This window comes from Chanos chanos, chromosome 1 (genome assembly GCF_902362185.1).
Source record: "Chanos chanos chromosome 1, fChaCha1.1, whole genome shotgun sequence".
Lineage (NCBI taxonomy): Eukaryota > Metazoa > Chordata > Actinopteri > Gonorynchiformes > Chanidae > Chanos > Chanos chanos.
This window is the reverse complement of record NC_044495.1, coordinates 40080903-40209710: the sequence shown is the minus strand read 5'-3', so window position 1 is coordinate 40209710 and position 128808 is coordinate 40080903. Positions and strand designations below refer to the sequence as shown.

General features: G+C 42.5%; 6 protein-coding genes and 7 non-coding genes across 16 annotated transcripts; 6 read left to right on the top strand and 7 right to left on the bottom strand.

Annotated features, from left to right (window-relative positions):
- Nucleotides 1-9391: 9391 nt before the first annotated feature.
- tes (testis derived transcript (3 LIM domains)) lies at nucleotides 9392-17705 on the bottom strand. Of its 2 annotated transcripts, XM_030786393.1 has the most exons (8): nucleotides 17679-17705; nucleotides 15849-15934; nucleotides 13625-13877; nucleotides 12872-13151; nucleotides 12288-12433; nucleotides 10810-11025; nucleotides 10435-10593; nucleotides 9392-9583 (listed from the first exon to the last, which is right to left on the bottom strand). In XM_030786393.1, exons 1-8 carry the CDS (start codon nucleotides 17703-17705, stop codon nucleotides 9392-9394), a joined length of 1359 nt encoding a protein of 452 aa, XP_030642253.1. The 2 variants fall into 2 exon arrangements, with proteins under 2 accessions (XP_030642253.1, XP_030642261.1); XM_030786401.1 differs by lacking the exon at nucleotides 12288-12433 and having other exon boundaries at nucleotides 12792-13151.
- A 1665-nt stretch (nucleotides 17706-19370) lies between these two features.
- trnar-ucu (transfer RNA arginine (anticodon UCU)) lies at nucleotides 19371-19459 on the bottom strand. The gene is given in 2 exon segments: nucleotides 19371-19406; nucleotides 19423-19459. It is a non-coding gene; the product is annotated as a tRNA-Arg (tRNA).
- Nucleotides 19460-20887: 1428 nt separating this feature from the next.
- On the bottom strand, nucleotides 20888-20961 carry trnat-agu (transfer RNA threonine (anticodon AGU)). The gene has a single exon. It is a non-coding gene; the product is annotated as a tRNA-Thr (tRNA).
- Nucleotides 20962-25439: 4478 nt separating this feature from the next.
- On the top strand, nucleotides 25440-25510 carry trnag-ccc (transfer RNA glycine (anticodon CCC)). The gene has a single exon. It is a non-coding gene; the product is annotated as a tRNA-Gly (tRNA).
- Nucleotides 25511-27675: 2165 nt separating this feature from the next.
- trnag-gcc (transfer RNA glycine (anticodon GCC)) lies at nucleotides 27676-27746 on the bottom strand. Its single transcript has one exon. It is a non-coding gene; the product is annotated as a tRNA-Gly (tRNA).
- An 802-nt stretch (nucleotides 27747-28548) lies between these two features.
- Nucleotides 28549-28619, bottom strand: trnag-gcc (transfer RNA glycine (anticodon GCC)). The gene has a single exon. It is a non-coding gene; the product is annotated as a tRNA-Gly (tRNA).
- Nucleotides 28620-31884: 3265 nt separating this feature from the next.
- Nucleotides 31885-31958, top strand: trnat-agu (transfer RNA threonine (anticodon AGU)). The gene has a single exon. It is a non-coding gene; the product is annotated as a tRNA-Thr (tRNA).
- Nucleotides 31959-44637: 12679 nt separating this feature from the next.
- trnat-agu (transfer RNA threonine (anticodon AGU)) lies at nucleotides 44638-44711 on the bottom strand. The gene has a single exon. It is a non-coding gene; the product is annotated as a tRNA-Thr (tRNA).
- Nucleotides 44712-49777: 5066 nt separating this feature from the next.
- LOC115810027 (carboxypeptidase A1-like) lies at nucleotides 49778-53862 on the top strand. Its single transcript, XM_030771932.1, has 11 exons — nucleotides 49778-49849; nucleotides 50251-50332; nucleotides 50477-50611; nucleotides 50926-51024; nucleotides 51320-51421; nucleotides 51589-51687; nucleotides 51891-52001; nucleotides 52594-52684; nucleotides 52983-53182; nucleotides 53342-53426; nucleotides 53675-53862. The coding sequence occupies exons 1-11, from the start codon at nucleotides 49785-49787 to the stop codon at nucleotides 53860-53862; spliced, it is 1257 nt and encodes a 418-aa protein (XP_030627792.1). The 5' UTR covers nucleotides 49778-49784.
- Nucleotides 53863-56462: 2600 nt separating this feature from the next.
- Nucleotides 56463-60420, top strand: LOC115810062 (carboxypeptidase A1-like). The gene is made up of 11 exons (XM_030771974.1): nucleotides 56463-56527; nucleotides 57021-57102; nucleotides 57316-57450; nucleotides 57968-58066; nucleotides 58259-58360; nucleotides 58579-58677; nucleotides 58859-58969; nucleotides 59411-59501; nucleotides 59628-59827; nucleotides 59925-60009; nucleotides 60198-60420. The coding sequence occupies exons 1-11, from the start codon at nucleotides 56463-56465 to the stop codon at nucleotides 60383-60385; spliced, it is 1257 nt and encodes a 418-aa protein (XP_030627834.1). The 3' UTR covers nucleotides 60386-60420.
- Nucleotides 60421-61887: 1467 nt separating this feature from the next.
- On the bottom strand, nucleotides 61888-66980 carry cep41 (centrosomal protein 41). The gene is made up of 11 exons (XM_030788407.1): nucleotides 66948-66980; nucleotides 66220-66283; nucleotides 65986-66033; nucleotides 64586-64647; nucleotides 64348-64414; nucleotides 64036-64186; nucleotides 63479-63648; nucleotides 63151-63218; nucleotides 62893-63007; nucleotides 62364-62579; nucleotides 61888-62015 (listed from the first exon to the last, which is right to left on the bottom strand). Exons 1-11 carry the CDS (start codon nucleotides 66978-66980, stop codon nucleotides 61888-61890), a joined length of 1122 nt encoding a protein of 373 aa, XP_030644267.1.
- A 971-nt stretch (nucleotides 66981-67951) lies between these two features.
- poc1b (POC1 centriolar protein B) lies at nucleotides 67952-76265 on the top strand. The gene is made up of 12 exons (XM_030789902.1): nucleotides 67952-67966; nucleotides 68335-68419; nucleotides 68502-68673; nucleotides 68773-68952; nucleotides 69198-69305; nucleotides 69619-69734; nucleotides 71637-71770; nucleotides 71985-72053; nucleotides 72158-72310; nucleotides 72409-72459; nucleotides 75612-75769; nucleotides 76088-76265. The coding sequence occupies exons 1-12, from the start codon at nucleotides 67952-67954 to the stop codon at nucleotides 76263-76265; spliced, it is 1419 nt and encodes a 472-aa protein (XP_030645762.1).
- A 31042-nt stretch (nucleotides 76266-107307) lies between these two features.
- Nucleotides 107308-112524, top strand: dusp6 (dual specificity phosphatase 6). 3 transcript variants are annotated; one of them, XM_030774321.1, is made up of 4 exons: nucleotides 107308-107327; nucleotides 109671-110020; nucleotides 110156-110590; nucleotides 111551-112524. In XM_030774321.1, exons 1-4 carry the CDS (start codon nucleotides 107308-107310, stop codon nucleotides 111862-111864), a joined length of 1119 nt encoding a protein of 372 aa, XP_030630181.1. In that variant the 3' UTR covers nucleotides 111865-112524. The 3 variants fall into 3 exon arrangements, with proteins under 3 accessions (XP_030630181.1, XP_030630173.1, XP_030630190.1); XM_030774313.1 differs by lacking the exon at nucleotides 107308-107327 and having other exon boundaries at nucleotides 109063-110020; XM_030774330.1 differs by lacking the exons at nucleotides 107308-107327; nucleotides 110156-110590 and having other exon boundaries at nucleotides 109063-110020.
- Nucleotides 112525-128808: the final 16284 nt, after the last annotated feature.

Below are 128808 nucleotides of genomic sequence, written 5' to 3'. Positions count from 1 at the left end.
AACTCAGAAAGAAATTACAAGTTTAAAACAGAAAAGCTTAACTCCATCTGTCAGCTCAAGCTGTGCTCACTTTTGCACTAATATTTGTACAGATATGATAAATTATTGGTCTAAGCCTAAGAAAGAGCTTACTCCTCATGTCAGGAACAGTGAACTTCCATCCTGACGTTAAGATAAAAAAAAAAAACAAATAAAAAAAAACTATGTGAAAACCTACCCTGATCCAAGATAAATGGTCATCGTTATTAATGTGGTTAATTCTTTTGATTTGTGTAAACACAAGAAACACAGTGGAAGTGGTATGTTACAATGTCAGTAAAACAGAAGTGTAATGGAGAGGTTTTCGTGATATGATAACCCTTTGACAGATGACGCTAAACAGGTTTTCCCAGCCTCACACACATTCATTTGCCTGGCACTCCCATGGAATTCTGTTTCTCTGGAGATGCTTGGAGGCGGAATACATTTAATACTAGACCCATAATAAAGCAGTAAGACCCACAGCTCTCTGTCTGCCACTGAGCTTTTAACAGGCCTTGTATCGGGATAAGAGAGTGAATGCAAATACATGGGACATATGTATGGGACATAAAACATATTTGGAGAGAGAAATCTACAACGTTGCCACATTACGTCTTATTTGTTATTAATGGAATAATGCTATGTCGTCGGTGACATGTGAAAAAACAATTTACGCTGAGTTGAGGCATCTGGGTCAAAACACAATCGAACTGTACAAAAGAGGAGATGCCTGGAGGGGTGAGAGGATGGATGGAGGAGGAGGGGAGGAGGGCAGTTTCATGCCATACATTTCTCTATATTCCACAGCATTACCTCAGCCCCTAAGAATCTGAAAGCAGTCGTCTTACCGACATGACTAGCTCTGCGAAAACATGCAGAACGCAGACAGAAATTCTCCCATGAGTTCTTGACAGAATTCTGTGTTCAGACAAGACCCTGTGTTGTTGGAGAAGAAGAGAAAGAGCTACATTCTAGAATGTGTAGGCCTTAACTGATTGGACATGCCCACGCGACATGCTTGAGTGAACCTGAACCAATGGGCATACATTTGAGCTGTGATTGACAGTGAAGGGTAGGAGGGAGAGAAAGGGGGGAGGTCACAGGATCTCTGGAGCCACTACATTTTAAATGAGTGTCTCTTATGCAAGAATGGAGACCTGATATCATCTAGACAGGGGTTCACAACCAGACTTTTACACAGTGATGCTAATAATTGCACAGGTCAGTGATCAACGGATATTTCCTCTTTTTAGGCATTGCCCCCTCCCCCCCCCCCCCGTAAATGTTTTGATCCATTCAACATGTATCAAGCTTTATTGCTAATGAGTCTACCAGGGGGATCCCATATTGTCCTTGGCTTAGAGATTGTGAAGCTGGTGCAAACACAACATTCCATGATCTGTTTTCACTTACCAAACATGGACCAGAGCTCAACATAAACACTGTGACTCAGAGAAGGAAGAAGATTGAGGACGTAAGAACGGTGCTGAGCTCTGTTGGAACAGGCTGACTATTATTTCAAGATACGGGCAAAAGATTATGGTCTGAGTGATTTTGCAAGCAATCAAACACTGCAATTACCAGGCCAATGTTATTTTGTCAACATTTTACATGGGGGTGACAGAGGCCTCAGCAATAATCAGGGATAGATGAATGTGTGTGCCTCTCTCTGAGAACTCACTAGGTGAAATCTAAAGACTTTCCATGACTCCAAAAGAGCACTCCTCACTGAGTCCTCCCTGTACCATTTAACGAAACACTCCTCTTTGTGAGAATATGGAAAATCCTCAGGATTTTCTCAAATGCCGTTTGCACGTAGGCTCTGTGAGTAGCAGTTTTGTAATCAGACTGGGGTGGGAATTTTGAGGTCAAAGTTCAAGAGGTTAACACATGGTCAGTTATGAAATTCACTCCATCACCTTGTGATGGAATTTGTTACAGGCAAGGAGGGGAAAGGAAGGAGACCTTTTTTTTTCTTCTCCCTCTTTCACGCTCTCTTTGTTTCCAAGTAATGTAAACTCCTAAATGTATAGTTTTACTCTTAGAGAGTGGCAGAGAGATTGATGGACGGAAAAAGAGGAGGGAGAGATATGGAAGGACACGGCACATAACAGTCTGGTTTTGAAGCCAGAGAGCTGGGAATTCTGCAGGCCTCTGTTTCAAGCTCCTGTCCTCCCTCCTTTGCAGGCAAGTGATACTTTAGGAGCAGACGTCAGCACGGAGTACCAGTCGGGAAGGGGGCTGTCCCGGACGGAATCCCCAGCGGCTGCATTCCAGTGGATCCCACTCCGTGTACACTACTCACCTCTGAGTGAGGAGAACCATCCTCCCCCTACATCGGGGGGAGACGCCCTTCCATCGAGGAGAGGTGTGAAAGTTAGAACAGCAGAAAAATGCCAGAATACTACAACACGCTCTGAAACCCTTCAAATTTCAGCCATGCATTTTCCATACATAGTCTATATATCACCTTCCTTATATATCTGCGTGGCACAAACACACACACACGCTCACACATATACACATGTGGATACACACACACACACACACACACACATGCTCACACATACACAGATACACACATATGGACACACACACACGTGCTCACACATACACAGATACACACATATGGACACACACACACGTGCTCACACATACACAGATACACACATATGGACACACACACACACACACACACACATGCACAGCAGTTCAAAGGCTTGGCATTTGAGCAGACCTCTTACACGGCTATGTGCAATGAGAGATGAGGTATGAGAGTGTGTGTGTACACTCAAAACACACCATCTGGCACAGCTGACTGAGATCTTCCGTTTGTCTCCACAGAGACAGAAAGAAAGACTCCGTGTTTCAGTTAAAAAATTGTAAAAAAAAGAAAATGAAAAAAAGAAAGGAAAGAAAGAAAAAAAGAGAGACCTTTAGATGTTTATGACCATACAAGGCGGTCTGAGAACACTGCCAGAGACATTTATTAGGCTAGCTTCTTTTTTTTCCCCCACCCATTTGCAAACTCTGACGCAGGACTTGAAGAACTCTTATCTTGCTACAGGAGAGGTGTATTAAGGATAAAACCCAACAATTAGTGCAATCAAGAGAAATAGTGTGTAATTTAAGGGAGTCGTGATATGAAGTCACAGGATATCACTGATACCATTATTTTTCTTTACAGCACTGAAAGAGGTATAGCCAACAATCTGTCAACGCGCCCTCCAAATCAAACTAAAGGCTAATGATTCTAAACTGCATAGGTGGTTAGTTTGAAGCTAGGCTAATGTTAGCGAGCTAAGCACAGCTTTTGTAACCTAGATCTGCCTATGATTATGTCCACCCGATTACCAAGCAAAGGAAAGCACAGAAATGTCAAATGAATGCAGGTCCTTGCTGTTTTGTAATATCTTGTGAAATTATACCACACTCAGATTTAAGAGAGAGAGAGAGAGAACAAAAGCCTACCTTTTTTTTTTACACACTTTTTTTCTCTTTCACCAGCTTTCTTTTGTAAGCTCTGTGTTCTCAGAGAGGGACATTTCTGCATCATGTATGCTCTTGACTATAACTGTACTGATATTATACCCCTCGTCACAATGAAAAGTGGTTCCACACAGTCCCCAACATTGTGGCAAGTGCTTGAAAAAGGTGTCGCGACAACAACAACACCATCGTGCTTATCACTCAATGTCTAAGCTAGTGCATTACTCAGTAGAAACTCTTCTATTATCTAATTAACTCTAGGAATTTTGATTGTGCTGTTTTAATGAAAAAGAACTAACTGCCAAAGAGACCTTAAGCTAGAATACTGGCTTATAAATGTAGATATGGTAAAGGTTTGATTTTAGGCTGCCCAAAGCTTGAAGCCTGTGACATGTCCTATGCATCATTTTTGCTCCATTCTGTTAAATTGTAATGAATATGGATATGTGTTTTTCAGACTATGTCAGTAGGATTACAGCTGTGAATGTGAGGGCTTTTTTCCAGCGTAGGATTAAGGAAATACAGCAGTGCACAATGACAGGAACTGGGAGACTTGAAAACAAACTGCTAATGACCTACATGGTCAGTTACTCAGCCATCAAAACTTATAACGGCTCGTACAACAAGGACTCACATTCCTTTTAAGCCAGGATACTACACATGTTCCCAATAATGTTGCCACCTTTTTTATTCAGACAAATCACAAAGGAATGAATTCATCAAAAAAAAAAAAAAAAAAAAGGCATTAGATTATTACGCTGTAAAACTACTCCATGCCTCATTACACAGTTTTATCCTACTATTTGGTTTCAGGTTTCATCACAGTGAAAGTAAATGGCTTGGTACACTTGCTATGTCTTTTTTTTTTTTTTTACAAGTCTGCCAGCCTAATTCATCTCAAGAACTTACGTACAAAACTCCATTGTGACAGGGCCCATTCCTAAGGGAAGATTTGAGCTAAATTATTCAATAATTAATACAAACGGCAGTGATCGTGAGCATGAGGCCCCCTTCATGGGTGGTGTTCTGTACCTTAGTCTGATTCATCTAACCAGATTACATAATGTCATGGTTCATTTATGTATTGGGAATCAGAACCAACCTCTGCAGGGAAAAAGAAATCTGTTGAACAGAGCTAAAGTATTCTGTTAAGACCGCTTTAGCATCAGTCATTCAGCTGACCCCGCTCATTAGTGCTTTACGATTCCATTTGTTTCTTTGCTTAGAGAAACACATCTCTTTTCCCCCTGTTGTTGCACTGACAGGAACTGAGAAGCCCTGCCGTACCCTGAGGCTTCCAGGACGACCTAGATTGTTGAGAGAGCTGCTCTAAGACAAACTCTTGACCCTATTAATGAATTAATGTTTTGTTTTTCCAACCTTTTAGTGAACTGCCCTTTGACTCTAAAAGAGGGCTAACCTCTTCCCCTAGCCCTGTAACAGGTTGAGATGATAGAAATGAAAAGGGAGAAAGATGCCAGTGAGGAAATGATTGATCTGTCTTCACCAAGTAAGATGCCTTACACAGTCTCATTTAATTCTCAATCTTAGAAGTACATGAGAGAAAATTAAGAGAGAGCATAACAAATAATACTTATGGAGAAATAGTCCAGATGTGGAAATCAAAGAGAAATTAGAGTCCACACAATTTTGATTTCTTTAGAGTCAAGTGCAAATATTTTTCCTCTCGCCCACCTGTAGCTGAGGGCGGTCAGAGTGTTCCAGGTTTCCTCTCTTTCTCATGTTCAATCATTTGTGGAATCTGCTCACCATATGAGTCAAAGACCACATACTGAGACAAGTATCTCTGCTTCTGGGCGCAGATGCACTCTCACAGCTGCTCTGGCTCTTCCACAGATACAGATACAGAAACACAGAGAGAGAGAGAGAGAGAGAGAGAGAGAGAGACAGAAAGAGCATATTTTTGTTTGCTGGAGGAAGTGTAATATATATGAAATTGACAGTGAGTAGCAGATTAGAACAAATTACAGATTTAAAAAACATTTTGAGGAATGTCAAAGATTTTGTGTATGCATCGGTTCTGGGCAGGCCTAGACGAGGATGAAGAAGGTGTGAGAGATATAAAAGCCTCAGGCCAACACCATCCTGCAGCTGAGAGTCAAACAAACCTGCTCTGAGAACACAGCCTTCAGACACCAGTAAAATGTACTGCAATATATGCAAAACGCCTTGCTGACTGAGTTGGTAAGAGATACTGGATAAACGAGAATGGTGTAAGGGAAACGTTGCCAAATCCATAATTACACAGATAAAAAAATAGTTTTGATGTGCCGGTTACTAAAAAGAGACCTCCTCACAGAGTTCAGAGAAGTACATTCAAAGGTGAAAGAGTAACAGCCACTAAAACACCTGCACCAACAGTAGCCAGACACAGATCAGCTACATAATGATGGTAGATAGAGCACTCACTCAAGGTCACTGTAACTGCAGTAGCAAGCTAGTAATTAAATAAATACATCGACAAATAAATGAAAGAAAATTTTAAGTTAATCAGGTAGTTGAGGAATGAAGAGGGAGGTCATGCAGCTGCATATGATAGATAACACTCAGAAATGAACTCTCTCTCTATCTCTCCCCCTCTCTCTCTCTCTGTCTCGTATAGATCTGTGTGTTGTGTTCTTCGCCAAAAGGAATGTGGGTGGTAAGTCTTATCGGGACCTGAGAAAACCGGCATGAATTTCCCCTGCTGTCAGTACACCGCCCTCTTCGTTTGCACTCCCTGTTAATCAGCCACTGCTAGAGGACCTCGGCATTCCTCCCCGATTGACCAGGAACATCTGGGCTGATCTCACGCATGGATCTCACTGCCAAAACTAGCCCCTCTTTCTTTTCTCTCTCTTTGACTTCAGGTAATTGTTTGTTTGGTCATGCCGTTATGGCCATTTAAGGAAAGAATATTGATCTCACTGAAAAAAAGAGAAAAACTGGAATCCTAAACAATGACTGTTTTGTATTAAAACAGAGCTAATTAAAAAAAGGGGGGGAGGGGGGACGTATGGAAATACATCGCCAGGTATTTACATGAGTAGGGGGATAGAGCGCCCTCTGCAGGATCTTGGGGTATTGACTGGTGTCCTGAACGGAGGGAACCCGCAAAGTGCGTCTCCTTTCTCTCTCTCTCTCTCTCTCTCTCTCTCTCTCTCTCTCTCTCTCTCTCTCTCTCTCTCTATTGCTCTTGTTTTTTAAACTGTGGAGTACACATTGGTGTTGTTTCAGAAAATTAAACCAGTGCCAAAACACAATCTACCGTGAAGTTTTATTAAAATCTTCCATTCAGCCCTCTGCAGTGAAGTGATACCACCACAGGTCTATTCTGCAATTAGCAGTAACGATTTCGTGCTGAAATGGTTGACGCTTGGCTCGTTGTCTTCCCCACTGCGAATGGAGAGATTACAGCTGGTACAACTTGAGAAGAGCTTTTATATGCTTATAAACAGCCTTTGAGAGCTGAAGCTGTTTGAAGTTGCAAATCGTCGTTGCTTTTTAATGCGTTGAAAAGAATCTTGCACGTCTTATGACTGATTTCAATTTCAGTCTCCTTCACGGCCATTGGGACTGACCGTCATTACTTACACAAAGCCATATTTAACACAATGCTTGTCGCGCGCGCACGCACGCACGCACGCACACACACTCTCTCTCTCTTACTTCAGGGAGATGATTTAAGGGCTTTATGAAACAACTGAAAAAAACAAAAAAGGTTTTGGCCCGAGGTGTAAGCACCACTTAAAGATGTTTATGTGAGGTTAAAACAGTCGAGGAGGGCCAGATCCTAAAACACAAACACATAGGTAGGGGGAAATGAACTTCCAAGATTGGACAGCACAGACCAACCAGTACACGTGTGAGACTCATTCACCGTCTTGAAAGAGGGCACAGGTTTTTCTATTACTTTCACATCTTTGAATGCACATTACATCTGTAGCAGTCTGTCACCATTCAATGACAGCAGGTTATATCTGGCACTGGCTCTGAGTCCCAAAGCATCAAACAGGGAGTGAAAAGTGCCAGAATGCCAGAGGCAAGGTGGAGGTTTTTAGCTGTCACAACTGCATGGATACCCAAAGGGTTCCCTCCCCTCCAATCAGGGAGCTTCCAGCAAGTCAGAGCGTTGTGATGATTTGGTGGGAGTGGGAGGGGTGTTGTTGGCTGGCAGAGTTTTCTGCAGTGCGATCATTTAAGTTAACATCTGGCACTCATTGCTGAGGGAAACCACAAACAAATCAACAGATTTATCCCCCACCCCATCCCCGCTCCCGTCTCCGCCCCGGTTCCAGGGTAGGGTGGAGACGTGTGGAACTGTGCGCTGGGAACGAAGAACACCATGCAAATTCCACAGCGAGGATGACATGAGGAGGAATGACACCCCACCCCCTGCGGAAAAACTCTCGGCCTGACACAGGGGTGATACAAGGGGACAGAGGGACAGGGTCTTGGACGAGCCCCTTCAGCTGGTATGTGGAGGTGAAGTGGAGGAGAGGGGGGGATATGGCGTCACAAGCTTGGGCCTGCTGCCTTTAAAGACAATGGCAGAGCAGAGAGCCGGGCTTCCTTCAATTGTACCTTGTTTCCACTGCTGAGTGAAACACAACACGCTAGGCACTTCATTTTTCCAGGGGAGCTAGCAAAGCCACATACCTTTTCAAAAGTGTGAAATACTTCAGATAGTAACTTTGCTGCAAGATCACCTCCCTAAAAACTCCAGGACTATGTCAAACAACTGTATTAACACTGAAATGGCAAATCGTACACACAGAATGACAGATTCCATTAGATATTAAATAACAGCAATCATTTTATTTATTACAGTGAGTGGTGAAACCAATGACAGTAAAGTGCAAATGAATTAACACAGTAAAGGAACGTTAATGAGAGCTGGAGAGAGAAACAGATCATTTGTGGAGGAGAAAACACACACTGAACAAATGGAATGTTTGTTTTTCTGGAGACAAATATTCCAGGCATGGGTCCAAAAAACACTGAGATTCAGTGTTTTGTAATACTGCATGTAAAATTAGGACCAATACTCAAAAATACTTCAAAAATTCACCATGTATTAATATCTATCACTTTTAAATGTAAATTTGACAGAAGACTCTGGTGCCAAGCTTTCCCAATAAAGGAGTACATACGCACCCCCTGTGTTGAGCGTAAAAAAACATGAACTTCTTTGCAGTATTAACAGCACTGAATATGGCACCTAGGAGGCCAAAGTGGACTGTGGAGGTTGGAAAAGCAGTAGCACATACCACGGAAAGACCTGTGGTCCTGACCTTATGTGTGGGGTGACACCATAGGGGGCCTAGGTTAAAGTAATACAACAGTGTCAAGGCATATCTCATTATCAGATGATGGATAATGAGATGTTTAGATGAAGTACGATAATGAAAACTGCTTCCAGCCTGGGGGAACGTCCAGAACAGTTTCAGCAGGACTGCAAATTTAAAACATTCAAAACACGCAGCACAGTAAAAAAAAACAAAAAAAACAAAAAAAAAAGAAAGAAAGTAAAGTAAAAAAAAAAAAAAAGAACAAACAAAAGCAGACTTGTTGAAGTGCATTCTGAGTGAAGGAGAGCAGAAGGCTTAAAATGCTATGTTTCCAGGACATCGAGTAAAGCTAAGTCAGGCATGAATTTCTTTTTCGTGGATATCGATCACTTATTCCGAGGTTTAGACCGATATAACCATTGATTTTTGACCACCTGTACGGTAAGCCTGCGGCCTTTATACTTTTTTGCGATGGCTCTTCGCCAAAAGCTTCGTTTGCCCATTGGAAGTCTCTTCCTTTCACTGGTTGAGAAGAAGCGTGGTTCTGGATCATGGTTTTTTTTTTTTATCCTGTGGGAGCTGTCCGCCAACTAAGCCACGGTTTTCTTCTTGCACTCCACAGAGCAGAAGAGCATGCCCTGCACTGCCATGAAACGCTGACCAATCAGGCACTTGGAGCAGCAGGAGCACTGGAAGCACTGTGGCTCTGCATGCCAGTGGTGCTCTCCAAACGACACGCGCTGGGCCTCTGGCTCGATGGGATTCTGGCAGGACCTGCAGTGCTACAAAGACAGACGACACACGTAACATTACCACTGCATGCACAGGGCCACAGGGCTGTCACACCTGTAACTATGTGATGGAGGTAAGCATAAAAGAATAGGCCACCGTAAATGGGAAATGATATACGTAACATTACTACTGCAGGCACAGAACCACAGGGCTGTTACTCCTGTGACTCTACGATGGATGTCAGCATGAAAGAATAAGCTGGCGTACCACTAGAAGGCGACACAGTTTATAAGTGATCTAATGTTTCTCTCCCTGGGCTTTTTGTATGAGTCACACTGGCACTGCATCACTGACTTTACAAAAGGGCTACTGGTGTCCAGTTTCAGACAAAGCTATTAAGACTGTGATAGCTCCTATCCATATTGTGTCCTTGGCACGTCCTCAGTCTCGTTCACCTGCTCTAGAGCCAAAATGGTCACCTAACGCTCTAATCTGTGCCCTGCAAGAGCTGCCTGGTGCATATATCAAGCATCTCTGAGTTTTGACTTGGCTAGAAAAGAAACGTTCAAAAGCGAAGCCATGCCAAAGATTAACCTCATCTCACCTTCTGTACTGCAATATCATTTTTTTCCCCTACCTACAGAACGTATCACAGGAACAGATTTGTAAAGCGGAGGGTACCTGCACAGCAGCCTGTTCTTTCGGGTCAAGCTCGGTAAATTTTGTTTGGATCTCAGTATGTCAGGAGAATATTTGCATATGAAACTAATGACATGAAAACGAGATCGTTATTCAAATAGCAATCTGCAGGCAGACTACACAAACAGATGAGACAAGGGAAACTGTCTTTGTGTGTTGGGTTGGGTAGAGTTTTGGGTTTTTTTTGTTTTTTGTTTTTTACCACAGCATGATTCTTCATGTAGCAGGGTTTGCAGATGGGTTTGTCGTTCTCCATAACATATGTCTCTCCTGCCAGCACGCAATCACAATCAAAACAGCAGAAATGTTTCAGATGCCAGTTCTGCTCCTCAGCCTGTGTGTACTCATTACTGAAGATCAGCTGAAACACACACAAACACACACAGACGCGCGCGTGTGCGTGCAGACACACACACATACAAAACATGCAGGTGAACAAGAAGAACAATGTTTCGCCATCCAAAGCAAAACATTTCATCAATATTCTTGTCAACCCCAAATCTTCTGTCGTTACTTTTTTTGTGTGGCTGCTTTCGTGTTGCTAGAATCTTCTTTTCCCCATCTTCATCCTTCTTACCTCATCACAACCGGCGCATCGCGGCTTCTCGCTGTCGCCGTAGTGACGGCCACAGTACATCTTTCCCTTCTTCCAGAAGTAGATCATGTCCACCAGCAGCTCGTTGCAGGTGCAGCAGACGAAACAGGGCGGGTGCCACATCTTATCGTAGCCTGCCCGCTCGGCAAACACGGCCGGCTCACCCGTCTTCATGGGCTGCTGGCACTGGTGGCACGACTGCAGACAGCACACACATATTAGGCACATACAGCGTTAGGTTTGACAAAACACTTCATGGGAGTCAAAGAGCACTGCATGTGAAGGCCAACAGTTCAGTGACAAGAGATTCAGGTACTCTCTATGGAGGTGTCAGGCCACATCTGGATGAACGATCATTTGACATTATGCTAAAAATGTGGTCATTTAAAAAAAGGATCCAGGTCATATTATGAAAGCAGGCTACATATTTGATCCATTTTGGAATACATTAAACTACTCAGAAGAAGTCTGGAACAACGCTGAATCTTGTCTCAAAGTTCAGGCACGAAGTGTTTATGATAAATTTAGATTCACGTCAAACCTTTGTCACTACCGTTAAAATTCAGTTGCATCATGATAAAGTCTTAGGTGGAAAAATGTTTCCACAAGAACCCTCCCGACAGTCACTGATGCCTGAGCAAAAAAAAAGTGATACCATGCTTCCCCCATGTGGTGAGAATTAGGTACTGACATTTCCAAAAGACCAAAATTCTTTTAAGCCAATGATGAACACCAGAATAACACACCCCTAAAGTAGCACTGGTTATCCAGATACAAATATATCATACACTCTGTATCTCCTGAAAAAATGACTGTCAGCTAAAATTATGAGTGACAGGGAACTGAAATGTCTCTGATACAAACTATGTAAACTGACAAAAACTGATATGTTTTCTGTTCTCCTTTTTTCAGATACCACAAGGGATAAACGTTACTACTTTATGAAAAATTTAGCTGTTCTTTACTCTTTATCTGATACAAACCCGTTAGACTCTATCTGAAAGAACAAGGACTTGTGGTAGTTGACTTTAGGACAGCCATAACTGTCACAATAACTGGTATGTTCAAAACTTTTTAATCTAATTATAGCTTCACAGTAGAAAATTATATTTGCACTCTTATCGTCAGTAGTGTTGAGGGAGACTGTATGTGCAGTCTTATTGTCAGTAGCGTTGAGGGGGACTATATGTTCAGTCTTACTGTCAGTAGTGTTGAGTGGGACTGTATGTGCACTCTTACTGTCAGTAGTGTTGAGGGGGACTGTATGTGCACTCTTACTGTCAGTAGTGTTGAGGGGGACTGTATGTGCACTCTTACTGTCAGTAGTGTTGAGGGGGACTGTATGTGCAGTCTTATTGTCAGTTGTGTTGATGGAGACTATAAGTGCACTCTTACTGTCAGTAGTGTTGAGGGGGACTGTATGTGCACTCTTATTGTCAGTAGCGTTGATGGAGACTTACATAGCTTTGGCCTGCAGCGCTGCTGGTCAGGGCCCCTGGTGCACTCGGAGCACCAATCTTTCCCACAGACGCGACCGCAGAGCCTTGAGCCGCAGGGCCTGCTCCCACACCAACCCCTGCTCCTGGTCCCACTCCTACACCAACCCCTGCTCCTGGTCCCACTCCTACACCAACCCCTGCTCCTGGTCCCACTCCTGCTCCAACCCCTGCTCCTGGTCCCACTCCTGCTCTTGCTCCTGGGCCTACTCCTGCTCCTGATCCCACTCCTACTCCTGCTCCTGGTCCCACTCCTACTCCTGCTCCTGGTCCCAGTCCTGATCCCACTCCTACTCCTGCTCCTGCTCCTGGTCCCACTCCTACTCCTGCTCCTGGTCCCACTCCTGATCCCACTCCTGCTCCTGCCCCTGGTCCCACTCCTACTCCTCCCCCTGCTCCTGGTCCCACTCCTACTCCTGCCCCTGCTCCTGGTCCCACTCCTACTCCTGCCCCTGCTCCTGGTCCCACTCCTACTCCTCTTCCTAAGCCTGCTCCTGATCCTACTCCTACACCTACCCCTGCTCCGGTACCAGCCTTCAGGCCCTGACCGCCTGGTCCACCCAGCCCAGCTGCACCTCTGGCCTGGCCAACCTGGAGACCCATCTCCTCTGGTAGCATGAGGTCTCCAATGCCCAGGGCCTCATCTTTGCACTTGCGTACATACTGCTGCATGACTTTGACCTCGTTGGGTGAAAGCTCATGGCAGAGTGCTGGGTCCTGGTCGTGCTCGGGGAGCTGCTTGGCCATCTGCCGTTTGCGATACTCTGCACCCTCCGTGCCAATGGCTGGCCTCTTCTCAACAGGCAGCAGTTCCATGTAGCGTGCAGCCTAAGACAGAGAGCAAAACAGGCCTTAACAGCGAGAAAGGACAGAGGTGACAGAGGCCTAGGCATCTCACATCTCAGGTTCGGTGACAACTAAGACGGAAACAGGCTTAGATAGAATATTGTACACATACTCACACACGCACACAGAAACATGCAAAAAAAACCTTAATACCATTAAGATATGGGCTCATTACAGAAAGCACTTGTTTTGAAAACATCAAGTAGTGGAAAGTAAAAGGCAGTGAATTCAAATGGCTAACCCACTAACCAGTCTGTTGGTGAATCACGTCAGCATACCTTACTGCTTACACATCTCAGAACAGAGGAAATCCATTTGTAAACACAGCTCTAACTAAAAAGGATTTGCTTTGGGAATGGGTCATGCTTCGCTGCCAAAATGACACTGAGCTACATCCGTTTAGAGAGATGAAATGAACTTAAACCCATCTGAGGTGAGAATGTGACCACTCTTACCAGATTCTGGTTCTCCACGGGTGGCGCCCACTCGTAGGTGACAGCTTTGGCTGCGTCCTTCTTTGCTGGCACAGCCACGCTGGTGATTGTGACCATGTTGGTCTGGTAGCTGGGCAGACCATCCTTCTTCAGCTTGGCAATGAGGCCTGTGTATTTGGTGTCCTCAAACAGCTTTCCCACCTTCTTGTTCTCCTCTGAGGTCATCTGTACATCGTGGTCCTCTATGCCGCATTTGCAGTTTCGACAGATCTTTCTGTTTTAACGTCAAGCAGCAGAATGCAGAAGTGAGCAAAAAGACCCTCGTTTAAGCTTTGCAACGAAAGAAAAAAAAGGTCCGTTTTTCAGTGGTCTCCTGAATAAAGTGCAATTCATTTTCATTGTAACTGAGTAATTCCTTGCTCGCAAGCATTTCTGACACAACCATTTTAATATTTCATTTCACTCCTGAATTATGATGCAAAAGAAAATTGTCTCAAATCTGCAGACTGCTGGACCAAGTCTAGCTACGGCCTGACTGATTACTGCCTCATCAGAGAGGGAAAGGGTCATTTTTCAGACCACATATTGTCTTCCACTTTACCCTTAACAAAGAGCCTGCAAAGTAAACAGTGAGCTAAATGTATAATGCAGTAACTATTGTGAGATAGTCAGCTACCAAGATAGTGTTCCAGGGTAAACAATCATGATTTATGTAGTTTTTAAAGCTTGTCTTTGAGCCACTTCACTTCTAATGTCTCACAAACACTACCTCATTAGTTTGGATTGTTGGACAAGCTAAAGCATGAACAGACTGCCAACAGCAGACAGACGCTTCAGAGCAGAGTGAGTAGATTACCTAATGTACACTCAGAATTCCCATTGTTATATATTGTACTAGTGTCATTTCCATTGTGCTACTTTTTTCAGTGTTGTTCTTACACATGGATTAGACAAATAGGTTAATACTACAGATGGGTCATAGTTTAACAGATTTTTTAATCTTTCAGAAAGAAATCCTTCATACAGGAGGTCAGGACAGCATTTTCTTCATATCTATGAATATTTGATGGTCTGCATCTCTAGCTGTCTTTGTTTTTGTCCTGAAATTGTTTGTGAAACACTTTGTATGGCATGACCCCTTCTAAAAAATTGCAAAAGAACAAATGCAGCAACCATGAACTTATTGTAATCCACAATTCATATTTTGCCAGGAAACATGTTGGTGGTTTTGCTAAACTGCAAATGTACCCTATCACAGCTGATGCTTTTTTTCAAACCATTGTACTCTGCTTTGTCTGTAATGTTGTTGTTTTTTTGGACATAGTATCCCCTTGGACATGAACTGTTTCTCTGCTGTACTCCACTGGGTGGTTTTGCCTGAGGTGCCACTACTTTTTCTAGGGCCTTTCTGATAGGAAGTGAAGACAGCTTCAAGCTGCTGATACTGGCTTGCGGGATTTTACAATATAGTTAGTGTACACAGCAAAAAACCTTAGCAAAAACAAACTATTTACATGAGATGCTTTTAGTGGTAATATCAGTGTTTATTGTGTGTGACAGTCCAATCCATGTATAGGGGAATTAACTACTTTAAAACTACTTTAGAAACTTAACTGGAGAGCCTGCTGTTTTAAAGCGGTTTCATGATTACAGATAATCATTCTCTCCAACAGATAATGATATTTTTGTCCCTAAAGCAAATGCCTGTTCTCCAGAGAAGGTTTCACTACTCCAAAACTCACAGCCAGATCAACAATGAAATCTTGCAATGGAATGGCCTCAGATCATTTAGTTAATTTCTGTGGTCAAACTGGGGAGAACAGGCTTTGCATTGCAACTGCCCCCAAAAATGCACTGGCTTTTTTCCCCTTTCTTTCTTTTTTTTTTTTTAAAATTGGGCTCTTCTATAGAAGATCTGCTTTCAAAACAAAATAATGCAATGTAGCTTTGCAAAACCCATTGCAGAACACAACAAAGTTTTATATTTGAGAAAAAAGGCACAATATCTGCATGACAGATAAATGTTTTACTCACACCTAAACATGGGAAAAGACTGTAATTCAGGGAGAGGAGAACTTGAACGTGGAAAAAAGACCAAACACTGAGCACCACACATATCATTGATGTTCCTACCTGACCAAGATTAATTTGGCCTAAAGTCTTTGACTGGACAAGAGGTGAAAAATGAAACATACATAGCAACAGCAACACACATATGTTAATGTGAAATGGCGGGAGTACAAACCTCCAAAAGTGCAGCTCGAAGCCCTCACACTTGTCTTTGCACTTCAGGCAAGCTGCTCCTGCTCCTAACTCATGGCCGAGGGTGATCTGTGCACAGATTAATACCACGGAAACGTCAAACCAGCAGAACTCTCATTACAGCAGTATGAGGTACTGATTCATCTTCAAAGAAATTTTTGCCTAAATCCTTTGGGAAAAAAAAAAAGCTTTGGAAAAGCTCTCAGCTCTTGATCACATCCTCACACAAGGGAGAAATCTTATTTGGACTGGTTATATTTGTTTTAATGGGCCTCACACTCACACACCTGTAGAGTTACAGACATATGTTGAGATAGAACCTTTAGGTTATGCTCAAGATTTATTTTTTGTGATTCTTACTCATATGATATTCTTCCAATATTTGTGTGCCCCCTCCCTCCTCCTCCATCAGTTTCTGTCTTCACTGCGCAGCCAAAACTATTGGATGACCTTATATGGGCAAGTGCAATGTCAAAAAATGCTGCCAGATCGGCATGCACACTAAGTTTTGAATGTACCTGACCCAGAGACAGAAGGAGTTTAAAGAAAAAAAAGGGAGAGCGCAATAGTGCCTCTGGGGAATAAGAAGACCCTGGAATGCAAGACCCTGTTTGGGCTTTTAAAACCATAACCCCATAACTAATATTTACAGTATCGGTAACAATTCCTGTGCTTAACCAATCTTCCTCACAGCACGTGTGATTACGTTTATATTTATATATATGTTTCTACATTCTCCAGTGGAACATTTGTCAAACCACTAGACATCACTAAACCCACTGTTTAGAAAACAGAGATTTGTTGACTCCTTTTCCATAAACAAGTTCCATAAAGAATGTGAATTACGAGTCTTCGTGAACTGTTAAACTTTTATTTTGATAGGTAACTTGTCTGTCAGCCCCGTACTCTTAACCGAAGCATTTCACTGGTGTGAACTTAGCGTTCATTCTGAGAATAACAGATGTAAGGAATGTAATGAAACCATCGTTAGTTTAACAAATGATATAAAGCCTTTTAAAGGAATTTGACCTTATATTGAAGGTCTGAAAGCAAAATGCGGTAAAATAAAACAAAAACATTGTCTTACATCAAACCTTTCTATCCCACCGAGTATGGAATATGGGAGAGCGACCGAATTTGAGGGTGGAATTACCCCCACTGGGCGTCTGAAACTGTGCCAAAAAGGCAGGTGACGGACCTCAAAAGAATACAACTTTTCTTGTTTATATTTTCTCTAGGACTTAGTGAGGGCGACCATTTTTCAGTCTTCAAATTTCGTACTACTAAATGCAAGAGTAGCCTAATTTTTCAACAGCTAAGTTAACTGAGTAATTTTGAAAGAGGCACCATGCACCTCGTCGCCGGGATGGCACACTAAAATAGTGAAAATATGACAGAAAAGTGAAAGGTCTGAAAGTATTACATAGATACAGATACCTTGTAACAGATCATATAAATGTCTATGAGTTTACTGGGGGTCTCTCTGGCCAAAGAAAAGACCGACTGGACACACTAGGTCATGAACTTACATGTTCCTAGCACTGTCCGGATATGAATGTGCTCATACAAACTGCTAATGGGAAGATGTGATAAGCACATGCACATCGCATGTTTATAAACGACTCGCGAACGAAATCATATTAAATTGTTAACGCAAAATGTAAAGCCTACGATATGCTCTACAATTCTACTTAATGTTTTTCTAAACATTTACAAAGTTAGCTAACCCTTCAAATGATACCGAAAACACCTTTTTGGGCGTCGCCATTCACTAAAAAAGTCTGTTATCGAAGAAGCTCATGGGGAAACTTACATTTTTTATTTCCTTCTCTATCTCCATGTTGAGTGCCCTGGTGATTTCGCTTTAGGAAACTATCCGAAGTCGACAATTCGCTCAAGCAACTGTACTCGTTCCGTTCGAGAGTGCCTCGAACCGGACCACAGGTGATAATTTACCGGACTCTCTTTTGACTTCACCGGGACAAGGTTGCACATTGTTCCCGAAAAGGACTTCCGTTATCTGCCAGGCTCCCACTCTGAACCAATAGTAACGCGGTAAAGCAATAAATGGCCGTGGAGCCGCCAATCATATCTAAGCAGAGGAGGATACTATCCAAACGAGATGAGAATTAGGAGGTCATGTTTTAAGGTGGAGTAAAATCATAAAACATATTAGTGATATACAATGTGTATGTTGAATAATTATGAGAATAAACATATCTAGTAATGATCGATTTAATTAAATATGCTGTTTGGTTTGTTTTGTTCTTTTTAATCGGTGATATGGCGAACTCTGATGTAATTTAGAAGTTGTTCACCTTTATTAAAACAGGGCTGACACAATTACTGTGAGCCCATTCACTATATGCAGGCATTACTGCATTTTGAGGAGGTTTCAGACGACTAGGTCAAAGGAAGGAAATGCTGGTGGCTTAGTCACTGAAATGGGTGTGGATGTGTTAAACCCACACTGCGTGACTCTCAGCATGTACTCTCATGGGGATAAAAAAAATGTAATTCTCAGTTTATGATTCCAATGGCAATGCAGGAAGTGACATGAGGGATTATTTTAAAAAGCTGTTGGTAGGTAATAGAGCATTGTCTGCTGTTACTGGAGAACAAATAATTGGTTACACATATATATTAGTACACTTTTATTTTCTTTTTTAGGAGTTTATATATTTGTTGATGGCCCCTCTGAAGGGGGTGGGTTTACTTTTATCACCTCCTTAAGCAGGAGCTAATGATGCTAATGGCAGTGGCAGATTGGTAGTGTGAAGTATATCCTTAGAAGACGCTGCAGCTTTGTACGTTAGAAATGAAAAATGGATAGTGTTACTGCCCTCCAGGATGGAGGATGAATGAAGAGTGTTGTTGTTAACAAGGACAAAGTGGCAATGCATTGAACTCTGGTATATTAAACGACTCATCCCAAAGCACCACTCCAGGAAGATCCCACACCACTGCACCCCATTCACGCTCAAGACTTGCCATGGGAAGGCACATATTTGCACATATTTGAGACTTTTTTAAAAAAACAACAACACCCCCCCCTAAAAAAACCCAACCTGAGACTGAACTTAATCCATGAAATATGTGCTGGCGCTGACAAGAGTCTAAGCATTGGGGAAAAGTCAGTAGCTCTGGCCAGGAAGTAAGGCCCTAAATCAGGTGTCAACTACATTTTGGTTATTTGCACTTGTTGTTTCCTCCACACAACACAGTGGATTATGGCCCTATTTCTGGTTAATATTTAGTTTTCTGAATGTAGCGAGCTGGGGAGAGTAGGATACACATAACACTGTCCATGCAGAGAAATGAGATGCTACACATAAAGCAGGGGGCCAGTGTAAATGCCTTGCACATTGTGTACTCCCTCCCTGTTGTATGCTGACGCTGGTCATGCTTTTCTCACCTTAGAGCCTGACAGCTGTGCTCTGGACCTCTCAGTGGACTGCAGAACTCAGTTGCCCATCTTCAGCCAGGCTAACTGCTAAAGGTTATGCGACTCTGGTGGGACTCGAACCCACAACCTTTGAATGGCTTCACCAATCAACTAGAAGTCCAACGCGCTATCCATTGCGCCACAGAGCCTCCTGCCTTGTTTGGTCTACAGGGAGTTCAGAGTGATAGGACCACTATTAGGCTTTGACTTGAATGCAACAGTCGCACGGTGAGTAAAGGGTCCAACAGACACAAAAGAGGTTGGAACATGACAGGCCTTTTTGGTCTTTGTGGAACAGGAAATAATAATCCTGAAAATAAAAATAAAGTATACAGGTGTGATGCAACAGAGGACTTTGGGCTCATTACTGAAAAGTGATCGCTATATTCTGTAGTCGCCCTTACCGAGTCAGGTGCGGGAGCTAGCAAGACAAAAGCCTAGCGTGGCGGCTGGATTACCCCTGCAACCTATACATCAAAATGAAGCTCAGAACCTATACTTTTTTTTAGCTGTATTATGTGTTAACTTACTGCACATAACTCGTTTACTACACATTACTGAAAAGTGATCGCTATAGTGATTATGCAGTCGCCCCCACCGAGTTGGCGCAAATTACTGTTGTAAAAGAGTAATTCGTGTTTCCCAGTAACGTTAACACATCAAGAATCGCGAACGCAGCATCATTGGAATTTAAGATTATTAACTGCAACTGGAGCATATTGTTCTGTCTCTAATATAAATAGTTTCTGTTTCCGATGCAAAGCAGAATCGCTCGATTTACGAAACATTTTTTTTTTCAGTTTCTGACTGTTCAATTTCCCCCAGTTAAAAGAAGGGGGGGGGGGGGGGGGGGGGGTTCAGACAGCTCATAAAACTTAGATTAGATTAAAAAAAAAAAGAGAGAGAGAGAGACCGATGAGATGTACATTATGGGGATGTGGAAAAACATTTCAGAATTAATTATATGCCAATATTGAATCAATTTGATGCTTTGAAGGCACAAAAATTGCACTGCCAATGTATATTAGCTTAGAAAATACAAGGTTTGCCTGATTTAACATGACTTCCAGGATAAACCACACCCACTTTGGGTCTACTATCAGAATACAGATACAGAGACAGATAATTTTGTGGGTTGAACAAATACAGATACCGATGCAGATACAGATACAGATACTGATGTCTCTGTACACCTGTAGTAGGTAGTACACATAGGACACTTGTTGGCTTTGCCACAGGTTTTTGTCTTTACCGGCTGAAGAGAAGGTGCCATTTGTTTTTCTAAGGACACTTAACACTCCTGTTGTACAGTGAGGTTTTATGGTGAGTGGAGAGAAAACGCCCTGTCCTCTTTACTTTTCCAAATAATTTTATCGGCATATAAGAGTGATTTAAGGAGTCTATAAGAGGTGACAGTACACTTTGTAAATGCAATGTAAGTGTGATTGCACACACATCAAGAACAATGAATTTGCCCAGAGTATTGAACCCATCCAACACCCAAGATGTGAACACACACCAGGCACAATTCCTTGCACCCAGAGGCATTGGGGTTAAGTGAACGTGTTTCTCATGAAAGGCACCACTGGGATTTGAACCCAGGATCTCCTGTTTACTAGACAGGCGCTTTAACCAACTAAGCCACGGCGCCATAGGTGTAGGGCTTCGAAGTGCTTGTACGGATCAGTCAGTGGTCAGTTTTCGAATTGTTAATTTTCGGTTTATATTGTGTCAGGATAAGAAGTCAAACTATTGAGTAAAGATGTTTTCAGTGTCCACTCAGAATAAAGGAAGAGTATTACTTTGGAATTCAACATTTGAAATCTGATCAGTCGAAGATGTTACTGATGCGGAAAACCTCCATGTGCACGAAGTGTCTGTTATGGAATTATAGATTTATTCTGTCACTAAGGCACACACTTGCTTTCACTAAACAAAGAACAAGGACATAAAGTGATGAAAAAAAGATTGTGGACTGATCTTTAATTAGAATGTTTTCAGACTGTGCACAGATCATTCAGCCTTCAGTGAACTGAACTTGACTGTCCGTTGTACTTGTCCTGCATTCTTTCTGGACATTTTCTTTCTCTCCTGTCTCTTTCTGCTGCTGTGAAAACACTTGCTGATGTTCTCACTAAGCCGCCGGACCAGAGTTCTTCCTTATCATCAGAGCAACCTGCTGTTCCCATTTTCTCTCTGTCTACATTCCAATTGTCCCTCTTTGCCAAATTTTGACCACCCTTTCTTTCTGCTGGTAGGTCTTTTGCTCCCTCTGCATGCTTTTCTCTCACCCTTGTCTCTCTTCTAACTGTCTCCAGATTATAATCTGCTGTTTGAGCGATCCGGGACAGATTCAGTCAACTGAATATTGATATGTTTTATGAAAATCCTCTGTGGGTGTTACTTTCAGAAAATCTCTTTTTTTCAACCCTCTCTTCAGTTCAGTCCATTTTCTCACTCTTCCTCCAGGTCTGACTTTTCTTTTTTACAGTCCTCCTCTTTTCATTGCAGTGGGCGCTGATTGTCTCTGCAGGGCTGTGCCCTTAAGATCTGTCCGAAAATCTTGAGCTGTTCTTTCTGCCTTTCTCCCCATCTTTCTCTTCATCCCTCTTTTTCTTGGATCTTGTCTTCTGCTGTTTTTGACTCAGAGCTCTCGCTCTTTGCAACAGCTCAAGCCTCTTCACGCTGTCAATTTTTTTCACCACCACAACTTCCACTTTGTTCTTTCTTTCTTTTTCAATATTCTCTCTCTCCCTCAGCAGCAGTCTCAGCTCTTCTCTTTCCTTCTGCCAAGCGGCACTGATCGTCCTGTATTTCTCATTCATTTCACTCCAGGCTTTTGCCAGATCTTCATTTCTGGACCTCAGGTTGTTGTTTTCTTTCTGGAGCACTTCAATGCTCTGCACTCTTTCATTCAACTCCATGATCAACACTTTAGCTGTTCTTTTTGCCCTTTTCTCCATCTCTTCCTTTTCTTTCGTCAAAGTCTCTTTCATCTTTTGCCGTTCACTCATCATTGCGCTCGCTCTGTCCAGCAACTCGAGCCTTTTCTTTCTGACCATGGTCTTCGTCGCCATCTCTTCCTTCTCTTTCATCCTCTCATATTCAATAAACTCTCTCTCCTTTTGCAGGCCTCTCAGCTGTTCTTTGTCTTTTCTCCACGCAGCCTCCACCCACTCGTATTGCTGCTTGAGTTGGGTCCAGGCATCGGCCAGTGTTTCGTCTCTGTATCTCAGGTAGTCATTCTCCCTCAGGAGGCCTGCGATGTGCCAGTCCCGTCCCTTTATCTCCGTCATCAGCCCTTCAGCTGCTCTCTGTCCCTCTCTTGCCATTTCCTCTTTTTCCTTCATCCATTTCTCCTTTGCTTTCTGCTGCTCCATACTCAAAGCCCTCGCTCTTTCCAGGAGCTGTCGCTTTTTCGTTCTGCTCATTTTCTTTGCAGACGTCTCTTTCTTTCTCTCCTCTTCACTTTTCACTGTCCTGTTTAGCAGCCCCTTCACCTTCTCTAGAAGCTGTTTCCATGTGGCCCCCATCTCTTGGCACCGTTCATGTCCCTGAGTCAAGTCGTTTTCCGGTAAATCCTCACAAGTCTTGAGGTGTTTCTCGCCTACCCGCAGAGCCTCTTTCATTTCGCCACCTCTAAGAAAGCCATCCCGATTTTCTAGGAAAGATAGAGTTTGCATCTGAGCATTCTCTAACTCTTTCCATTCTCTCTCCAGATCCCTCTTTTCCTTTTCCAACTTCTCTCCTTCCTGTCTCCATGCTTCCTCTATGACCTGTCTGATTAGACCTGACAGTGTTTCTCTGTTTGCTGTCCGTGCAGCCTCACACAGTCTGTCCAGGTCCCTCTCGGACACCTGATGATGCTGTCTAATAATATTCAGATTCTCATCCTCAACCTCCTCAATATCAATGACCACATAGTCTTTCATCATGTCAGGATAAAAAACTGGGGAAAAAAAGCCAAAACAGTTTCAGAAACAAGCTGTGTTCTCCATTTATTATGTTCGGTAGCCTAAGTTGTAATGGACAAACATTTAAAAACGTGAACTGCTAGACTGAGCCGTGTCCATTAACTTTTCTTATCTAAGGCCAATAGGCAGACATCAAACTTACAGACTTCCAAAAGCCCTCACGTTCAATCCTTTTTTACACTCACCCATATACAGGTCCTACTTCAAAGTTATTTAACAGCTAATTTCTCTCACAACTTGCAGCTTTTTTCCTACACGTCTCGCACTGAAATGAGTTTGGCTTCGCTCAAGAGATTCTAACCTAACCACGCTTTGCGTCACAATTGTAATATAGAAGGTAGTTCTTTTAACGTCAAAAGAGCATCTGTTGAATATACTGTTTATAATCTTTTTGTTCATGCAATAAAAAACTGACAAGTTGTGCACATATATTCTGAAGTTCACACAAGCCATTTCGGCTCATTCAAATCACCGTGACATAAACGGTATCAGTCTAATTAGGGATCGGCTCGTAGGTCCAACCTATTACGACTATAAGGAAAACACAGTAATAATAATGATAATAATAATAATAATAATACAAGTTGATTTAGAGCCCAATATCACTATTTAGTCTCAAAGGGCTTTACATGTCCATAACAAAGTCAAATCAAAATGATATTATCCATAAGTTCGAGAAAACGGATAAGTATTTAGTGTGGTTTTAAAAATATGAAGTTTGCCTCGAGGCAGTTTCCGTAGGTAATTCACAAGAGTGTAACGGAGAGAACAGATCATTAAGTTGTGGGTATCCTTCTCCACTTATGGAGGCTTTATATTTTCGCTAAAAAAAACAAACAAACAAAAAAAACCCTCCGCTTCGTACGCGGAACATTGAAGAACATCGACCCCCACTCCAAATTTGTGTACCATTCATTATATTCTGTCGATTTTTGGTTCACTTTTCGCTCACTTTGAGTATTATTTACATTTTCAACTGCTGCGTCCATTCAGTTTTTGTTTGGTTGGTTGGTTTCCTTGAAATTAACGCATGTTTCAGTGTATCTACAGCCACTTTCAATTAGCAGATGGGAGACCCAATAAAACAATTTTAAAAAATGTAATTGGTATCTCAGTCGTTTCATTTACTGCACATTACTGAAAAGTGATCGCTATAGCGATTATGAAGTCGCCTCCACCGAGTCGGCGAAAATTACTGTTGTAAAATAGTCATTCATGTTTCCCGAGCAAGCTGCAGCAACAACACATCAAGAATCGAGAACGCAGCATCACTGGAAGTTAAGATTATTAACTGCAACTGGAGCATATTTTTCTATCTCTACTGTAAATAGTCTCCGATGCAAAACAGAATCTTTCGATTTATAAAACATTTTTTTCAGTTTCTGACTGTTCAACGTCCCCCAGTTAAAGGGTGGTGGTGGTGGGGTTCAGACAGCTCATAAAACTTAGATTAGTTAAAAGGAAAAGAAAAAGTGAGAGAGAGCGATGAAAAGTGCAGTATGGGGATGTGGAAATACATTTCATAATTAGTTATATGTCAATTTTGAATCAATTTGATGCTTTGAAGGCACAAAAATTGCTGGTTCCACGTATGATAAGTGGGAAACCCTACAGGTATCTCCACAGCACACCACGTACCATAACACCATCCATATAGCATGCCTCATTGCTTGGATTGGGACCTTGTCCTTGTGGCAGATGCAAATTATGTGGCAGATAAATATTTTACCCTTGAAAAATATGGTGGATTTCTAGAAGGCTGTCGGCTGAAAATCAGACAAAATGTGGCAACAAACAGGTTTGCAAAAGTGAACACAAAGGAAGATGAAGTGTTTTTAACAGAAGGTAACCTTGTTCAGTCCTACATAGACACCAGGTGACACCAGTTCTTTTAATGTCCAGGAAGGCATTAAAGGGGCTCCAGAAATTGGGAAAATAATGTGTCGTAATGTTCAAATGAATTTCCTTAAGCAGAGGTCAGACTGATTCTGAGAACAACCTGGGAATACTTCCTCTGTTTCATTTAAAGATATTACTGAGTGGAATTGAACGTGAGGCTTTTCCAAAGAACCCAGCAAGTCTTTTTTTCCTGAAAACACAGGGCTTGCATTGGTGCTTCGCTCAATTTTTGAGGCTCCAGAAGACTTTCTGAAGTGCATTGGTGGTTCAGTGGTAGAATACCCGCCTCCCATGCGGGTGACCCGGGTCCGATTCCCGGCCAATGCAGGGTTAAGTTTTGATCCAACCGGCAAATGCCATTCCCACATTTCACAGCAGACACCACAGCATGAGCTCATCTGACAAGCCTGCACACTCTTCACACAGGACAGCATTGACAGACAGGCTGATGATAAGTTATGCACACAAACCCTCATGATAAGTTGTGCACAGGGTGGCTGGTGGGTGTCTGCAGGTTCCAGACCTGCAGTCTGTGCTGAAGTAGGGAAAGGTTTCAGATGACGTTGTGGTTGTGGTACTACCACACTATCCATTGCTTCCTTTATAGCTGCCAGGATAGAAGCATCAAACGACTCTCGTTGTTCTGCTAATGCTATCTGGAAAGCCTTCAATATGACACAATCAAGATCCTCTGTAGAAACACTCATAGTATCTTTTGATTTTTTCTTTGCTGGTGAGTTTTCCTACTCTCTTTTCCACATAACTTCATTGGATGACATTCAGTAAATACAGAATAACAGATTCTGTGGTGAAAAAGTCAGTACCTCTGGCCAGGAGGTAAGTCCATAAATCAGGTGTCGACTACATTTTGGTTATTCATGCTTGTTGCTTTCTCTACACAAACACATTCAGTTACGGCCTTATCTATGGTTAATATTTAGTTGTTTTTTTAATCTAGCAAGCTGGGGAGAGTAGGATGCACAGAACACCATGGAGAGAAACAAGATGCAACACACAAAGCAGGGCCCGGTGTAAATGCCTTGCACATTCATATAGTTCCTGTCTGGTAATGCTGACCTCTAACCCTAAAACTTGACAGCTGTGGTCGAAGAACTCTGCCTCCGGTCTTCAGTCAAGCTAAATGTTTCCTGTGATTCTGGTGGGATGTTATCCCACAATCTTTGAATGGCTTCACCAATCAGCTAGAAGTCCAATGCACTACAGAGCATCTTTTTTGCTCTTGCCTGATACGACCACCATGAGTCATTGACCTGAATGCAACAGTCGCACAGTGAGTAAATGGTCCAACAGAGAGTCCAACCTGAAGTCTGGCATATCTGCTGCTGAGCTTGCATGTACGCATTGTGGCATTGACAGGATGACATATACACCACAACACTACAACACAACTTTTTTTAAAACTGAAAACCAATTTAAAAACATATTGTAGAAGAGAACAGATTTTCCTCCACAATTTGTGTAGAAAAAAAGCATAGGAGCATGGGTTAGAGTTAGGTTTATGGTTAGGGTTGGGGTTGGGATTAGGCCTAAGGCAGAGGTTTAGGTTATGGCTGGGGTTAGGGTCTCGGCAACCAGGGCATGTAGAGCCTAAGAGTAGGGGTAGGGCTAGAGTTAAGGGTAGGGTTACCCAAGGCCTTAGGCTGGCCTAAGGCCATAATTTCAATTTGCAAAATCTAGATTTTTTCTTATCATTTTGGATTCTCTTAACATTTTTCGCAAATTTGTCAAGTGCATGACACTGCGGACCCTCTGCAGCCAAAAGGCTTTCCGTACCACCCCACTGAATTTGAATGGGGATTTTCTCAAAATCCAGATTTTCAAGGAAGTGAAAAGCTGGCCAAGGTTAGGGGCTGGGGACTTGAGCGATTTTCTGGTGTAGGGATTTTTTTCAGACACCAGACACCACCATGTTCTATTTGGGAGCGACGTTCAAAAGCCGTTCTGAGCTCTGCACGAATGGAAATAGCCTCTGCACAACTTCAGTGTCGAGGTAGGTGGTATAGTAATGCCATTACCATATCGTAACAGTATATTTTACCTGGTGCTATCCGTGATCAGTGTTTAATACATTGTGCTTTATTTAAGTTTAGCTTTGCCTAAGCCTCATGTATGTCACTCGCTGATGGCTCTCTGCACCCCACCCCCTCCCAGAACAATCGCAGTACAGGATCTTGCCATGATGCTAAACAAGTGGAGGCTGTGGAGCATGCACCTGTATGGGTAGACATGAGCGCCGCATGAAATCATACATACACATGTATGATATGATATGGACCAAACATACACATGCATACAAACCCCACAAACATACAAATCCACGCCAACCCCTCCACATGCAGGATTATTTTTTGCCTTTTTTAATTTTTTATTAAGTGCTATTCTGATTAGCACTTATAGCGTTCAGCTGCCTCCATTTTTAACTTGCTTGGAACAGCGTCAGACAGCAAGCAAAGTAAACAAACATGAGATCTTGCATTGGCCGGGAATCGGACCCAGGTCTCCCGCGTGGCAGGCGAGAATTCTACCACTGAACCACCAATGCACGGGCAACGCTGTGGTGGTACCTCCAAAATCAGACTCCTTTAGCCGGTTGACCAGAGACGCCTTTCTGTGCTCCAATAAAAGCAGAATTCTCAACTGCCAGGCTGGAGATGCGGGTCCGATTCCTGACCGACACAAGATCGCGTGTTCACTTGTTGAAAGCTTCCCTTTATTGCTTAACAGCATCCCCGTGTTCAACATCATGAGGCTTAGTTTCAGCTTGCAAGTCGTCTATGTTTTGACACCTGGGTAATGCTGACGTGAATTTGCTTTAGCCGAAGTCAGGCTAACGCTGAATGAGCACTGCTTACCTGGTGCTGCATATGTGCTGGATGACCGCATCTGATTAATGCTCAGTGAGGCGCACTGCTTTGTAAGTGGCCCAGAGTTCATGAGAACAAGCCGGGAATCATTAAAAGAACAATTCCTGTGGTGAAGTACAGGACGCCACTGATTGGAATTAAATATGATACCTCTCCACGGCCTACAAATCTTTTTCTTAAAACCCAGAAGGGCTTGCGGTGGTCTCTTAGCTTGAACGTGGAGGCTCCAAAATACCTGCCCCAGCTCACTGGTGGTTGTGGGCGTTGGTAAAGTACCTGCCTCCCAGTGACCCTAGTCTGATTGTGGGCCAGTGGAAGGCACCCTTCAAATGCTTCCATAGAACATGAAGGCACCTGGCAGCAAACGCCAGTGTGTGGGTGAGCGTGATTACCTTCTGTTAATGAGGCTTCAGCTGCCTCCATTTTTAACTTGCTCGGAACGGCGTCAGACAGTAAGCAAAGTAAACAAACGTGAGCTCTTGCATTGGCCGGGAATCGGACCCGGGTCTCCCGCGTGGCAGGCGAGAATTCTACCACTGAACCACCAATGCACGACCGACACTGTGGTGGTACCTCCAAAATCAGACTCCTTTAGCCGGTTGACCAGCGATGCCTTTCTGTGCTCCAATAAATGCAGAATTCTCACCTGCCAGGCTGGAGATTGGCCAGGAATCAGACCCAGGTCAGCCCCATGGGAAGTGGCGATTCTACCATTGAACCACTAATGCACTTCAAGAGGAGTTTTGGAGACTCAAAAATTGAGCTAAAGCATCAATGCAAGTCCTGTGTTTTCAGAAAAAAAAAATTGTTGCGTTGTTTGGAAAGTTATCATATTCATTTTTGGACTTCTAGCAAAAGAGCAGTCTTTCAAAGGTTGTTGTGTGATTATAGACCAGCCAAAGACAGGTGTTCGAGTTCTTTGAGTTGTCCAGATGCTGCCGTGTAACTGGGTTTTACCAAGCTGGCACTCTAGTAGCTCTTTTCCACTAGGATGGTGCTAGTGCTGGTGCCGGTGCCGGTGCCGGTGCTGGTGCGGAGCCAGTGCTACCTTGGTGCCTTTTGAGAACTAGCTCGCATTTCCACAGGTTTGGGAACTGAATGCTACGTAGCGAAAGTTTGGGTAATTTTCGTGGGGAAAAAATACTGCTGGATAGAACGCATCTGCTTGCTTTTTATAAATTTACTTTTATGCTAAGCTTCCACACAGCGAAACACCTCACAAATTTTGCCCTAAAACTTTTCGCTCTGAGGGCAAAATTCATGAAAATAGTAACTCTGTCACCTAGCTTAAAAGTTTAAACAAGTGTTTAAATGAAGGTCTGCAGTGGTCTATTTGCACTAGCCAGATCAGAGAGAGAGTTTTTCCTACCAGCACCAGCACCACATCAGATACCCCTTTTCCACTGACGCGGTGCTGGTGCCGGTGCCGGTGCCCAGTCGAGCACCGGGGCCGCGCTTTTCCACTGAAAAAATACGGGTCCTACGAATTGCCACATAATACCACACTATACCACACTGTACCACACTACACCACACGATGCCACGCTCTACCACACAACACCACATAAATGCCTACCACACTACACCACACTGTACTACACTACACCACACTTGTCTCTTTTCCACTACGACGGTGCTGGTGCCCGTGCCCGTGCCGGTGCGGAGCCAGTGCTGCCTTGGTGCCTTTTGAGAACCGGCCCGCATTTCCACTGGTTTGGGAACCGAACGCTACATAGCGAAAGTTTGGGTAATTTCCGTGGGGAAAAAATAATGTCGGACAGAACGCATTGCTTGCTCTTTATAAATTTACTTTTACGCTAGGCTTCCACACAGCGAAACACCTCACGAATTTTGTCCCAGAACTTTTCGCTCTGGGGGCAAAATTCATGAAAATAGTAAGTCTGTCACTTAGCTCAAAAGTTAAAACGAGTGTTTAAATGAAGGTCTGCATGAAGTGGTTTAATTGCACCAGCCAGAGCCGTGAGAGAGAGTGTCTTTTTCTACCACTCTGGGTCCGACTACATTCATGTAACATGTAAACAACAGCCCGTATTGATGTAGACACAAATTGTTACTCATGCATCTTTTAATCATATACATATTTTCATGCTACAAATATCCTTTAGCCTACCGCTACTTGGTCAGACGTTTTTTGTTACTCCCGCCTCTCTAAAGAACGTCACGTATCAAACGCTGAACTGATTGGTTCTCGCGTGGTTTTTATTTGCATAGCCTCTGACGTCAGCGGTTCCAACTTTTGGGACCAGCATTTCTGTGGTGCCGTGCCGGTGCCAGCTTTTCGGCTCCGGCACCAGTATTTTGTCAGTGGAAAAGCGCGGGTGCCAGTGCTCGATCGGGCACCGGCACCGGCACCGCGGCAGTGGAAAAGGGGTAACTGTATCACTACACCACACGGTACCACACTACACCACACTGTACCACACCGTACCGCACTACACCACACTGCACCACACTACACTTGACTACACCACACTATACCACATTGAACCACACTGTACCACATTGAACCAGCACTGGCTCCGCATCGGCACCAGCACGGGCACCGGCACTGTCCTATAGCTCTTTTCCACTACGACGGTGCTGGTGCCCGTGCCGGTGCTGGTGCGGAGCCAGTGCTGCCTTGGTGCCTTTTGAGAACCGGCCCGCATTTCCACAGGTTTGGGAACCGAACGCTACATAGCAAAAGTTTGGGTAATTTTCGTGGGGAAAGAATAATGTCGGACAGAACGCATCTGCTTGCTTTTTATAAATTTACTTTTACGCTAGGCTTCCACACAGCGAAACACCTCATGAATTTTGCCCTATAACTTTTCGCTCTGGGGGCAAAATTCATGAAAATAGTAACTCTGTCATCTAGCTCAAAAATTAAAATGAGTGTTTAAATGAAGGTCTGCAGTGGTTTATTTGCACCAGCCAGAGCAGAGAGAGAGAGAGTGTCTTTTTCTACCACTCTGGGTCCGACTACGTTCATGTAACATGTAAACAACAGCCCGTGTTGATGTAGACACAAATTGTTGCTCATACATCTTTTAATCATATACATATTTTCATGCTACAAATATCCTTTAGCCTACCGCTACTTGGCCAGACGTTTTTTGTTACTCCCGCCTCTCTAGAGAACGTCACGTACCAAACACATCAAACGCTGCACTGATTGGATCTCTCGTGGTTTTTATTTGCATAGTCTCTGACGTCAGCGGTTCCAACTTTTGGGACCAGCAATTCTGTGGTGCCGTGCCAGTGCCAGCTTTTCAGCTCCGGCACCAGTATTTTGTCAGTGGAAAAGCGCGGCCCCGGTGCTTGATTAGGCACCGGCACCGGCACCGGCACCGCGGCAGTGGAAAAGGGGCTAGTGGAAAAGAGCTAAGAGGAAAAGGGGTATTGAAGGCACTCACATTGGCCCTTGCTTTGTGTATAGCATCTCATGCCATTTCTCCGTGTGCAGTTTGAGCATTCCATTTGGGATCTGCTTCATGATAAGTACCAAAAGCCAATCAAAAGTTGTGGGTTTGAGTCCCTCTAGAGCAGGGGTGGGCAAATCCAGTCCTGGAGGGCCGGTGTCCTGCCGGTTTTTGTTTTCACCTCTTAGCTACCTGTTGATTTTCACTTTGAAAACAGGTGTGCATGCTCTTCAGCCAATCAGAGACTGTATTTAGTTGGTTGACAAGAAAAACAGCAGGACCATGGCCCTCCAGGACCGGATTTGCCCACCCCTGCTCTAGAGTGACGTGAGTTTAGCGTTCAGCCGAGCCAAAGTGGAGCCGCCAGGTGTGGTGCCATTCGAGGCATGCATGTGGCGCCGTGGCTTAGTTGGTTAAAGCGCCTGTCTAGTAAACAGGAGATCCTGGGTTCGAATCCCAGCGGTGCCTTTTGTTGCTATAAGAAACAGATTTGTTGAGCTGATCCTTTGTCTTGATTTTGTGGAGCAATAGAGAGCGTGCTGTGGCATTCAAAGGTTGCATGCCCAGCCAAAGACAAGTGTTAGAGTGCTTTGAGTTGTCCAGATGCTGTTGTATAACTGGCTCTTATAACATTGCTGAAAATTAAAAACACACAAGTTTCATTTTTATTTTTATTCATGACAGTGGGTCTCTGATGCAGGAAGCTTTTCATTTCTTTAATACTTTGCCTCTAATATGGGTAGGGACTACTGTTTGATATACATTGTGAAAGGTATTGCTGCAATGATGTCATAATGTTAAAACGAGCCTTAAAAAACTCTCATCTACTTCTGTTATGTTCCTATAAACATTAATATATGCAACACATTACTCCAACCCCTCTCCTGCCCGGTTAAAAACAGAGGCAGCAAAAGTGTCATTAACAGGAGGTAACCCTAGTCACCTATTTATAGGCATTTGACACCAGTTGCTTTAATGTTCCAGAAAAAACATTCAAAGGGGACCCTCCAGTGGCCCGCAATCGGATGTGGGTCACACCCCTGGGAGGTGGAATTTTTACCACTGAACCACCGATGTGTTGTGGTAGGTGTTTTGGAGCCTCAAAATTCAAGCAAAGAGATCAACACAAGCCCTTCTGGGTTTTAAGAAAATATTCATAGGATGTGGGAAAATATCATATTTAATTCCAGTCAGTTATATCCTGTACTTCAAAAAAAGCCACATGCCACATTGAGCACTGGGCAGTAACAAGTGTCCAACACATATGCAGCACCAAGTAAGCAGTGCTCATTCAGTGTCATTCTGGCCTCTGTTGAAACATCCATGTCAAAGGTCAGTTTTCAGTAAAAGGATTTTTGTCTTGCATTGGCCGGGAGTCAGACCCAGGTCATCCACATGGCAGGCAAAAATTCTACCACTGAACCACCACGCGTTCAGCTGAGAAATTCACATGGCCTAACAAGATTTCTGCGCTTGACAGTGTACGTCTTAACTTGGACGTCTTCAGATCTAAGCAATGTTGACATGAATTTGCTTTCCAGAGACCAGAGTGATACTGAGCAAGCACTGATAACTTGATGCTGTATATATGACAGACACTCGCATCTGATTGTTGGTCAGTGCAGTCCACTGCTTTGTAAGTGACCCAGAGCTCAAAAGAACAATTCGGGAATTAAAAGAACACTTCCCGTGTTAAAGAGCAAGAAGTTTCTTATTGGAATTGAGCAAGATACCTCTCCATACCTAACTAATCTTTTTTTCTGGAATTCACAGAATGACTTGCATTGATAAGATCAACTTGATTTTAGGTTCAGATACCCCTGTACACTGTGCTCCATACACGAACACCAAAGCACATTGGTGGTTCAGTGGTAGAGTACCTGGCAGTGTGTGGTGCTTCATGTCATCTGCCTATGCATGGGTTTTGAGTTCACCACAAAATGAAAAAATGTTTCATGGGTAGAATTTGTACCTGCCACACAAAGACCCATATGATATCATTACTGAACAGTTTGTATATAAATTATGTATCATTGTCACTATCCGTGGTGATATTGGGTGGGTGGGTGGGCTAACAAGTGGATTATACCCATCAGTAGTTTACACTGCAGCAACAGCAGCATTACGTCCGAGATACCAAGTTACAGCAAGGCCAATATATACCATGTTATAGCAAGTGCTCTACAACAACACCATAGAGAGGTACCCACAAGAATGGCCTGATGCAAACAAACTCTGTATCTGGGAGTACGGTTGCAAAGCTGAAACTTACAGGAATTCATGGTCCAAGCAGTGTCTCCTCAAAAAAGCAAGCATGGGAAACAGAAAAGCGAATTCTTAGCTACACTTATCGCTAGCCAGTCCTTTCGTTAAAACCAAGTTACAAAACTTATGATTTTGTCGTTTGTCTTTTTGTGTTATTTGAACGTCGTTTAGACGATGTGTCCCCAGTCTCTTCACTTCCAATTTTTCCACCAACGACATCGAAGAAAATGGATGTGAAAGTAAATAATCCACCTTGTTCATGCTAACGCCCACCATTGCCACAGTCGCTCACTTCTTTCTCCCCACTCTCATACATACAGGTGCTACATTAGCACCTCACTGTATGTACCATCTGTACATTCGCTGTCATTGTTCAAAAGTAAATGGGCTGAGGGCTGAATTAATTTAGCCCAAATGATCAGCAAATGAAGGGGGCGTGGCATGACACCTGTCACTCACTTTACTCTACGAAGATGAATGGTAGCTGATGCTACTGTGTTTGGGCTGTAAAAAATAAGCCCATTTGGATATATCCTGTGTTTTTCTTGTGACTGTTTGGTGCTGTTGCTGCTCTAGGTTCCACCAAAATGTAAAACAATCTTTTATAAGGTTTTTTAACAATAATTTTCTCATCTTTATTGTAAAAGATAGGGAGGGCTTAGCCCTGCTACCCCATTTATACCAGCCGTCCCTGGTCACTATAAATAACATTGAGCTAATTTGGTTCTGAACATGGGCATTATACTGAATGAGCTCAGTTTACTTGGTGGAAGAATTCCCACCCACTTGCTCCAGATGCCTATTATTCACCATGATTGCTGCATATTGCTTTGTGTGATGGGGAGAGATATTTGATTATGTAATCTAATTTTCAATTGTGTCGTAATTTGCTTTTTGGGAACCAGTTATTGAACTCTTTCAGTTTGTAAGGACATCACAGATGTGTGTTCTAGATAAATGAAAGGGCATCAGAAGCGCATGGGGGAATGAAACCGGCCGGCTTTTGTTGGAGAGTGCGAGGAGTTGGGAGAGCACACAGTTTATATAGTATACTGTCACACCTGAAGTAAACTAGACAAATTTTTCGATAGAATTTGATGTCCATCTTTGTTTTTGTGGGCAGGTATTTACGGCCTATGAAAATTGGCCGCATTTCACGGCGTGAACAGCACAGCACCTCCAGACCCGTGCACTCTTTGCCCAGGGAAAGTGTATGTTGGAATTTTATAGGGACAGGAAGTTGAGGATGATTGATTAAATGGGAATGACTACAGTACACTGATTTTGTAGACTGATTGTGATTTTCTTCTTTATCTCAGTGCCTTACCCTGGTGCCAAGTGCAAGACCCAAACACAGAAAGCAAGGCAAAAGTAATGCAGTTAAAGTGATTCTTTTAATGGGTGAACCAGGGCAGAGGTATCCAAGGGAGTCCGGCAAAAATCAGGCAGAGGCAGAGGTCAAAACCCGAAAGCAGAGATATCCAGTATCAAATCCAGAGAAAACAGCAGGCAGAATCTTAGTCCAAAAACAGAGGTTCAGCAACAGGGAACAATCCAAGAAAACATACAGAGCTTACTACAAGGCTTGATCAGGAATTGTATGACAGGTAACAACTCAAGACTGAGCAAAGAACTGAAGAAAACAAGAGGCTTAAATAGACAGACAGAACAAGACACAGGTGAAAACAATACATCAATAATGAACTAAACAGGCACAAAACAAAGACTGAAGACACCACGGGGGTATTTCAGAAAGCAGGTTTGGTGAAAACTCAGAGTTAGTTAACTTAGAGAAAGTAGTAAACCTCCTAATAGAAGAGCCCTATGGCTTTGTTTTGCTAGGAGAATGAAGCCACAGGACTCTTCTATTAGGAGGTTTACTACTTACTCTAAGTCAACTAACCCTGAGTTTTCACTAAACCTGCTTTCTGAAATACCCCCCACATGTCCAAAAAAAAAAAGAATGACACTTTCCAAATACATGACATTCACTCTATTTCACTTGCATGAGTATGTGGAGGTATGGAGCACCAGCCAACACAACAAAACACACACCAAAAAACCTGTATGAATGGCTGGCACAAGGCAAGTTAAAATGGCACAGCTAAATCAGTACACCTCTTAGAACTAACCTGAGCATCTACAATGGAAAAACAGCACACGGTAAACATGATGAGAGCACCAAAACAACAACTTGGTTTTTATCATCGAGTTGTGCGCAAGGTGAACACACAATCCAATCAAACCATAGAACAGAATCAGGTTTACTGGTTAAGTATGTTAAAACACACAAGGAATTTGGTTCCGGCTGTTGGTGTCTGTCTAGCAATACAGACAATATGCAGACAATGTACATATTATTTACAGACAATACACAATGTACAAGCAATAAACAGATTATATACAAGACAAACGATATACATACAGTGTGTGTGGTAGTGCATACAACAGTAATGTGCATCACGTATGGGAATGAAATTATGATGTATGAGTATTTGTACAATATGGTATTTGTAGGTGTGAAGCAGGGTGTAATAACTGTCTGAAAAAACATGGGTAGCTATAGCATAGCAGATGATACTGGTCAGCTATTTATGAGGGTGATGGCATAAGGAAAGAAACTGTCTGCTCCTGTGTCTGGTAGTTTTAGTATACAGGGTTCTGTAGCTCCTGCCGGAGGGGAGTATCAGTGCTGACTGTCTGTACACCAGGGGTGACTTCCCCCAGCCTCACATGCTGTTTCCTGCCTTTCAGGAAGCTGGTGATCCATTGACAGATGGCAGGGGATACAGTGAGTTGTGAGAGTTTGGAGGAGAGGAATGATGGTGTTGAACGCCGGGCTGAAGTCCACAAATAGGATCCCTGTGTAGGGGTTGCCAGGCCCGTAGACCATACTACCCATAGTTCCCTGCTTGACCTCATGGGTAATCTGAACCCATCTTCTCAGCTTTCACTATAACGGTATTGGATACAGCAATGAAACCAGATGCCAGATACAGTGATGACACAATTTCACCTTGATTCCCTCTCTGGAAGGGACCCTCCCCAGCCTAAAGAGACACCGTTTCTCTGCAGAAGAAAAGAACAAAAAAACAATGAAGCAGGATATTTGTACCGAACTTCCGGGCAAGGTTTTAATGTACTTTCTCTCGTGCAGTTGCGACTTTAACTTCACTGGTTAAATATACTGTAAACCACGCAGTATTCGACGGAAGAAAAGGCAACCGGATCCCTTTTAATTTCTTAAAACACCGACAAACTAAATCAAGAACCCTTGAAGATCATCTGACAAGCGATGGAGCCCCGAAGATCTTAAAGTGTCAAGGAAAAGAACTTCTCCCTAGACCTGCGCATCTTACTGCTCATCAGGCCACCAAAGACGCATCTTCGGTTGCTGCGCAAGAGTGATTCAGAGAAAGGCTGGCATCTGGGCACACTTTAGTCTTAATGTTGTATATAGTTCACGTGAAGAAAGTGTCGTTAATTTAATTCTTTTGTGATTTAAATGTACACACTGTATTTCATGCACAATTCGATTTTTGGCCGCTTGTTATTATCTTTTGTTTGCGACTTCTGAAGTATAGATCTGGCATGCTTTCTTTCTCTCTCTCTAACTCCCTTTGTCTGCTCACACACTTCAACTTTCACTCTTCTGTGCGCCTGCGTAGTGCCTCTCTCCCTCGCCCCTCCTTCTCTTTTCAGTGTGCAGCTGGGCATATGCCCACATACATGCACATTCTCCCACACACACACGCACGCATCTCCACTCTTACACTCATTCGGTCGTACACTGAATACTTCTGTAGTTTGTGATGTCTTGCAGGCCTCTCAACACTGATGCAGGGTCGCTGGCTGAAAACCTGTTTTTCAGCTTTTCAGTGTAGCTTTTTTTCACCACTGATTTCCTTTATCAGTGAGTTTCTGGCCTGCTTGTACAGGGCTCTATCCCCACTTCTGTAGGCATTCTCTTTGGCCTGAAAAAGTTGTCTTAAGGCTGATTTATACTTCTGCGTGGCGCTATGCGGAGCCTATGCTGTAGCCTACACAAGTGGCCTATGTCGTTGTGAGCATTTATACTTGTGTGTTGGTGTGTCTGCGTCGCTCTGTAATTACATTGCCAAAACGCTAGTCTGCAGTGGGGTTTCTATGCCACTGTGTTGATTTTCTTTGTGAATTACAAACAATGGCAAGACTTGTGCGTTGCTGTGTCTGCGTTGCTCTGTAAATACATTGCCAAAACGCAAGTTTGCAGTGGGGTTTCTATGCCACTGTGTTTGTGCATTACAAACAATGGCGAGAACAATGTTAAATAAAAAGTCGTAATTCAGTCTTTGCATAGCAATATCTGTAAAACAACTTTTGCGTTCAAAAGAAGGACTACTTTCTAAATTTTAAGTAGTTGTTTTGGAGACAAACAAACGGAGCTCCCAAAATAACGAGCGCTCAGTTCGCCATTTTGCTGAAAATTTTCAAACGCAACTGAAACAAAGTGGATCATATTGGAGTTGGAACTAAAAAATGTTGAACAGCGGTTACCTTTACTGGAATTACTGCAACACAGAAAAGAGAGAAGACATCGGAGGAGATGGTGTGAACCAGTGAACCGATTGAGGCAGGAGGAGGGTGATGCTACCAAGCAGAGCAGTCACAGTTGTTGCGGTCTGATTCGACACGCGTCGCCGCGATGCATAGTTACATTTCTGGGGAGGTGCACGTCAGGCTACGGCGTACGCTACGCATAGATTTGACACAGAAGTATAAATTGGCCTTTAGTCTGGCTGTGAACCATCACTTCTTATTGTTGTACGTGCAGAAGGTCTTGGTTGGCAAACGCATGTTTTCACAAAAGCTGATGTAAGTCAGTTCGTCCAGGTTGCCAGTTGCTGCTTAAAAAACACTCCAATCGGTGCAGTCAAAACAGTGTTGCAGTTTCTTCTTTGTCTCACTTTTTACTTTCTTCACTGTTTTAACAACAGGTTTTGCAAATTTTAGTTTCTGCCTGTAGGTTGGAATGAGATGAACCAAGCAGTGATCAGAGTGCCCCACAGCTGCCTGGGGAACAGAGCAATATGCACCTTTAAGAATTGCGTAGCAGTGGACCAGTGTGTTATTATCCCTGATGGGACAATTGATATGCTATCTATATTTTGGTAGTTCGTGGTTTAATTTTGCTCTGTTAAAGTCCCAAAGGATTATGAAAAGTGAGTGCATATATTTTTGTTCCAAACCACATGCTCGGTGTAGTCCAAGAGGAGCAGAGGGAGAATAAGACCAATCTTCTGCGCCTAAACAGCAACGACACTTTAAAAAAAAAAGAAAATGCAGGAATATTACAAACTATACCATAAACACACACACAAAGCCATATGAAAAAATACTATAGTGTACTATAGTACGTACTACAGTAAACTGCAGTTTACTATAGAATACTGTAGTATACTGTGGGATTTGTGGTAAGTTACTATATGCTGTGGTATACTACAGTATACTGTAGTAGGTACTATAGTAAGTTACTATACATTGTGGTATACTACAGTAGATACCACAGTAATTTCCTATACATTGTGGTATTCTGTACTAGAGTCTAGTAAGTTACTGTACATTGTGGTATACTTTAGTAGAGACTGCATTATGTTACTATACATTGTGATATACTGTAGTAGATATAATAATAAGTTAATATGCATCGTGGTATACTGTAGTATATTGCATTCTAGAAAATGGCAGTGTAAGTTACTATGTATACATTAATAAATATAATGAAAATACTACAAAATGCACTACACAATTACAGCAAACATGTCACTTTTAATGTAGTATACTATAGTACAATATCTATAGTATACTTTAGTATAATAATTACAGTATACTATAGTATACTAGAGTAAAACAGCTGTAGTATGATTAAAAAACAACAGTATTTACTATAGTAAAATGGAGGGTATACCACAGTGTATTTACTATAGTACACTATAGTATTTTTTCATATGGGAAGAATTGCAGAGTACAGTATTGCAATCCTATAATCAATGGACAACTCCACCGCAGTTCACCATGCCCGGTGCCCAGAACAGTAGTTTCGGGGGAAAAAAAAAAAAAAATTAAGAAATACGAGACGGATACACAAGAAAACATAAGAAAGGGGAAAAACAATGGGAGAGAAAACACAAGCAAGGCTGGATAACAGAAAGGGATGAGAGGAAAAACAGTGGAAAGGAAAAACAGTGTAGTCCAATATACTGCACAGGCCTTGACCCACTGAACCATGCATCTGGCCATACATCACTCATCCCAACAGGCTGAACAGCTGTCAGTGGAGCTCAGCCAACCAGTTCAAATTCTTCACACCATGCAAATCAGCTTTTCCTGGCATCAAGTTTATGGCATCTCCTGGCCCATGTACTCTTCGCCCATGGAATGTGTATATTTTATGAGGGTATAACTTTGTAGAGCTTGGACGATTGATAATGGGAATCACTACAGTACACTGATGTTTTTATATACTGATTATGTTTTTCTTGTTGATCTCTTTTAGTGCTCTCATTGCTGCTGTTGCTTTAGCTTTGGACACCCCTGTACAATGTGCCTTTCCCTCATCTAAGATCTTTGCTGTGAAATGCTCAATCGAGACAGTGTTGTGTCTTTGAATTTCAAAAACTGACTGCGCATGTGTTGAACTGTGGTGCTGATATTTGAATTTTTCTCTGAAACTGAGATATCATAATTTATGAATTCTGAAGATTTAAAACTGTTCCTGTGCTTGACAGCATGCGTCTCAGCTTGACCTGGCCAAATGTCTTTGAGATTCTGCTTTGAAATCTGGGTAAATTTGACATGAATTTGCTTCAGCAAAGGCCAGAATGATATTGAACGAGCGCCTCTTATTTGGTGCTGCTATTTCTGCCTCCTGTGCTCGACACTCATATCTGACTGATGCTCAGTGTGATGCGTTGCTTTGTACATGGCTCGGAGTTCACGAAAATAACCTGTAAATTAATGGAATACCTCCTCTGTTCAACCACAGGATGCTACCGGTTGGAACTGAATATGATATCCTTCCACACCTGACAAATCTCTTTCTTAAAAACACAGAGGGGCATGCGTTAATGAGCTTAGCTTGATTTTTATGCATTTGGAGGTTACTTGGAACCTTAAAAATGGGACTCGGCTAAACAATTGACCTAACCGACATCTGTGCTGCAGGGGAAACAATTGAAGGGTGTGGAATATTGTAATTTTCCCATTCCAGTCAATAATATCTTGTCTTAAAGAAAACAAGCAAATTTTCCATTCCTTGACACTTTTGACCGAGAACAGAGATGCCTAACAAAACCAAGTTAAGACATGTGCTATGGAGCATTTACAAGCAGGACAAATTCTTCACGGGATCCAAATGCCTTTATGCCTTGCCAGTCTGCATTGGTCAGGAATCCAGATTGTTGATGTTATGGGGCTGTGCATCCACTGCGATTGGGTTTTCTTCTATACATATTTGGAATGGAGGGTAGGCAACATAACTTCACAATTATTGCATTAGAAAGCAGAAACATACTTGTCAGTCCGATTTCTAAAGCCCAAAGACGCATTCATGGTCGAGAGGTAGAGGTTTGAGAGGTTTGAATAATACCGCGGCACTATGCTGCTGCAGTTACGTGGTGCTAAGCGAATTCAAAACAACTGAATTTAATTATGCGTGAACTCTTCTATGCAGACTAACTATTATAGCATTGACATGTGTATTTTGTCAACTGGCCAAAAGTAGTAAAAATTTTTAAGGTACTACTGCACCTTGATTTGTGGATTGGTGGTTCAGTAGCAGAATTCTCACCTGCCACTCGGGAGTTCCGGGTCTGATTTGCGTCCAGCGCAACAGCGTAGTCTTTTTCCCTTTTTACTGAAAAATGCCTCTTACTGTTTAAAAGCATTCCAGCATTCGACAGCACGTCTTCTCCTCGAAATCTTGGTAATACTGACATGAAACTGTTAACCAAATGTCTTCTCCTTTACATCTGGGTAATACTGACATGAAACTGTTAACCAAATGTCTTCTCCTTTACATCTGGGTAATACTGACATGAAACTGTTAACCAAACGTCTTCTCCTTTACATCTGGGTAATACTGACATGAAATTGCGGACAGACTGAAGGAGCTCTCTTGGCCCGCTGCCACATGTGTTGAACACTTGAAATTATATGCATTTAAATACTGTTGTCAGCGTAACTCATAGCATCGATTCCACTGTCTTTAACTTTTTCCACACTTCAAAAGCACTTTTATTTGAGCGTGGACACGTACATCCCACTGACTGGTCTTGCCCTTGACTGGATCTCAATCAGTCACTCACTCTTTTCCAAAACCGCTTATCCTCTCTTCAGCGCTTGATTGGTGCAAGGGTGATTCTTCAGCTATGGTACATTTTGTGTACCTGGAAAAATTAAGAAAAACAAACAAACCAAAAACATTTCTACATTTTAATTTTTGTCACACATACTTCCACCAAGAGGAAAAAGTAAATAATAGCTGAGTCATTAATTCTACTATATAATAAGAGGCCTGTTATGTATGGTTTATGGTTTTGTTTTACAGAGACGTCATTATCTGTATCTATTCAGCCAACAAAATGATCTGTCTCTGTATCTGTACTATAGTATGCCGGACAGTATGCCGGAAGTGGGCGTGGTTTATACCGGAAGTCACATACAACAGGCAAATGTAGTTGTTTTTTGTAACCTAATATTCATTGGCAATGCAAGTTTTGTGCCTAAAAAGCATCAAGTTGATTTAATATTGGCAAATAATTAATCAGGAAATATCTTGCCACACCCTCATACTGTACTTTTCATCTCTCTTGCTCTCTCTTTTTTGTATTTTTATTTTTTACTATCTAACTAAGTTTTTAACTAACCAAGTTCGCTGGGGAAATGTAAATTACTATTTTACAACAGTAATTTGCACTGACTCAGTGGGGGCGACCACAGTATATAGCGATCGCTTTTCAATGTGTAATAAATGAAATGACTTTCGACTGGGTTTTTTTAATGCAGGAAATTAACACATACAGCTAAAATCTACAGTTAAGCTTCATTTTCATGTATAGTATAATGTCTAATACAAATTAGACAGTAACGCCTATTGTAATGAAATATATTATGTATTGTAATATTCATTCACATTTTCTTGTATTTTTGATAAAATGAATCCTTTTCCCTTGGATTCACTGTCATTTCCACCCCACTGTAAAAGATAGAACCCTGGGATCATGTTTTAAGGTTTGTATAGTCGGTAACCATAGCAACAGCCACTCAACAAGGGAACACATGGCTGGACAAAAGAGTAACCTCCATAGGGGGTAATAAAAAGAGAAAAAATCTAGGTAAATATGAGTTAAATTGAAAGTATGTTTGTTGGGTCTCAATTCCAAACACCTCATACTTCATATTAATGTTAAAAAACAACTGGACCAGTTTCATTTATATTGTATATTTTGTGTATATGCTAACTCTAAAACTGACATTAACAGGGTAACATATGGGATTTTAAAAGAAATATGACAAAATGTCATTTCCACAACAGGAAATGATGATTTCCTCTTAATGTTAGAATGAAATATATATTATTTAACAAAATCATCACAGCCACTATCAGGATGTGTTTCTACACAAAATAAAGAAATAAACCATAGCAATGTATTTTTAGACCAAAAAATTAGTTAGATTCTTGTTTCTTCCAGGGACACAAAATGTACCATAGTTGAATAATCACTTGCAAATTTCATCATGCAGCAGATTTCAGTAAAATATTTTCCCCATATCTCATACAAGATGGGTCTCAAAGTTCTCTTGTTTTTCTTGTGAAATCCTCCACCAGCCCAGGAACCACATGTAGTTTGAATTTTCAGACACTGTAGGGCAGCAGAGCAATGAGAACAGTACAAAAATATAGAGCCACAGTCTAGAGTCTCAAACGTTTCATTGTTTACAACAAAACGTATAACTGAATCGGATTTAAACATAGATGTATTATGTCTTAACATCTCATACATGCTGGCTCTCAATTTTCTTTTTTAGTTCCTTGAAATCCTCCAACTGCCCTTGAGCTACATGTAGTTCTGATTTGAGAGCAGCACAACAGTGAGAACAATAGCAAAAAATAGAGCCTCAAACATTTCATTGTTTTCAACAGTGTGCATGACAATACAACAGTTGAATGAATTTACATTTTACCATTACAGTTTACGTTAAATGCAGATTCCTAATTTCCCTCAGGATCAGTAAAGTATCTAAACAAATTTACAAATGCTTGCTCAAAATGTGATCGCTCTAAAATTTCTCGTGCATTATAATTATGTCCATATAAACATTTTGCATTTTCTAATGCATTCAGTCTAGGGCAGGACCAGTTCGCCAAACATGCATCTGCACGCTGTAATAAAAATACTTATGAAGTGTGGAACAAGTAAAAGGCAGTGCAGTCAGCACTAAAGGTTATGCTGACAAGAAAATTTAAATGCATATAATTTTAATGAAGACTTGTGTTTTATACTGACATTAATATGTCTGTAATATTACACTGGGAAAACTAAACTTGTTTCATGTGTACTGAGAACAAGAGATAGATCTGTGAGCAACGGATCCAACAGAAAGTTTACTGCAGCATCGACAACACTTACTTTATCAGTTATGCAGCTATAAACTGGAAGGACATGACCTTCCGATAGGATAGAGGACATGTGTTAACGTGGCAAGTTGGAGAGTTGCGAGCCACAGCAGCAGATCAAGACAACAGCTTTCTCATCGCAACCTCAGCCAAGTCAGCCTGAGTCAGCCATTCCTCAGTGGCACGAAGGCCGTGAGAGTGGGGACATGTGATTCTCCACAGACAGAGCAAAACTGGGATTTGAACCCAGGATCTCCTGTTTACTAGACAGGCGCCTTTACCAACTAAGCCACAGCGCCATGTGGGTGAACAGGGCCACACTGCCCTGGTGGACTTCTGATAGCTGTGAACTCTAATGGGTATCTCGATATAAACTTTTTGCATTTACCAATGCGTCCAGTAGATGACAAAAGTAAATCATGTCTTATAATGTTGTATATCATAACAAGTATTTACTAGATCCATATAGTACGCCTCATTGGTTGGGATTGGGACCTTGCCCTTTGTTAGGAAGGTAGAAATTCCACCCTTGAAAGATATGTTCACTTTCTAACGGGCAGATTAAATGTGGCAACAAGTAGGTTAGCAAAATTAAAAACAAAGGCAACCACTTTAACCACGTCTTTAACAGAAGATAACTTTGGCAGCTCATACATATACAGTTTACACTAGTTCTGTTAATGCTCGAGGAGAGCATTTTAAGGGGGCAGAAGGCAGAAATATGCAGCACTAAGTAAGCAGCACATGTTCAGTATCTCAATAAGTGTCAGTATTGTGAAGGACTTGCATGTATGCATTGTGGGGTTGACAGAAATGCACCACAAGACTACAGCACAACTGGTTTTAAAATTGAAAAATTATGCTTTTCAATAAAAATGAAATTATGGTAGAAGGAAACCAGTTTTCCACTAAAATATGCAGAGAAAAAAAATCAATCGCAGGAGATGCACGGCCCCATAATATCAACTGTTTGAATTCCTGGATTGTAAAGGACAGGGGCTCCTTTAAGTGAGTTTTCATTCCCTGTCCATGTGAAAGCTATGCAGATGATCAGCCAATCAGAGAGCAGTGGACCACAGTAAGACGCAACGGGAAGAAAACAAGTTAGAGATGGCTGCAGATGGTGATAGAGAGGAACTATCGCAAACACCCGCAAATTGGTCAAGTCTAACCTCAAATGCACAGTACAGCTGTGCATTTGATGTACCCTGTCTCCCTGTGTTCTGACGGACACTCCATGGCGACAGCCAATCGCCACCCTTGAACCAGCACACACCTTCACCCACATGGCCAGCAGACTGGCAGGGCATAAAGGCATTTTAATCACATGGAGAACTGGTTTTGTTTGTAAATGTTTGATAGCACATGGCCCAACTTAGTTTATTGAATTGAAAGAAATGCTTGCTTTCTTTAAGACAAGATATCCCACTGTTGAGTGGCTGGAGATGCTATAGACTTCTCACCGCGAAATGCAGCTGATTTTCATAGACTTGAAATAGCTGCCCAGAAAAACAATGATGGAGATCAAATTATATTGAAAAAAGCATCTGGTCAAAGTTCTGTCTTTAACAGAACATAACCTTATTTACCCATGCATTGACGCCAGTTGTTTCAATGACCGCACTTTGAGAAATGGCACAACTTGCAACACACAAAGCAAGAGCCAGTGGGAATGTTTTGTAGACCCCTAACTCTAGGTCTCTCTAACTCCTTTCTTCACCTGGGCGAAATGCTAAACAGTTGCGATGCTGGTGGGACTTGAACCCACAACCTTTGAATGGCTTCACCAATTAGCTAGAAGTGCAATGCGCTATCCATTGCGCCACAGAGCCCCATGCATGCCTGCGGACTACAGGGGGTTTTATTCTGATACAGCTACCAAAAGGCATTGACCTGAATGTAAAGGCTCCATCAGTGCCAAACTGACACAAAAGGAGTTAAACACAAAGGCAGGAGCACTGGAGCACGGTAGGCCTTTCTGCTTCTCTGTGTGGAATAGGAGTGCACATAACCCTGGACTGACCTTGTTGTCAAGCTTTAATAATACACGGGGAAACTAAACTAAACTTCTGCTAAGGATCGAAGACGTGCTGAAGTATGAATGTGCCAAACTCAAGAGACGCTATCTGCTGTCGAGCATGTGAATCACTGTTTATGAGTGGGTCCAAGTCTTCACCAGGCACATATACAATGATGCATTGGTTGGGATTTATGACCCTACCCTTTGTGTGGTACATACAAATTCTTGAAACATATGTTGGCTTTCTAGCAGGCTGTTGGTTGACAATTAGACTAAACATGGCAAAAAGCAGGTTTGCGACATTAAAAATAAAGGCAACTACAGTGGCTTTAACAGAGGGTAACCTTGGTCACTAATGTTCAGACAGTTGACACCATTTGTTTTAATGCTTCAGGAGATCTTCTAATGGGCACAAACTGCACTGACCTGGGAACCAGACCAGAGCGAAAAGTTGAGTAAGAGTGCTAGTTCTCTGTTTTATAACTGTGCTCATGGCCACTGAAAAACAGGGTATGCCCAGTCAAGGGGGTGTAACGTCCCAGTTTCGAGAGCCTTGTAGCTATCCAGTCAAAGTCCATCATATTGGTCAGAGTTAGTAACGGCCCTTTGGTTTCTCAATTGATGTTGAGCATTAAGCAGTTGCATTAGAATATTCTGGAAATTGTTTAACTGTCAGACAGAACTCTCACTTCAGGCACTTCCCAAAACTGTTTAAATGTAAAGTGTGAGCATGGCCGCCCAATGACAAAAGTGTTTAATTTTTGGAGCAGGGTGGGGGCTATGGGGGAGGAATATAACCATACTACTGGAGAATTCCATGCTGTTATTACACTTTATTTTTACATTTTATTCCTTTTGTTTGGAAAAAGCCAGCATTTACTTGTCCAAATTAGCTCCGCCGGATCTATACACTTGCACAGTCCTCTGCTGCTTATTTGCCTTGCTCGGTAAAGTTATGAATAAGTGAAGGTCATATTACATGGCTCATGTCTTATTTTTCTTTTTGTGCAAGTGTTAGAGATGCAGTGACTTTAACTGCAATTTCAATTTATTTGTATAGAATCTAAGAATAAATTCAGTATATATATACCTTTTAGTTGTGTAGCTTGGCATATTAATGTTCTTAACACATAAAAGCTGAAATGGCAGCCCAGTTGTACTAACAGATATACTTGTGATAGGGTATGTGGTGTGTTCTGTTGCCTATGTGTTGTGCAAAAATGCAAATGCATTTCCACTTAAAGCATCCAGCGGAAGAAGCAGAACTGCCTGTTGCTTATTGCAGTAAGACTTTGAGTAGCACTGCTGTAGAGCTGTGCAGAGATAGAGGACTTAGCTTCACTGCTTTCAACACGATTGTTCAACTTACTGGATTCTAGGTGAGTTCAATTCAGACAACAGGATCACTCACTCTCATCAGTGACAGAGACAAAAAAACAGGAGAATATTACATGCCCAGATTCACATACATTCTCCAAGTTATAATATTGGTTAAATTGAGAAGTCTTATTTAATTCATTAATTATTTATGCCATGTACAGTTGAAATGAAGTGTTTGCATTGTGGCATGCCCTGTGGCTTTGGAGGAGCACCTCAATTACGAGAAAAAGAACAACTATCCATGCTAAATTCTGATTAGAGTTATTCTATTGCTGATAGACTGCACATATACAAACAGGAGAGTTGCCTTATAAATGAAGCTTGGGTAGCTGTGTAATGTACAAGTCTGTATGTAGTTCTTGCTTTACCAGCTACAATAAAATAATAAGACTGCAGAACTCATTATCTCTAGTGTCTTTATAGGACAGTGTTAATTGTTGTGGTCTGGTCAATAGAACAGTAGCCGTCATTATGACTAAACCAAGCTGAGAACTAATTACAGCCCTGACTGCACATCATCATAATCATCATCATCATCATCATCATCATCATCATTATCATCATCATCATCATCATCATCATCATCATCACTGTACACAGCTATGATTCATAATCAATTGTTTCTCAGGGCCAGATGAAACTTTTAACTACCGATCAAACTCTGTAATTAGTATTCCCTGGAATTAGGTTACCATGCATGACTGGTCTTAAAGATTTTCTCCTCTGATATCTCCTCCAGCTTTAAAGCAAATACTCCTTAGACAATAAATTTCAATGAACCTAAGTAGTGCCAAAAAGTAATAACATCAATCCAGAATCACTGAACACCTATAACGCATGTGTCAAAATCCGGTCCTGGAGGGCCAGGGTCAGAGATTATATTTAGTTGCTCAACACGAAAGGACCATGGCCCTCCAGGACTGGATTTTGACACCCTTGACCTATAATGTTCTCTCAGTGTAATAGTTACTCAATCTCAATGGGCAACAGCGCAGCGGAAATACGTAAATTACTTATTCATTCATTTTACACCTGCGTTATTACTGCTCTTGTGCTGTGGCTTTCAAAACAGATGCAAAATGACATGGATTATGAATGCATTATGCAAAATATGCATAAATTAATGAGAAATTCATTATACTTAACTAAAGAATGGTTTTAAGGAAATAAACAATTGCAATTTTTTTATGTCCATAGTGACGGACACACACAAACACGCACATCGCTCTTGACTTGTTAATATGAAGTCTTTGAGAATCTTTGACTGGTCATTTCTAATGCTGAAATCCCAATACTGAGTAAGCAGTTAGCTATGGATTGATCATGTAATCCTTACGGGAGATTTATCATATCCAGAGTGGTTTCATACCCCTTCTTTTGCACAGCTCGTCTGTGTGAATGGCATTTGGTACAGAAGAAATGTTTTTTAGAATCACATTTGTAATAGCTTTTGTTCCTAGCAAATGTGTGTTTGCAATCCAAACCATTAACCAATTCATTTTCATAATCTTTCTAGCAACTAAGCAGATGGTTTTGAAATATGTTGCAGCGGTGCTTAACCAGACAGAAGTTTTGTGTGTGTGTGTGTGTGTGTGTGTGTGTGTGTGTGTGTGTGTGTGTGTGTGTGTTGTCGAGGAGGTGGGTGAGTGGCAGGGCTGCGTGTGTCAGGGGTAATTATGACACTGTATTAACAGCATAAGGATGATCATATCACTCAGTGTACAATAGCAGCATAAATGTGTAAGTATTTTAAACCTGTTGTATTAGCAGGATGAATGGAAAATATAAGAATGCACCTGTTTGATTCTCACTCTCTCATGCCTATTCAAATAACCGTACACCCACTTTGTTTCAGGGAAGGTGTGGGAAAAACAGCAGCCGGACTTATCTAGCCTTACCAGCAAGGTCGTGGTCAACGTGGTGCAGTATAAAAGGTTGCCTTCGGTGTGGGGGGACTACCTCAAGGAGAAAAATGAAGGGGCTGCTGGTTCTGACGGCGTTGTTTGTGGCGGTTTTTGGCCGGGAGAATTTTGTTGGGTAAATTGCCTAATCGTTTACCTCTGATATATGGTGTAGCCCATGCTATTCATCGTAATTCTTTGCTAAACTAAATGTCTTGTTTGTCTGTAAAAAAAAGAAAAACAAAAACAAAACCCCAAAAAAACAACAACAGCAAAAAAACATATCTTGAATTGATATGTATTTGCTAATTTGTTGACTTTGCTCACTCTGTTGATGTTGGACTGTTGCATTGAGTACATCTGTAAATAAATCCCTATAAACTTAGCAGCTGTTGCCAACAAATTGCTTGATGTGTGTGTGAATCAGTCCAGGAGTCACCAGATACCCTTTTTGAATATGATTTGTGACAGCTAAGGGGTTTACTAGTGCAAAAGGATATCACTGTTTGCGTGTTAAGAGCATGGTTGTCTCCCCAGGCATCAGGTTCTTCGAATCCAACCGACCAATGAGGAGCAGATCTCTGTCTTGAGGAGCCTGGCTGAAAAGCATGATCTCGGGGTGAGAAAAGACAGTAAATTAAATCTTGACTCTGAGTAACTGATATTATGTCTTTCTCACATCTGTGTTGGATATAAATGACTTTAAGTTTAAAGACAAAGTTTTTTTCTTCTGAGATTTGCTTGTCCTCTCTGCTCTTCTCAGCTGGATTTCTGGACTGAACCTGTCAGTGTGACTAAGCCTGTTGATGTACGCATTCCATTCAAAGTCCTGCAGCCTATTAAGATCTTCCTGTTGGAGAATGACATCCAGTACTCCATTATGATCCAGGATCTGCAGGTATAAACCTAGACAACTTTTCCACACATGAATTAAGATCATTTTGATATTAAAATTGTCTTGAATTGTGTAATGTCAAAAATGAACATATGATTTAAATGATTGTGAATGACATTATTTTAACACCCTATATTGGCCAATCATTTGATATTATTCTATAAATAGCCAGTGTTTGCTGACTTCACTGATATTGTTCATGTTTATGACAACCCCATCAGTCATGATCAGACAGAATTGCCTAGACACAGGTCAACAGGATGATTTAATACAGAAAGGAATCCCTTTATGACTTTAATGTGTCCGTCTGTCATCAGGATCTGTTGGACGAGGAAGAGCGGGTGATGAAAACCCGTTCTGCCCAGCCCAGAAACACAGATGGCTATGACTACGCCAACTACCACACCCTGAATGAGGTTAACAGTCTCTCTTTTCATTAATTTCACAAATTCATAAAGAGCCTTCAGTGCCCATATTTAAGGTACAGACTTGGGATGGGATAAGAAGTTGTGTAATGGGGCACAAATCTATATAAGGGTATTTATGTAAAATGTTAGGGATAAGTAGATAACTGACCTTTTTGTTGAAGGATTAGGGTTAGGGTTAAAATCATTGAAGTGTGTGTGTGTGTGTGTGTGTGTGTGTGTGTGTGTGTGTGTGTGCAGAAAATCTAAAATTTTCCCTCTGACCTCAGTGTGATAATCATTCCAGATCAACAGTTTCATTGACATGCTGGTGGCTGAAAACCCAAACCTGGTCAGCAAGATTGTGATTGGCCAGAGCTATGAGGGCCGTCCCTTGAATGTTCTGAAGGTAAAACATAATCCAAAATACAAATTTTTGCATTACACTGTTAATGGAACTTGCTTTACACATGATGAGAATTGCTAAAATAAATAAATTAAAATGTAAATTAAATGCAAAGAAATGCAAAGATTAGACACATTCCTTCACTCTCTTACCCTCTGTTTCTCCTTCAGTTCAGCACTGGCGCTAACCGTCCTGGCATCTGGATCGACACTGGTATCCACTCCAGGGAATGGGTCACTCAGGCCAGCGGAACCTGGTTTGCCAAAAAGGTTCACTTTAATCGAAGTACTTTAATGATATTTTTCAGTGTGCACAATACCCCACTGTCTTCATATTCTACAGAGTAAAACTACCACTAATTACTCTGTTCTTTGTCAGAATTACCAGTAACCACAACCATAAACTGTCCTTCTTCATGAGTTGCCTGAGCAAATGCACTCTGACACATATATCTTTGGGTACACCTATACAGATCGTGACTGATTATGGACGTGATCCCGCTCTTACCGCCATCCTCAATAAAATGGACATCTTCCTGGAGATCGTCACCAACCCTGATGGCTATGCATACACCCACACTAGTGTGAGTTTTTTCTGTGATCTGCTTCAAACTTCAACCCCCATTTACACCTGACATTAAAAGATGAAAACCTAAGCTGAAGATCAAGTCATCAGGTCCCCTGTCAACGGGGACACGTCTCTATTGTTTATAAGAATCCCCTCAAAGTATTTACAGTGTTTTCGCTGTAAGCAGAATCCACTCTGCTCTGCGTAATGGACAGTACTGAACAGAAACTAAAGCTGTGTCCCAGGGCCATGTAACACTGAAGTTGATTTGGGCAGGACTTATTTGTAGTGTGCAAATGCAAATTATTAGGACAACCTGAAGAATTTTTTAGTTGCCTGTAACATGTTTTGTTGTTGTTGTTGTTGTTGTTGTTGACCTTACGAAGTGGTCTTGCTGCCTCAAGCAAAGCTTGCGTTAATTGTGTGATTTGTGTTTTTGCATACTTGAAATGTAGATTTGGCCATTGCTCACATCCTACAAACAGGTTTCCAAGTAGAGAAACAGACATACATATTTTCTATAAATGCAACTGTAGGTTATACTCACTTAATGATATTCTTTCTGGCCGTTGTATTGCACTATTACTAATAGTTTTATTGTTGAACAGAACCGTATGTGGCGTAAGACAAGGAAGCCGAACTCTGGGTATTCTTGCGTAGGAGTGGATCCCAACAGGAACTGGGATGCTGGCTTTGGAGGTAGGCTTTTATTCATAGCCCCCCCCACAAACACACACACATTTGATCAGTGTCTCTTGGTCTCATCCTCCTGCTTCGAATAGAAGTAGAGCTTAAATGGAATGGAAATATACATATATATATATGTGTGTGTGTGTGTGTGTGTATATATATATATATAAATATATGTATATACACACACATATACGCGCACGCACACACATATATGTATATATATATATATAAAAAGATGTGCAGACAACTTCACTTTAACTAGAAAACAGTTAACAGAGGAACTGGTTTGTCTTTCTGTTTCAAGGTGCTGGTGCCAGTGGCTACCCTTGCTCTGAGACCTATCGTGGACCCTATGCTAACTCTGAGTCTGAGGTCAAGTCCATTGTGGACTTTGTGAAGTCTCATGGCAACCTCAAGGCCTTCGTGTCCATCCACAGCTACTCCCAGATGCTCCTCTATCCTTACGGATACACATCAACTCCTTGCAAGGACCAGAGTGAGCTGGTGAGCTGAGTGATCATGAGTCATTGTCATGCTTTGATGAACATTTTGTCTTTTCTATGACTTTGGCATTGACTTTGGCATTGACTTTGGCATTGACTTTTCTATGACTTTGGCAAGATTTAATGCAGATAGAACAAATCTAACTAAATCTCTCTACAGCATGCACTCGCCAAGAAGGCCATCACTGATCTTGCCTCTCTGTATGGTACCCAATACACATACGGAAGCATCATTAACACCATCTGTAAGTGTCAAAATCACAGTTTAAGAAACCAGCACCACACTCACACAAAAGCAGATATAATTGAAGTCGCTTGGTTATTGAGTCTGTAGCTTTTATAGCAAGAGCTATACCATCTCGAAAATAAAAGAAAAGAAAAGAAAGAAAAAAAAGAAAAGAAAAAGGAGAAAGAGAAAATGTTTATGTAGTTTACCAACTTTGATATTTTCACTGAATTCCACTACTGACATTTCATTACCAATCTCTCCCAGACCAAGCCAGTGGTGGTACCATTGACTGGACCTACAACCAGGGTATCAAGTACTCCTACACCTTTGAGCTGAGAGACACTGGTCGCTATGGTTTCGCCCTGCCAGCCAATCAGATCATCCCCACTGCTCAGGAGACCTGGCTGGCTCTAATGGCTATCATGCAGCACACCTACAACAACCCTTACTAAAATTCTTGAGTACGGAAAGGTGGAAAAAAAGATCATGTTTTCTTTTGGTCAGAAAACCAAATAACATTGCCAACAATAAAATCTTGTTTTTGGGCTTTAAATAAATTCACCCTCTTACTCTCTTACTGAACCTTCAGCCATAGCACTGTTAGTGTACCCAAGTCAGTCATTTTTGCTGACTCATTAGTCAAACAACCATCATCCAGTACTTTTCTTATCCAACCATAAAATTAATTTATAAGAGTGACTGTAGGCCACCTGGTCTACCCAGAGCTCTTAGCTTATTCTGATGGTTAGTGCCATATCAGGAACCACACCTGTAGAGCGCCATCTTGTTTCAACCTATGTCGCGCCCCTTGTTTGCTGAAGAGCTTTATCTTTACCTGCATTTAACCTTTATCATTATTACCATCACTATATCTCAAGATCAGAGTTATGTCTCATTGTATGCAACTTTGAAAATGAATATGTCTCTGGAAAGCTAGCTGTAAAAAACACCTCTGAATGTTAAGAGTTTCAATTTCCAATAAAGCATCAAAATTTTGACTAACATTCATGTTCACAGATACTGCACACCACATGTGACAAGATTTCAGTTATAATTCTGACTTCCAGGTAACTCTGGGGTTATTCTCACATTATTCTGCGACCACACAAAACGGTTGGGATGTGTGAGAATAGGTGTACTTGTTGACAAATGAGGTAGCAGGGCCTGAGTAAACGTTACAATGTTCAGTGGAACATAACATTCCTCAAAAGGTTTACAGAGAACTCCAACAGGGCTCTGACTCCTAAACAAAATCACCTAACATGATTTAGATGGAAAATTTCACAGTTGCACCCAGTGCAACCAAGTGAAGCTACCCAGTGGTTATAAGCACAAGTTTCCGGTGCTTTTAATCATTAATCTCAAAGGTTTACATCAAACAGAAGCATTTCTCAGAGTATTTTGAATATTCATCAGAATGCTTCAAAAATATTCAGAAAATTTATCAGAATATTTTTTCTAAGAATAATCACAATATGAATTTCAGCACTGTCCCCGTGCAGCTGGTGCAATTAAGGTTTTGTTCTTCATTACATAATTTCTAATGAATAAAGCATAGCATAGCTGATGTTTTAGATGCCCCCAAACCACTAGGATGTATCCTAGCAACACATGGGCATCTACTTCCTCAAATCAATCTAAATTTTTGGCCCTGATGGCTAACCACAAAAACACATGTTCACATACATCTTAACACCACAAACGCCCGTAAGAAAGAACAATACTCTAAACAAATCTACTCCAACACCCTGTTTCAGTTCATTAAGAAAAGAAGTGCTCTCAAGCCTAAGTGCTTTGTACTTTTACATATAAATCACCTATTCCACATAGGTAGCTGCTTGCTGAGAGTGAGGGAAGGGAAAAAAAGTACTTGAACTTTAAGCTTTGTGATTACACGGATGACGGCTGTGGGAGTGCATTGTCTGCTGGTTCATGCAGTTATGTTAGTTTATGCATCATCAACTGCATGACTTCAAAGATTTCAAACAGAGATTGCTTTTTTTGGTGTTGTTTTTGTTTTGATTTGTTTTGGTTTGTTTTTGAAATCATGATCTTTCTTACATTTGTAAAGCGTGTTTTCCACCATGCTGCTACATCAGTCGCAAACTCGCAAACTCGCAAAGTCGCAGAGGGCTGGAATACATTCTGCATGTCTGGTGGTGTCCAAAATCTTGGATTTTGTTGACCACACCCTTGGCCCATGAAATGCTGTTCTCACAGGGTAAACCTGAGCTGCTACTTTAGATCCCCCAAGCCCTAAGATCAAGTGAAACATCCAGTATTTAAGTCATATTCCACAGGGTGGAGTAGCTAGGGGAGAGGTGTGGTTATAGTGAAGTGGAAGGGGCTGGAAATTTTACAGATGTGGGCATCACCAACCTTTGGACAGTGAGGTCATAATCAAGCTTGATTAGTGGTGGCTTATTCAGTGTTTAAAGAGAAGTCAAACCTAAACTAGAAATGGCTTATTTTCTTCTGGACATAGATATTTGAAAGAATGAATTGATACTGAGTTGTCTTGTCCGGTCAATCATAGGCTGTTATTGCATATGATGTGTCTGTAATGGTCTTGATGTGTTTTATGCCTGTTATAGGGAATGATGCAATGATTCCCTTCAGTTGGGAGAGCCAAGCTACTTTAAACTCTCACTCAACAGGACTGTTGATAAACAGTAATTTATTTGCCAATGTAAATACAACAGTTAATCCCAAACTATAACTGGAGTTGGTGCAAAGTGATAACTAAAGGTAAAAATATTTACAAGTTGCAAAAACATGTTTTAACCTGTAATTCCTGTCATTTCAACAAAAATAACAAAGATACGAGTTATGAGTTGGCAGGACATATGGAAAATCAGAAAAATACAGCTGTGTAATTCTCACTCGTGCTGTTTTGAATGGAGGTTTAAAGACAGAATTAGAGAGAAGGTGTGGGAAGTTGAGCAGCAGGATTTGCCCATGCCTGCTGTGGCACCTTAACACCAAGGCCAAGGCCAGGCTGAAACAGTATAAAAGTGGTCAATCAGTTTGGTGCCAACACTGAGGAGCAACAATGAGGGTACCGGTGCTTCTGACTGCTTTGTTTGTGGCTGTTTTCAGTCGGGAGGCTTTTGTCGGGTAAGTTATGGACACCTTTTCTTCATTTTTGTTGTTTTTGTTTTTGTTTTGTTTTTTGTCAACATGTAGTCCCTGTCCTTTTTTCAGCTTGTAGATCTGATGAGTATAGAGGCATATGATTCGATAAGGATTTCAGATGAAAAGCGCATATAGGAAGGAAGATTTCCATCTCTATTGTCTTTAAGAGACACTGACAATGAATGTATGCTATGTATGTACTGACAGTTTGAAAAAAAAAACTCTCCATTTTCTTTGTGCACATCTCATTTTCACCATTTCATTCTACACCTCCATAAATAAATCTACATGGACTTTTGCAGCCACTATCTTGAAAAATGCCGCACACAAGGCTAACTCTTGCATTTGCAAACCAGTCCAATATTCACTTGATAAGACTTGGATATTAACTGGATGTCTAGATGAGCAGTCTACAGACACTGAGCTGCGCAGAACAATACCAGAGTTATTGATACACTCATTATCTTCTCCACAGGGATCAGGTTCTCCGGATCACGGCAAAAAATGACAAACAGATCATGATCTTGAGAGAGCTGGCTGAGCTGGAGAATCTTGGAGTATGAAAAGTTGAAAAGAAATGTTAAAATGTTGAAATTTAGAATTTTTGAGTTTCATTTACATTTTTAGAAACAACCTTAGCAATAACCTTAGAGCAAATCTATGAGGTTTTCATTTTTCTTGTCCTTTGTCACACTGCAACCAGTAAAACTGAGTTAATTTACTGCAGAGAAGTCATCTCCATGCATTTGCCTGTATTCTCGTCTCCACAGCTGGACTTCTGGATGGATCCAGTTAAAGTGGACCTGCCTGTTGATATTCATGTGCCCTTCGACAGTTTGCAGGATGTCAAGTCTTTCCTGTTGTCCAATGAGATCGAGTACTCTGTTATGATTCCAGACCTTCAGGTTTGAACCTTAATGAAAATTTGTGTTAAATGAGGTTTTGTGCAACCCATAAATATAAGCTGTGGTCTGGGGTCATTCAGATGTAGATATTGATTAATCCCAGATGAACAACTCCTGATTAGGTCACAGACTGGGTGTATAACCATATTAGGTAGTGATTAGGTGAAGTTAGCTTTGTTTTGTATTGCAGAAAATGGGGAGAAAATAGATTTAATAAAAATTAGTCCGATTTTCCAAAGGACAAAACACCTGATTGTTATAGAAGCCCTTTTTCAGAAGATGAGGTTATTTAAGATGAACATATGAATGACATATAATGTATGATATAAGTAAAATTCTATGTGGGCAAGTCATATTAAACCATTCTATATAAAACTAGCATTTGCTGACTAGTTCAGCACTGTTTTGAGATGTCTCTGTGACATGATAGTAGGGAATATCCCCGACAAAGGTTGAAATGTTAATTTAGGAAAGAATGTAACCACTTTTTGACCTTAATTTGTCCATCTGTTATCAGGATCTTGTGGATGAGGAACAGAGAGTGATGAAAGCTCGTTCTGTCCAACCCAGGAACACAGACGGCTATGATTATGCCAACTACCACACCCTGAATGAGGTAAACAGTCTTTCCTTTCATTAACATTTATATATCTAATAATGCATAATGTGATCATATAATTCGTTATCCTTTGACTTAGTTTGATGACACTGAGGGATTTATTCACATTTGCCATAAATTAATTATTTTGTGCGTGATACATAAAAATCTAAAATTTCACCTCTGACCTCAGTGTGATAATCATTCCAGATCAACAGTTTCATCGACATGTTGGTGGCTGAAAACCCAAACCTGGTCAGCAAGATTGTGATTGGCCAGAGCTATGAGGGCCGTCCCTTGAATGTTCTGAAGGTAAAATGTAATTCAATATACGTATTTTTTTTTTTTAAAAAATAACAGTGATCCCGCATAATCACAGTGTCAGTGTTAATGTTAAACTCATTGACTCCTTCAATTCAGCATTAAGCAGTTTTTGCCCTAGTAAATTTTTAACAGAGTAATGTTTAAAGTAACTCAATATTCAGTGAAAGCACCCCTTCTCTCTCTCCCACGCTCTGTTTCTCCTTCAGTTCAGCACTGGCGCTAACCGTCCCGGCATCTGGATCGACACTGGTATCCACTCCAGGGAATGGGTCACTCAGGCCAGCGGAACCTGGTTTGCCAAAAAGGTTCACTTTAACCATCGGTTTGCTTTAAGGTTTACTTTAACCATTACTTTCCCCCACTTATTTATGCATAAGACCCTACTGTCTTCCCAGTCTGTCAAACAAAACTGGGGTGGACACGTCCACTATGTCCATTCACATGTAGCACTCAGCCCAAACAAATGTGTGTCTCTGCTCTGTGTAGATTGTGACTGATTATGGACGTGACCCAGCCCTTACCGCCATTCTCAATACCATGGACATCTTCTTGGAGATCGTCACCAATCCTGATGGCTATGCTTACACCCACACTAACGTGAGTCTCGTCTGTGGTCTATTTGACTTTGTCTTTGGCTCTGATTTCAGTTGGCTTTACAAGGCTAATTCTCTATCAGTCTTCTCTGGTTGTTTAGTCATCCTGACCTTGTTAAACTATGAGATAATATCCAGATATTCATATTGTGACCAAAGTTCCCCTTTTGTATGTTAGTTCAACTGGAAAAGGGACACTGATAGTATGTCACGCAGCCACAGTGCATTTTTGTCCAGCTCTTCACAAAAACTCTAATGTTCAATCTCTTAATTATTCTCAGTGCCAGTAGCAAGATAAAAACACATTCATATATGTATAACTTGGTTACATATAACATTTATATATGTAATCAACATCATGTCTACTTTGCATTCTCCTATTCTCTCTCTCTCTCTCTCTCTCTCTCTCTCTCTCTCATTTAATGACAAAATTGTTTTTGTAAAGGACCGTATGTGGCGTAAGACCAGAAAGCCCAATCCTGGATCTACTTGTGTCGGTGTGGATCCAAACAGGAACTGGGATGCTGGCTTTGGAGGTACAGTTTACATTGCTGATGTGTCGCACAGATATAATACTCACAAACTGCATTGCTCTTGGTTAAGATCTTCACGGGCTGGAAGTAGCTAATGGCAATATGATTTACTGATTCTCCATTCCACAGGCTCTGGTGCCAGTAATAACCCTTGCTCACAGACGTATCACGGACCCTATGCTAACTCTGAGTCTGAGGTCAAGTCCATTGTGGACTTTGTGAAGTCTCATGGCAACCTCAAGGCCTTCGTGTCCATCCACAGCTACTCCCAGATGCTCCTCTATCCTTATGGGTACACAATGAGTCCTTCCAATGATGAGGCTGAGCTGGTGAGTCCTCACCATTTTTTGTGCATGTGTATATACATGCATTGTATATGTATATATATACATTGTTTAAAATAAATTTAACTAAATCTCTCTACAGCACGAGCTTGCCAGGAAGGCCATCACTGATCTTGCCTCTCTGTATGGCACCAGATACACATACGGAAGCATCATTGACACCATCTGTAAGTGTCAAAACCAGTTTATGAAATCAGCGCCAAACTCACACAGCTGAGCAAGCAACTTCAGACAATTTGCAGCTCTGAAACAGACCACCCAAACATTTTGTTTTTCCCCCATGATAGCTGAACATCTTTGCTCTCAATCTCACTTTTTGGATGTTGTCATATTAAAATCACTTAATCTCTTTCAGACAAAGCCAGTGGCACTACCGTTGACTGGACCTATGAGCAGGGCATCAAGTACTCCTACACCTTTGAACTGAGGGACACTGGTTACTATGGTTTCCTCCTGCCAGCCAATCAGATCATCCCCACTGCTCAGGAGACCTGGTTGGCCCTGATGACTATCATGCAGCACACCAAAGACAATCTTTATTGAAGTTTTTGAGAACAGCCAAAAGGAAGGATGATAAACAGTGCTTTTGTTATCTGATCAACAGACAAGACAGCACTGTGGAAAGAAAAAACAAAACATGAGCTGGTCCTAAATAAACTGCACTTAACATCCATATGTACACTTACTCTGTCTTCTCACAACATCACAGAACAAATATGTATTTGCGGAAGCCAGTCATTCCCATATTAAAGAATGAACTTTATTCAGTTTTAAATATACAAAACGATAAACCAGGCATATTTAATATTTGGGAAATTACATTTTCTTCAGACACTGGGAGTCTTTTAAAGGCTTGAACAGTTTTATAATGCGCAGACTTCATTGGGCAGAGTGGGGAATTTGACAGGTCGGTTTCTGTTCCAGTCAGTGCACTGGTTCATACAGGCATTTCAGTGCTGTCTTTGACAATTTCTTTTTTTTTTTTTTACAGTAAATGCACTCGGACATCCTTCATATTAAATTTTAGTTCCAACGACAGATAAAACAAAACACACAGCATCATAAATATGACAGTTTAAAATACTGCTTCACATTTTCATAGACATCTCTGATGCCAGCATAATAAAAGAAAAAAAAAAACACACCCTTAACAACATCTCTCCCAGTAAAAGAATTTGTCATATTGAGCCAAACAGAAAGTTCTCAGTGAGTGGAGAAGAGAGCTACATCCAATGCTACATATAAATATATAGGTATAGATTTCATATGCCGTAATTTAGATCATGTGAAAAATTCCCATTCAAGCTGGCCAGATTAATCTTACAACTCTTTGACAAAAATATTTGACAAAATAAAAATAAAAAGAAATGAATCTGATTTACAAACACAGATGAGCAACATATCACACATGCTGTGCGCAAAGGAAAGGAAGAGGGCTATGCTAAATTTGTACACCATATTCGACAAACTAGGTAATTTTATGAGATACATGCACATTCACCCTTCCTTTGAGTTTTAAGGCATACAAAAGTATCATGTAACAATCACACCATAGTGTTACACCATTTAAAGCTTTTCTGCATACCGTTGGAACATCTGTGAACCTAAAAAAAACATTCTTCGTAATATGCTGTGCTATTGTTATTTTGAAATATTTTCAAGTGAGTTAAGGTGATGTTAAAAATGAAAAGGCCATGATGTTAATGTTCCACAAGTCGAACACAATTCACTAAAAGCCAAGTAAACAATGTGAGAACAACTCAAATTAAGTACTTAACTTAGTTTTCAGATCTGCAGTAACAGCTAATGATAAAACCGGCACCAACAGTACAGTGCAACTGATTTTTAATGACTTCCATCTAAGCAATACATAACTGCTGAATGATGAACAGCGGTTTAAAAAAAACTTTATTTCTCAAGACACAAATCCGATGCAACAGTCAAGTGAAAGTGTGGAGGGGGTGGGTGACCATGGCAGCTCGTCACAGATGAGCAGAGGGGTGTTACTGGGGGTGTGGTGGACGGGGTGTGAGGACTATAGAGTTTTATTTCCAGGGTCTGCTGCTCTGTGACCTTGCGCTCTCTGACCCCCCGACCGACGATCCCTTGCGGCTACTGCGGGCGCTCGATGCTTTGGAGCGGATGCTGCCGGTCGACATTCGGCTGAGTCGACCTGTTGCACGAAAGAAACGCACTGCAGCTGGAATTGCTCACGCAATCACATACACGGTCAGAACCATTTAAGCATCTGTGGTCGCTAACACTGCAAACATTTATGCAGAAAAAGCTCTGTCGCTAAAAAGTAATTCATCTATGTTTGTTGCTCATTTGATTTAGTTGCTATCTATTAGTTACAGGAACAAAATACTATTTAAATGGATGAAATTAGTCTGGCATTTGCATTCTGAAGTGAGAAAAAATTATGACCATAGGATACTGACTACAAAAAAATTAAAAATAACATATTTCGAGTCTGGTTTGTGCATGCTATATGTTTTTTGGACTTAGTTTAGTCACTCACTGTTGGAGTCACTTGGTATGAGAATCTCCTCTAGGTAGTGTTGGATTTTGTTAAGGTCTTCAGATGTGAATCGCCACTTCCTCTCTGCTGGCTGGGACACTGGCTGCGAAACCGAACGTTTCCGAGCCCCTGTCGTTGTGGGAGACTGCAGGCAGGACACAGGAATGGAGCCTGTTGTCATTCCCTCTGGAAACTTCTGGGCGATCACCTTCAGTCCTAGGAGAGAACATGAGAGAATATACAGACAAAGCACAGGATGTCAAATTTGGCTTTATTTATTTATTTTTTAAATACTCTGGAAGCAAACGGAAAAAGAGCAGGATTTTTTTTTTATTAAACTGAGATAGTGGAGCATCATACTTCCAAAATGAGACAAGAACATTTCTACCTTAACTTTTCAAGTCACTGTTAAGATTATTTTCTTAATCTTGCCTGCAAATGTGCAGGATGTAAATAAATAATAGAAATGAATGGCCTATTGAGAATGGATGATTGAGACTGGACCAGATTCGCAGGGACATAAAGTCACCTCCGGAGAGCATGAAGAGGTTCTCAAAGCCTCTTTCACACATAGTGGTAGCTGCCTGACTGGCCGTCCTTTCATCCTCATCATACACAATGATGATTTTCCCAGACGCATTTTTCTGGATCATGGGTTAAGGGCTTCCTAGTTAAATATAATGTTATTTGCAAGGCACATTCAAACACATACAACAACATGAGGTTTACAGAGAGAGCAGTTTTAGTTTACATTTGTTGGTAAATGCATTCAAGAATGGAAGGATACATAGTCCAGCACTTCTTTGGTGTAGGGGTTCATTGTCCGTGAGAGCATTGCAATTGGGTAACTGTATGCTGTGAAAAACACAAAAGCAAACAAACAAAAAAACAGGAGCCATTTTGTTATAATTTAAAATCAATGATAAGCAGGCTTATAGTACTTAACATAAAAAAACATATGAATTTCATCTCAAAAAAAGCTGTTAGCATGGTTTGCAAGGTTATTTAAGAGAGTGGATGTTTATGTCTTTCCTTATAGGGAAATGAAATAATAAAAGTATAACAGCAACAAAAATAGCTCAATTTTTATTGAAAAAAAAAAATTGTTATCCTACCGCTAATAATATGGCATTTATCATACTCGTCCCTGTCGCGGACGTCCAGCAGAAGGTAGGGACAGTCCGGGTAAGGGGACTCTGTGGCACTGGGAGTCGACTCAGGTGTGGGGTTCGCTGTCTTCTGGCCATTTTTATCCAGGTCCAGCTCTCCCACGCCACTAATCACACTGTGGAAACAGGAAATTCTCTCATCTCTTCACTGGAGCTGCCTAAGCAGCTCTCTGCATGTGTGTGTGTGTGTGTGTGTGAGCCTCTGTCACAACAGAATGTCATTAATATCCTGCCATGACAAGCCCCTGAGGTCCAGAGCAGAGCTGCAGTCTCTTAGAGCCAGTCGTTAAAGGGAGCTCAGGATCATGGGAAAAAGGCCCCTTTTCAGTGTGAGCTCATTGTGTGTGGACAATGTTGGAACTGTTCGAGGATGGAACGGGTGCTCAGGTGTACAGAGAGATTTAATGGCTGAATACAGCGAGGGATCAGGTTACAGCTTTCCTCAGGTTGTGTGTGTGTGTGTGAGAGGAAGAGAGAGAGATAGGCAGGTGTTGAGGTGTTACCTCTGAAGTGTAGACCTCGGGGAGAAGCCTGTATCCCCAGAGTCGTTGCTGTCGATAAAGTGCACAGGGACAGGAGTGGGTTGAGGAGAACCGTTGGTGTGATCTGACTGATTATCACCATCTGTCGCAGTAGATATCACTGAATCTTCATCTGGGAAAAAAGAGACACAATGCATGCACAGTTTACAAAAAAAAAACTGACATGAGAATTTCTACCACCTCTTCACATGAAGAATAGAGATATCAAATATTTACAAAATGACAGTATATTTATGCAAAACAAGCTTGAGACAGTCTAGGACTTGAAGCTACCTTCATTCCTGGGTACTTCAGTAATAATATTTTCATTCAGTTCTGATACCGTGGCCACCTGTATGATCTGGAAAAAGAAAAAAAGAATGTACACAAAGAAAAAAAGTAAGCTTTGGTAGTGCAGATCCTGATGCTTTTTCTAAATCATTCATTCATTCACATAGATATAAAAAGGAATTAGAAACTGTTTGTTTGTTTTTATAAAATAAGAATTTGAGTTAATTTTCTCTCCACTTACCAGCTGTGCAAACGTTGTTACTTTAAGTCGTTTAAAAAGTTCATCCTTTCTATATCTATAATCTAGAGAAGGAAACGAGGTACAGTTTTATTTAGTGATATTTAGATTTTCTTTAGTGACTACTGAAATACAGTATGGAAAAGCCAGTCAAGTAAAGCCATTAACTTCACAACTCATCAGCAGACACACACACACACACACATACATATACATGCATACACACACACACCCCATAATTTCTGATTATGCTATCAAAGCTGAATCTCACCTGGATCTTGGGCCTCTGCACCTTTCACATTTTCTTCCTCTATCAATATATTATTTAAATTCAGCTTCACAGTGTCTGACTCCATAGTGAGCACAACTAGAAGCTATAAACAGCTGCGGCTTGTTTGAGATGAAAAATTCCCTCCATCCCCTTTTAAAGGCAGGCACGTATTCCAAAGTCCTGCCTCAACATCTTACTGAATGTGACCAGGAGCAAGCTGACATTGCCGATCTGGGGTTAAGTAGTTTAATACCTCCCGGAAAAAAGCCTGACAGAGGAATTACTGTAATCAACAATATAATCACCTTTCTCAGTTCATTCAACAAGAGAGAATCTGTGTTGCTTATCCCTGAGAAATCAGAAACAACCAGAAACAAGACGGTTGATATGGACAAAGTAACCATTCTCTGCAGAAAGGCAGGTTATCTGGTCTGAAAAAGATCAGCAGGACAGGGCGTCTCCTGTTTACCAAAAAAAAAAAAAAAAAATCCAAACTAAAAGAGAAAAAATAAGCTGCAGTTGTGGGGAAAAGTGTAATTTACTTAAACACAAGTGCACTTTTTCAACATCATCTTCAGGACAGGAAAAAAAACCTGGCCAAATGAGATCCTCCTGAACATTCTCTTGGTACAAAGCACTTTCCAGCACCTACTGCTTTTCTTCAGGGAAAGAAAGGTGACTGCTTTTTCTCCTCAGCACTGTGCATTGACCTGTTACAAATGTGCTCTTATATTTCCCACTGAATAAACCTGGTTAGTCACTATGGAGAATAAAAGAATGCATTTTCATTCACTGTCCTAAAGAAGGATCCTTTAAAATGAGAGAGCCTTTACAGGCTGTCCTTCAATCCTTCTCCCTCAATTATTGACACAGTAACAATGGGTTTATTTAAGAGCAGTGTTTTTTTTATGAAATTAATTTGCTTTATTTGGTTTCAAAGGAGAGAGAGAGAGAACACAAAAAAGGAAAAGAGCATGCGAACATCTTTGCTTCTAGCCTCTCTGCCTTGCAAAGTAGGGACATGTGCTTTGTGCAAACGCAGATGTAACACAATCCCAGACTGTTTTAATAATCCTAAAGAAAAAAAAAAGGAGAGATATACAAGTGACAAACCAAAAGCTGATCAACTTACTTCTCTGAATCTCCTCCAGTCTCGCCAGGTGTTTTGTAAGGCTACAGCCTATAAAAAAAACACACACACAATTTTTATTAATGAATATGCCTATATAATAAAAAGGAAACGTCAAAAAACATAGCTAGGAGCTGAAGACATCACTCTTTACACAGAAGTCGAAACGCATCAACAGAACATGCATGTAGCTGTTTTTGTTTTATTCTATTTGTGTAATTCATCTATTTATTTTACCTGTATCTAGCCGTGATTTCACATGTTGGTACTTGGGGTTCTGTGGAATTTTCTTTTTTAAATACTGTAAAAGAGGAGAACATCACAAAGTAGACACTTTGTTGATTACTGGAAAATACAGATGTTCACATCTAACGAGAATATATGGTCACGTGCGCCGGCTTCATACTGCCATCCCCGGATATCTGGGCTATCTCGGATATAGTGCAGCGGAAGCTTGTCTCTAAGCGTCATTCCAGCACGTCCTTATCAGGGACTTGTAGGTGTCTTGTGAAGCCAAGTCTCTATAAACAGCTTTTGCGCAATGTCCAGTTTTCGATATGTCGGTAGCTTGATTTAATGTCGCATAAGATTAAAATTACGTTAAATAAATTAGTCTGTGTGTTGTCTTAAGAATGCAGATGAAAAGATACCAGGTTCTAATGCAGCCGTTTCTAAGCAGCAACCAAATACAACTAATTTTAAATTAATCTGAACTCTACAGTACCTGCTAATCATTATGGCCAGCAGAAGGTTGCAATAAGCAAACTTCACAGCTAATAGTGTTTAATGCAGTAGCAATCAGGCTAATAGGACAGGAGTGATGTAACGTAGCTAACATTATAAATGTATGATTAAGTGTGAATGAGACGTCATGGCATCGTCAGGTATTTTAAAGGCCGACCTAAAATCAAACGTAGGCACACGTAAATACAGATAGGAAGTAGTAACTAACACACAATATTCACCTCTGTATCCCCAATACTTCGCTTCGCCGACATCTTACCCCACGGAATACTGTAGCTACCGTTAGCTTCCAAAATCAAAACTCAGCTTCGTGCTTTTTTGAATAACTTGCTCTCTGATTGGTCCAATGGACAGCATGCCCCCTGCACTTCCAATCAATGGAACTGTTTTTAGGATGTCAATTGTTGACGCCAACTGTTCTAGTGTTTAGAAGAGTTGCTAAGCACCCGTCAAAGGTAAGCTCCTCCCGAATGCTTGCACTGGACCCAGCTACCTGTTGCTTGGTTCTACCCCAGGTGCTGGGCGTTACATGCAGTATGTGCAAAATCTAACTGACAAGCATGAAAACATGTCCAGATAGCTATCTTTTTTTCTGTTGCTTCTGCGCGACACTGGCATGCTAGTGATTTCACTCACCCGATCAAATAAATATGGAGAAGACGCCTACTTGTTAAGTACATAACGGCAGCTGGGTTTGGGCAACAATTAGGCGTTTCGCTATATAAGCAGCTGGTACAGCATTAACTGCCACAAAACAGCAACTATCTGGCCACATTTTTGACAGCCGTTGTATCTAACAGATTGACGAATGGTTGTTCCTTCAGACTGGCAGAGGAGCTGGTACGGCGATACATGCCTTTGATTCGTCCTGTATTTAGTTAAGCTGATTTCAGCTTTCCACTGACGTAGGTAGTTAACCTAGCAACTAACTTTGCTGCACTGAAACAAGTCATTTGCTCAGTTTAATAGTCTGCAAACTCCGACATCTAGCGAATTTTGCGTTCTGCTCTCGTCGAATCAACATTTCGGAATTCGACTAGTGTGGTCTCCACTGAAACGCGCCTTGTTTGACATGAGAGACATTCTTAAACGAATGCAGTTGGGTGTGTGCCCGAAGACTGTTATCATGACTCCCTCAGTTAACCATTTCTGATTTACCTCCTGGAAATAGTCTAAAATCTTCGCAAATGCAGCGTGTACCGAGGGCGCTAGCAAGATAAAGTCTATGGCATCTGTTTTGGTAAGTGTATAGCAGTGTTAAGGAGCAACGTCTGTTTTCGCGGAAGTGGGCGAGCTTTTGGTTCAAATCAAGAGCATTTGCCACTGTCACCGTTTTGTATGTTAACACGATCTAAGTGCTCTAACTCATTTTACCTGGCTTATAAAAGTCAAGCTTATGCGGGTCACTTAAAATGTTTTGGCATGAGACGTTTTTGGTTACACTATATGTCTGTTAGATCACTGAAAACTCGAACTTTGTCTGCAGTCAATGTTTTCTGGTGCTTAAACCAAGTAACATCTATTCTATAAGTTTTCAAGTGATTGATAATGGACTTACGGAATGGCTGTATGAATGCAATGCGCAAACAGACAATGTTGTCTTGACAGGAGGATCCCACTCTTGAGCGGCATTTCAAAGGTCATAAGGATGCGGTCATATGTGCAGACTTCAGTCCTAACAATAAGCAGCTGGGTATGTATGGCCAGTACCCTTCATCCAGTCAGCTCTAGAGCTGCCTCCCTGTTCACTATTTAATCTGTACACTGCTCTTCAGCCACAGGGTCTGCAGACAGGACTTTGATGGTCTGGAACCTTAATCCAAAGGCCAGATCTTTCAGGTATGTTGGGCACAAAGATATCATTACTGGAGTCCAGTTTTCCCCAGATGGTGATCTCGTGGCCTCTTCGTCCAGGGATAAGACAGTTCGCTTGTGGACACCCAGCATGTGAGTGACACGACCCTCCAAGTTTTACCATATCTTGATTGTTTTTCACATTATCTGATGCTCTAATAAAGCAGAATTCAAATTTTTTTTGGTACACAGCAAAGGAGAATCAACTGTCTTTAAAGCACACACAGCCACGGTTCGAAGTGTAGGCTTCTCTCACGACGGGCAAAGGTTGGTCACCGCCTCGGACGACAAATCTGTGAAGGTGTGGAGCGTCCACCGGCAGCGGTTCATCTTTTCCCTCAACCAGCACACTAACTGGGTCCGCTGTGCAAGGTACAAGGCCCTCTTATATTTACAGAAGCAAAACCAGTTTGAGTCATAATAATAGAACTAAATGATGAAAATGGGACAAATATTACTGTTATGCATTATAACCCATATCCTGTGTATTACTTCCAGTGTGGGATGACAGACTATTGTTTTTCTCCATATGGGAATTGAAAGCACAGCATAAATCATTAAGATTAGCTTTGCATTTACTGTGCCTGAAATCACCTTTCATTGTCTTCGCTTTTCAGGTTCTCACCAGATGGGCGTCTCATTGCTTCCTGTGGCGACGACCGGACGGTTCGGCTCTGGGACACCTCTACACGGCAGTGCATCAATACTTTCACTGATTATGGAGGGTAAGGAACCCCATCTGTCTTATTATAAAGGCCAGAGGTCGCACAGAGTTAGGGACGATCACTGTTCATGGACATGGCTTTAAAGCAGATCTTAAAACTTCCCTTGAATAGTTAACATTTGACTTATAATTCATTTACTCACATATCTCTTGATCCCTGCATTTGTGACCTTTCCCTATCCTTAAAATGGACTCCTCGATTTAGTTACAATTTACAAGTGTTTGTTGAGGGTCAATCAGAGAAAAGCTTAACCACATGTTACTTTTGGTTATGAAAATTTGACTTCATCTCATTTGTTTATCTCAATATTCAGATCGGCAACGTTTGTCGACTTCAATTCCAGTGGCACGTGCATTGCCTCCTCAGGAGCAGATAATACATTAAAAATATGGGATATTCGCACAAACAAGCTAATACAGCATTATCAAGGTAAGTCATCTTTTGTCAAGTGTGGAATGGAGTACTTTGTCACAGCTGAGTTATGACGTGTTTATGGAGGCACTGGCTTATTTTAAATGAATTAATCTGTGAGGTCGTCATTGCAAAGGTTTTTTGGACCTTTAACATGCAACTTGTCTATCTTCATTCATGACTGACATGGAAGAGGATGACTGGCGTTGTATTAAAACGGATACGGCAGGATTAGCGGGTAAAAACATAGTTTATATCATATCTGGAGCTTCATTATTTCTCAGTGTGTGATATTGTTGTTCTCCGGTCAGACGTGCCCTTCCTGGTTTGTAGATAACTGAAACTAAAGGAAGCACTTCAGTTCATGCATGCTAAAAGCTAGCGTTTTCACGAGTGTGGTTTCTCAGTCATTGTCCCACCATGCTCAGGTTTGTGTGTATATGTGCCTGAACGTGTCTAGGTGCCCATTTTGGTTACCCTGGCTACAGGAGGAGACTTCAGTGACTTTGAAAGAGGAGTGATTGTCGTACATTTGTGCTTTAAAGGATAAAGTGACTAGGTTTAAGCTGGTATGGGAGTTTGAGGGAAAGACATCAGGTCAGATAGGCTCAACTGTGGCCAGCCATGATGTGTATGTATGGTTTTAAGATGCAAAGTAAAACAGATGAACTACTCATCCCCATAACTGTAAGTATAAATATAAAACATGAGTGTACAGTTTCTTTAAAAACAGTCTATGGAGACCTTTTCAGACGCGTAGGGTTATATTTGAGTTGCAGTGCATAAGCACCTTGTTATTCTCTAACATGTATTCTTGTGAGTAATGTGTAGCAGTGTGTAAGTATAAGTCATCTTTCACCCTGTTGTTAATAAGTGCATAACTTGTTTGAGAGTGTGGTGCACAGCTAAAGACACCTACTGCCATCAGTGCTTGTTTCCCACAGTGAATGAATCCAGCAGCTCTGTTATGGTGTTTGGTACATTTTCCTGGCATGGTGCAGCTGTAGCCTAAAGGTTAGAGAAGCAGGCTTGTGACCAAGAGGTCGCTGGTTCAATTTTCCTAGACTGGCAGGAAAAATGTGGGCGAGGGGAGTGAATGAACAGTGCTTTCCCCTCCCTCAGCACTTGAGCAAGGCTCTTAACCCCCAGTTGCTCCCTGGGCACTGTCCAGCATTGGCTGCCCAATGCTCTTGCTCCTAGTTTGTGTGTGCTCACTGCTCCGAATGTGTATGTTTAGGATGGGTCAAATGCAGAGGTTGAATTTCACTGTTCACTGTTCCTAGTGTGTGTGTAACAAGTAAAGAACTTAGCTTAAGGTAAACCGAAACATTTACAGAGACACTGTGAGTCATCGTTCTGTCCAGGAGTGGTCGCTGAATGATTTCATGAGCCAAGAAAACAAGTAAGCGAATTCTATGGTTGTCTTGGTTACCAGATCTTAACCCAACTGGGTACTTGTTATATTGTTGCACCTAAGACAGCTTTTCTACAAAACACTAGATAATGGAATGCATTGTGGATGAATGGCATCGTGACGATCAGCGGAGGTTCTGAACACTTGTAGAATGTTTGTCAATGCTAATAGTGACGCGGCATTCTATTATGTCAGTTTATAGTGTTTCCTTTTTTTTTGGTCAGTTACCTATATATCTGCATGCAGTTACTGACAGAACTTTCAGGTGATCTAGATTTCCCACATAGATAGGGGCTATCATGTTTCTTTAAAAAGTTTATCGTTGACTGAAGTCTCACATTCCAAGACCTGGGGTGGGGAGACATTCTTGCATTGATTCCTTGTTGAGGTCAGGGCTCTAACAGCTCGAAGGTGGAAATGGTTACCAGTGAGACTTATCTGGAGATGTCTGTTATGATGTAAAGTTGTTGGCGTTCAGGCTTGTCATTGTCATTCTCGTGTTTCAGTTCACAGTGCAGCCGTCAACTGCTTTTCCTTTCACCCATCTGGCAACTACCTGATCAGTGGCTCCAGCGACAGCACTGTAAAAATCCTGGACCTGCTGGAGGGAAGGTTGATCTATACTCTCCATGGCCACAAGGTGGTGCTCCTGGTTTTTTTTTTTGTGTGTGTGGTCTAAGGCTCAGTTAACAGTTGTGTGAGATTGTCCTTGCACTTTTTTTCGAATTATCTGCAGATTTCTTTTATAGATTCTGTGGATTATTATTTGGCAGTGATAGACACGTACAATGACCCTGGTTTTATATTGAACATTATATTAAATATGTGTGTAAATTTGTATTCTTTTCACTCAGGGTCCAGTCCTTGCTGTAGTATTTTCTCGTGGAGGGGATCTTTTCGCCTCTGCTGGTTCAGATTCTCAGGTAGTGTAGCATAACAGTCATTTACATTTCAGTGTTTGCATAAACACAGGAAAGACTGTCTTTTTAACCCTGAGGGGGTTGGATTGGATTCTTTATTTTTACAGGTTCTGATGTGGAAGACCAACTTTGACTCAATGAACTTCAGAGAGGTTCTGAGCAGGCACCGTCAGCGGGTCAGTCCGGACCCTCCCCCACACCTGACTGACATTTACCCGCGGACCCCTCACCTTCACTCATCCCAGAACGGCGCCGTAGAGGTCAGGGGCCACACAATGAAACCTGTCTGGTTTCCGTAGCAATTATAAAAATTTTAATAAGTTCCTGTTTGCTCGTTTTCTTCTCTTTCCCTCCTCAGATTAATCCCACTGTTGCGGACACGCAGTCTCCTGAACCCCGCGTGGTGGAAGTTGGACAACCTCTCTTTTCTACTCTAGTAAGACCAATTTGCTTAATGTTCAAACTACATTGTACCATTTAGTTCCCAACAGACAGAAAGCACTGTTTTCCCAAGGGGTTTCTTCTTCCAAACTGTGAAAACAACCATTAGAAAAAAGCAAAATGTAAGCCGATGTTACAGAAGAAGGTCTGTACAGTGGACATATAAAAACAACATGAGCTCGTAGATTAATTACCTCACGTGTTGTGTGTGTATATAGTTCAGCCTAGATGGGTATGATTAATTTAAATTTTAATCGTTTTTTTTTTTTTTAAATATCATGCAATGACCTTGTATGGAACATTACATATGTACCAGATAATGTGGCAGACATTAACTGTTAATTTTCTTTTTTATTCATATTCAGCATTAACAATATTCCTTGTTTTGCCAGTGGGATTTCCTCTAGTTCACATCCACACATAAGCGTATATACAGGTGCTTATAACAAATTTCTAATAAGAATGGATTTTGATCTGTCATTAAATCTCTATATTTATACTGGTGTAGTTTACTCAGTTAAAATGATGCTTTAGTTGAACCTACTGATGCACAGACACAGAGATGATGACTGAAGTAACCAGTGTTCCTGCTATGACTCACATTTACATGCAGCAGTGTCTGCAGCCACTAGGTGGCACTGTAGGCCAGATTCTGGATTCAGGGTTTTACTTCAAGGCTGCAGAGAGGCCACAAAAGATGACCTGCTCTGATTCCTCTTGTCTATTCATTCGTGAAGAGGTGCCTTTAACAATGTATGACGTCCCACGAGCCAGCTTTCCATCATTTAAACAATAATCTTCTTGACTGCTAATTAATTGTCTGAAACTAACTTTCATCTACAGTAAGGGAGTGATGACTCATACTTCAGCTTGTGTGCAGAGCTCCCCTAGATCCGTAGCGTGAATAGATTCAGAAGAAGTTGTGAAAAGGATGCTCTTGCAGAAGCCCGGACTGAGCATGCTCAGTTGCGTGGTTTATGTGACACCTGAATACTGCACAGTGTTTAGTCTGCTGTATGCCATAGCACTACTGTGGAGATCATGTGAAACTCCTACAGTGTGCTGTGTGTGTATGGCTGGTGAAAATATATGTCTCTCTCTCATTCTTTGTCTCCCTCTCTGTGCTTCCCTTGGCCTGGCCTCTCTTTCTCTGTCTCTGGAATTGCCCAAGCATGAATGCAGCCCAGCAGTGCAGGCACACACACACACACACACACACACACACGCACACACACAGATATAGCCATGTGCTGTAAACCGAGCAGTGACCGAGCATCTCCAGACAAGACTCACTGGTAACCATTTCCACCTTCGAGCTGTTAATGCCCTGACCTCAACAAGGAATCAATGCAAGAATGTCTCCCCACCCCAGGTCTTGGAATGTCAGTTAAACGTTGGAGCCATACCCTAATAATAGTTCCCTCTTCATCATAATTTCATTTTTCTGTCCCTCTGTCTCTCTCCTGCCCCTTCTGTTCTCACCATACAGTGCAGTGTGACACACACACACACACACACTCCCACACACACAGAGTGCATGCAGCACTTACACACTCACAGCTCAACACGACAGAGAGTAGAGGAGAGGCCAGAATGGTTCAGGCTAGCCCTCCTGGACTGGACCTGTCAGAGTTCATCACTTGGAAACCCTCAGATATCTGGCCTGCTTGTCTCCCCTACAGTCAGTGTTTCCTCCCTCTGAGAACGGGGGCGGAGGGGGGGCTGAAGTATTGCCAAAGGCGTCTTCATGTTTGATGTCTCCCGTCAGCACTTCTCCTGTCGTGAATCTCCTCTTGCATGCGTCTTAGTTTCAGTGATACAGGAACTCCGTACTTTTCCCTGGCCTTTCCATTCTCTCCTTTCCTCTCTCTCTCTCTCTCTCTCTCTCTCTCTCTCTCTCTCTCTCTCTCTCTCTCTCTCTCTCTCTCTCTCTCTCTCTCTCTCTCTCTCTCTCTCTCTCTCTCTCTCTCTCTCTCTCTCTGGTGCATTACTCATTGAAGGCTTTTGTGTGCTAGTGGCATTAGCAGGACTTGCTGTGAGTGAGTGACAAGGAAGAGCATGCCAGTACTGAACACTCTCAAGTCCATTGACAAAAGCAGAGTGTGTTCAGCTCCACATGACTCAGATCTCCCAACACAACTGTCCCTGTTGTGAACAACATCTGAAACAAAGCAATAATGTACTTTATATGTTTATCCAACGCTGAGCAGCCTTTATATTGTAAATAACAGATAATGTCAGATAATGAGTTACATTCAACTTTGCTTCTAAGCACTGTCAGTTTTAAGAATGTATACAGTAGTAACTGTATTTCATGAAAAAATATTGATCATTTGATGATAAGTGTTAATGTGACAAGTTTTGGCGCTGATGGACAAATTGAAAGAGAAAGAGAGAGAAAGCAGTGTAATGTGTATATTTAAAAAAAAGCTGTTTAGTTTCAAGTTCAGACACGACTCTGTTTCGGCGTCGGTTGTCGCGTATTAGGTTGTGGGGGCGAGTGTGTACCTGGGCTGTTTTAGCCTGGGATAGCGTGTGTGGGTTTCAGGGATAGGAAGCAGGCAGTCTCGTCCTGTGGCGTAAGCGTCAGGATATCGAATGACTGCGAGGTATGGATGCCAGGTTTAAGTGCTGTGCAGCTCTCGATAGACAGGATGTTACGGAAGGAAACGGCTAAAGATAGGGCAGCCCTGGGGAAGGTTCACTTTCCGTGGGGGGGGGGGGGGGGGGGGGGCTTTGAGAAAGAGAGCCTTGTAGGGAGAGAGAGTGATTCACCTTATTACTCTATCACAAAACAAAGACAAACATATACACAAAACAAAATACCATTTAAGTTATATTCCATTATGGTAAATGGAAACCAACATTTGTCCTTGTAATGGGTGTGAACTTTTTGAAGTAATAAAAAAAATTATTGTCTGATGAATTTCCTGTGAGTGTGTGGCACTGTTAACAGTAGCTCTGTATAATGTAATTGAATATGATGTGGCTGAATGACACCTCAGCAGAAACGCAAAGGAAACATCTGAAAGTGTGACTGCATCTTGGTCGTCGTAGTAGTCGTTGCCGTGGTGTGTGAACAGGACCTGGGCTTTCATGTGATATCACTTATTGTGATAGTGGCAGCTAGACAAGACAGCCGAGCTGAAACGGAAGGGCCATCACGACCTGGTGTGTTCTCTGTATTGTCCCAGGGATTCTTCCCGCGTCAGTTTGCCCCCCTCCCACAGACACGCCAGCATCAGCGCTGTCACCAGAGTTACACAAGAGTTACTCGAGTCTGGGTTCATCTCTTATTCATTATACCTTCAACCGGGCTCTACCTAACTCTCGCTCCCTGTGTCTCTCTCTGTCTCTCTCTCTCTGTCCCTCTGTCGTTTTGTCTCTCTTTCATTTTTGTTTTTCCTCCTTGTTTTTGTTGTGGTCACTTTCCTTTCACTCATTTCCCCTTTCCACCTCCATCTTTTATTTCGTTTCATTACTTTAGTGTTACTTTTACACATCGTGATCAAAGAGCCTAGAGTCAGACACACAACTCCCAGCATTAACAGTGGAAGAATCCTGGACTCCCAGCCCTCTCCTGGACTAACTGGCAGGCCTGAGAGCTGTTACACCAGTGGCAGTGCTGCTGTGTGGGGCCTTTATCAGAGGTCAGGCAGAGATCTGGGTTCTGTCATCCTCCAGCCAAACTCCCCTCCTCCTCCTGCTCCTCTTGTGGAGCGCTCTCAAGGGTATGCAGTGGCCTGGAGAGAGGCACAGCTGAAAATATACTGACAGTTAGTGGACATGGTCTAAAAATAGCCTGCCGTGCCTATTACAGGTACCAAGGACACTTTAAAAGCAAAGGATGAGCTCGTGTCTCTCTCTCTCTCTCTCTCTCTCTGTCTCTGTTTAGTTTTTCCGTTTGACTCTCTCTTCAGATGTTATTTTTGTTTTGAGGTGGAATATCCTCTTGCTTTGTAAAAGTATTAAAGATTTTAGTTAACAGGAGAAATGTGAAAACGTAGGAGAGTGTAAGGTGATAATAATTTGAGGCGTTTTGCTTCTGTGAGCTGTGTTTTCACTGCGGAAGGTAGGTGTGAGAACAGAGCGAACGCATTGCTCTGCCAAAGGTTTCGGTGATCCTCTGTCACCGAGATGTGCTATTCCACATCTATGTTCAGATCTTTCATTTCCACTTCTCCAGATCTTTCACATCAAACCCTCCAGCCCTAGGACTGTTCAATACCAAGTCCTGTGGGTATTTGTTTATACTGCCGTGTGGTATTGATCAGATGAAAAGTGTAAACATCTGCTTCCTTGGTCGAAAATAGCACTTAATTAGAAAGCAGAGGCAAAACTCTGTTTACAGACTGGTTTTTTTGTCTTTTTTTTTTTTTTTTTAAGTTAGCCCATATGATGTTGAGGGAATTGGGCAGTAGATGTGCCAGAGATACTTCCCAGTAGCTATTTTGGAATCAGACAACCTCTAACAAAATCTCAAAACCAGTAATGTTGCCATGGGCATTCTCTCCATAACAATTGCAGTGACGTTCCTAATGGGCCAAAAAAAATGTTTTTCGTGAGCTTGTGTAGGCGTATGATCACGACGCGGTTTTTCACTGGAATGGTCTAAATGTCTTTTTTTTGTTTTTTTAGATGCCTCTGAACAATGAAAGCAAAAAAAAGTTGCCTTTTTGGGTATTATGATCATTCAGATATTCAAACAGAACAAAATATTTTTATTTTTATATTTTTTGCCCACATAATTCCCTCTCTAAGAGTTATTTATATTTGATACAACCCAAAAACAGTTTGGGTTTTTGTTTTGTTTTTTTCAAATTGCAAATAAAGTTGGAGTGCCAGTTTAGAACGTGCTCAAAAACAGCCGAGGTGCATTGCTGTGAAATTGTTCTCTCGGTAGAAGGGACGAAATGTGTCGCCAAACGCGGCTCTGTTCGCCAGCCGTGCGGTTCTACCCGTGACACCTTGCCGTGTGAACACTCTCTCTTGACATACATGGTGCTGCCTCTCCTCTGTGCACAGCATTCTCTGTAAATAACACAGGGTCAATGTTAGCTGACCTCTTGGCTCGAACGGAAGTGGCATCGCATCACGTATCACCTCTGAGGTCTGTTTGTGCCTACCTCTCCCCGCCGTGATTTATGGAAGATTCGCTCCCTTCCTGGGCTCCTGTTTTTTTCTCTCTCTCTCTCTCTCTCTCCTTCAACCCCATCCTCTCAGTTCCACTTATCTGCATTTGTTATTTTTAGTGCCTCATGAACGAGGCAGGCTGAATGTGCCCCAGTGAACCGTGTAGGCAGAGCTAACAAAAACATGGATCCACCAGTGAAGAGAAGGTAATCATTTCAGCTTTGAACTGATGGGGTGTGTGTGTGTGTGTGTGTGTGTGAGAGAGAGAGAGAGGGGGAGGGAGAGGAACAAAATGCTTCACCTCAGCTCGTCTCCAGTCAGTCAGTTTCCTGTTGTTTGAGTCGCACTTAAAAGCAAAGCAAATGTGTAAAGATCATTATGTGTAGGCGTATAATGAGTTTAGGGGGAATCTGTCTGAAATGGAATGATGAAATTCACTCTTTTGAGTAGTTGTGTGGTGTGGGCGTGAGGGATTTTTTTTTTTTTTTTTTCGTTTGAAATTGGCTTTGGAAAGCAGATCCACTTCCTCTGAGGCACGATTGTGGAAGGTCATGGGCTCCGGAGGTGCAGCTGAAATCCAACACCAGGCTGGGTCAGGGGCTAAGCCGCCCCCCCGGCCCACCTGTTAGGAAGTCATTCATTTCTGTTCCAATGCCAGCACAGAGTCTCTTATCTCTCCCCTCTCTCTCTCTCTCTCTCTCTCTCTCTCTCTCTCTCTCTCTCTCTCTCTCTCTCTCTCTCTCTCTCTGTACTGTACCATTCATCTCCTTCCATCATCTTGCCTCTTGCCTTTTTGAATCCCATCTCTGCCAGTGGCTTACTATAAACTATTTGCTGCGCTCAACGATTTGGGGTTTGATACTGTTTCAATACTGTTTTAGTTTTTTTGTTTTTTTTAAATATCATTAACTGTCACTATGCAGCAAATGCCACTTCCACTCTCTCTTCTTTTATGTTCTGTTTTCTCCCACCCCCTCTTTTTTTTCCCCCCATGGACTGTGTTTTTCACCATGGTGCTTGTATACACACACACACACACACACACAAAAACACACAGACGCTTCCCCAACTGTACCACTGTTGCCCATTTGGCGTCAGCTGGTCCGAGGGACGGAGGAGGGGGTTTGGGTCGGGGGGGGGGGGGGGGGGGTGTGACTCACTGTGAAGCACGACGAGTATGTCCATGACCCTTTGAGCTTCCAAACTACCCACACGCACACGTCCCACGCCCGCTGCCTGCCACCATTCCATTTCTCCCAGACCACCTCGATCTTAACACCAGAGCAGTCGTGGAGTATAGCGAGTGGCGTTCGGCGCCTCTCTGACGACCTGAGCCGGTCGTGTGAGCTTAACCCCGCACCAATGATGGCATACACCCCACCCCCACCCCCACCCCCTCCCCACCTCCTCTGAAAAACATATTATCCCAAGTCACTCTTTTTTTTTCTACCCCTCTGCTCCCTTAAAGATGAAGTTAAGAAGTCATTTTAGCGGAGGGGGGAGAGGGTGGTTTTTTTTTGGTGTCTCTGAGGGGGGAGCAAGGGGGTTAGCTAAAGAACACTTAACCAACAGTCAGAAGATTCCTCACCAGTCCCCGCTCCGCTGTTCCCGTGCAGGCTGGACCAGAACCATCCTGCTTCTCATGTCCAACTCCCTCCCTATCAGCTCCCCCTCCATACAAACACATCTGGGCCAGCACAAACCCTGGAATTATGGTTTAAAATGAATTTACTGTTACTGTTCATTAAGGGTTGTTTTTTTTTTTTTCTTCATTTCCTTGAACTTGCTTTGGTTCCTGTCCTCCCTTTGGTTTATTGCGGTCGGACCATGTCTCTGTACTGTGTATTTAAACATTTTTGTCATCTAGCTTAACAGCTGCTGTTGTACTTTTACCCAAGTGATCAGTATTACCCTGTATTCTGTCTCTGCTGTACTAAAACGTTGTCTTATATACATCTCTTATTGGATTAGACTCTACTAAGTTGCTTGGTCTTAAAGTAGACTTTAAGACTTAGTTGTTTAGTGTTTAGTCTTAAATATTTTATTGGGGGGGGGGGTGAGTTGATGGTCAGGATCTTTGTGAAAGGGGTAGTGAGAATAACAGCTTTTAGCTTTAGAGTTCTCTCTCTGTCTGACCATGTATGCATAGTCTGCATCTAGTTCACTGCACACACAACGAGTTCCCACAGCTAATTCACAGTCGAGCAGGATTTCTTTCCAGAGCAAAAGCAGATTATGGAGTATTTGTGTGGTAAAGGAGTTTGGCTTATTCCTTAAGCTAATTCCTGCACAGAGACTCTCTTGTTTTGGCACCTTTGTGAAATTTTCAATTGTTTTTCTTCTAGAAATGCCATCCCACACCCAGTTCCATTAGCCTGTATTGTAACACGCAGTATCTGAGGAGATTTGGGGGGGGGGCAGTTGTTGGGCCCCCCCCCCCCCTTGTCTAAGTTATTAAGAGTTTACCGAATGCAATTTTGTAAGGCAACACATGGGCTGTCTATTCACTTGCACGGGAAGGAATTAGCAATAATCGTTTAACAAAGCATAGATCATTTTATTATTTGATCCTTATTAATAGTACTATTATTTTGCATATCCAATGTATTGTGTATACTGCATATTGAAAATGTAAAATAGTACCGAAGCATGAATAACATAGCATTATCTTTCATGTTTCTGTGCCTGTTTCTACAATGGCAAAGATACTGTTCTACAAACATGTTTGTGTTTTATCAGACCTGTTTATCCATTTGATCAGTCATTGCCTGTCTGTAGGCCAACTGTTTGATTATTTTAGTGTGTAGGTGTTGAGTTGAGAAGTCGTGAAGGTTGGTGTTCAGTGTAAACAGTGACGGTCTTTCTTAGGTGAGAGATTTGGAGCTGATGTGAGACTGAAAACCCCAGTTCCTTTCCTCTCTGCCACTTGGGCGGAAGATAGACCGCTATTAGCGTCAAACTGAGAGAAATATCTGCACCCTGTGAAATGACCTCAGGTCAGAGTTTTCGGTTTGTAATGCTCTTTCTCTTTCTCTCTCTCTCTCTCTCTCTCTCTCCCTCTCTGTTTTGGTCAGTCTGAAGTTTTCACACTCACTAGGGATGAGCAGTCAGTTGGTTTGGGTTTTTACGTTGTTTTCCTTCTCTGTGTTGAAGCGCTTCTCCTGATTGCTGTGTGTGTGTGTGTGTGTGGGTGTGTGTGTGTGTGTGTGTGTGTGTGTGTGTGTGTGTGTGTATGTGTTTATTTTGTGTGTCTGTGGTTCACACGGCCAGCAGGTTAGTCACACCTCTGCCTGGCCTGCAGTGGATTACCCACAGAGATTAACTAACTCTCACCCTGCTGTGCTGGACTGGAGGTCCACACCGCAATATCCTGAACTACTTTGTCCTTACTCTTTCTGCGTACGCACCCACCCCCCCCCCCCCCTCCCTTCGGTTGTGTTGCTCTCTGCATCTGTTGAATGATTGTTTAATTTTTATTCACCTTTTCTCCCTCTTTCCGGCTGTTTCTTCTCTTTTTGCTGTCTCGGGTTACTGCAGAAATTGACTGTGCTTCTGTATTTCTGGTAAAGCAGTGTTAGTATAGAATGCTGCAATTCAGCTAAAGCCACAAGGTTAAAAGGTGTAAAGGCAGAACTGACCGGAAAAACATGCGAGTGTCCACATCCCTAAACAGATCTTTAAAGTGGAAAGGTCGTTTAGCCCTTGTTAGCGTCAACAATTTTACTCAAACTGTTTCATGCTCAGAGATGAAGGTCATTGAACATAACAACATAACTTTTAAATGACACTACTTCAAAGTAGAATATTTCCCTGGCTCCAGTAAATTACGTAATTTTAGCGGATGGAATCTCTCTTTCTCCTCCGTTTCCTGTATGATGCGTTTGTGCAGACTTCTGACAGAAGATTATATTGCGGAAAGACGATTGATGTCATGATCTAATTAACCTCTCTCATTTGTATTTTTAGAAACAGTTTTTCAGGGAGTTGGTTTTCTGAGCTTCAAAGGGGGGAAGCTCTGAGTGACTGTCCTGACATGTTTACTTCCTGCCTTACTATACGGTGTGTGACTGCGACGAGACGCTTTTTGGATCCACCCACGTGAGGGCAATCAGTCAGGAAATGTGTTTAACAAGCACGCCACTTACATCACTTGATTTTGCACGGATCAATCGGATTAGCCCGAATGAAATTAGCGGGTGGGTGTGTGAGGGAGCGTTAGGTATCATGTGTTTGTATTCCTTGAGATGTACTACTTTGTGTGTGTGTGAGTGTGTGTGTGTTTCCATATCTACAGATCTTAGTGACCTCTAAAAAGGTTCCGGCAGTGTTCTAAAACTGATTTAGTCTCTGTTAATTAAATGTTCAAAATGTCATTGTGGACATGAATCAGGGACAATATTTGAAATGTTTTCTTGTTGTTTTCAGGCAGGTCACTGAGGTTGGCTAAGAGCAACAGTGCGCTTGGTGACAGGGCATGTTTGTTTTGAATGTAAGGGGAATGAAGACAATTTTATTACTCACTGGAGTGTAACCTACGTCAGAGAGAGAGAGCCTCACTTTGTCCACAGTCTTTTAACACACAGTAACGTACAGATAAGATCTGACACAAGTGAGAATTGCAACAACACGGCTAGACTTACACCACCGGTAACTAATTTCTCTCTTACGTGCAGAAATTCAGCCTATTTCTGCCATGCTCGTGTTCTGGTACACACACATACTCACTCACTCTCTCTCTCTCTCTCTCTCTCTCTCTCTCTCTCTCTCTCTCTCTCTCTCTCTCTCTCTCTCTCTCTCTCTCTCTCTCTCTCTCTCTCTCTCTCATAGTATGTGGTAAAACCACAGACATTTGTGTTCCTGTTTGTGTCACCATGTGACAGTGTTTGGAGTGATTCACCCGGGTTAAGGTGAGCAGTTAGTGAATGGGGTTGAACTGGTAATCCCTTCAGATTCCCAGTTCTCAGATCAGCCTGCGGGAGACTAATCCATCCCCCAACGCAATGTAAAGGCTTTCTCCAGACATGGTCAAATTAATCTTTTCAGTCAAATCTCAGCTCCACTGCCACAGATGACTGAACATAATGTGATTTGTCCCAAGATAAGAATTCTGCAGTTAGTTTGGAACGGCTGTTTTGGGCATCTGCGTTTCATTGGACAGTACAACAGGCCAATTCCATGTGATATCTATACTTACACAAGTTCTTCCAAATGTCTTGACCTTTGTTTCCCCCCACTCACTACCATACACCCTGTGGTTTTCTATTTTAAAACATAAAATTTGAAAGAAAATTTGTGATATGATGCTCGGCTTCCCTTTGAAAACCTCACTCTACAGAATACAGTGGAGCTCAGGTTTTCAAAGACAAACCCCTGGTGTCCCTAAGACAGGATGTGTAAGCAGATTATGAGAACAGACAACCCATGTGCATATCCTCTGCCCCATGCGCTCTTGTTTTTAAAAAAAAAAAAACAAAAACAAAAAAAAAAAAAAACCAAAGTGCATCTTATTTCTCTGACTCTGTGTACTGGCCACTCGCCCTTGGCCCTCAGTGCTGTCGCCCCACATTGACGCTGTAGCCGTGGGAAAATAGAGAGAAGTCGTGGAATGATCTGCCAGGCTTCGGTTGTGGAATCCAGGCGCATAGAAGACATGCCACAGTCTCGGTCTTTCCTGTTTTTTTTCACCCTTCTCTCTTTTTCCCTCTCCTGCTGATAGCTGCCAGCGTGATTTATTTACGAGACCTCCGCGGGAAGGCCTGTCGTCGTTAAGACCAAGGCGCTAAAATTAGGGGCTTGTTTCGCACCTTTTGAAACGCGAGTGCGTATGATATGCCGGAGAAGCTCAGACCCTGTTCCGGTTTCTCGTTGGCCCCCCGCTCTCCCGTCTGGCCCAGGAGCCCAGATCTCGTTAGCCCTCTCTGGAAAAGGCACGTCAATGTCTGGGCTTGTGTTTCGTGTTTAACACATCTTACACTTGGCACATCAGACCCTGGCTCTGTTGGGATCTGTCTTCTCCTTCGTTCGATTGGCATTTGACACCTCTTGCGATGGTCGGTGTCCTTTTTCCAGGGATTGCATCATATGTTGGAGACAGACTTGTTGGATATTTTTGGTTAATTCATATTTCCGTTAATTAATTTGTTTGCACTGAAGCTATTTTTAGTGCTACTGTTCAGTGTACCAGCTCTATTAAATGGACACCAAGGTACACCAATGGGATTTTGATTATTACATTGAATTTATTGATCGAAATCTGTTGTGACAAAGAGAAACAAGCAGACTTGGGTAAATACAGTGTAGTGTAATAATATTATTATTATTATTATTATTATTATTATTATTATTAAGAGGAAAAAGAAGAAGAATGTTCATCATAAACTGAAAAGGAGTATTGCTATGACTAGAACTGGCATGGACATAATGTAAACAAACAAAATACCCCAGCAAAAAATGTAGTGAATGTAAAATAATGGAATCATATGAATTTTGTCTGGCAAATCAAGAGTGAGACTGGTAATGAAAACAGAATGATAAGAGGAGAGAAAAGGAAGAGATTGTTAACACACAGAAATGTCTTTCAGTCTTAAGAGTCGACAGTGACCAACCTTGAGTTTCCCCTCGTCCCCTTTAAAGAGTAGCCAATGAGATCATTTGCCTTTGGCTTTGGGTCATTTTTCCTGTTGTTGATGAAAGGTGTATCCAGACACAGCCTGATATCTGCTATTCTGATCACGTTAAAGTCTGGTGCGTAAACCACTGGAGTATTCAAAAACAAAATAAGGAAGTCCACTTAACGTGCTTCCATGGTTACTGCATTAGTCTGGAATACTAAAAACCTGCATTTTATGCTTTTCTCCGCTTGTTGCTCCAACTCAGACTTTTCTGTCACAGACTGGCAGTGATTTGAATGTTTTTGATTTCTTCCTTTTTTTTTTTGTCATCCATCTTTTTTTTTGTTTTGTTTTTGTCATCCGTCTTTTTTTTTGTTTTGTTTTGTTTTTGTCATCCATCTTTTTTTTGTTTTTTTGCAGAGAGGGATTGGTGCAAACAGCCCTCTTGTTTCTGACATGCTAACTTGGCCGTGTGTTGAGCAATCACCCTATATGTTGGCTAAATCCCATTAAATCTCACTGTTTCCTCTGCCCAGCTCAGAGAGCACTACTGGTATGAGAATTTCAATACAGGCATTGATCCACACCGATCACGGTACATGGTCTCCATAGTAACAGTGTAATCGGTGGATTTGAAACACGTGCTGTCGATCTACTATCAATCGTTGTTGGTATGATCCATAGTCAAATGGCTGGTTAGTTTAATAATGGCCTTATTCATATTGGACCATTACCGTTCATTGTGTGATCCTAAATGATCTTTTTGATTTTCATATCGCCATCATAATTTTTCTTTGGATTTGCAAATTCTCAGTATCTGGACGACTGTTCTATCAAAACCAAGAAAGGGCTCAGACTTATTATTCCTGAGCTTTTGGTTTCACCTCTGTGGAATGTGTTGGTTTCTCCAGAGCCCAAAGGGGTGGGGGGCAGGAGTTGGTGGGGTGTTTGTAGCTTTAGGTCTGACCTGACAGGACTTGTGTATGGTTTAGAATGGTGGGAAACAGCAGGTTTCAGAGAAAGGGGCCAACTGGGGCTTTTTCGTATTTTGGGCGTAATCGGCTTGCAAGCAGATCAGGGACTGAAGTTTTCATTGTTCTTGTCGGGTCCACTTCAGACATACCGTGCATCAGCTTACACACCAACACAGAGCCTCCCCATAAACCTGAGCTACATTCATAACATAGGAGATCTTGTTGGTAGCTTTGAAGCTGTAGGATAAAACCCTGCCATGCGCCTTTGGAGCTGCAGGATTCCAGATGTCTGTATTAAATGTTGCTGAATTTCTGTACACACACACACACACACACACACACAAATACTCCATTAAACATAACTTGTATAATGTGCAACTTGGCCACCATCGTTTGATGTCAGACATCCTACCTCTGGATGTCAAACTTATTTTGCTCACTGAGACAGCACCTCTTCACTCAAGTATTGCCCTGCACATTATTCTAACTGACAGGACAGAGAGGCAAGAAGCCTTAGATCTACTGTGTATGTATGTCATATGTCATACATCTATGACTTTTTCTTTACTGTAGGAGTTCACCCTCATTGTCACTCAATCCAGCCAGCCATGATCATTCGCTCTGTGTCCGCTTCACTCAAAACGCCCAGAGACTGAACAGGTCTGGGTTTTCTGTTACAGAGAACCCTGGGATTCTCAGAAAGCCCAGCTACAGGCTTAGCGAATGTTTGGTGAGATGTGAAATTTAGACATGAAAGTCATCAGCTTTGGAATGACCACCCTCGTAGTCTTCAAAACTCTGGGTTTGTCTGTGAGAGACGGGGGGGTTGTATACCTGCCAAAGACTTTGTCTCTGGCTGGTAGGTTACAGCCAAGCAGAAAGGACACCCTCCTATGGGGCTCGGATGATGCTCTCCTGCTGATTCTTCAAAAGGGCAAAGGCTTCGTTGGGCCCCTCGCCACCTGCTGCTCTGCCTGTCAATGGAAAGACCTGAAGTATCACCATGCATTGACTCCCATGGTGCAGTGCTGCTCATCTCAAAACATTCCCGGTGTCCTTACACAAGGCCAACGAGGATTGTCTGTGATAAACAGAACTCACATATTCATTCCATTTCCATTATGGCCTCTGGTTCTTTCTTTGCTTGTATAAAAGGAATGTAGAAGCCAAACCCATGTGGGAGATTTAACAGAGTCAAAATCATCTTGTTATTTCTAACAGAATTCTGGTTAGGATGGTAACTTTACAGGGTCGGAGATGTTTGTTTTTGAGTTGTAAGTGTTCATATCTTCACGTCTGAAAGAGTGATTTCCTTTCACACTCTTCCCTGTCTTTGTCATACATGTACTTGCATATATTTTGCATATATTTATACAACATCACAGTAGTCGTTGACTATATTTCTTTGTTTCCTTGAGCAAATTCAGTTTCCATTGTTTATTGCCTATAGGGTTTGTGTGGATTTGAGTCAGCTTGGGTTGGAGCTCATGGACTGTCATTTGTGACAGCGTTCCCGTCAGCTCGTCTCTCTCTCTCTCTCTCTCGCTGTCAAAGCAGGATCCAGCCGCTGACAGAGAGGGGAAAAATAACAACATGGGAAAGAGAAATGGACAGAAGGCGGGAGTGGAAAAATGGGAAGTAGAAGTGCTGACTGTACCCTAGCACGGGTGGAAGAGGGCAGTGGGGAAAAAGAGGAACAAAAAAAAAAACAAAACAGAACAAAATCAAAATTAACAAATGAAAAGACCAAATAGCATTCAGATATGAGGGCAAGTTTGGGGGCTGGGGGGGGGGGGGGGGGGGGGGGGGTATATAATAAATCTGATCCAGGGACAGTATGTTATGTACACAATTTGTTATATGGTTCATGTGAGATGAGTGACTGGGGCAGACTGCCCGTGTGTGACCTGGAAGCGTTAGTGAAACAGTAAAGCTCACCGGCAGGTCTGTTTGTTTACAGGAATCATTCGATTCCAAAAACAGGAAAAAAATGTGTTATAGCCACCCCCACCCCCCCCCCCCTCCCCATCTTGTATTTCGACTTCTTCATTTGCATGGGTTGTTGAGACAGTTGTGTTTTTGTGGTTGGGTTGCAGTGTGTCTTCGCTACCACAGACTAAACATCTCATGTAAATAACATGATGTCAATAACCGGCTATTATGTTGTTCCGTTTCACTTTTGCCTTTTGTCTGTTCAGTAATGCGTAGTGCATTAGTCAGCCTGCGGCCACTCAGATCCAAGTTACCTGACCTGAAACTCACCCGTTTCAGCTGGCTTAAAACTGGAGCCTCTAAACACTCCACAGCTCACAGAAAGAGAGAGAGAGAAGCACCCCGGTGGCTGGGTCTCGCTGTACCTTGCTGTACGTTTTTGGGAAAGTAAGGAAGAGAAAATGATGCCCCGTCCTCACACACACACACACACACACACACACACACCTCTTCTACATCTTTTCTATTGTGCTCTATTCACTCCAGTCACCGTGCAGCCCATCCACCCTCTTCCATCCAGCTCTGAGCCCTCCTGTGTCTTTCCTAGCCGACCGAAGGCTGTGGTAATCCATTACCCGCCGAGGAAACTGTGACATCAGTTTCTTAGAGGCAGGAGAATTTAATTTCCTGTTCTCCATCCGCTGCGTAATACCATGTTAATGGCTTCCTGCTTGGATGCATTATGGTTGCAACACCGAGTGCTAATTTGTATCTGCCAGTCTGGTGCAGCCGAAATGACCCCGTCTTCACACCACAGATTGTCTGCCCTCCCCCCGCCTACTGTAAGGTCTACAGACAGCACCCGGGATGATCCATCTCCTCCTCTGTCTCTCTTTCTCTCCCTCCTTACTCACCCTTTTAGTCTGAATGGGTCTGTATGGGGGCTCCTCCTTACAGTGTGTCTTTGGGCCCAGTGGTGTTACACACTTGATCCTTTTTAAAGTGTTTTATAAAAATGCTCAGAGCTAGAAATCTTTAGAGTATAACTTGTGAAAACAAATTTCTCAAGTTTTGTGTTTATTTTGCATTGAACCTGAGGAGTGACCCATTGTGTAATAATTTGTCCTTATTTGTATTGTGTAACTTTTAGGTCCAAGGATGCAAACATATGAATGTTTCTGTAGACTGCATTGTCAATACTGCATTGCATTGTCAAATGCCCTTACCTCCCCAAATCTTTTCTTTTTTCTTTTTCTTTTTTTTTTTTTCTTTTTTTTAACGGATGACTCATCCTGGCCTGATCTCTTGTGTAAGAAGCTGAATTTCTTTGGATGTCAGCCTGAGGTTCACAGACACCGGGTCTTTGTTTGTTTAACCCCTGCCTTCATTCCGTCGCCGTGGAAACGGGCTGGCAACAAGATATAAACAATAACAACATCCACTAAAAGCGGCGGTTGTACAGGCTAGACAAAACTAGCGTTTGACAGGTATTCACAAACACAGTTGTCTGGTACGGTTATTTAACGCCAAATTCTGCATCACAACTACTTTAGCTGAAGGACGTGAGTCACGCCTCTTAAGGGAAAATTAATCAATGGAGCTGAACGACAGACAGCATTTTTGTGGACTGGAAGATTACTCCCTTCTCTGAAATTGAAAAGGTGATACAAGCATGTTTATGTGGTTTCACGAGCAGCTTTCAGTTCCTCTTTTGTCATGAACAGCAAATATCTGATGGAGGAGGAGATAAGAGAGTTCCTGTTTTAGAGTGACAATCAAAAGTGAAATTTATCAGTGTTTTCTCTGATGTTTTGATGACCTTGTTCACTCCTACGCTTTCATCCTGAGCATTGGTCTACAAAAACAGCACAACCTTGTCAGTCCAGAATTGGATCTGTGTCCGTGTGAAAGGGACATTGATATGGCTAAAAAAAACCTCATATATCTCGACATGCTTAAGAGAAACAAAGTACACAAAGTATAATGTTAAAGTATCAGCAAAGTATCAATATTTATTTGCAGGCAGTAACTTTTTAGCTTCCAGTCCTCAATTAAATATACGGTGAGACTTGCGTATGGCTCGCATGTTCTGCTGGACCACAGATGTGTGGTGGTGGAGAAGTATGTAGCATGTGCTAACTTTTGTGAAAGCCCATCTTGAACCTCATTTTACAGCGTAGGCAGTGGCTGCGTCGCAAAGTATCTACGGCCAAGAAGCTTGTGCTTGGGGTCAATAGTTTGAAGTAACCTCCTGAGCCCCTCCTTCCCTGTTGTGCTGATGGGGACCATGTCTTTTGCCAAATGGTACGCCACTGCAGCTCCTCTTGCCACCTTTGTGAACCTCTGAAAACGAAGCTGCCTGTGTTACTGGCTTTCTGACAGACGGAGAGCTTTTACCCGTAGCAGAGGAGGTCTGTCCCTCTTCGCGGTATTTCACTGACTCTGCAAACTGCACTGGGTGATGTTGTTTGAGGTGGTGAAACAAATTCGTCCTGCTGCTACCTTTACTTGCGATGTTTCTACGGCATAATTTGCACAAGACTGTTGAGTGTCTTCACACAGCCAACCTATGCTGTGTGTGTGTGTGTGTGTGTGTGTGTGTGTGTGTGTGTGTGTGTGTGTGCGTGTGTGTGCGTGCATGCACCAATTAGCGAGACAGAGAAAGAGCGCTACACTGTTCTTTCCTGTAGAAATGCAGTCAGCTTAAAACACACGTAGATGGTGACCTGGGTAGCCAGTATTACGCATATTCAATATTATGAATATGATCATTTCTTATACCTTCTATAAAGGTATCGAATATATCGATATTTTCGATATTCCGCCCAGCCCTAGTTTGAGTGTGTGTGTGTGTGTGTGTGTGTGTGTGTGTGTGTGTGTGTGTGTGTGTGTGTGTGTGTGTGTGTGTGTGTGTGTGTTGGTATGAATGTGTATGTATGTGTTGGGGTTGATGTGTGTTTGTGTATATGTACGGGTTGGTATGTATGTGTATATGTGAATGTGGATGTGTTGGTGTGGATGTGTGTTTGGGTTTCAGTTTGTGTGTGTGTGTGTATGTCATGGTGTGAGTATATGCTTGAATTTAATTTAATGTGCATGTGTTGATGTGGATGGGTGTCTAGGTCTGTGTGTGTGCATGCGCGCTCTGTGATGATGACTCATCCTTGCTGTGGGATCTGGGTGACAGACGCTCCCCCAGACAGGGAATTTGGGTCAGAATGCACATGGTTGGAGATTGTGTGACTGTTTCCTCAGAGGAACGCCCCCCCCCCTTCCATGCAGGACACTACACGCTCTGTCTAAAGAGAGAGAGAGAGAGAGAATGAGATTAATAGACTTTAACATTTGTCCAGCAAGCCGATGATTCGGTCTGTCACTTCTCTGATGGTGCTGATTTTATTGCTCTTCCTGCTAAAGGTACACATGACATAATCGTTTAGTCTCACAGCTGGGCATAAAGTGTTTTACTTTTATTGCATCTGTGAAAGCTTTTTCTGCTTTACAGCTAGCGTGTGGGTGGGCAGAGAAAGAGAGAGAGAGAGAGAGGAACTGTCTGCTTCCCTCACCACTGCATGCCCCATCACTGACATCCGTTTCTTTCACCAATGCATTTTTTTTTTTCCTCTTTCTCATTTATCTCTCGGTCGTGTAACCTCAGCATTTCCTCACCCTTGTGAACTCTTATGAACTAGATGTTAAGCCTGATTGTGTGCTTGTGTGCTCGCGCTTCTGTTGTTGTGTGTGTTCGTGTGTGTATGCACGAGTGTGCACCCAGGTGCACGCATGCACGTGTGTGTTATCAGCGCTCATTTGGACCCATCGGTCGGCTGACGTCCGTGAGGAATATGCTCAGTGGACTTTTGAGGCGTCACCTGTCACCTGACACACACAGTTTTAGGCACAGGCTGACGCTGAGGGGATCGTCCCCGGACAGGAAGTGACCTACATTCAGACGGGCGAATGCTACTTTTTTACATTTTCCACTGATCCAGCTCGTCTGATGGGCTCAACAGCCACGTGGCTCCGTGGGCGAGGGAAGTGAGTATCATCCGTGTGCGGACACACATTCCGCCTGGTTAGGAGCAGGAATAGTGCGATCCGGATAGATCTTAACACTGTAGAATGGCCTCAGTGAATGGTCACAGCTTGTCTCTGTTTAATTCTGGCTCTGATACATACACACAGGTGAGGTTAAAGGAGGAGGAGCTGGGTGGGCTATGACCACATCCATTTCTCTGAATTCTCCTTCACTGCTTAAATACTCCCCTTTTTTTTTTTTTTTTTTTTAAACACAATTCCAATATGCATGCATACAGAAGCTTGTCTATACATAGAGAGATAGATTGGGGTATGTGTAGTGTGTGTGTGATATGCACACACACTTACAATTCCCAATTAACAACCTTAACTGATGAGGATTTTGTGTGTTAATTATGATAAAGTTCACTCCGAGTCACATGTATAAAGCCTGAGAGCTGATAAGGAACGAGAGGAGGAAACATCTGTAGGTTTGTGCAGGCTTCCCTAACTCCATCCCTGAGTCAACGGCGTCCAACTGCCCTGGAAGACAGGAACACACACCCACTTCTATGAAACCTAATCTCAGAAGTGACTGGGGCCCAGAGAAAAGCCTTAAAACTCCATTAGCGGGGCCTTTAGCAGGTACTCTAAAGGCAGCGGAAATCAGACTCTGATCTGCACAAAGGCCGATAAAGAGAAGAGAGCGAGTTTTGAAACGAAAGGTAGGGGGAGGGAGAGGGGTGTTGTATGGTGGAGAGGTTGTGAAGGGGGGGGGGGGGGGGGGGGGGTTGCGGATGTGGTGTGTCAGAGAGCTAATGCCTCCTTTGATTTTCAATAAGGATTTCCCAGTAGTGGAAGAGTTGGGTCTAATGGCATTACATGGCATCCTGTGACAAGGAAATGTTCCCTGTTCCATCACAAGACAGGCGGCCCTATGCCTCTAATCGCTTAATATGTTTAAGCCAACCGGAATTCAAGGAGGGATCTGGGGGAAGGAGAGAGAGAAAGAGAAAAGAGAGAGAGGGAGAGGAGTTTGAACTCTGTGATCTCTTTGCCCATCTCCTCACCCAGTCCAAGAGATTTAACTCAGATGATCATGATAATAATCCAAGTCTTAAACTTTTCAAGAAAAGAAAAGAATAGTGTTGCTATTGTGTTAGTTCTTCCTGAGAGAGCAGCAAAGTTGTCTTTTTGGGGTGGGGTCAAATGTCTCATGTTTGTTTCCTGTCATGTGCATATCTTTTTTTTTTATTGAAGTGAACCTTTAATTTTGGTTTTAAATTGCATTGATGCTAGAATGTTTGTGTGTGTGTGTGTGTGTGTGTGTGTGTGTGTGTGTGTGTGTGTGTGTGTGTTTAGCAGTGTAGTATAATGTTTGTATGTGTGCATGTAGTGTAAGTGTGTGTGTGTGTAATGAGTAATTGTGTGTGTAGTGTAATGTGTGTGTGTGTGTGTGTGTGTGTGTGCGTGTGTGTGTGTGTGAGTGTGTTGTTGAAGTAGAGGGATTCAGGGCCCAGAGGTTGTTCTGACTGCCTGGCAGATAAATCCTCTGAGCTAAAGCTGAACCTGGTCATTAATGTGAACAGGATATCATCACAATGAAGCTCATGAGAGGATCTCTCTCTCTCTCTCTCTCTCTCTCTCTCTCTCTCTCTCTCTCTCTCTCTCTTCTTCCCTTTCATTCTCTTTCTCTCAATGTCCCCCTCTTCCCTCTCTCTCTCTCTCTCTCTCTCCCCTCCCTCTCTGCGTGTCTCTCCCTCTCTCTCTTTAATGGGGCCATGAGAGGACACGACATCCAGGACAGCTCTGATCTCTCGGAGCGTTGTATGATAATGTACTGTCTGTTTTCCTTCGGAGAACAGCGGGAAGAGAATACAATTTCAAAGGTTGGCAGGGGCCTCTCTGTGTGCTTGAAGTAGCTCATAAATATTCTCAATAGTCCAGCGGAGACCAAGTACCTGCTTAGCAGCCAATGTGTCTATTGACATAAATTATCTTGTGTGCAGGCATAATGGCTCAGACTAGCCTTGGCACTAAACGCATACATTATATCTGTAATGGTCCACCTGGACCCTCTATGGGGCTGACACTGGAAAGACTAACCAGGGTCAAATCATATGACCATATATAGTCATTTTCAGAACAGTGCCTGAGATCTGTGTTCTTTTCACACTCGCTGTGGCATCCAAGGCAGCAACACGTAGTTCTGGCTTTATTTTTTTGGAAAAGGATTGAGAGAGACTCCTGCACGAGTTTAGAAGGAGAAAAGAGAAGCGCGCCTTGTTTGTAAGTCATTTTAATTTGCTGGATGCTTGATTTTAGCCGACGTAAGATTTTAATTGCATTTCCTAAAGATTCAAATCAAATTACATGGTCGGGAATAACTAATTGATGACTACATGCAACTTAAAAAGACTACAGATCAAAACCGTCACATAAATTACCACATGTTGGCCAAATGTCACATCCATGTGGTGATTCTGTCTGAAACAGAGCAGTAAGCCAAGCGGGTGGCACAATTCTTTTAACTGCGGGGAGTACGTTGTTAGTTTTCAGCTTGAGGGTTTTTTTTTGTTTGTTTTTGTTTTTTAACACCCCCCCCTTTTTTTTTCCACGTACTTTGCAATGCCCAGTTAACCAGAGTGTCAAAGTGAAACTCAACAGTCATTGCCTCAGACAGCAGACACGTCATTTGAGGTGAGCAAGGCTAACGCAGCTGGAACTGAACCGGCATCAGCTCCATGTTTTTTGTGAAGTCAGTCACTCCTTTTCTTTTCAGAGTAAAAGTTACAGTCGTGTTGGCAGGTGACATGATGTGCCTGGAGGAGCCTGCTGTTTGCTTACATGTACCTGCAGCTGTACCAGGGCCCGGTGGTCAGTGTCTACTCATGAGTGAGAGATAAAGAAAGTGACCCAACGTTTGTCTACTCGTGAGTGTGACAGAGAGTGACCTGAGCTGATTCACCCAGTTAAGGGAACGTGTTTTTTTTTTTTTTTTTCTTTGGATGCCCAGTCATTCTAGCACAATTCTTTTTTTTTTTTTTTTTTTTCATTTCAAATTTTAACCAACCTGCATCCAGTGTGAGCTGTGTTTACCTCGCACACCACCACACCCCCACCCCTTTTCCTTCATGACCACATAATGACTTTTAGATTAAATCCATTTCTCCGGAAGCCATGCCATTTGCGCTGCTATTTGGCGTGCCACAATTAAAAGCAATTACCGTGATTAGGCGACGTGGGTAGACCGCTCTCTTATCCACCCCCCCCCCCCCCCATCCCCCCAACCAAACACCAGTCATGGCAGCAGGCACCACAACCCGTGGCCCAGGGGGCTACCTCAATGAGCCGTGTCGGTTCTACATGAGCTCCATAAAAAGGGGTCCAATCAGAGCGGGACCTCTGATGGGAAGATGATTGGCAACAGGGCGAGGCTGTTTACGTAGGACCGTTTCCGTCAGACCGCACTCAGATGCCCCAAGCCTAGGACCGGGGTTGGGGGTGGACGCAATGAACCAGCCGGCAAAGCAGAAAGATGAGTTGAAGCAGATGTTGTCCAGATGTGGCCAGTGGGCGTGGGGTGACCCCCCGCCCTCCCCCGAGCAGGCCCCGCGCACACACACACACACACACACACACACACTTACACACACTTACAGCTTTGTTCACCTCCACCCATTCCCCCCTCCCAAAAATACCCCACCTCCCCTCTCAGGCCATAGCGCTGTCTCTCTGACCCTGCTTTTGAAGTCAGGACACTGCACAGGAAGCAGGGACCACAATCGATTTTCTCCCTCCATTAGGGCAGGAATGTGTGACCCCCTCTCTTCTCCTCCTCTCTCTCTCTCTCACTCTCTCACACACAGTTTCTCTCTCTCCCTCCCCCGTTCTCTCTCCCTCATCTGGCTCTAGGCATAATGCACCATCCGGACTGCCAGCTCTTAGGAGCGCTGCCTTGTTCCCAAACTCTGGCAAATAAGTCTTCACGTCTAAGCTCTTTCTTTATGTAAATCTCCTCCGGCAAAAAGTCGACTTCAGTTAATAAACGTATTGTTCTGGCTCAATGAAATACAATACGTGTCTTTTGCTGTCACGCACGGGTTTTTGGAGTAAAATGAGCTGAGCTATATGAATAGAAGCTGTCCAATTAGAACATAAAAACGTAAGCGAATGAGAAGTGTCTTGCGATGATGGTCAGGTAAAGCGCACACTGTAGTAGAACAAGTGGGTGAGCTTTTGGTTGTTTTCTTGGAGGAAAATAAAGAGAATCTACTTTTTCTTTTTTCTTTTTTTTTTTTTCTACTCCTAGGGCAGGCATAGTAATGGAGCGGTAGGCGGCAGAGACTTCACCAGCGGGGGGGTTAGCATCGGTTCAGCCGAATCTCACCGGGAGGGAGGGGCAGAGGAGGAAGAAGAGGAGGAGGAAGAGGAGAGCCAGCCGTGCGGGAAGACGTACCCGCTGGAGGAGCGTTCAGGACTTCCCTCGGGATTCGCCGGCACCCTGGAGCAGATTGTTCGGCAGCTGGATATCCTAACACAGGTGAGTTCGATCTCTGTCGTCAAACTTTTTTTTTGATCTCCGGGTGAGTCGATCTCTGTAAGCTTTGGTGTTTTGACCAACAAAGTTTTTCCCTCTGCAGACGGTGTCTGTTCTCGAGGAGCGTTTGACTTTAACAGAGGACAAACTGAAGGAGTGCCTGGACAACCAGGCTCTGATTCTTCACCAGGTGCAGAGCACCCACGAATCAGAGGACGACTAAAGCTCAGGCCTCGAGTGTGCGAGAGACTTAACCCCATCACTCAAACCGTCCGCCGTGGCCATCCACTTTAGAGAGAGGAGACCCTGCCTTTGGTTTGGAGAGTGAAAAAACAACAAAGCATCCTTTTCTTTCTTTCTCTCTCTCACTCACTCTCTCCTTCTCTCACACATTCTCTCCTCATTCATTCAAAAGCCATGCAGCCGTGACATTCCCCAAAAAAGCATTCTTTGGACCTTCCATATAAAAAGAACATGAAGAGAAAAAAAAAACTGAAGCAGGCTTCGGTGGAACTCGATGGGGGGGGGGGGGGGGTGTTATGTACTTTGAAAGACCTTTTGCAGCAGCCACCAAAAATTCATTAAGTCCTTGTGGAAAGGGACAGCTGCACTTATAAAAACATCCCAACCTTGTTTTGACAGAGCGTTTCCAGGGACAACACGGCCCTCCACACCAAAGACGCGGCAACAACAAACAGCAACGCGTCATCACATTGCACAGCCCTGCCGTTCACCGCACACGTGGTCGTACCTCACCGTGTCTGTTCACGTCGTTCTCAAGATACCTTTACGTAAATAAACAGTACGTTCCGGAAGTGTCGCAAGAGAACTGTGCGTGGGCTCTTTCTGTCAGAAAAGCAGAAAGGGAAGGATGTTGGTAACGTTTAGCCTCAGAGAGTCTTAACTGTTGTTTACTGTCCTAGCCGCAGCCTGGTGGCTTCCCTCAGGGTCGAGGTCAGACAGAAGCAGTGAGAGAGAAACAGCACAAAGGCCCCAACAGTGTTTGTTTTCCTCTGGTACCACATCCTTCCTTATGCTGGCGCTCTACTGTGAGCGCGTGCGTGCACACACACAGACACACACACGCGCACACAGGAACACACACCCTACTGCCTCACATAATTTCTCTGAGTACTAGTTTCATTGCTGTGAATGAGTATACGCTTTGCAAACTGTCAGAGGAAAAGCTATGCTTGCTCCTTGCTCCTTGTTTTCAGACCACTTAACGTTTCTAAAAGTTGTATGTAACATTTCTGGTTTTGTTTTTTGTTTTTGTTTTTTCTGCGGTGAATGAACTTTTATGACTTCAAATGTCATCCAGCTTTGTCCCAAAAACATTTGTATACACGCACGCACTCACACATGCACACACAAACACACGGAGACAGGTGTGTCCATGACCTCTTTAGAAAAGAGCAGTGGGATCTTGCTGTCATCACTAAAGGGCTTTTGTCAAAGAAACTGGTGTTTCTGGTGAATATTTTCAAAACTGACAAACAGTTTTAAGGATGAAATTGTTTGCGGTATGTCTGTAGAGTGTGTGTGTGTGTGTGTGTGTGTGTGTGTGTGTGTGTGTTGCTGAGTGTGCTCTCTTGCTGAGGAGACATATGGTGAAGTGCTTCTTGTCTCTCCAGGCTGGGGAAGATAAACATTAGGTTTAGACCTCCACAGACATCAGAGGTCTCCTGTTCTTCCTCCACTTAGCTGGGTACAGATTCTGCCGAAACAGAGAGGACTAAGCGGAGGAAACTCACTTCCTAAACTATGAACCCCAGAGGAAGAATGGATTAAGATAAGAGCAAGCGAAAGAGTGAGAGGTGGTGGAGATGGAGGAAGAGGGGGAGAGATCGCTGCCACCTGCACAGACCAAAAACGCTCAGGTGCCTCTTGCCTGCTTTTTGGAGGGGAAATGTCTGTTGAAAGGTTTCCCCAGTAGGTAAAAATAGACAAGACTGAGGGAGGTTGTAGAGGAATGAATTGAGAAGTGTCTCTGCGTGGGGAGGTAGGTCAGGTCAATCTATTATTGTCGTGAAAGGTGGAGAGAAAAGAAAGGCACAGAGAACACACCTGAGCTTGGGTCTCCGCAGGCTTTCGCGTGCATTCATTCGAGCGGAAGCTCAGGTGTTTATCGGAAGATCTTTGTCAGCTCTGCTCGCACTCGCAAGCGTTTCGGTTTAGAAACAAAAAACAAAAAATGATCTGAGCAGTGACAAACCATCTCTCTTCAATCTAAAACCCGTCTTTGTGTGTGTTTCAAACAAGACTTTCCTGTCTGGCAACAAACCTTTAGTTCTCTTATCATGCTTTCTGTCCTTTAAAGTATGATTCTGTTTGAAGTTGAGTTTTTTTGTACAGTCTGTAGCGAATCCTTTGACCCTAAACATGCCTGCCCCACCCCAACCCTCACCCCACCATGTGTTAAGTTTTAAAAACAGTTTGTACCTCTTTAATGTAGAGGGGTTTCTGAGTGTAAAGGAAGATAAAGCTATGTTGAGAGCAACTCCACCTCTGGTTTAAACACAAAAGAAGAAAAGAAAATGAGGTTAACTTTCACATTGTGCAGGAGGTTTGTGGGTGTATCTGAGTGTGTATCTGAGTGTGTTTTCTTATAAATGTGAAAGTCTCTGCCATGGTGTTATCTTTTCTATGTGTGTTATTTATGTGTGTCATCTTTTTTTTTATGAGTTTACAAATTTAATTTTGACTCAATTTTAATCTCGTCTTGTCTTGATCTTACAGTACATTCTGCATATGGTAATACATTCAGAGGTGGGTGTGACTTGGTTTGACTTTTCTACAGTGTGGTAAATTAAAACGGCTTTTACTGGACCCTGAAATTCACCCGCCATAGGTCTACACACATGCCTGTGTTAACGTAATCCCAAAACTCAATACTCCAAACATCTCCCTCCCATTCCTGATCCAGTCTCCCCACACTGTTCAAAGTAGGCCACACTTCCTCACCATTCCTTTACAGTGTTGTTTGAAACGAGAAGACCTTTCTCATAAAGCCACACGGCTTTCCGGTTTTCACGGTTATCATCGCTTTCTTCGTTTTTTCCACTGAGCCAAAGGAGGAAATGTGGGAACAGCCTGTCCCAGCTGCTGATAAGAGTCACGGAACTTCCCGCCTTATCCACGCGGGATTGGCCTGGAAGCGGGCCGGAAGCTTCCATAGGTCAGCGCAAGGCCTGAACATCCTTCCCATCTCTCTGCGACCTGTTTGGGGGAAATCTGAAACTGGATGGTGTTTATTTGCCCTCCCTGGTTCAGAGCAAGAGTAGAACATCCTCTGAAACTATGTTTCGGCAAAGACCCATAACTGCGCCAATTGTTTAAAAGGGGGGGGGGGGGATACCCAAATTAAAATATTCTTATTTAACCTTGTGAAGTTAACCCAAGATTTTAATGTCATTTACCCTTACATTCTGCAAGTTTTGGAAAATATTGTGCGTGTGTGTTTGCATGCTCTGTATTTGTTGCACGCACTGTGGGGCTTTTCGTAAGCGTTTGTCAGATCGCTGGAGGTTTCCTGGGGGGAGGCAGTTGGGGAGAATGCCATCTGGGTGGTAGGTGGCAGCTTTGTATGGCATGTTAGTACTCATGTACCCCCCCCACCCACAAAAAAAGAAAAAAACATCACACTACCTTTTTACTGACACAGATTATCCATCTTCACTCCCCCATTTTCAGTGTCTCTATTCACATCTCACAAACACTGTGTGTCAGTTTGTATTCGATTTTTGTGCATTTGTTGTGTTATTAATGTATATATGGAGTATGAAAAATATCTTAAATGTCCTGGTACTGACTCGTTCAGTTTATCTGAGTTGTTATGAAACTGGATGTGGGTTTGGATGGTCTTGTGGGCAGATTCAGTACTCTATAGAGATGTATTTTTAGCTCTAGTCTACTCAACATGAATGCACTCTTTCAAGTCACTAAATAAACAAAATCGCAATTATAATAATTTGAAAGAAATCTGACAAAAATTAATTAATGAATTAATTCAATAAATAAAGCAGCATCCGAGACCTTCAGACCCATCTTCAAATGGTAATATGAAACAGTTCAAAATACATAAAAGCCTAGTTTTATCCTTTGAATGACCATATTGGGTCTGGGTGTAAAACCTTGCTCGGGTTGATGGTTTGAGCCATGAGTGCTTCAATCCTGTCGGGTCGAGCGTTTCTCTCTTGCCATGTGCACGCCCTGTCAGGCCTCAGCCGGCAGTGTTTTGTCTTCTAATGGTTTTTATTTTAAGCTGGACTTTCAGTCTCTGTCCTCTTGGCATCTTAATGAACGTGAGAGGTGAACGTGAATATGCCGTGTTGAAAATGCCAGCGTAATCTCCCGCCTCCTCTGCTTCTTTGGCTTCTTCTCAGCTAATCTTCCTCCTCCTTCTTCTCCCTCACTTTGGCCTCTTCCACCTAAGATGGTCTTACAGTGGGTTGGAACCACTTCAAATGGCCCGTCGCGCTCCTCCGTTTTTCTCCGAGCAGGGTGTACGTGACGAGAGAGTCACCTGGTCTCCGTACGTTTATCTGCTCTGATTGGATTGGCTCGGTGAACCGCGTTTTTACTTCAGCTTGTTGTGAACTCAGCGATGTCGTAGCCTTCTCTCTCTCTTTGTCTGCTTTCCATTCTCTATCTGCCCATATCATTCAGCTTTCTTTTTTTTTAACCGCGTCTTTTTTTTTTTTTTTACCTCTGTCTTGAATTTCAGTCTTGCAGTTGGTGCTGTTTGAATGGCTGTGAAACCTTGCAGAACACACAGCAGTTTCAGTACATCAGCAACAGCAAAAATAAAATAATTTTTAAAAAATCTGAAAAAAATGAACAGTTAACATCACATTTTATTGTATGGCTATTTTCCCTGACAGTAGCACATGTCTAAACATCTTAAGACAACATGAATGGAAGACCTTTTTGGCCTTGGGGGACTAGCTGTACCTTGTCAAATTTTAATTCCCCCCACCACCCCAAACACACGCACCTGCGCGCGTGCACACACACACACACACACACACATTTTAAGTAACAGCATATTCCTAACATGTCATATGCGTTTACTATACATGTGAGTGTTTATGCCTGACTCCACATGACACCTGACTGGTAGCATTCATTTGACTGACACAACAACAAAAACAAATACTAGAGGTCAAGACTGCATGGTGGTCAACCCACCTATCCTTCTGTCTGCTAACCATGTAAGGACCTCACAAAGCCAACTGTTGCCAGAGCAGACATCTCTATCTCGTTCACTTTCTCATGGGCCATGTACTTCTGGGTCATTTGGCTTCTTCTTGAGCACATCCCAGTATGTAGTTTAATGAAATTACACATTCACAGCCCTCACTGTCTTTAAAGTCAAAGCTTTCGTGTCTGGAGGAAATTCACTGATAACCATATACAGATTTTGATATAGGCTGATTTTAGTAATAGCAGGTAATACGCGGAGCTATTAGTTGTAATTATCTCCGTCACTCAGACCATTCCATTTCATGTCTTGTGTAATATACAGCTGCTGAGGCACTGAAGTACTTTTTTTTTTTTTGTTGTTCATACAGTGACACTGAGGATAATATGCGCTTAGTCCACTTATGTCATCTTCTCTTCCTGTCTGTGGGACTTTATGGGAGGGAACTGTGTGTTAGTGTATCACTGGCCCACGCTGTGGTGCAGGTGTGTTTCGGCAAGGCCCCAGGTAATCCTCAGAAGTGCCGACAAAGCAGTGGCCCAGAGAACGTAGAGCTTTATCTTTGTGTGTGTGTGTGTGTGTGTGTAAGCGCGCGTGCACGTCTTTTCTTGCCCATAATCCGCCCCAGGTGCTCCTGGCTGGTTCCCGAATTTTCTTACGCTCTAATAAGACAACTGCTCTGTGGCTGGAGGGAAGGGCGTGTACATGCCAACTGCTGTTTTGTGAGATTAGCTGTTACTCTAAGTCACTCTCCCACAACCGGATATCCTTCATCCATCTGTCAGCTTTGCTGGGGATTGGATGGGGAGGGACAGATAAATTACAGAGGATGAGCCATGCAAAGAGCCTCAGAAAGTAATTGAATTTCATCTGGAGGAAGCCTAACAATCCTTTGCCTCATTAGCTTGTGGTAATTTTCTTTTTTGTGTGGTAGGTAGTGTTCATGACTACATGCTAATGTCCCCTTCTCTTTCTCCGCGTCCTCATTTTTGATATCTTTATAATCAAAATGAGACCTGCAGTTTTTCTATCTAACTTTAATATCTTTATTTTCAAATGGTGTAATTGCCATGAAATTACAAACAACAGAATAGCGGTCTATTCCAGATAACATTTTGAGGTTTTTAAAAACAAATTGGAGATCAGGAAAATAAATGAATGGTTGCCACAAAAAAAACCACAACTGTGATGTATACTCTGACCTGTAAAAAGTTTTCTTAAGATTTTTCTCTAATAATTTAATGCAATACCACTTTGTTTATTTATTTATTTATTTATTTATTTTCCCCGCTTCTCTTTGGCCATTTTGATTAATTGATGGATAACCCACATCTCTATATTAGCATTTGTGGGGTGGTGTTTTTTTGTTTTGTTTCTATTTTGTTTGTTTTTGTTTTGTTTTTTTAAGCTTTAGTTGACATTCGTAGCTGTCAGTTCCCCTGTTATCTCCTGGTCTATAAGGGACACACCGTGTCTTCGTTGCCTGTAGCCTCTGTGTCAGCGGAGGAAATGAACTCCCTGTTGTGACTTCTCATAACCAGACGCCAGGAAGAGGGTTTGTTCACACAAACAAAGGCTCATTTCTGTTCTTCTCTCTCATAACCCTATCCTGTTTAGGCTTAATAAAAACAAACGCCAACTCTCCGCTTGTGATCAGCACGAAAAGTTGCTCTCTCTCTGTGTCTCTCACACAGACACACACACACGTATACACAAAACCTCTGAAGAGGAATGGTCTACGTGACATGACCTGACGTTTTATACGTGACTTTCCAAGAAGGCAGCTGCAGAGGGGTGTGGGGGTTGTTTGTCACTTTGGGTCAGGTGAGTTAGTGTTTGCACCAAAGTGGTTTTGTGTTAAGCTGCATTAGACAAATGAAATCCCTTAAGATGGAGCCGGGCACGAGACTTGCTTGGGAGCGTGGCCAGGTTGACGAGATGCTGGCACACACAAACACGAGACGTATCTGACATGCTCGTCTCTCGTACGTCACAGTGAGGTGAGGAGCCCCTGATCCCCTCATATCATTAGAAAGAGACAGCTGCAAAAGCCTCCTGTCCCAACGTCCTGTCGTTTCGTGATGTCAAGCACTGAGCCAGAAAAGGGGTCTCGAGTCTTGTGAAGAAAACATCTTGGTTAACTGTGACCTCAGTTGCTCTGCTTCTTTTTTTTTGTGTCACCGTGGCGACAGCTGCAGGGTTGACCATGAAATTATGGTCATTATGATTTGGCTGAACAGACAAAGTCACATTTTTTTTTTTGTTTGTTTTTATGTCTGAGATTGAAGCTCTTACGTGGTCATGATAACAATTTCAAATGCTGGTCATCTTCTGTGAGTGGCAAAATGACAGTAGTGGCAATATTTGTTAGTCATGAATTTTTCAAGTCTTCTTCTCACACCCTCACTCTAAAGAAAGAAGATGACACCATTTTTTTTTGTTGTTTTTAATTGTCTGTTATTTTTGTCAGAACAATCTACTAGCTCTGATAAGCACAAAATGTCATTCACTTCCACTTGGCCTGGTCAAAGTCTCTAACAGTCTTGTGGCTGTTCCTAACATGGTTCACCCAGACCCATCAAAATACGTGTAATTAATACCCGCCCGCACTTGACCTGTCACACTGTCCTATCAACGTGGCATGTAGTGCCCCAGATGCTGGGCCAACTCCAGAGAGTGCCGTGGAGTCTCCGTCCAACCCACACCATGCCAAAATACTCTGAGTTCTGAACAGTACTCACTGAAAGCTCATCTCTGTGTCTGCCCTATTCTATGGGAACGCGCCTAGCTCTTGTCGCCAATGGTTGATCCAAACAGCAACTGGTCCAATTGTTTCAAGAGATCTTAATCTGGTTCACCCAAATATCTGATTATTTCTCCAAAGGGGGGAGAAACAATGCTACCATTCAAGCCATCAAACTGCCAATATCTTGGTGGGTGGTCTCCGTGTGAAGTAATTCAGACACAGCTTTTTGAAGCGTGGTGTAGTCTTAGGCCGTCTCACCTCAGTATAGGGTGACCTTTTGTGTGAGATTCCCCTCCAAGTGAAAGAAAAGAAAACGCCACGAATGTATCGGCAGGGAGCCTCAGACAGGGCCTCGGCCGTAGACGTTTTTGAGGAGTTAAAATCGAACCCGACTCAAGACGAGGAAATGAAACAACGCCGTGTCGCTAGAAGGAACCTTTTTTTTTTTTTTTTGAAAGAATGACGCATAGATTGGATCCGTCTTACCTTGGCTAAAAATGGGCATACGCTGTACGGGGGTACTGGGCCTGGTGGGTGGTCCATTCCAGCGGAGCCGCTCCGTGCGGCGAACATGTCTTTGTAAAGGCCGAGTTAGACCTGAGTCCTGATGGCTTTTGTGTAGCTCCCTCCACAAATGTGAGGTCATTTCTGAGAAAGACCACCTTCGAAAAGAAAAAAAAAAAACAAGCACATAGTGTTTCAAAAGTGAAAAGTAGCAGACTGTACTTTGCATATTTTCCTTTATAATATCTTTGTGATTGTTTGGAATCTCTTCAGCTGTTTTCTCTCTTTCTCTCTCTCTCTCTCTCTCTCTCACTCACTCTCTCTCTCGCTCTCTTCCAGTAGCGACAAGAAATGATTTACTCGGGAGATGGGACCTGTGCCAAACTGGTTCCAGAGCAACAGAGAGAATTTTACCTTGCTTAGATGTGATTAAAGTGAAATAAATCAGAAAAAAACTGTAGACAGAAGAGAACAAACCATGTCTCTGTGTAGCTGTGAAGTTTTTATTTCTTTTTATTTTTTTTCACATCCCCCAGTGTCTCAATGTAGACCTTTGTGTGTTTCTGCCTGGACTTGCAGAGAGAGGATGTGGAAGTTTTTAAGTGGCGTGTTCTCTTCAGCCAGCCGGACGCTGTAATTACACACCATCACTGCCGCAGTCACCCAACAAATACATAATAACCCTCATACTACTGTCATTTAATTATGACCTCGCTGGCTATTGCCCAGGCTACCTCCCCCTCCCCAACAAGCTGCTGGTGTTTACAAATTCCAGTCATATTTCTGGCTGTGTTGGTCTTCTGTTTCGAGGGGTGAAGGAAACAGCTGTTCAGGAATGATGGCTTCCAGAAGGATCTTTCTCAACAACACTTAGGCAGCGATTGCTTTCAGATTCATTTACTAAGAATGTGCTCCCCTTAAATGAGGGCCTATTCTCCCTCAACCCCCTCACCACTCTCTCTCTCTCTCTCTCTCTCTCTCTCTCTCTCCCTCTCTCAATGGCATTACACATGCATCACATGGTCTGGAACAAATTATGAGCTCTGTTTGCTAAATGCATTATGTGTCAACAATATATTTTTTTTTTTTTTAGCTGGCATTGTTTTGGAGTGATTTCTAATGATGGAAGCTCTCAGAGTGTGGTGTGGGTGAATGAAACTGGTTGTTATGGAAACATTGAACAGTAAACCAAGACAGTTTTCTTTTGTGTCTCAGAATGCTTAGGTAAGGCACCTCGTGAGGTGACAATGGTTGTATATTTTCTTCTCTCTGACACACTGTCATTCCAGACTTTTCTATGGGAGGGGCTGGGGGGGGGGGTGCATTGTCTATATCCACGGACAGGTTTGGCACGTTGGACAGTGTGGACATATTCATTGCTCCAAAAAAAAAAAAAATGGGGGGGGGCATTTCCCCACAATGATTCTGCTGGACAGATAGAAGTTTAGTCTCATTCAGCAGCCTCCTAATTCAGATTCCTGAAGGTAATCATTCTGTGGAACGTGTCTCCCAGTACTTCCTGTTTGTGGCATTCCTGTGTTTGAGGGCCCACCAGGACTGTTTGTTTATGGCTTTTCTCCGAGGAGGGCCTCGCTGTTTCGCTTCCTGTTTTGGTTAAGTGGCCGTACGATTTAAAATATGCCCCCATGTTCCACTGGGCTGAGACCAGCCCTTAAATTTCCATTAGCTTCCCAGAACTGCATAACAATGACACCCCACCCCCTCGCCCCACCTCAATCTCTCTCTCTCTCTCTCTCTCTTTGCCTTGGGCTAACCTTCCGTTAAACGTTCTGCAAGAATGCAAAAAAATGTTTTTGTACCAACAGTGAGGTGTAATTACATACGTAAATGATGTCCTGAAACTCACTGTGGAGCATAGTAGTCCCTTCTCATCTCAGAAGTCTTTTTTCATATCTGACAGAAGAAAGATTCTGTTTGAAAAGACCATGTAAAGTATAACACTTCATAAGCATGTTCTGACCTCAGATCTTTGACTCACTACCACTTTTCCATTTTTAATATTCTCATTTATTCTTTCAGAGTGCACTCAGAGGAACTAAAGAATGTACACAGTTGTTAAGTAAACAACACAAGCACCAGGCTCCTCCAAATATAAATTTCCAAAGAAAAATGACAGTTGCAAAAAGCTTCAAGTTGGGTTCTCAATATTACGTTAATGCACTTTATGTTTACACAGACAAGTTGAAAGAATTCAAAATGACAAAAAGGGGCTTAGCCAAAAATCAATCAATAAATAAAATCAATGAAAATAAAAAAAAATGAAACCCTTGAAAAACAGCTTGACTAAACTGAATAGTGAAAGAGGAAGAAGTTGTGTTAGACATTTAGGGAGAGGTGGAGCTGGTGGCAGGTTCCCCTGGTAAAACACAGCACACTGACAGCTGACCCTTGACCCCTGGAGTAGCGTGGGCCACCCATCCCCACGGCCAAGTGGAGTGGGGAACAACAAAAGAGCCTGATCCTAGATAGAGACACTGAGATGGAGCCGCCTGATAAAAGCGGAGCCACTGTTGTCTGGTCTGCTCTGCTGGACAGGGGGCCTAGAGCAGGAAGGCACTTAAACACCATCTCTACCCATGAACTGCAGGAAGGTTGCCTGCCATAGAGTAGAAAAGGGGAGGGGGAGTGGGGTGTAGAGACATAGGAGGACGGTCCCAGTAGAGGAAGTGTTCAATAATTTTATTTATTTTTTTTTTTTAGTGCACTATTGTAATTTCCCTGTGAATGTGAAGAACCACAGATCTATCATTTAAACACATTTGGATGTGGGCTAGTGGTGGCAACCTTACTTAAACAAATCTCACCCACATTAAGCACTGCATGCAGCCACGGGGACAGTCGTCCTCATTTGAATAAATGAAAAAAAAAATACATAGTGCAGGTGTAATGCAAATGCAAATACTGACACCCGGCGCCCCACCCCCCTTCCGTCAGAATCACAGTTAGTGGTTCTTGGGAACAGCTTTGTATTTGCTGCAAGTTAAGCAATTATTTAATAACAATAATCATACTTGCCACCCACAATCAAGTATGAACATACTCATCTCCTTTTACTGTACAGAGAAGAATGTGTAGCACACGTACACGTAAATGGACTGGTTTTAGTATTAAGTTTTGTTTATTGTCCAAATTATGATGACGAGTTTAATTCCAAGGCCCTGTAAGGTCTTGTGATAGACTTGTACCTTGTAACGCAGGTCTCCTCCATTCTCAAGTAGGAAACCAAGTTTCCTCATCATAATAAAAGTGTTCCCAGACATATGCTGCAGTTAGCGCCTGGAAAACAGATCAACGCCGAAGGGAACAATACTAACAAGTGAACAATATTGAACCTTGACACGAACAGCTCTGAAAACTGCAAGACAATGACTTGCCAGGGTTCCGTGTCACGTTTCATATGTTAATGGCAGTGAAACTGCACACACCCCTACTTCAGCGCGGCCTCCTGCGCGTGTGAATGGTCCGAGATTAATGCTTAATTTAATGACAATTCGCTGCTAATTTGCACCGGAGACAGCATGTCTGCAAAGCGTGGTCTGCCGACACTCCGATCAGTGAATCGCCTTTCATTTCTTGGCAATATTACATTCAGTTTACAAGCGATTTTAATTGACCAGATCGGACTTTGTTTCCCCAATTTTGTTAACCAAACATCAAATATAACCTAGATATACGCTATCAAGAGATTGTGTATTACACAATAATAATGAAAAGAATAGTCATTTAAAGAATAAGAAGAAGTCTACTCAAAAACTGCCATGGCCGCTATTTCATTCCCAATCTCGAACAGAGCATTTATCATTTGCCCTGCAGCCCTTCAATTTGTGATCGTAAGCAATCATATTATTTCAGTCATTGTTTTTTACTTGGACATTACAGGTTGAGTAATTGTTGCTCAAACTGTAGGTACTCGAGGGCGTAATTGTAAGTTATGCAAATAAAAGAAAAAAGAAAGAGAGAAAAGGTGTTCAATAGCTCTGATCGGTCTATTCGTGTGTTTGTTTGGTCGTCATTTGGATATCTCACCACATCCATTGCATAGGGCATGTACTGTGACACTAACTCAGACAGAGACATAACATTGTTAGACCACTTTGCTGTTGTGTTGAAGGAAGTGAACAGCGATGGGCTGGGGGAGGTGGGATAATGCGTTTTGCAAATGCATTTTGCATTTCAAATGCATGCTTCAGGTGCCCCAAACCGAACATCTGTTCCCCTCAAATAAGAAAATTATTGACGGGTTATTAACATATGAAGATAACTGGCAACTGCTTGGGTATGTGTTTTACTTGCAAAAATTATGAGCGAAGGAAGCTAGTTAAGTTCACTTTCACCAAAGTTATTCGGTTGAGCTCTGTTAAAATCCACGTGCAATAGTAATTTGACACTGTTACAGCACTTTAGTTTCTGTAAATATATGTAATATATTTAGTTTTGCAACAGAAACAATAGAGCAAATAGAGCAAACTCCGTATTTCATAAAATGCCGGGCATAATTTTACTTGTTTAAGACGTTGTTGCAATTTAACGTTGCGCTCCGCTTGCGTATGCGCACAAACCCACAAATAACGCGCATTTAAATAGGACGGCGGCTAAACGCAGTTTAACTGTGAAACCTGAGCATAAGGTAAGGTCTCCCACCGAACACATTCACTCCTCCTTCCTTCCCGTGTGCTGCTCCGCTATTTGTTTGCACTCACTTGATCCGGAGCGGAAATTCCTTTCCGTTTTTGTGAATGACAAACTTATTAACAATTCATCAACACAGTCTGTTCCATCCGGCCTCGTTTCCAAGGCGACGATTGTTCGAAGCCTTCTCATTGGCTGAACGACATAATGTATCCATTGAAACGCCTCGCGTTTGTAACCATTCACTAGCTTACCAAGGGAGAGTGAACAGCTGAGACCAGACTGACTGAAGAGGCACACGAGTTGCCTGATCTGTTGAGATCGTCTGGAAAAGACTATTGGCTGTAGGACATTAAATAAAACCATGCGAACTGTGCACCGACAACAGAGCAACAAAACCTTTGGATATTTAGACTGATTTATGAGAATTTCTAGTGCGAGCGAAGACGTTATATAACAGGAAGACAACGTCAGCCGCTGTAGCTTACTCACTGGCCAGTGTGAGTCATTGATAAATGTGCAGGCATTCTTAGCACAACTGCATGAATGGGTGGAAGTGGAGCGCGTCTGTACTCGATTCCACAACGAAAGACCGCGGATTAAAACGACCCTCGTCGATTTAAGTCGAATCAACGTAATATCAAGGACTCTGAGATTTTTGACCGATTCGAATCAAGTTATTATATTATTGAGATTCACAGTGATTGCACCGCGATTGCTTTAATGTCCCTGTCCTCGTAGACAGAACAAACTGCGGCCTCTTGCTCTGCACACCGAACACCGTTTTCCCAAAAGGTGTACGGTAGGGTCTATTTACTAATGCTTGATAAGTTCAAACCCGTTCAGTTCGATTCGGTAATGGCGATCAGTAAGACAGTGGAGTGGCTGAGGGAGCAGCTCGAGACGCGCAAGGACTGCTTGCTGGTCATGGACTGTCGGGCGCAGGAACTCTACGAGTCTTCGCATGTTGAAACTGCTATTAATGTGGCGATTCCGAGCCTCATGCTCCGACGGTTGAAAAAGGGCAACCTGCCGATCAAGTCTCTCCTCGCTAATGGTGAGGATCGGGAGAAATTTGCGCGGAGATGCAAAACCGATACCATTGTTTTGTACGACGAATATAGCAGAGAATGGAACGAAAATGTCGACGGCGGATCCGTGCTCGGTTTACTGTTGAGAAGAATGAAAGACGAAGGCTATAAAGCTTTCTACTTAGAAGGTAAGCATTTTTTTCCTAATGGCATATGGTTTAAACTGTAATTATAATGCGAAAATGCGAGCTTTAGGTTGTTGAAGCTGCATAGAGCTACGGGGATTGATCGCAATGCACTGAACACTTCATTTAACTTCTCAGGTGGATTCAGTAAATTCCAAGCCGAGTTCCCTGCGTTGTGCGAAACGAACCTCGACGGCTCGTCAAGCAGCAGCTCACCTACTGCCCAGGTCTTGGGACTCGGCGGGCTACGAATAAGTTCCGACTCGTCGGACATCGAGTCAGATATCGACCGAGACCCCAGTAGCGCTACTGACTCCGACGGCAGCCCCCTTTCCAACCCACAACCTTCCTTCCCAGTAGAGATCTTGCCGCATCTTTACCTCGGCTGCGCCAAGGACTCGACAAACTTGGACATTCTGGAAGAGTTCGGCATCAAGTACATACTGAACGTAACTCCTAATCTTCCCAATCTCTTCGAGAACGCTGGAGAATTTAAGTACAAGCAGATTCCAATCTCGGATCACTGGAGCCAGAACCTATCGCAGTTCTTCCCCGAGGCCATCAGCTTCATTGGTAAGAACTTGGGGCGGATCAAAGTGATACTAATCAACCCCATTTTTGTTGTTGAATAAACGGACCCTGAATACGATTCTTATACGTAAACATGCATGCAGCGAGGATGCAACAAGTCATGTATATGGGCCCGTGGTGATCGTTTCCACATAGAGTAGCCCGTAGTTTAAACATACTCTCTTGCAGTGCTTGTACAGCACAGGACTGTTGTCTTTATTTTACGTAGCCTAACTTGACCCATCTCCAAATTGCGGTTAGTGCGACAACAAACATTTTAAGAGTGAAACACGTCATTTAGATCCTAATCCTAAAACAGCACTTTTTTATTGCAACGGGTGGAATCCTTTTCCCCTTTTGCAACGAAGCTTAGCGGGCGCTTGTGTAATTGTAATACAAAGACTTATAATGAAATGAAAGACAGAGCAGGCGGTAATTTGAGCTCAACAGGAAGGAAGCGGCATTGAAAGTAATCTAGGACAGAGCAATGTTTCACGACACAATGAGGGCCATTTACAGGGGAATGTTGACATCCTGTTAGCCTTGACAGGGTGCCCCCATGACTTCTACATTTACATGCCCAAATGGCACCATTGTCAAGTAACTCGGAAAGCGGAAGGATCATTTGATAGACCATAATGGTCCGTTTCCATGCCAGATACCCAAAGAAAATGAAAGATTATTTTTCTCTCCGTCTTCAGTCATACTCTGGAGAGTTGGACGAAGAAGTGTTTTTCCACACATACTCAACCAAATAATGAATTAGGCATTTAGCCTCAGGTCCTTGTTTAGTTGCTAGTTAGCTAAATAGCACCTGTTTTTATTTTTCTCTTTTGAAGAAAATTGCTTATCATAAATATTAGTCTGAACGCAACTAAAGATTAACTTTTGTGTTAATGATCTTTAAGTCCAGGAGCTAGTAACTAATCAGTGTCTCTTTTTTCCCCTCTTTTTTTCTCATAGATGAAGCTCGTGGTCAGAAGTGTGGGGTCCTGGTCCACTGTTTGGCCGGAATCAGTCGCTCGGTTACCGTGACAGTGGCCTACCTCATGCAGAAGCTCAACCTCTCAATGAATGATGCCTACGACATCGTCAAGATGAAAAAGTCAAACATCTCTCCCAACTTCAACTTTATGGGGCAGCTACTGGACTTTGAACGCACCCTGGGGCTGAAGAGCCCGTGCGACAATCGGGTCGCGGCGCCGTCCCAGCCTCTTTACTTCACCACCCCCACCAACCACAACGTCTTTCAACTGGACCCGCTGGAGTCAACGTGAGACCCTGTTCTCATGCCCCCTTCTGGCCTGGAAACATTCAACTCTTGAAACATGGTTTCTCTTTTTTTCTCCCCCTCTGTCACCTGTTGAGGGGTTCTTGATGTTATCGACACAGTTGGCTTAAGATGACAGCTGCCAAGCGTGGTCATTGACGAAGGGGCATGTGGTTTGCCCATAACTTGGATGCACCTGTTGCATAAAGGGGGAGAGAGAGGAAAAGAGGGGACATTACCTATGACTCTGTATCTCGATTGGACTCAATGAGGTAGCTCTTTATTTTTATCCAAGCATGGGAAGACTATCAAATGACATACTTTAATGTGAATCGTCAAACAGAGAGCGGCCAGCGTGCCAAAGAGACACAAACGGAACTGGACAATTATAAATGTACTCTTTTTTTTTTTTTTTTTTCTTTTTTAATCTTAGCACTTGCACCTTCACATTGTTTTGGGTGTGCTCCCTTTGTCTTCAATGAAGACCCCGCCTAGTTTTGGGACAGAACATCTTCGGTAATGATGGCACAGTATGGTGTACTCCATTTTGTTTGTGTGGAGTAATTTTCAAACATTTATACATCTGTATATGAAAGACTTATGCATAAGCCTTGCTCTAGTCAAAATATACCTGTTGTAATCAAGCAGGTGCTGAACCTCTCTTCTTTTTGTCGTCTTTCTGTAAACAATCTGACTATTGATCAATATAATCTATGAGTTAAAAATGCCAAAAAATTAGAGTAGGTTTGCAAGATCATTAATGTGTATATGTATGTAATATATTTTCATTTTGCTTTATGAATGAATTTCAGCCTTTTCTTGCATCCACCCACACTCAAAGTCACCTTGTCTCTTGCCTTAGTTCTGTATATAGGAGCTCTATTGTGCATTGAACACCCCCCTCCCCGGCCTCCCTCAGATCAGTTCCTTATGCTAATCTATCACCAGCTCTCAATTCCTTATAGGATTGAACCATAACAATTGGCACATTCAGACGGGATCATTCAAACGTGTTGTATGTCTGTGTGCTTTCAGCGTGCTTTGAGACCCACAGGTTCCTGATAATAATGCATGCCTATTTTTAACCGAGGTTAATTCTTTTTTATTTTATTTAATTTCAACTGATCTAGGAGGGAAGAACATGGTTATGTTATGTTCTGAGGGGACATTAGATGATCAGAGCGAATAAGGCTTTTTTTTCTTCTTTTTTTGTCTTTTTGCGCAAGGGTTTTGAAGTCTCCAGACGAAGTGAGAGTCAATGCTTGCCTCTCCTATTCAGGGAATACTGTGTAAGATGCAATTGTTGTTGTCAGAGAAATGAGTGATAATGATTCTGGGGGATGTTTTTTTTGTTTGTTTTTTTCCCTCAAAGCAAGGGCCTGTTTAAAGGAGAGGGTGCTACCTTAAGCGCCCCTTCCCAATGCTCCGAATCCTATGAATGTAAAGAAAAGATAAGTTATTAATAAATTGCTATTTTGTCTATTCACATCGCCCTTCTGTGTTTTTCTTCATGGATTTATATTTGCTGTGTGCTACATAACATTTGTAATTCTCTACGACGGCTTCTAATGTCAGCATGGCTCTGCTGCTGCATTCATCTGACCAAAAAGATGTGTTCTGTCAGATCGTGATGCTGCAAAAGGGACTCCTTGACACTCCTTTTGTGGAGTTCTTTTCAAATTTTGACAGAGGTTAACGACAATAGCCTTTTTCATAGCACACTAGGGTACTCTTATCTACCTAGAACATCTTGTTTTTTTCCTTTCTTTTTTCTTCCTTTTTTTTTTGGAGGGAGATCATTCATAGATGTTGGTTTTTTTTTTTTGTTCGTTTGTTTTTTAAACTGAAGCTTAAATTGTACTGAAAAGGTACAGAGAAAAAACAGTTCTGGAGCTGGACTGACAGGTATTTCTGGGTCCCTGCCTGTGTCACCGTGCCCTGCCTGAGGCACTTCCTGACAGGGAGTATGCTGTTCGTGCAGGCCCCTGTGGGAGAAGCAAACAGTGTCAAAACAAGTTGTCACCTGACACTTTCTAGGGGTTTGGACATACCCATAAGGCAAAAGATTATCTTCTTCACACGAGAGGTTAAAAAAAAAGAAGAGAACTGATGTGTTGGAAGGATGATACGATATTTAGAATTATTTCAGTGGTGTTGATCCACAAGTGATGCTTATAACAAAAACACAAAACAAGAAATAATATTTTGAATCTAAACAAGGTGTCACTGCGAATTATTATGTAATGTGAGGGCTTAGCTGTGGACACCGGTGTACATCTGAATTTGCGCATCTTGCTTTGGAAACTAAACACCTAACCATCTTTCAAAGTTGTATATTTTCAGATTAGAACTTGATCTGCAAGTCCTATCATTTCAAAACTTTGAACATTTTTAAACTATTATTTCTATAAAATAATTGTTGTCGGAAGACACACACACACAGACATACTCATTTATGTATATCAGGAGAAAAACACTGAAAATGGAATAAACATAACAACTGTAATTATTTAATTGGATATGTGTCTACCCAGTGTTTTGTAATAGCATTAAAAATCAGCTTCCACCTCTGTCACTATAGGATATGTAGGCTGCTACAATTATTCATTGGTTCCCACGAGTGCTACACAGAGCCTTTTTGAACCAAAGAAGAAATTATAATTAGTTATAAAAAAAAAAATGGATGCACAAAGATGAGGATATGTATACAGACATGACAGGTAGAGTTATGTTCCTTTGACCCCTGTGGCCAGACAGTAAAAAGCAGACACCTAACGGTGCCAGCCTGGCAGGGTAAGGCCTAAATGGGACAACTGACTAAAGAGGAGACCAATAAAGCAGGGGTAAAAAAAAAAAAAGAAAAACATCTGGTGTACCTGTAGCCTTGTGTGCAGAAATTTTGTTCTGCTAAGTGTTAGCCTAGAACATTAATCAATGAGAATAACTACCACAATAAAGCACAAAAATGTTAAAGCCATGAATGACCTCAAGATACATCACAAATGCTACACCATGTTTTTTTTTTTGGGGGGGGTGGGGTATTTGCCAAACTGAAAGTATATATGTATATTTAAATATTTAAATAACCCTGTCAGATCCTGAACCTCTCGTAACCCACTTGTCAATATTTGTGCTATGATTTGAACAAAAATAATATTAGTACTCCTTAAGAGACATGACAATGAAAAATAGAATACATTGGGCAACGTTCAAATGTTACAGTTGTCACTGGGAATATTTGCTCTTCAAAATGTGTGGAGTATTGTGTATTTGTTTAGGTAAATGAGGAAAAGCTCCAACTGAAATGTTCAAAATTCTTGCGAATGAGACCTTTTTTTTTGGCACTAAGTCCAGAGTGATCCTTTTCGCCCATCTAGACAAACATTCCTGGAAGAATCTGTGTACTGGAGGAAAACATCTGTGTTTGACATTAACTTTCAGTCGCAGTGCAGCAGACCTGTTGGTCAGTTCCCGAAGAATTTTGAAGAATCTTTTCAACTGGTTGCTCTCCACTGTTAACACATCAGTGATACCTTACTACAGAAATGTAATTTGATATACAACTGGAGTTTGCTGTAATGGGAAAGCATCGACTGAGAGAGGCCTTTCAGGTTACTCTCTTTTTCTTTGAAAAAGGCAACTTTGTGACGTTTATATCTTTTTTATGGCTGAAATGTGTTACCACAGTGCAAGGCCTAGTCAGAGTAATCATTTCAATATGATGTAACAGAAAATAAATTCATTTCCTTTTGTTTCCCTACCGTGTCCTGGTACCCACTGCTACAGGTCCCTAAGACTCTTAAGCAGTGAAAATAAACTCAACAGGTTGCGGCTAAACTTGGCCTCTGTGCTAATCCTATGTGAAGGCTCTCTATCCATGTCATCCTCCAATGACAGCCTACCTACCCCACCAAAGGATTTGCTCGCACCCTCCATAGCAATTTCCGGTCCTGTGACAAGCTCAAGTTCCACAGACCCTGCCCCCCCCCCCAAATCCCCCTCCCTCCGCCACCGCCTCCACCTCCGCCGCCAGCCGACCGGAATTCGTCGCTAGTGCCGTGGTGTGTGTGTATTAGGCAGGCTGCCTGTGAGCAACACTGCTCTTCAGCTGAGCCATCCAGCTGTCTCTCTCGCTCTCTCTTTCTCTCTCGCTCTCTCTTTCTCTCTCTCTCTCTCTCTCTCTTTCTCTTCTCAACTGACAAGAGCACTAAGCTGAACATTTTGGGTTTGACAGATGGTCCAACCCACCACTTCCTCTTTGTCAGACCAGCAGACATGCTTGTAACTGTCTTTGCTCCACTCCACTCTGCCTCAGTCTCCAGCCCCTATATCCTCCCCTTAGATTTTAGACCCTTTTCTGGCTGCTCTCCAGGAGGAGGTGACACATCCCAGGAGACACGTATCTCTTAATCGAGCTGCAGACAGATTGCCAATTAAAAGGCTGACAGGTTTCTCCCCTCTTATCAGCGCTGCATGGGTGTAACCGTTTTCAAAGAAACCTGTTCGTGCAGCAAAATCTACTCCTTATCTCTCGTTATCTCATCAAAAGTGTGTGCCGGACAGACTAAACATGCTTGGGAATAGTTACAGTCAAGGGGGAAGGTAGTGCTAGCGTCTTCCACGCAGACAGTTTTGCGGACGCCGTTGTTTTACTCAGGCGATCTGGGCCTCCTTTTCCAGCCACCCACATGAGGACGCAGAGCTTCCGCTTCTGTGAAGAGCGTTCAGTCCTGCAAAAGTGATCTCCTTACCTCCTGTTCCTCAACACTTGCACACACACACTCTCTCTCTCCCACTGTCCATTCTCCTATGGCTGCTGCTAATGGGGAGATTCGTTAATGGTCCAGAACTGTTTGGGAGGAATTCATCAGCTGCAACTACCACTGGACAGAAACCACCAGCTTCCCTAAAGTTATAAAGTGCATTTATAAGCCTGGTTTCTTGTTTCTGTGTGTGTATGTGTGTGTCTGTGTGTGTGTGTGTGTGTGTGTGTGTGTTGTCTAGAGGGTTAATGGAAGAATTGGGAATTATTGTCCCAATCATCATTTTCTCCTCATGGAGCTCTGCAGAGAACTTTCTAGAACAGAGGAAGAGGGAGAGGAAGAGCTGTTCCTGGAACCCTGTCTTATTTTTTTTGTTGATTAGGGGTTTCTCTGAGTTTGGCCCGACATGTGGGTTTGGAAGACAAGTGCTTTCCTTGTACTGCCCAGTTAGTTTTTATTTTTATTTATTTATTTATTTGTCCTACCCACGCTTTAAGATAAAACGGCCTTTTGAATTTCACTCCATTCTTGGCTTAGGGACACAGAGGTCGAATATACTGTGAGGTTTTGCCATGTATGTCTGTGATTTCAAGACCTTTTTTCCTGCTCCGGATCTGATGAATATTTTTATTGGCTATCAGGTGAGCCACTAAACCCATGAGGTATTCACACTAGCGAGATGGGCTCCAGCTGCACGCTACAAGGAGAGAAGAGAGCGGCCTTGAGGCTGGATAAAAATAGAGGTTTATGTAAGGTCCTAAAGTAAACAGCTGTCCTCTATTGCAGAGGAGAACCAATCAAAAGTGTCTGAATAATTTGATAACAAAGACAAGTGGAGAAAAAAAATACAGTTTACCCGACATTCGGACTCACCCGAGAAACCTACTAAACGATGTCATGCTAAGGGATTCAGTCCGGTGAAAAGTATCGTTAGCGTTCGAGTTCCACAGCTGAACACTGTTGAGTGAAATTTGTCATTTTCAAACTGTTAACGGCGCCTATAAGCGTCATATTTGCCGCCATATTACCACCGCTCTGTTGTTTCTCATCAAAGTGCATGGAGGCTATATAGTAAATAGAGTAAAATATATTTAACAAACACACTACACACATTCCTTGTCTCTAAGAATGCCAAACCTTGATCTATTTCTAACACTGACGCTCCATTTCTCTTCACCACAGGAAATGATCAAGAGCTCCAAGCGTTTTATCACCTAAACGCCCAGCATCCGTTACTCACTGATAAGATAAGCGCATGTGTACATATTTACACGCCTCTGTTTTTGTTACATGCAATGAATGCTGGACGTGTGAGAAAGAGAGAGAGCGAGAGAGAGAGAGAGACCTCATCCTTCGTGAAGATACTCATTATAGCGAACAAACTTTATGAACCCTTGCAATAATGTACACAAACTGATATAACCAGCCCACGCATCTGTGGCAGTGTCAGGGCCAGCCTTTAGAGTGCCATCCCTGTAGAGCCCCTGCAACCAGAGAGATGCAGTGGTTCACAAAAGAAGTGCTCTCACCGATATGAATCATCAGCCACCGTCCCTGCTGAGCCCACACAGGCTCTGTGAAAAGAAGTAAAAATAGTCATTATCGTTTAAAGGCAGTTAAAAATACCACGCAGGACAGAGGGAGAAGGAAGATGAGAAAACAGTGTGTTCAGCCCACACAACCCTCCAGTAGACCTGATATTAGACCCAAATATTAGTCACCCCATGTGCAAAGCAATGCCTGCTCTGTCTCGTTCTCTCTCTCTCTCTCTCTCTCCTCTCTCTCTCGCGGGTCTAGTCATCACAGCTCACCCACTCCTCACCATAGCACTGTCTGAAACAGGACCTGGGTGAAAACAGTCACAGGTCTGCTCTGTCACCTCAGTGGCATTTTTTTCAGATATGATTAATGCCTCTATCAGTTTCCTGCTTCATTTAAAAGGCAAAATCACAAACAGAGAGAAGAGAGGGACAGAAAGAGGGGGAGGGGGAGAGAAAGAAAGAAAGAGAGAGAGAGAGAGAGAGAGAGAGAGAGAGAGAGAGAGAGCAGGTGTGCATCTATAATCAGGCCTTTTGTCCATCATTGTTTTGTTTTTTTTTTCAACATATTCCAGTCATAGCCTGATTTAACCTCATTAAAACACAAGATTATTAAAATGACACAACCTCCACAGGGACAGGAAAACAGCCTCTTCTCTTTGTCATTTGACTAACTGCTTTTATGTACTTATCTTTTTTTAGGCCCACAGAAAAAAAGAACAAATTAATGTCAGTATTCTCTGCCTTTTTCCCCCTCTTTCTCTCTGGCTTTTCACTGCTGTTCCAGATCTGGAGCTTATATCACCAGTCTTCTCACCAAAGCGGAGGTTTGACTCACTGCTGAGATGCCTCTGTTTTGCAGCACAGTTGCTAAGCAAATGCTAAAGGGAGGGAGGGAGAGAAAAGGAGGAGGAGGAAGAGGAGCGAGAGAGAGAGAGAGAGAGAGAGAGAGAGAGAGAAATAAATAAATAAACCACACATCAAAGCGACAGGCAGTGAATGTAGAGAGTGGAGGCTAGCATGAATGAGCGTGCGACCTCAGCTTCTGAATGAATCCTGCTAGATACACACAGAGCAGAGAGTCATTTCCAGAAAGTTCTCCGGTAAAGAGGCTCCACCCAGACGTCTGGGCTTCTCTAACCAGCTGCTCCAACTCTTAGCAGCAAGGCAAAATCATGCCGTGAGATCTGAGTCTGACATCCTGAAGAAAGGATGGCTTTCTCTCAGCATCTCTCTCTCTCTCTCTCTATCTCTCTCTCTCTCTCTCTCTCTCTCTCTCTCTCTCTCTCTCTCTCAGAGAACCACTATGATAAAAGAGGGGGGGGGGGGCAAACTCATTTTGGTGCTGGATTAAGTTAAGAACAATATTAGCACAGCACAAAACCCCTTACTGTGAGAACTTTGAGGATTATATTCTGTGTGGAGTGTGTGTGTGTGTGTGTGTGTGTGTGTATTTGTGAAAAATTCCTTTCTGCTTCATCTTACCTAATACTACTGTATATGCTGTAACTGCATTAAAATAATAGTATATTAGAGTACATCTCACGGACACTGTTTTGTTTAGTTTTTGTTTTCTATAGGACTCAAGCATATGTAGCAACTGTAAAATTTTGACAAAAGATTTTGAATCAATTGTCAGTGAATTGAAATGTTATGAAATGGCCAAAAGGTTAAGGTTAAATATTGGTCTGTTACTCAGCATCTAAGTGCAGACTTTGGCTGGATCCATCACTAAGAGAGACAAGAGAATGCTGTTGTAATATATTCTATTTATGCAGGCTGTGCATAGTTATGAATAAAAAAATTCCAACACACAGGAAATATTACTCTAAGAGACAGTGTCTCTTTAGAGAGGAGTTGCAGCAGTTTGGTTCACTCTGGCCTTGATTCTCAAGAAGCACCATTGGATTGACACTGAGGTGAAAACTAAGAACAGGAAGTTCTCTGTAATCAGTGTCCCCTTTTGTGTGTTCTGCTCTGCACTTCCTCCGCAACTCAAATAAACAGTTAAACTGTTTAAAAGGACTTACACAACCTTCAGAATGGGCCACACAGCTCAATGGGGTTTAAACAAAACCATAGGTGACATGGTGGATGTTTTTGTTTCGTATCTTAAAAAAAATAACGCCATGAAAATGCCTTTACTCACAAGTTAAACGTGTAGCACAATGCCACAGCACTCACAATGCCCCAACACTCACAATGCCACAACACTCACAATGCCACAACACTCACAATGCCCCAACACTCACAATGCCACAACACTCACAATGCCACAGCACTCAAAATGCCACAACACTCACAATGACCCAACATTCACAATGCCACAACATTAACAATGCCCCAACACTCACAATGACCCAACACTCACAATGACCCAACACTCACAATGACCCAACATTCACAATGACACAACATTAACAATGCCACAACACTCACAATGCCACAACACTCACAATGCCCCAACACTCACAATGCCCCAACACTCACAATGACCCAACATTCACAATGCCACAACATTAACAATGCCCCAACACTCACAATGACCCAACACTCACAATGACCCAACACTCACAATGACCCAACATTCACAATGACACAACATTAACAATGCCACAACACTCACAATGACCCAACACTCACAATGACACAACACTCACAATGACCCAACACTCACAATGCCACAACACTCACAATGCCCCAACACTCTCAATGCCACAACACTCACAATACCTCAACACTCACAATGCCACAACACTCACAATGCCACAACATTAACAATGCCACAGCACTCACAATGCCACAGCACTCACAATGCCCCAACACTCACAATGACACAACACTCACAATGACCCAACATTAACAATGCCACAACACTCACAATGGCATAACATTAACAATGCCCCAACACTCACAATGACACAACACTCACAATGACACAACACTCACAATGCCACAACATTCACAATGCCACAACATTCACAATGACACAACACTCACAATGCCCCAACACTCACAATGACCCAACACTCACAATGCCCCAACACTCACCATGACACAACACTCACAATGACACAACACTCACAATGACACAACGGCCGCAAAATTCACAAAACTCTCAAGTTGAGGACCTTCACAATGGAAACAGTTAGAATGGCACCTTCTAAATGCAAAGAGCCAGTTATCATGTATGATTCGTTTGCCAGACCATACATTTTAAATGCAAAGAGCCAGTTATCATGTATGATTCGTTTGCCAGACCATACATTTTAAATGCAAAGAGCCAGTTATCATGTATGATTCGTTTGCCAGACCATACATTTTAAATGCAAAGAGCCAGTTATCATGTATGATTCGTTTGCCAGACCATACATTTTAAATGCAAAGAGCCAGTTATCATGTATGATTCGTTTGCCAGACCATACATTTTGACACGTTGAAACATTTTCCCATAGCATCATACACGAATTATGAGTGCAGAGGAGAATTGTAAAGATGCTGTGTACCTGTACTTTTATGAGCCAGGCCCAGTATGCTGCTACTTAAGACTGTACTGAAGTGACCACAGTTAAACGATCCAATACATTAACTATTACAGGAAACAAACATTAATGAAACCAGAGGTTGTGTGATTCCCTTTTTTTTGGTTTTGTTTTGTTTTGCTTTGTTTGGTTTTGCTTTGCTTTGATTTGAGAACAAACAATACAAAACAAAAAGAAACAGAAAAACAACAAGAAGATAAAAGATATTGAGCCATGTGTGCAATTAAACTTTATGGGTGTGAGTCATATATGGGCAGGCAGACAACTCACACAAAGCTAATGTCATAGCAACACCCAGAACAACAACAGCAAACAACCATGTAGGCTAAACAAGGCCAGAACAGGAAGCCAGCTACACAGTTAGTGCTATCCTTGAGTCCTGGCATGCAGTTTTGGATGTCTCTGGTCATTGTGAAACCCAACACCGTACACATCCTTCTTCTCCAAAAAGGGACTCCTGAGCTCTAGGGACGGTCATTCATCTCAAATCAACATGCCCCACCCCTTCCACTCCTGACGACCACTCATCTGGAATGCGTCTGTGTGTGCTGGTATTTACCAGTGTAACAACTCTGCTTCCTGCACCTCCCAGATCACCCCCTCTCTCCTCAGCCACGGCACACAGACGGCCACTTGCTAAAATGACCACCACCTGCCCAGACGTGACCTTCTCCTCACTCAGGGGAGTGGTGTTAAATTGCCTTGACCTCGCATTCAACCCTCCCCAAATTTCACTGGTGTGATGAGAGAGGGAGGGGGGAGGGGTGGGTGGGGGGCTCTGATAACATCACGCTGGCCTTTAGTTTCTGTTGTTTCCCCTCGGTTATATTGAGGGTCACTGAGTGATAGGTGGAAGACCTGTTTTTGTTAGTGGGTTTTGTTTTTAACTATTGATGTGTTGATGACTCTCTGTGAGTCGTGAACCCATTTTGACCATGTGTGAAATTTTTGATTGTCACAGTTTTCTCTTTGCTTAACCTTTCTCTTTAAATTCTTCAGCTCAAGGATGTTCTTTGCCTACTCACCACATCCTGTAGCGTGATGTTTATGAATGCATTTGCAGCATGGTGACTGTACTCAAGTTATCATGGTTTTCTTTCGTTTTTGTGTGTGTGTGTGTGTGTGTGTGTGTGTGTGTGTGTGTGTATGTGTGTGTAGTTGCTTTAGAGTTCAGTTGAAAGAGTCACCAAGGCTGAGGGTAATCTGAGGGTAATCTGAGGGTAATCTGACTGCATGTTGTATGATAATATCAACAAGCTTCTCATTTGTTGTAATGGGTGTCGGTGGCTTAGTGTAAATGTGGGAAGGCTCGTCACTGGGTTTAAAGAGACACACGCACACACTCACACACACATACACACACAAACATTCTAGCATCAATGCAATTTAAAACCATTTATTTAATCTCAGCATCAATCTCACCAGAGAGCCTCTGAGCTTCAGCCCCTCTTCAGATTACACTGAGGAATCAGAGAGAGGGAGAGAGAGAGATTAACACCTGTTCAAACTACCCCTCCCCAATCTCTCCATCCCTTTCCTTACATGATACAACTTCAGTGCAACCCCCCCCCCCCCAAACCTACTCAATCCCCCCACCAGGCAACCTGCCACTACTTCCACAAAGCCCTCCCCTTTAACTGACCCTCAATTCCCCCTAAAACCAGGGTCCTTGTGGCGGCGTAAAAGAGAGAGAGCCGTGAACGACAGCTGCACCTTAACTGCCTCAGGAGAAGGGAAGGACGGCGAGGAAGGAAAGGGTGGATGAAAGGAAGAAAAAACTCTTTTCAGGTGGCCTGCGATTGATGGCCGAGCCACCAGTTCCACAGCAGTGAGACTTTCCCCACGAACATGCTGCCCCTCTGGGTTCCTTTCTCCCACACACACAGACACACACACGCACACAGTTTTACACACCAGAACAGTTTTACACACTAGAGAGCTGACTGCATAGACTCAAAAAAAAAAAAAAGTTTCGGGAAAAGAATAAGAAAAGGGAAGAAATGGCTTACGAGCCGTTGGGCCTTGTTTTTTAATGGAAGAGACCGGAAGGGGAGAGGATGAATTTAGAAGTTAATTGGATATTAGAAAGAGAGTGTGTGTGAGTGAATGGGGGGCGCATATCGGGGAGCGTGTGGGTTTTCTCTTCCGAAGACCTCGGCTGCTAGGTTACAACAGCAGGCCATCAGTCGCCACAAAGGGGGCTTATGGTACCCCCCCCCCACCCCCCACCACCCAACCCTGCTGTGCATAGGCCGTGGAGAATGGATGAAGAGGGGTCAGAAAAGGCCGGACGCCCGGACTCCTCTCCTCCCTCTCCCCCACCTCCCACTGAATAACAGATTTCACGCTGTCTGACGGAGAAGGGAGTCGAGGAGCAGAACGAGTGGGCAGTGGGAAGATGGGAAGCGCAGGCCGCCATTCAAAAGTGTTAAATGATAGTGAAATGGTGGGATTTTAGCGAACAATGCAGGCGCGGTAATCCTCTTTTCCAGAACTTCCAACACACACATACACACACACACACACACCCCTGTTCCACTCAACTTCTCTCCCCTCTCTTCTTTCCCCATAACCCAGTCTTTCCCTTTGAGTCCAGATGCCAACTCTCATTCTTGGCCAATGGGGAAGACCATTAAAGGTGAGGAGGAACTTATTCCTCAGTGAACTCTGGAAATCCCCACTGAATAATGAATGTAGAGGTTTGCTGACTGCAGGTGGTGGAGGTTTAAGGCTATTGAAATAGAGGTTTGAGAGAAAAGGGCTGATAGGTTGAAAGTATTGGTCCTCTGTGAAATTCAAGCCTCGAAGAGCGTGATGAAAGGAACTGAGAGGTCAGGGGTCACTAACTTCCTGAGGGAGGAGAGGAGGTTGTTTTTTTTTGTCACCCTCTTTCACACTGCCTGGGAGAAGGTGGGAGGGCATAAAAGGTCACTGTTGTGTCAGCAGGTCACCTTTGAGTTTGAAGAGGAGAGAGATAGGAGGATAAGAACTGTGTGCTACAGAGAGTCCATGGAGAAATGTAGTCTCTATCTCTATCTCTCTCTCTCTCTCTCTCTCTCTCTCACACGCACACACACACAAATATGAATGTAGAGCAACTCTGTGACCCAGTGAGACAGGAACATCTGAGCGTCTGAAACTCTAACAGTGCTTCTAAATCTGGATTATAACCTCTACATAAATCCCCAAAGGAACAGAGAATTAATGATTGACTGGCTGACTATCAGAGTACATGAAAGGAAAAAAGGAAATGAATGAAATAAAGACTGAAAGAATGAATGAATGAATGAAAAACACATGACATAAAACACAGTGGAACCTGGCATAGGACTGACTAGAAAATTTAATATATATTTTTATATGAATATATCATTTTCTCTTATTTTACAGAGAAACAGTTATGTGTCTCCTTTTTGCAGATTAGAGAGGAAAAGGTTTTGTGTAAAGTCTGGAGATAATCTGATGTTCTTGTGCTATTCCTGGAGAGCGTAATGGATGCAGAAACAGTAAGGTTTGGGAAATGGATCATTAAAATGTCCTGATTACCTTTTTTTTATTCTGATGGGTAGGAACCAAACTGTTCACTCTGGAAACTTGGCGTGACATTCAGGTTAAGAGAATGTTAAATGTTAGGGAGTGTGTTTAAATGTTAGGGATTACTTTTAAATGTTAGGGATTATGTTTAAATGTTAGGGATTATGTTTAAATGTTAGGGAGTATGTTTAAACTTTAGAGATCATGTTTAAATGTGAGGTGGTGTGTTTAAATGTAAGGCAGTATGTTTAAATGTGAATGACTGTGTAAATGTTAGAGATTATGTTTAAATGTAAGGCAGTATGTTTAAATGTTGGGGAGTACGTGTAATTTGTCAATAGACTGAAAAAGAGTGACCAGAAATGATCATATTTATGTGACATGCACACACCTGTATGAGGCTGTGTGTGTGTATGTGAGTGGGTGTGTGCGTGTGTGTGAAGAGAGCCAGAGAGTGGAATGTGTGAAGAGACAGCAGACATGCTGTAAATGCATTGTTGAAAGGTATGCCAGCTGCTCTGGTGTCCATATCTCGTCTATCTGGGTTCATGTGGAGAGCACGAGAGAGTGAGAGAGAGAAAGAGAGAGAGAGAGAGAGAGAGAGAGAGAGAGAAAGAGTGAGAGAGAGAGAGAGAGAGAGAGAGAGAGAGAGAGAGGTGTTGAAGAAGGTACTAAAGCACTCATTCTAACCCTCATCTGCCTGCCAGGCCTACAGTAAGCCCAGTTAACTGAAACTTTCCAAGATATTTCCATGCCAACAAGGCCAATGAGTACATATTTATCTCTCTGTCCACGGAGCCATGCTGGGAGTACTTTCCCTTTTTGCACTTAGACATAGCATGCAAATCAGACTAGGTGGTATTTCACAACAACTGACCTATATAAGAAAAAAAAAACCTTTGTAGAATCCACCAGACATGCTACTTCAGACATATTTCAATAAGTTTACTCAGTCACATAAACTCACAAAAATAATTCTCCCACTAGATTTTTCAGATGTGTGTATACAAGATAATCTGTATCTTGCGCTAGTGATGTATTCATGTTGGTGTAGCTTCAAGTCACTAAATGTTAACGTACTTAAGCACGGCACACATTAACACGGGAGTGTCGTGTAACAGTCATTTCCCTAACACATTATGCCGTCTCGTTACCTTGAGAAATCCCAAAGGAACAGCACAATAATAAATCCTGCTCATCTTATCTCCCTTAATCTCCCATTACGAAACATGCCATACTTAACATCCTCCTGTACCTCAGTCAATAGGGCCCCTTAAAAAAACCCGCACGCACACACACAATACCCTGAGGTCCATTCTCTGGCATTTTGGGTTTGATGTTTGGTGTAAAACTGAACAAGCATAGGGGTAATAGTGGTGGGGATGAAGGTAGTTAAGGGTTGGGACTGGTTATATACTGGACTCTCTGCCATCTGTGTGTCTATTCTGCAGTTAGTGTGACCACAAGTCTGTGTGAGAGGTGGACATTCAGCTGCCTTCTAATCCAAACGGAAAACAGCCAGCACAGGTACAGAGGACATTTCAGCTGTGTGTACCCTGCCCTAAAACACACACACACACACACATACACACACACACACACACACACACAGAGTATTGGACATGAGCTATTAATAGGAGCTCTGACTGGAATAGAACCGCATTTTTTTTCTCAGGAATTATTGACACTGTTGGGTTATTTTTAAAACACAAATGTGAAAAAGGAGAGCAACCAGAGAGATGTCAGGATTCCACTCCACACACACACAGACACAGACACACACACACACACACACACAGACACAGACACACACACACACATACACACACACACACACACACACAGACACACACACACACAGACACACACACACACACACACACACACACACACACACACAGACACACACACACACACACACACACACACACACACACACGCACACCAGTTCCACAAGGAAGGTGAGGGTTGGCCTGACTTCTGTATGACCGGCCTTCGTCTGAAATCTGGACAAAAGCGGCAAAGCAAAGCCTTGTCTTTTATGATCGCTCAGAGAGGAAACAGTCGTGACAGCGGAGGGAGGTAACGCCTCTGTTTATTACCCCTGTGCATCATAAAAAAAAAAAAAAACTAAAACAAAGCAAGATGTGGGCAAGTCTTTCACTCAGTCTGGATTTGTATGTGCTTTAATGAGTGAGAGAGAGAGAGAGAGAGTGAGGCTGTGCTGTCTGGCAGGCTTGCAGAGAGGTCAGTAAAAGCTGAGCGGTCCAGCTCTAATCAACCGTCAGAGAACGGAGGAGAGCACAGAAAGTGCTGGCTGGAGGTTCTCTGGCAGGGAGGCTGGGAGGGAGCTAATGAAGTGGAGGAAGGAGACGCAGCTCTAAGTGGTGAGAACTGCGGGGAGCCTGTCTTAAGAGCTCCACGCGCTTGTTGAGGCTACGTTTTGTTTATTGTTTTTTTTTTTTTTCCCCAAAAACAGCCTCTGCAGAAAGTCGCCTCTGCAGGTTTTTCCTCTCTTTTTTTTTTTACTGCCTTTTTTTGCACCACCTTACCGGAATATTCTCACTGGATGTGGAGGAAGGGTCACGGCTTGAGGTCAGCCGCAAACACAGCACCAGTATAACAGCTGACAACAGAGCTTTGGTAACTGCTACACATTTACAACTCACAGGGTACACAAACAGCCGACAATGGCTAATTCTGTGCTGATGAACGATTGATTGACACTCAGCGGCCTTGGTTGCTTTACCTTTGGCCAGAACGATATGTCCAGTCCTTAGGTTTCAAGGCCCAGGTGATGAGGTAATGGCCCGCTGCCAGAGCGAATCCTCTGGGCTCATACATTTTTGATAGGCCAGTGTGGTCATGTCTCTGGGAACTTCCTTCCTTCCTGCCCTTGCATGCCTGCCCAAGCAAGTGTAAGGGATCCGATCAGGTCACCTTCCCCTGCAGCTCCTGAATACCGCGCTTCTCAGTAACAGCCCTGGGCAGAGGTCACGTCTTCCGTCTCTCTCTCTCTCTCTCTCTCTCTCTCTCTCTCTCTCTCTCTCACTCGTGGTGCATCTGCCGAACAGAGTGTAAATGAGTGGCATGTTGCATAACTTGGTATTCATGCCTGTCGCAGTGAAACAGGTGTTTGATTTCCACCATTTGCTCAAAGCTTTGAGTCAGAGGAGAGCTAAATAGTTTGTTTTGAACAGTTGTGTTGTGTAAAGACCTCGTTTTGACACCCCATCGAGACTAATTTGTTTGGAGCATAGTACATCCATTCTGTATCACTCTAAATGCAGCTATCGGGAATGAATGGTTTTGCCTCGGTTTTATTTAATAGATTTTGGTTTTAACGCCATAAGCAGGACAAAAATCTTTGACCTGTATTCTGTTAGGGTTACCAATTCTGTCTCATATACAGGGGCGCACAACAATAGACTCCTGAGCTAGAACACACCTTCTATTAAAGTGAAATCATGTTTTGGAACTGTGCGCATGAAGTGTATCACACAAACCTGTTAGACACTGAGTGTTGTGTCTGCTTGGACTGCACAGTTTTCTGAAAATACACTGAATATCTTCT

Excerpts from the sequence above, each read along its gene's own strand:
- tes (XM_030786393.1), bottom strand. The coding sequence starts at position 17,705 with ATGGAGATAGAGAAGGAAATAAAAAAT. Across the intron at positions 12,434-12,871 it reads TGGGCTGGGTGGACCAGGCG|GGGTTGGTGTAGGAGTGGGA; the intron begins GTCAGGGCCTGA and ends GACCAGGAGCAG. Across the intron at positions 10,594-10,809 it reads GATGCGCCGGTTGTGATGAG|CTGATCTTCAGTAATGAGTA; the intron begins GTAAGAAGGATG and ends TGTGTGTTTCAG.
- LOC115810027 (XM_030771932.1), top strand. The coding sequence starts at position 49,785 with ATGAAGGGGCTGCTGGTTCTGACGGCGTTGTTTGTGGCGGTTTTTGGC. Across the intron at positions 50,612-50,925 it reads TTATGATCCAGGATCTGCAG|GATCTGTTGGACGAGGAAGA; the intron begins GTATAAACCTAG and ends GTCTGTCATCAG. Across the intron at positions 51,688-51,890 it reads GAACCTGGTTTGCCAAAAAG|ATCGTGACTGATTATGGACG; the intron begins GTTCACTTTAAT and ends ACACCTATACAG.
- LOC115810062 (XM_030771974.1), top strand. The coding sequence starts at position 56,463 with ATGAGGGTACCGGTGCTTCTGACTGCTTTGTTTGTGGCTGTTTTCAGT. Across the intron at positions 57,451-57,967 it reads TTATGATTCCAGACCTTCAG|GATCTTGTGGATGAGGAACA; the intron begins GTTTGAACCTTA and ends ATCTGTTATCAG. Across the intron at positions 59,828-59,924 it reads CCAATGATGAGGCTGAGCTG|CACGAGCTTGCCAGGAAGGC; the intron begins GTGAGTCCTCAC and ends ATCTCTCTACAG.
- cep41 (XM_030788407.1), bottom strand. The coding sequence starts at position 66,980 with ATGTCGGCGAAGCGAAGTATTGGGGATACAGAG. Across the intron at positions 66,284-66,947 it reads GAAGTATTGGGGATACAGAG|TATTTAAAAAAGAAAATTCC; the intron begins GTGAATATTGTG and ends CCTCTTTTACAG. Across the intron at positions 64,415-64,585 it reads TAACAACGTTTGCACAGCTG|ATCATACAGGTGGCCACGGT; the intron begins GTAAGTGGAGAG and ends TTCTTTTTCCAG.
- poc1b (XM_030789902.1), top strand. Across the intron at positions 68,420-68,501 it reads TCCTAACAATAAGCAGCTGG|CCACAGGGTCTGCAGACAGG; the intron begins GTATGTATGGCC and ends ACTGCTCTTCAG. Across the intron at positions 68,953-69,197 it reads AACTGGGTCCGCTGTGCAAG|GTTCTCACCAGATGGGCGTC; the intron begins GTACAAGGCCCT and ends TTCGCTTTTCAG.
- dusp6 (XM_030774313.1), top strand. The coding sequence starts at position 109,621 with ATGCTTGATAAGTTCAAACCCGTTCAGTTCGATTCGGTAATGGCGATC. Across the intron at positions 110,021-110,155 it reads TAAAGCTTTCTACTTAGAAG|GTGGATTCAGTAAATTCCAA; the intron begins GTAAGCATTTTT and ends TTAACTTCTCAG. Across the intron at positions 110,591-111,550 it reads CGAGGCCATCAGCTTCATTG|ATGAAGCTCGTGGTCAGAAG; the intron begins GTAAGAACTTGG and ends TTTTTCTCATAG.